The 121,896-nt window shown below is 52.6% G+C and overlaps 5 protein-coding genes across 11 annotated transcripts in view; 1 reads left to right on the top strand and 4 right to left on the bottom strand.

The window, feature by feature from the left end:
* Positions 1 to 2,725: 2,725 nt before the first annotated feature.
* SPNS2 (sphingolipid transporter 2) lies at positions 2,726 to 40,242 on the top strand. 4 transcript variants are annotated; one of them, XM_043477455.1, is made up of 13 exons: positions 2,726 to 3,309; positions 18,157 to 18,222; positions 28,124 to 28,260; positions 32,265 to 32,416; positions 32,652 to 32,718; positions 34,239 to 34,381; positions 34,672 to 34,824; positions 34,949 to 35,138; positions 35,444 to 35,509; positions 37,315 to 37,413; positions 37,508 to 37,671; positions 38,104 to 38,150; positions 38,688 to 38,826. In XM_043477455.1, exons 1-12 carry the CDS (start codon positions 2,940 to 2,942, stop codon positions 38,144 to 38,146), a joined length of 1,650 nt encoding a protein of 549 aa, XP_043333390.1. In that variant the 5' UTR covers positions 2,726 to 2,939; the 3' UTR covers positions 38,147 to 38,150; positions 38,688 to 38,826. The 4 variants fall into 4 exon arrangements, with proteins under 4 accessions (XP_043333390.1, XP_043333376.1, XP_043333367.1 ...); XM_043477441.1 differs by having other exon boundaries at positions 2,751 to 3,309; positions 37,980 to 38,150; positions 38,688 to 40,242; XM_043477432.1 differs by having other exon boundaries at positions 2,751 to 3,309; positions 37,959 to 38,150; positions 38,688 to 40,242.
* A 245-nt stretch (positions 40,243 to 40,487) lies between these two features.
* Positions 40,488 to 55,211, bottom strand: MYBBP1A (MYB binding protein 1a). The gene is made up of 26 exons (XM_043477421.1): positions 54,965 to 55,211; positions 54,690 to 54,788; positions 53,891 to 53,974; positions 53,726 to 53,800; positions 53,518 to 53,625; positions 52,383 to 52,558; positions 52,044 to 52,211; positions 51,813 to 51,930; positions 50,459 to 50,754; positions 50,119 to 50,229; positions 49,369 to 49,494; positions 48,991 to 49,158; positions 48,802 to 48,901; positions 46,669 to 46,765; positions 46,248 to 46,399; positions 45,822 to 45,908; positions 45,586 to 45,744; positions 45,310 to 45,489; positions 45,056 to 45,216; positions 43,855 to 44,107; positions 43,500 to 43,625; positions 43,346 to 43,414; positions 42,732 to 42,845; positions 42,428 to 42,529; positions 41,421 to 41,569; positions 40,488 to 41,320 (listed from the first exon to the last, which is right to left on the bottom strand). Exons 1-26 carry the CDS (start codon positions 55,169 to 55,171, stop codon positions 40,741 to 40,743), a joined length of 4,065 nt encoding a protein of 1,354 aa, XP_043333356.1. The 5' UTR covers positions 55,172 to 55,211; the 3' UTR covers positions 40,488 to 40,740.
* Positions 55,212 to 57,353: 2,142 nt separating this feature from the next.
* On the bottom strand, positions 57,354 to 60,389 carry GGT6 (gamma-glutamyltransferase 6). 3 transcript variants are annotated; one of them, XM_043477468.1, is made up of 4 exons: positions 60,106 to 60,389; positions 59,307 to 59,509; positions 59,102 to 59,233; positions 57,354 to 58,795 (listed from the first exon to the last, which is right to left on the bottom strand). In XM_043477468.1, exons 1-4 carry the CDS (start codon positions 60,237 to 60,239, stop codon positions 57,774 to 57,776), a joined length of 1,491 nt encoding a protein of 496 aa, XP_043333403.1. In that variant the 5' UTR covers positions 60,240 to 60,389; the 3' UTR covers positions 57,354 to 57,773. The 3 variants fall into 3 exon arrangements, with proteins under 3 accessions (XP_043333403.1, XP_043333410.1, XP_043333418.1); XM_043477475.1 differs by having other exon boundaries at positions 59,102 to 59,215; XM_043477483.1 differs by having other exon boundaries at positions 58,060 to 58,204; positions 59,098 to 59,215.
* An 11,165-nt stretch (positions 60,390 to 71,554) lies between these two features.
* On the bottom strand, positions 71,555 to 88,087 carry TEKT1 (tektin 1). Of its 2 annotated transcripts, XM_043477497.1 has the most exons (8): positions 87,712 to 88,087; positions 85,820 to 86,026; positions 84,082 to 84,247; positions 81,631 to 81,759; positions 80,942 to 81,085; positions 78,416 to 78,638; positions 72,578 to 72,774; positions 71,555 to 71,814 (listed from the first exon to the last, which is right to left on the bottom strand). In XM_043477497.1, exons 2-8 carry the CDS (start codon positions 86,007 to 86,009, stop codon positions 71,607 to 71,609), a joined length of 1,257 nt encoding a protein of 418 aa, XP_043333432.1. In that variant the 5' UTR covers positions 86,010 to 86,026; positions 87,712 to 88,087; the 3' UTR covers positions 71,555 to 71,606. The 2 variants fall into 2 exon arrangements, with proteins under 2 accessions (XP_043333432.1, XP_043333438.1); XM_043477503.1 differs by lacking the exon at positions 80,942 to 81,085.
* A 19,489-nt stretch (positions 88,088 to 107,576) lies between these two features.
* The window catches only part of SMTNL2 (smoothelin like 2), a 21,888-nt gene continuing 7,568 nt past the window's right edge, over positions 107,577 to 121,896 (bottom strand). Inside the window, exons 2-8 of the mRNA XM_043477406.1 lie at positions 120,902 to 120,992; positions 120,161 to 120,403; positions 119,400 to 119,475; positions 118,330 to 118,494; positions 117,172 to 117,289; positions 116,735 to 116,886; positions 107,577 to 108,532 (exon numbers count right to left, since the gene is read on the bottom strand). Coding sequence (XP_043333341.1) covers positions 108,406 to 108,532; positions 116,735 to 116,886; positions 117,172 to 117,289; positions 118,330 to 118,494; positions 119,400 to 119,475; positions 120,161 to 120,403; positions 120,902 to 120,992 — 972 coding nt within the window. The 3' untranslated portion in view covers positions 107,577 to 108,405. The remainder of the gene's footprint in view (positions 108,533 to 116,734; positions 116,887 to 117,171; positions 117,290 to 118,329; positions 118,495 to 119,399; positions 119,476 to 120,160; positions 120,404 to 120,901; positions 120,993 to 121,896) is intronic.

Below are 121,896 nucleotides of genomic sequence, written 5' to 3'. Positions count from 1 at the left end.
GGCTGCTGAGGGAGGGTGTGCCACATGAGCAAGGAGGCTGAGCACTGGACACACTCCAGTGTAGGGAGACAGGCAGAGAGCTAGCTGGAGCTCCCAGCTAGCAGACTTGGGGGAGCCAGTATTTCTCTGAGTGCGTTCTGCAAAGCCACAGTCATCTTCTAAGATGTTCTGTGGCCTCATACACATGGAGAGATGGCAGCCTATACCTCCCCATGGGAGACTCCCAATGTACACTCTCAGTTTAAAGGCTCTGAAAAGTTCCTCAGTGAGGGAACCGAATTCTCTATGTTTACCTCAGCGTTTCCCAAATACACTCACCCTTGGGATATGGACCACTAATGTCCTGTGCCCTATTTGTTTTGAAATTATGGTCTAGCCTTAATGAATGAATATTAGAAGGCCCTTTAGCCATCATTGACTTCAGCCTCCCATTATGTTGATGAGGAAGCTCTGTCCTGGAGAAGCTAAGAGAAGCTACTGCCCCCATTCCCGTGGGGCAGTAGAGGAAACACTGGATTAGAGGGTAGACACACCCTACCCTCAAGGTTTAGTGCGAGCCTCATCATTTACTGGGCTTCCTTGGTGGCTCAGATAGTAAAGAATCTGCCTGCAATGCAGGAGACCCAGGTTCACCCCTGGGTCAGGAAGATCCCCTGGAGAGGGGAATGGCTACCCACTCCAGTATTCTTGCCTGGAGAATCCAATGGACAGAGGAGTCTGGTGGGCTACAGTTCATAGGGTCACAGAGTCAGACGCGACTGTGCAACTTAACACTTTCACTTCATCATTTACTAGGTATGTGACCTTAGGTACAACTTAACACTTTCACTTCATCATTTACTAGGTATGTGACCTTAGGTACATTACTTTTCTTCCTTGGGTGTCTCTTTCTGGTTAAGAGCTAAAACTGCTCCCTGGGCAGGGCAGTGGCTGAAAGGATGAGGAATTTGGGGGAGTGGGAAGGGGACCACAGTGTTGGGCTTAGAGCCATGGTTCTGCCTTCTGCCTACAGTCCCACAGCTGGCCACATCCTCCGGCTGGGCCCTGGCCTGTACCTGGCATCATCACACCATTATGAAGGTCAGTGCCATGGCTCAGTCCCAACCCCACAGAGCTCCTAGGTGTGTTCTTGCCTGTTTGATCACCTGCCATTCTGGACCACCCAGTGGAACTTCCCGCATCCAGCTTTGCAGGCCTGCACTCAGCAAGCTGGAAAGAGGCAGCACAAGAACTTTCAGAATGAAATGTTTTCCTAACCCTCTCGTCACAGTCATTCATACCCAACACGACGATGCATATTTTTAGTCACTTCGCAGAATTTAAAACACACCTCGAAGGCGCCAAGAAACACCAGCTTGGGGATTAACTCTGCTCACAAGAGACAGTGGGGTGGACGTGGGGAGGGCTGCCTCATGCTGCATCACCCGTTGCCTATGCCATGACTCACTGTGGCCGACACCTTCACGAGATGCACCTGCCTGTGGATGTGGGATCTGGAGCAGCCTGCGGTGGGAACTGAGCTCCCAGCCCAGGTATTGCACCAACCCCAGGTCAGGGCCAATTCTGGCACCTGCTAGCTGCACGTCCATGGTGGGGTCTTCTCTGGGCCCTGGAACCTGTATGTGGAACACAGGACATAATTCTGGTTCTCCAGGCTCTGTCTCATTCTAGCATTCTGTCCTCAGCCCTTTGTACAGGATTTTCTTTTCAATCAAAGCTGCAAACACATGAACGGGGGACGGAGCTTACCAGAACCACAGCACCTCTGAGATGGGTGACAGTGGAGAGTGTAATCCCGGATACAGAAGCTACCCTGCCACTCTCCACAGGGGATGGGGCTCCCTGCTCCCCCAAGGGAGAACCTGGGGGACTTCCAGACCATCTAAAGCCTGTCCTCCTATCTACCCCCAGAGAGAGAAACTGACACCAGTTAGGGTTCTTGTCTAGGGTCATGCCACACACCAGGGCAGAACTGAGTTAGGGGCCAGCCTCCTGTCTCCCATTCAGGGCTTTGTCATGCACTGCTGAAGCCTGATGCTTCCGGTTACTGGGCCCTCAGGGCACAAGGCCCCCTTTGAATGCCCTGTTTCCGAGGTGTCCCAGTTGGAGCCCTGTCTCTCCCTGCCATGGGCTGCCTCTCTGTGGGGCATGGGTAGGGTCTCGGTGTGCACACAGGAATGGGTCCAGGGGGAGGCTGGGGCCTGGATCTGAGTTTCCATGGGGAGGTGGGCGACATAACCTTCTGTGTCTGGTGGAGCCCTGGACCAAAACCCCCACCGATCATGCTTCTCTGTTCTTACAGTAGCCCTCCCTGAACTGATTAAATCATGGCGGGTGCGTAGCTGCTGGAGCGGTCACGGGCTCTCCTACCCGCGCTCCTGACTTAACCATCCGAGACCCTCTCTCCAAGATGTCCACATGCCCTGAGCTCCAGCCCCCCAACTGTCGCCCAGACTCTCCGCTGCGGTAGAGGGTGGAGAGGGAGGGCACTGAGTGGGTGCCAGGGAGTCCTACTTCCCGCACGCGGCTCCTAGCTCCGTGGTTCCCCACAAACCCCCTCCAGGTCCTCGCCAGCCTCGGCGGCCGCGCGGCTCCGGCGTGACTGCGCCCCCGTCGGGCGGGAGGGGCTCTGCGGCCCGGCCCCCTCTCCGCCCCCCGGGGGCAGCACGTGTGGGGCGGGGCTGTGGTCCGAACCCGGGGCTGATTGGGCAAGGGCCTGGTGGGCGGGGCCGGGCCGCAGCTGTCAGAGCGGCGGCGGCGGCGACCGCGGCGCATCGGGCTGAAACGGTGGCAGCGCCGCAGCCGGGGCCGGAGCGCAGGAGCCGACGGGGCCCGGCCGGGATGGTGCAGCGGCGGCTCCTCGGCGCACACACGCACTGAGTGGGCCCAAGCTGGGCCCCGTGCCCCCCGCGCCCCCCGCCGCCCCGATCCCGGCCGGCATGATGTGCCTGGAATGCGCCTCGGCGGCGGCGGGCGGCGCGGAGGAGGAGGAGGCGGACGCGGAGCGGCGGCGCCGGCGCCGGGGGGCGCAGCGAGGGGCCGGCGGTGGCGGTTGCTGCGGGGCGCGGGCAGCGGGCGCCGCGGGCGTCGCGACCGCCGACGATGAGGTGCAGACGCTGTCGGGCAGCGTGAGACGGGCCCCTTCCGGACCCCCCAGCACCCCCAGCACTCCCGGCTGCGCAGCGGCTGCCAAGGGCCCGGGCGCGCAGCAGCCCAAACCAGCCAGCTTGGGCCGCGGGCGGGGGGCAGCCGCCGCCATCCTCAGCTTGGGCAACGTGCTCAACTACCTGGACAGGTACACCGTAGCAGGTGAGCGAGTGCCCCACCCAGTCCGAGAACCAGGACCCTCTGCCTCGAGGTACCCCGGCGCAGGCCCCCTATATCCAAGCCTTTCGTGGGGTCCCTAAGGGCCTTCGCCTCAGGTACCACTGGGCAAGTGATGCCCCCAAGACCTACTGGTCCAATCCTGGGACCGCCCCCGCACCCCCCGGGCCAAGGGTAGGGGGAGTCCCCACCCCTGGAGTAGCCGGCGCGTCCTCGCCAGCCCTTGACGTCCCATCCGTTGTCCTCTTCGGCGAGAGTCTCCTTTGCGTCTCTCTGCGTTCTGGCCTTCGCGACCCCTCCCGCCCCTGCCTCAGGTTCCCGGGCCTCTCCTCCCCTCCCCCCAGCCCAGGCGGTCTGTCCGTCCGTAGCCGGTCAGTTCCTTCCTTCCTCCGCCGCCTCCACTCCCCTGCGTGCGTGCCGCGAGTGCGCGCGCCCCTTGCGGGTGTGCGCCAGAGGAGACCAAGTGTGTGCTCGGGGGCGGCGCGGATGTGTGTGTGAGCGTGTGAGCGCGTGGCTGACAAAGGCTTGGGGCTGCGGGGAGTGGAGGGAGGGGCGGGGCGGGTCCGCGGCGCCTGGGGACCCAGGATGCGGTTTGCAGCTGGCCCTGGCTAGAGGCCTGAAGACGCTTCCCCCTCTTCTCTGTCGCTTGGGGCCTGGGGTAGGGCTCAGGCCACTGGGGCAGGAGAGGGACTGCCTAGTCCTCTGTGAGCGTCTCCGGCAGCCAGCCTTCTCAGGGAGTGGGTAGGGGTCGATAGAACAACTGAGTTCTCACCCCGAATCTGCCCCTCTGTGCTTGGTGTGTGACCTTGGGCCGGTCTGAGCTGGTGTTTAGGTCTCTTCCCCCGTTTGTGAGGTGGTTGATCCTCAGACCCTCTGGGGATGAACGAGCGTTCTGGGAATTCTAGTCTGCTGGCTCCCCTCCCCCAGTTCTCAGGGATCTGTGAGCAGGGACTTTTCCCTAAATTGAGCTGCTCCCGGGTGGGAATAGTGCAGCCTTTAGAGAAAAGGACTTGGGCCAGACTTGCATGTGGGGGCTCTCTGCCATAGGAGACTAGTGACTGGATACCTGACATCCTGGCCAACTGGCCCCAGAACCTGCCTAACCACAGCTTAGTAAAATCTGCAACTACAAAAAAGAAAAAAAAAAACAAAACAAAACAGAGAGGGAGAAATTTTGGACAGACTCTACAGAGAACTTTGTGCCCATGACAAGAGGCGAATCCTGGCTTAAACCATAAAACATAATGCCACCTGGATCCCCTTTCCCAGGGCTCAGTCTCCCTGTCTGTTAAATGGGGTTTTGTGTCAAGTGGAAGGGAGAACTCTGCTGGGAGAGCAGAGACTTCTGCCTTCCCCGACTCCCACTTTCAAAATCTTCTATCTCTCTGTTCCTCTCTGTGGGGAGTTGAAAGGGGGTACCCCTGGCACCCATTTCTGGGGCGAGCTGTCCCCAGGGGACTGTTACTTTGGTCTGGTGAGCTGGAGTACTCAGCACCATCCCAGCACACCAGCCCATCTCATGCGTGTGCCATCCTGCCTGGGACTTGGGCGCTTAGGTGCCACCCTAAAGTGGGGAGAATTCAGAGAACACAGGTGGGGGGGGTGGACCTGTGGTTAGTGTAACATCACCTTCTGTCCACAGATGAGCAAGCCAAGGCCTTTGTCCACAAGGGCTCAGAGGGGGCACAACAAAGCTGGCATCTAAATCCACCTACCTGGTTCCCACCCTCTCAGCTGGGCAATGAATGGCCTGCTTCTGGCTCTGTCACACCAACTTGTCTTTTCAGGCCCCAGACCACCACCCCACCCTGATCCACACTCTGACATTCTTAGGGAAACCAACTCTGCTTAGTGGCCGAGGTGGGAGGGTGGGATCAAGGAGGGCTGGTACTTATCTGCCCCCACCCCCACGGGGGTCCCAGAGTCAGAATGGGAGAATAAGATAGGAAATTTTTGGTGAATTGGTAACAGGGGGTGGAGCAGTAGGGAGGAAGGTCCGGAAAGCTCTGTGCAAACACTGCCTGAGCTGTGCATCCCCTTCTGTCCCGCCAGGGCTGGGAGCTCCTGCTCCACCCCGCCCCCAGCACACAGCGCACACAGATTTCCTCTCCGGATAAGCCTGGCTCCCTCCCTCTCTCTTTACCGTAGATTCTCCTACCACCACCCCCTTGTTGCCAAGTTCAGTTTTCAGGAAGATTTACTGTCTCTATGGCAACTACTATGGCTTCATGTGTCTTAGGAGGCGGGGGGCGGTTTGGGGGGATTGCAGGGGAATGGTCATCTCAGGCTTCAGTCCACCTGTTGCTGACTGTCCAGCTGGGACAGATGAGGCGATGCTGACAGTCCATGGCCCAGTCATCTTGGATATTTGCACCCACCTGATCCCTGAGAACCTCACCATCTGGCCCTGGCTCCCCCATCAAAAAAAAAAAAAATGGGGAGAATTCCCACTCTCTTCCTTTCAGTTTGTCCTGTGCATTTCTGTTTTCATGGTATAGACCAGGTTGGTCCAAAAGAGATATAAGGCAAACCACGAATATAATTTAACATGTTCTAGGAGCCACATTTATAAAAGTAAAAAGAATAGGTGAAACGAATGAACAACATTTTATTCCACTCACTCTATCCAACATCATCAACATAGAAGCTCTTGATGGGATAGTTTGCCTACTTTTCATACTTAGTTTCAAAACTCAGTGTATTTTGCATTTACAGCACATGTCAATTTAGACTAGCTGTATTTCAGCTACCCAATAGTCATAGTAGCTAGGGGCCACCACGATGGATAATGAAGGTCTAGAGTCTTTGATGCCAGAGTTCATGTCCAGGCTTTTCAAATTCCCAGCTGTGTGACCTTGAGGATGTTGCCTGGGCCTTCCGGGTGATCACTTCCTTTCTTCTACCTCCCAGGGTTGTGGTGTAACTGAGAATGTCTCTTATGCTGGTGACAAGGCCAGACTCCTAGGACATCTTCACTTTTCCCTGCTTTTCCTTGGCTCTGCCCAAGCTGTGCCCTGGTCATTGTGCCTTCCTATTTCTCTCTTTCTCACAGTTCCTTTTAAGATTCCTGGGCAAATCCCCACCTTCTTCACAAGGGCTGTTCTCCATCCTGGGAATTCCAGTAGGTTCTGCCTCCATCCTAGCATTCCCAGCGCCACCGCCACCGGGTGATCCAGCTAATTACGGCTTCTCCTCCTCCTCCTCCCCATGAGAACCCCCTGAGGGCAGCAGGCCTCAGAAGCAGGTGAGAAGGGCCAGGCTCCCACTCTGGCTTTTCTTACTGAGCATCGCTTCAGCTGGATGGAACTGAAGTAGCCCAGAAACCACCTCTTAATCCTGCCCTCCACCTCCCTGGGTGGATGGGGATGCGGATGCTGGGAGAGAGCTGGCATTTATCCAAGGTCACATGGTAGGGCAGAGCAGGATCAGAACCCTCCAGTGTGGTCTTCTCTCTAGGGCAGCACAGAGCATGCCCCCCTGCTTCTGACCTGGAAAACTGGAGACTCCGCTGGCCAGGGTGGAAGCCCTCCGGGCAGATGAATTTCAGCTCAGTTTAACAGCAGCAGTTTGAGCTTCCCTCGGGAACACGGTTCTCGGCTCCCGCTCCCAAAGCCCCTGCCAGCCTGGCAGCCACTCACTGTCCATTCTGAGCCCACTTGTGGCTGCCAGGTCAGGAGAAGGGGTGGACCTTCTCACTTGAGGGTCCTGAGTCTCACCTTACCAGCGCAGCACCATGGTGCCTGAGAAGCCTGTGCCCCCGGGCTTCCATTCTTCCATCTGTAGAAGAGAAGCAAGGCTGAGAGTGTAGGAGGCAGCATTCTTTTCCTGGAATGAGGCCCACCAAGAAGGAGTTGTCATGGCCCTTTTCATGGTTGCTGAATGACTATTTGAGAGCTGAGATTCTCCCCTAACTTCTCTGAGGGCACCTATTCCCTTCCTGAGACCCAGTTTCCTTCCCTTTGATCCAGCCCCTTGGCAGCCTAGGCACTTGAAATCGGGTGGAGCAGGGGCTGGTGAGGAGGAGAGGCAGAGCCCTGCCCTGGGGGAGTCTTTTCTGCCAAAGAAGCTGAGACCTGTATCCATGGCAACTGCTCGCTAACACAAACCCAGAAGGAGAGAGGAGTACAGGGACCCAGCCTGGAATGCATGCCTGGCAGGGACTGGGGGCTTCCCCCAAACACCTGAGCTGGGTGCGGGAAGGGCCGCCAAGCATGGGTTCTTGTCTCTTTCTTTTTTTTCTGTCTGCTTGGTTGACACTTGGGGAAACGGAGGCTCCAGGCCTTTTGCAGTGTCACCTGAGTGTGTAGAAGCCAGGTCAGTCCCCATGCTTGGTGGCTATCTCTGTGGATGAGGATTATCAACGCCACTCCCGCCCCGCCCCCTCAGGTGGCTTTGTTTGACCCCTTGAGTGGCCCTGCCTTGGTCACTGCCACGTCAGCACTACGTAAGGTCTGCAGGGCGGGGTGCAGGCCACATTCCAGAATGCCCGTCTGGCAGGTCAGTGTCCGGGTGCACCGCTGGGCCGGCCTGGAATGCCAGCACCCCAGGGACTAACCACTAGCAGCCCATTTTCAAGCTCCTTTTTCCTCCTTAGGCACCTCCTCTGTGCCATAGACCTGTCAGAGAAGTGCCTTGAAACTCACTCCCTTGGTTTGGGACTCAGGGCCAGTAACCGGCCCAGCTTGTGCCTTTGTTTCCCCTTTGCGAATGGGGCAGGAAGGCTGCAGGGTATAGCCTGGTCCGAGAGGGAGGTGGCGGGGCAGAGCTGCTCAGAGAGGAGTTTCGAGTCCCTGTCAGGGAAGGGACTTTTGTTTCTGCCTGGGTGTGAAGTGAAGTTGCTCAGCCGTGTCCGACTCTTTGCGATCCCGTGGACTATATCCGACTCTTTGCGACCCCGTGGACTATAGTCTACCAGGCTCCTCGTCCATGGAATTTTCCAGGCAAGAGTAGTGGAGTGGGTTGCCATCTCCTTCTCCAGGGGATCTTCCTGACCCAGGGATCGAACACAAGTCTCCTGCAGGCAGACACTTTACCCTCTGAGCCACCAGGGGGTGGGGGCCTGAAATCCTGAGGGTCGATGAGCGCACAGGAGGCAAGGAAGACATTGTCTTGATCCCCAGGCTCATGGGGCTGGGCTCCCCATGGGCCCTGACGATCTCTGGGGCTGCTCCTGGCTTTGTCAGGATTGCTGTGTGACCTGAGGCAGATCCTGACCCTCTCTGAGCCCTGAATCCACAATAGAAGATTTTGTTCCTCTTTTTCTGTGGTCAGGATCTTGCTCCCAAGGGTAGTATGGGGCACGTGACTTGGTCTCAGGGACTCTCGCCTGCTAGACTTCGGCTCTGCCTACCTCTCCCTTTCCCAAGATAGCCAGGTCTGTTTCCTTGTGGCTGCAGTGGCCAAACTTAGTTTTTGCTGATGGGCCTCAGTAGTACCTCTGCCCTCCTTCCTAGAAGTCTTCCCTATGTCCCCTCCACTCTGTCCCACATCCGTCATGGCACCTACCCCTGTTATAGGCCAGCTGTCTCCCTCCAGCCTGAAGGGTTGCTGAGCCTGGTCACCTCTGTGGCCCCAGTACATGTGAGGGATGGGCACAGGCTCGGCTCCTGTTGGCCGACTATGTGACAGAATTGAGTTGCCCCAGCCTGGCCTGACCCCAAAGCCTTCTGGGCTGATGACCCTGGACCAAGATAGGCCTTTGTGGTCGAGACTGGGGCTTCTCTTGTGGTGGCTGGTGCTGCCCTTTTGTCCTGACCAGGGCTCACAAAGAGCTACGAGCCTCGTGTCTCCAGGAAGGAAGTGGGGGCAGTGGTCAGTGTGGTCCCTGTCTGCCCCGCCCGCAGACCTGACAATGGGGCTCCCTGGCCCCATGCTGGGCAGAATGGCCGCTGTACATGCAGGAGGGCGCTGGGGGGGTTCTCTTCTGCAGGTCTCTTCTGCAGGTGAGTCTCTACTGGAGGTGAAGGGCTGGTCCCAGGTCACACTGCCGGGGGGGAGGGGGTGTGAAGCAGGACGCTGGTCCTCTCTGGTCCTGGCCCTCTCTTGGTGGTTGGGGGGTTGGTGGAAGGATCCCTAGGTAAAGATGTGGCTGAGGGCAGAAGCCTTTCTTTTAGGGCGAGAAAGAAACAAGAATGATGCACTAGCCAGAGTTTGGAGGTTCGGGGTGCGGGCCCTGTCTCCTGCCTTGCCCTCAGTTCTCTGCCTCGCCCTCAGTTCTCTGCCTCTGTGGTGACGTTGCTGGGGTCTTCTCCTCTCCCCCACCCCTCTGTCGTGTGGTCTTCAGGATCCCCTCCCTGTCCGACATGGTCTTGCCAAATGGGATCTCTGACTGCAAGGGGCACGATTTATGCTTTGTAAACTGTAGAGGGCTGTGCCTGGGGTGGGATGTTCTTACTTAGTCACACACTGTTTGGAGCACCCAGGTGAGAGTGGCTGGTGTGGATTTTGAGAGGGAGCTGGCTGCAGCCTCTTTTCTGGTGTTTTTTGGGGTGAAATGGGGAGCACAGGCCAGATCGGGGAGCTTGGAGGCCAGCTCAGCCTACCTCCCGCCTGGTCTTCTATGGTCTGTTTCCTTCATCTTCTGAATCTCAATTTTCCACTTGAGAAGTGGGAGCAGGAGTCGCCGGTCACCTTAGCCCGCTGGCACAGCATACAGGGAGACCGCTGAGGGTTCATGGGCTTGAGCCATGCCTTTCCGAGGTCTCTTATCTCTCCCCACCCTCCCTCCCCCCATACCTTCTTGGCCTTATCCTGGGTCTGTGTCCACACAGGCCACACCCACCATGGGTTACAATAAGGGTGTGACCACCTTGTCCCCGGCCCCTGGTGGTCTTGGGAGTCCTTGAGCCAGAAGAGGGCCAGGGAGGCTGAGATGGGAAAGGAGTGGCCCTGCAAAGCCCCCAAATTGCTAAGGCTGAGTCCGGTTCCAGGAAAGCTGGCCCCAAATGATAGACCAGAACCACAGGCCAGAGGCCCGGCTGCCTGTCTCCGCCCACTCTGGGCAGAGAGGCTTGGTGGGGAGTAGGGGATGGGGTGGGGTGTTGGGGGAGGGCTCTCTGCTCTCCTCAGGCTGGCGGGGTCTGCAGGCAGGGTTCTGGGTAGGGAGGGGGGCTGTGGGTGCTCTTTAAGGGGCCAAGTCTGGAGTCTAGGTCTTCTAGGGAGGGGCTGAGACTGTGAGGCTGGGGCCCCATCCTCATGGTCCCTGCAGAGATGACCACTAGGCTGTCCTGACATTGATGATCCAGATTTGTAGGCAGACGTAGGGGGTAGGAGGGAAGGTGTATATAGAACAAACTTGATTTAAGATTTAGGATGGACACAGCAGGGATGTCTAGGGATTCTGGGTCACTCTCAGATGGGCAACCTGGGCCCCAGAATAGAGGCCAGATGCTCCCAGAGGTCACTCAGCTTGTCCCTGGGGGGTCGGGGGAGGGCCTTGCCCTGTGGACACTCTGGGGCAGGTAGAAGGGAGCACGCTTGACAGCCCGGGTCCCTGGCTGAGGAACTGCTTGGTCAGTCCGTCTAGGCTCAGGAAGGAGGGGGTGGGTGCTGGTGGGGCCAGGCTGCGGTTTCTTAGCCTGAGCCATCCAGAGCCAGGTCAGCAGAGCCAGGCCCTCAGGCCCCTATAATTACCGGGGCGGCAGCTACGGCCCAGTATGGTAGCAGGGGTGAGACTTTCAGACTGAGCCAGCTCTGAGGCCTCCAAAGGGGACCAGGGTCCCTCTGAGAGGGACTGGCCAATGGCAAGCAGCACCCGCCATCTGCCCCCATTTTGGAGAAAAGAACACTGAGGTGGGGGTTCTCATTCTCCGGAAACTGATCACAGCGGGGGGCTCTTGCCCCATGAGTTAACGATCTATGATCAGGTTTATAAGGTCTATAACATTTATTGACTACCTACTATGTGCCAGGCACCATTCCAAGCATTTTACAGGATTAACCCATTTAAACTTCACAACAACTATATATAGCAGATGTTAAAATGTATTCTTGTTATGGTATATAGATATACATATATAGATATATACATACATATATATATATGAATATTACTCAGCCATAGAAAAGAACAAAACAATACCATTTGCAGCGACATGGATGGGCCTAAAAATTGTTATGCTGAGTGAAGTGCATCAGACAGAGAAAGACAACTATTATATGATATCACTTATGTGTGGAATCTAAAAAAAATGGTACAAATGAACTTATTTACAAAACAGAAATAGAGTTACAGATATAGAAAACACACTTATGGTTGGTTACAAAGGGGGAAAGGCAAGGGGAGGGATAAATTTGGAGATTGGGATTGACATGTACACTCTAGTATATATAAAATAGGTAACTAAAAAGAACCTACTGTATGGCACAGAGAAGTCCAGTAAATACTCTGTAATGACCTATATGGGAAAATAATCTAAAAATGAGTGGAGATATATGTATATATGTATATACATATATATACATACATATATATATATATATATATATATATATATATATATATAAAACCGATTCACTTTGGTATCACCTAAAAGTAACACAATATTGTAAATCAAGTATACTGTAATAAAAATTAATTTAAAAAATTAATCCTTGTTACAGAGGAGGAAACTGGCACAGAGAGGTTAAATAACTTGCCCGAGATCACATAGCAGGGAAGGTGGGGAAGTCAGGATTTGAATCCAGAGCCCATGCTCCTACGAATTCAGCTATGCTGCCTGCCACTCTGAGAGAGGCAAGGTGGACTGCACTGGATGACGAGGCAGAAGGAGACCTCGGGATCGTGTCCCAACCTTGCATCTGAGGCTGGTCTGAACTGGGGGTTCCCGACGTCAGTGTGGATTTCCTCTTACACCATGGCCTTTTTGAGGACTCAGTGATGTCAGCAGGTTGGGTTCCGGACCTGGCTCCTCTGGGGGCGATTGAGGGGCCAGCAGTGATGGGGAGTCACTGTGAATATCTGTGACCAGCCAGATGGGCGAGTCAGGCCAGACTTCATCCAGCTCTGGGGGTACCTCAAGGTTACAGGGATCTCTTCAACAAGAGCCCCGAAGGAGGGAGCTGGGGGGTGGAAGAACCTTGGTAGACATGAGCTTGGATCTGGGCCCTGGATGTGGTGGAGATTAACAGGTGGAGACGAACAGCCCAGGAAGAGGGCACGGCTGTGTCAAGGCTGTGGAGGCCTGTGGACCGTGATGTGCAAGCCACAGGGGTTCAGACCACCCAGGCCAGTGGTTTCCAGTTACCTGGACAGTGTGTTAATAGATTCCTGGCTCTCGCTTCTAGACAGGGTGATTGTGCAGATCTGGAGCGTGGAGGCCTCAAATGCGGGAAGTCTGGGCTGAATTTGGGTGGTGATGCAAAGCCACTAAGCCCTAGTGGGGCAGCCACGCTCAATGAGCTAATAATTTGGTTCCGCTCTCAGAACAGTGTCTGGCATGTACTGAGCCCTCAGGACATGTTACCACCCCTATTACTGTTGTCATTAGCTGTTGTATTATGAACAAGGGTCCTGGGCTGTGTATTTTGAAGACCTCCTAGGTCTCCAGGAGATAGTGAAGGACAGGGAAGCCTGGTGTGCTGCAGTCCATGGGGTCGCGAGGAGTTGGACACGACTGAGCAACCAAACAACAACACCTGAGATGACTCTGAGCCCTGGCCAGAGCTGACAACCACTGGGCCACAGCCTTAGCTCCTTGAGTTCAGAGACTGTGATCTCTGAAGCCCCAGCCCAGTTTAATAGGAAGCTGATAAGTGCTTGTGTGATCAGGCTGCCTGAGGGGTGCTGGGTGGATGGGAGGGCTGGAGGCAGGGAGTCCAGGGAGGAGACTGGTTGGAGAAGGAGAGAGAGAATCCTTGGGACCCATTCATGGGAGGTGAGAGGGGTGTCATGGCCGACTCCCAGGTGTCTGGCCTGGGGAGTGGAGCAGGTGGTGGAGTCATGGAATCAGGGTCCAGGTGACTGTGATGCTGAGGGATGAGAAAGCCTGTGGGACTGAACCTCCAGGAGGCGGTTGGCTTCAACGGAGGATGGAGATGAGGACATTGAGTTGGGAGGGACGAAAATTCTTTTAAGAACTTTAGCTATGGAAATTCCCTGGCAGTCTAGAGGTTAGGACTTAGCGCTTTCACTGATGTGGCCTTTGTTCAACCCCTGGTTGGGGAACTAAAAAAAAGAAAAAAGAACTTCATCTGTGAAGTGTTAGTCGCTCTGTTGTGTCCAACTTTTTGCAACCCCATGGACTGTAGCCCGCCAGACACCTCTGTCCATAGAATTCTGCAGGCAAGAATACTGGAGTGCATAGCTGTTCCTTTCTTCAGGGGATCTTCCCCACCTAGGGATCGAACCTGGGTCTTCTGCATTGCAGGCAGATAGATTGTTTACCATCTGAGGCACCCTGGGAAGTGGGGAGAGGAAAAGATTGGCTGGTAGGGGGGATGAGGCAGGACTGCTTTTACCACCAGGATCAGCGAGGGGTGAGAGTGTTTGTGGACTCTGTGCAGGAGGCAGGAGCGAGGGAGGTGCTGACAGAAAAAGGCAAGCCAGCGGCTAACCCAGGGCCAGCTCCCCGGGAGGCAGGAGGTGCAGTTGGCCTTGGACAAGAGGCGAGCCCCTCGGAGGCTTGAGAGGGCTGTAATTAGGGTCAATGGGTAAGAAAATTCAGGTGCTCCTGATTTTCCAGAATGTTTTTTCTTGGCTCAGGGACGAGGACCCTGTGGACAGAGGACGATCGTGGCTGTGGATTTGGGGTGACTGCCTGGAGAAGCCCGGATTGGGAGCTGTGGCCATGGGTGGGGGCAGCTGCGTGTGGGGTAGAAGCCCCACCTTGCTCACCCTGGGCTGGTGGAATGGGCTGGGTCTGAGCTGTAGGAGGCTGCTCCTGGGCGTGAGGCCCGTCCTGTGACCCACTAAACCTCAGCCTCCAGGAAAGAGGCTAAAAATAAGGCTGTGGTGAAGAAGAGAGGGGGGTTGTGTGGGTCCAAGCCAGCCTGGAGCCCAGAGGAAAATCTGAGACGACCGTCCGGGCTGCTGTGACACACGCTTCCTGTGCCAGCGGCCAGTGGGATCTCACCCGCCTGTGGCAGTGGCCCTTTGCAGGCCTGGAAGAGGGAAAACAACCCAGAAAGACTTGGGCAGGGCCTGACCTAGAGTCTTAAAGCCCACCCAAGGCCCTGTTCCCTGGCAGGGTTTCTCTGACTTTCTGCCTGGAACTCAGGCCTTGGACCCAAGGCTAGATTGCAGGGGGCTGCTGGGACAGGGGCATTCAACGCTTCCTGTGCCTTGGGGTCTAGACTGCTCAGGAGTTCCCGGGGGCCCTGGATGCCCATCTGGATGTGGTGACATATTCCTCCCCCTTATGAAGCACTCTGTGCAGTGGAGGAAGTCAAGGAAGTCTTCCTGGAAGTGGAGGCAAATGCTGGACCTTAAAGTCATGGGTGGGGGAGTGCATCCAGTCAGATGGCTGGGATGTGCCTTGGGGAGGAAGCAAGAGTGTTTTGTTTCTTAAAATAATGTTATTTATTTAGGGCTGTGCTAGGTCTTTGTTGTTGCGTGAGGGCTTTCTCTAGTTGCCATGAGTGGGGCCTGCTCTCTAGTTGTAGTGCACCGACTTCTCATCGCAGTGGCTTCTCTTGCTGCAGAGAATGGGCTCTCAGGTACAAGGACTTCAGTACTTGTGGCATATGGGCTCAATAGATGTGGTGCACAGGCTTAGTTGCCCTGAGGCGTGTGGACTTTTCCCAGACAAGGGATTGAACCCATGTCCCCTGCCTTGGCAGGCAGACTCCTAACCACTGGACCACCAGGGAAGTCCAAGAGTGTTTAGATTTGCTATGGACACATGCCACCTTCATTGTGACCAGTTTGATATGGCCTCCCTCCCAGAAGGTGAGCCTGGGGTTACTGCAGAACCACGCCCTCCTCTGGGCTGTGGGCGGGGACCCAGTACAGGACCCTGAGGGAGTGGCACCCTCCTACCATCTCTCTCTTTTAAAAAATTTTTTAATTGGAAGAAAATTGCTTTTCACTGTGTTGGTTTCTGCTGTACGTCAGTCATATATCCCCTTCCTCTTCTCCTACTGTCTCTTGACTCTACCCATCCTTCTGTTTGCCCAGTGCCTAAATTGTGACAGTCTCTGTCCTGGGTTCTAGAGATGACTTGCTACAGTCCCAGCTCTCAAGGGGCTCATGATCCAGTTTTGGGGGGGTGGGGTGGCGCAAGGAGGCAGGCACCTGTCCATCTGTCTGAGCTTCCCCCTCACAAACAGTCCCTGGGGGTTGGCTGTGTGCCTGGCCCTGGGCTGGGGAGGGGGGGGGTGGGCAAAAGCGAACCATGCAGAAGCTATGGGACAAAAGAATGAGCTTGGGTTTTTGGTAATAGACCTGGTTTCAGATCTTGCCCCTGACATCTTGTGTGCTGTCTGACAAGCTATGTAATTTCCTGGAGCCTCAGTTTCCTCATATGTAAAATGGGGATGATAACCCTAGATCAGCATGGGTAGGAGGGCTAGAAATACCCCTTATAGAGTCGTACACAGTACCCGGAACTCAGCAGGAACCAGCAACTAGCGGCTTTTTGCTCCTGGCCACAGGGGGTCCAAGGAGCTCATATCCTTGTCCCCGTGTCTTCTCTGTAGAACAAATTGATCCTAGTGTGACAAGCGCTAAAACAAGGATGGACGGGGGAGAGTGGGGGCAACGAGCTCTGCCCCTTGTGGGAGGGGGAGAAATCAAGGAAGACTTCCCAGAAGAGGAGGCATCTAAACTAGTTTTGAAGGAATGGCAAGAAGTAATTCAGTCAACAAAATTGCACCAGGGTAAGAAGAGGCAGCAGGTATAGTTAAAGGGGCCATAGGTAAATTGGGGTGGCTAGAGCATGGAGGTAGGGGTTGATGCCCTGAGAAGTGAGGCTGGAGGGTGATGTTGGCAGGGCTGAAGCTATAGCCCCATGGCCTGATGAAGCCAGGGGAGGCACCAGTGATGGTGATTATGTGAGAGAGGGCTGTGATCAGATAAAAAAGCTACAGGCCCTGGCTCAGGACTGGGAATGGGCTGTGAGGTGGGAGGTGAGTGTGGGTGGCACCCCAAAGTCAGCCACGCCACCCAGAGCCCCTGATGGAACTTGAGGCCTCTGAGTCCGAGTTGGGGGCACCTCGGAGGTCCCACCTGATGGCTGTGCCACCCACAGACCCAGGATTGGCCCCTGGTTTCCGCCTTCGAGGTAAAGTCGCAGCCCGCCCCGGTTATTAAGTCGTTAGCTGGGTCTCACGCAGCCTCTTCATTATGGGTAATTATGGTGAATCCTCTCTGGGTATTAACAAGGAGGAGACCAGCTGCTCTTGACTGTCAGGCTGCTAGGACAGGAAATCCCTGGGCATCCCAGCCCTGGGTCTCAGGTTGGGGGACAGTGGCGATCTTCTGCAGTACCGGTCATCGGACAGGACCTTTGTACTGTGTTTGGCGATTCCACTTTCAACCACTTCCCTGTGACTTTGAACTTGTGGCTTAATCTTCTGTGCTTCTGTTTCCTTATCTATCCTGTAGGATGATAGCACCAGCCACCCAGGGTTGTGTGAGGGCTAAACTGATAAAGCACTTAATGTTCAGTGATATGAAACACTGGAGAAGGAAATGGAAACCCACTCCAGTATTCTTGCCTGGAGAATCCCACGGACAGAGGAGCCTGTAGGTGGGCTACAGTCTATGGGGTCGCAAAGTGTCGGACACAACTGAGCGACTAAACAACAGCAAAACAACAATATGAACCACCATCATTTTAGATGCTGGCATCAGCATCATCGTGTTGAATTGTTCTGGGAGTTTCCGGAAGGCCGGGTCTGGTCCCTTCCTCTGTCCCCTGTGTGGGGAGCTCCAGAGAGAGGCCCTGTCTCCTTTCTCCCCTCTTTCTTCTCAGCGCAGGCGTGCAGTGGTCAGGGGGGCTCTGGCCTGTGGTCTGGCCTCCTGTTGTCCTGAGATAAGCTGAGGCAGAGGCCCTGGGGCCTGTGGGGGCAGAGGGTTGTGCTTACCCGGGAGCCCTGGTGGAGGGCTATGTGAGGTCAGAGGGGGCCAGGACGTTGCTGGCCTCCATACATCCAAGGCCCTGTCCATCCACAGCTGCCGATCGTTTCTAATTGTCCTAGTTACCAACCCTGTTGATGCTCCCTAATGGGAGTGCAGAGGTGGCTGGAAGTTGGGAGAAGGGCAGACGTGGCCTCAAGGGCTCCCATTCTCCCCAAGGAAGCAGGCCTGGAGCCCTACCTGCTTCCCTCTGCATCTTGGCTCCTCATTGGAAAATTGGGGGTCCTGTTATACTCCTGAGGACAGCTGGGGGGACATGTTTGTGCACATGTACAGGTGAGCAGGTATAAGCATTGCCTGCGTGCCCTCACCATCCTCTCCTTGGCCAGAGGGATTTCCCTGCAGCTTTCAGAGGCTGCCCATCCACTCTCCCCTGAGGGCAGGGTCCACCTCTGGGGTTCCAGAACCTAGTCTGGGGCTGGGCTGCAGGTGGGCAAGAGACCCAGGCTGGCAGTAGGAGGCTTGGCTGCCCTAGGTGGGCTGAGTGATCATGGAGGAGCCTCGCTTCTCTGCTGCTTGGACCCCACACTGGCTGAGTGCGGGGTTAAACACCGCAGGATGGACGCTTGGTCTCCATGGTCCCTGGTGGCCTGGCTAAACTGGGCAGGGTGGAGTTTTCTATATGGGGCCAGGCTGGGCCCTGAGGGGTGGAAAGAGGGCTGGGCGGAGGCTGAGGGTCACCTGGGTGGGGGAGAGGGATGTGGGTGCCCAGGGGTCAGACGTCTCCAATAATCACCTCTGTCTTCTCTTTCCAGGTGTTCTTCTGGATATTCAGCAACACTTTGGGGTCAAGGACCGCGGCGCCGGCTTGCTGCAGTCAGGTGAGGCCCATCTCTCATCCTGGTCCCCCCACCCGGATTTCTACCCAGTGGGGATTTCCTGCCCATCTCTTCCGTGGCCCTGACTTGCTGAAAAGAACGTGAGCTTCGTGCCCAACATCCCACCTTGTCACTCACATAAGGCACCAGTTCTCCCAGTCTCTGCTTCTATTCTTGTAAAACAAATAGCACCTGCCCTCGGGGCTGTGGGTAATACACAAGAACACAGGCACCTGGGAATCACCTCTCAGATGCCAAAGCAGGAAATTCTAGCTGGTCAGCCTCAGAGCGGAAATTCTAGCTGGTCAGCCTCAGAGCCGTTCGCAGACCCAGGGCAGGAGCCTGAGAAACCTGGGTCCCAGACTAGACCTGGGTCTGAGGTTCTTGGCCCCTCTCCCCTGGGATCCTGGCCTCGGGACTGATGGGGAGGCAGGACCCAAGCCCCCTGGGCCAGGACAGCCCGGCAGGTGATTATGCAGTTATTCCAGCCTCTCTGCCTCTCCCTCCAGGGTCCATGTCAACCTTGTGCCTGCCCAGCCTGCTAAGCAGCCCCGTTGGACCTGAGCTCCTCGCCCTCCCACGGTCTGTGGCCCTGCTGGCCGTGCCTTCAGCAGGACCCCCAGGCTGGGGCAGACTCGGAGCAGTGTTACATCCTAGGGCTGGTCCTGACCTGGCCCTGGCCTTGCTGTGTGGCCGGTTCCCTTGGCCCTGGTTTCCTCTGGCTGTGAGGCCCAGTTAGATGTGGGGGAGAAGGTCTGTGGTCTGCATTCCAGTCTGGGAACCCCGTCCCTTCCCAGGCTCTCTGGGGTGGCAGGGGCGGAGCGAGCTGGCTCTGTCCAGGAACCTGCCTGACCTGTCTGGGTGGCATTCCAGCATGGCCGGTGCCAGGCCTCCTTGAGCCACAGCCACTCAACCAGGCTCCGTTTCTCACTTCCCAGGTGGGATCTTCTGGGCTTAGAGAGAAGGCAGATGAATAGCTCCAGGGTTCAGCCCTAATAGGTGAGAATGGACGGAGCTGGGACTGGAGCAAGGCTGTGGGGCCCAGCTTCTCCTAAGGGTGTCCAGGTAACCACCCCCCGCTGCAGACATCACCTCCCAAGCCCCTCTGTGGGCTCCTTGCCCCCTCCCTGCCCTTGCTTGGCCTCCTTTGGCTGGGTCAGAGCAAGTCATCCAGCCCTGGGGCCTGGGACAGGTTCCTCCAGCCTCCTGGGCTCCGGGCAATGCACTGACCAGTGCTTACAGCCTGGGAGACGGGGGAGACCGAGGTCAAGCCCAGTGGAAGTGTGGGAGGGAGCAGGCTGCCAAGCTGGTGAGGGAAGGGCAGGAGGGAGCCTGGTCGCCCATCCTCCTCCTTCCATAGCCCCTGAGTCACTGGGGACCCAGCCCAAGCTCATCCCCTTCCAGGTTGCTGACTGATCTTCCCCTCTTCCCGTCTCCTCCTTTCAGCCCCCACTGATGGAGGTCAGGGCCAGTGCATCCACGCAGGGACAGGGTGGGAGGGCTGCAAGGGTCAGGGCTCTGCCACAGTTATGTCCTGGGCCGTGCCTTTCATGGTTAAGAAGTCATGGCAGCCCCTACTTATCCCTGGCCACCTGGCTGGAGGTGGAAAGACCATCCACAGCATCATCTTCTTTGGTTTGTCCTCCTCCAAGCTCCCTTTGGTCGGCTTCACTTTCAGGATGGAAGCATAGAGGTCAAGAGAGGGAAAGCAACTTGCTTAAGGTCTCGTGGTGAAAGAGTAGAAGGCCTGTCTTTGGGACTTCTGTGTATGGGGCCCTCTTGGCTTGGGAGGGGACACAGACACTCACTGGATTGGTGAGGCTTGTCCCAGGCATCTGAGTGTCTGGCATTTCAACATTCTTGGGGTGAGTGCCTCTGGGCCATGGTGAGCATTTCCAGCACTCTCCAAGACCCTCTAGTCTTTGCCCTGTGGTCCTCATCCTACCACCCACGCTGGGCACCAGCTGGGAGGGCTCCCCAGAGTGTCCTTGCCCTTCTGGCCAACTGAGTCAAGAAGCCAGGTGGGCTGGACCAGGACGTGACTCAGTGGGCTACCAGGCAAGTCATCTAATTGGCCTGGGCCCCAGGCACCTGTCTCTTCTCCAAGCACTGATAAGGTCGGAGCCAGGTGGAGGGCGCCAGCCAGGTGTTGGTGCTTGCCCAGATCAAAGGGCCAGGGTTGAGGGCTGGGTTGCCTGCTCATTTGTGGGCACCAGGGGCTGCTGGGCCAGGAGACAGGGTTGTGGGGCAGGGGCAGAGAGTTCGGCCTGGGCCTGCCCATGCTGTTTCCCCTGGGGACCAGAGCATGAAGGCTGGTTTGGGAAGAGCCTACTTTTGGCAACCCCCTCGCATATTGCTGCCAGCTCTGAGCCAGCCCCTCGGCTGCAGCAGCCATAGCTCAGCCTCTGGGAAAGCCCACAGCAGAAGTGCAGCTCTTGGGTCTTGCTGTCTTGGAAAGTCAAGAGTCCCCATAGCCTACACCTAAAGGGGCAGCTGTTGCCAAACCTACTGCTCAGCAGATCCTGCGCTAGGCTCTGCCTCGGACTCAGTCCTTGCATGCAGGAAGATTCCTTGTATTGATGGGAGCAGAAGACATATTTAGTTCCCACCCAGCGGAGACTGTGGGAGCCTGGGATGGTGGTGGTTGTAGCAGAGAGCGTGGACCTAGCTGTGTCTGGTGGCAGGTCAAGACTTCCCTGAGGAGGGGACATTTGAGTGGGGCTTTGAAGGATGAATTAGAGTTTGCTCAGGGGAAAGCAGGGCTTCCCAGCTGGTGCAGTGGTAAAGAATCTGCCTGCCAATGCAGGAGACATAGGAGACTTGGGTTCGATCCCTGGGTCAGGAAGATCCCCTGGAGGAGGGATGGCAACCCACTCCAGTATTCTTGCCTGGAGAATTCCATGGGCAGAGGAGCCTGGTGGGTTATAGTCCATGGGGTCTTTAAAGAATAGGACGTGACTGAGCGCGCACACACACACACTCACAGGGGAGAGGACTTCAGTTAGCTTGTTGATTTGTCAGAGTTTCCCCCTTCCCAGCTGGGTAAAATATGTCAAGAAAACATATTTAGATGACAGCTGAGTTTGAAAGCTAAAGTTAGCAGGGACATTTCCAGGTGATAGCAACAAAGAGTTGAACTCAAAAACAGGAGTGGGAGCCAAGAGGGGGCCAGCATATGTCTTAAAAGCTTGTTACAGTATTTTTGATGTATACATTATTATCCCAAAGACTTTCAAATATACACAAAACATAGAATAATGCAACAGGTTTCCATAGAGCTATCACCCAGATTCATCAAAGTATGACTAGTCTGGCCCAGTTTCCAGACTTGGGGGGATGCTTTACTTTGAAGATTGTGCAGAGCAGATTTGGGTCCCCGTGTTTTTAGTTGATCACCAATAAACGGGTGATTCAGTTTCTGCCCAGGGCAAGCTCCCTGATTATAAGCTATATACCCAGGCCGGTGGACAGTTTTTCCATCCGTGAAAAGACATCGCTTCCTTGGTCTAGCATTTTAGCAGGGAGCCGAGTCTAGCTCATGCTTTGTACAGGCCTGGGAATCCCACCCCCTTCCACAGACAGGCGTCTGTTTTCAGGAATCCCAGTGGAAACAAATTCCAAACTGTTCCTTAGGGAAGCTGTCATGACCCAGGACCTGCACAGAACACAGGTGACAATTCCCACTGAAGAAAAACCCAAATTCAAAATGAACAGAGCATACAGGGAAACCCACATTTGTGGGAGAGAGTCCAGCAGCTCCGAAAATGGGGAAACCCACTCCTAAAGAATTAGAGAGAACAGACTCATTTGAAAGGACTTTACATTAGGTATGTTTAACAGTCAAAGCTCTAAAGGAAGAGTAGAATTTATAGGACTGGAATAGCACATTAAAAAAAAAAAAAAAACACGTAAGGAGATGTTTAAAAGCCCTAAATTTGAAATTCTGGGGTGAAAAATATTAGTATTAAAATATAATTAGATGAGTTAACAAGTAGACTAGACCCAGCTGAAGAGAAAATAAGTGAATGAGAAGCTGGATCTAAGGACACTGGCATAAATGCAGCTCAGAGGAGCGGGCTGTGAGAGTGAGGGCTGTGTCGCTGGCTCCGTTAAGAGTTTTGTCATGGGGAGAGGCTGGGGACAGCAGGCGGGGTCTGATGGGAAGGAGCATCTGGGTTTTATCTGGAGGCAGCAGGGAGCCAGAGAAGATAGCAGAGCAGGGCTGGTCCCTGTAAGGTGTGTGCATCAGGAGGGTCACGCTGGGGCTGAGTGTGGGAGTGGATGGTGGGGGAAGCTGCAAGGCAACTCAGGGCTGGGGTTTGTGGCATCAGGAGGAAGGGCTAGGATTCGGGGGCGGGGGCGCGGGGACAGAGGAAGGGCCAGCTCAGACTGAAACCAGACGGCGGCGCCTTTGCTTTGGGACTGAGTCTCCCTCCCCACTTTGCTCCCTCCCCACTTCGGCCAACCTGGCAACATCCTCCAGCTTTGGCAAAGACTCAGGTTCTGCAGGCAAAGTTGGGCAGCCCCTGTGGCTGTCCCCTCGACGGCCCTCCTGTCTGAAGGGATGCTGGAGAACCTCTCTTCCCGAGGCCTCAGTGGCCAGCCTGGGGTCTATATCCTGAGCAGAGTCTGAAAGAGGTGTAGTTCCCCTCCTTCCTGCCCAACTCTTGAGTGTGGTAGGTGTCCAGGCACTGATCGGGGGTGGGGGCTGATCTGGGTCCTCCTGGTCATCTTAGCCGGCCTGGGCCTCCATCCTCCATATCCCATGGGCAGGCATAGCCTGAGCCCCGCTGCCCCACGCCTGCCCGAGCTCCCTCCCTGCCCACAGGATGTGGAGGATGGCGAGTCTCCTTCCAATAATAAGTTGGTCGGACCCGGATTTTGTAAAAATAACCCTGGTCCAGCCCGGGCTGAGGTGGGGCTGGACACGTGCTCCAAGGCCACGGTGTGGGAGCCCAGGGCTCCCCCAGTGCAGACCTCACCCACTTCTGCTCCAGGGCTACCTTCTCAGCAGCCCCAGGCGGTGGGGTTCCTGGGGCTGCCTGCCAGGGCTCAGAGCTCTCAGCGGGGGTTGCTCTGAGCTGTGGGTGCTGGCCTCCTCAGCAGGCCCACTGGGAGAAGGCTTTCAGCCAGCACTATGAGAGGTGGAGGGCGCCTTAGGGACGCTCTCAAGCCCTGATGACTTCCTGTTGGCCCTGCGAGGAGGAGGTGGGACTTCCTGGTGGTCCAGTGGTTAAAACTCTGCGCTTCCACTGCAGAGGATGCAGGTTCTGTCCCCAGGGACCTAGATCCCACAAGCACACATGCGTGCATGCTCAGTCGTGTCCAACTCTTTGTGACCCCATGGACTGTAGCCCGCCAGGCTCGTCTGTCCATGGGATTCTCCAGCCAAGAATACTGGAGTGGGTTGCCCTTTCCTCCTCCAGGGCATCTTCCCTATCCAGGGGTCAAACCTGTGTCTCCTACATTGGCAGGTGGATTCTTTACCACTGTGCTATTTGGGAAGCAGGTTCTGGGAGGCAAAAAAATTAAAGAAAAAGTGAGAAGGGGGCATCGCCCATGTTGCTGAGGAAGCAGCGAGGCTCAGACCCAGCTTCTTCGGGTGAGCCAGGGGCTCCGGCTCCTCCCACACCGCCGTCCCTGCCCCCTGCCCTGGCTCCCTGCCATTGTCCCATTGTCCGGGACCTGTGGGCTCAGCACATGTGAGCTGACGGAGGGCTTCCCCGCACCCTGACCACAGGATGTCCTCGTGCTGGGAAAGCCATCCCTGCCGAGACCAGGGGTGGGGCAGCCACTCTGCCCAGAAAGCTCTCTTCGAATAAACAAAGACTATGGGGTTGGCGGTGGTGGGTCCAGGAAGCTTCTAGCCTGGGCTGGTCTTTATTTTCATCAGAGCTTCCTGCTGGCCGGAGAAGGCTCTGGTCCTTTTCTGGGACATGGGTCACCTGTCCATGCCGTTGCCTGTGCTGTTCCTTCTGCTGGAAATTTGTTTTCCTCTGGTCCCTACCTGGTTGTGTTCAGGCTTCTCTGCTGGCCTGTGACATCCCTGAGGGCCAGGAGAGGTCCTTTCTCTTGTCTCCCCTGAGCAGAAGGGGAGGGTTGTCAAGATGGATTGAGTCTTCCTGCTGACCTTGGACTCCCCTATCCCCAAGGGGAAGGCCCTGAGGAACAAGGGAGGTCAAGGTCAAGAGGGTTGCTGTGTCATCTTGGGCAATTTCCTCCACCTTCCAGTGGCCCCAGCTGTAAAATGGGATGGAAGGTAGAGCTCCGGTTGGGACTCGGCGCCCTTCGGCAGGATGAGGGTGGGGAAAGGGTGTGGCTGCTTCAACAGGAGTCCATCTGCAGTCCTGGGTGCCTCCGGCCACCCAGATGAGCATGCACAAAACCAGTGGGGAAAGTGCCAGAGGGGCTACCTTCCGGTTCTGCTGTGGACATGAGGGTAGGGTTGGACAAGGATGGCTGGATGTCTGGCTGAGGACTGACCCACCTCCTTCAGCCCCTCTGCACCCATCCAGTGGGGGCTTGTCTAGTGCTGCGGATCTCCCACTGCCCACTCACTAACCACCAAACCCGGTCTTAAGGGTTAGGGCCTGGTCCCCCTCCCCATCCCCATCCCTTGCTGCTCCCTCCATCACCTTCCCAGCCTGCAGCCTCATGCATCTTCCTGCTGTCCCCGACATACCCTGAACTTTCTCTGACCTTTGGAACATCAGCTGGGATCTTCTGCCTTCTCAGCCTGGCAGTCTGTAGTGTGATTTAGAGCAAGGACTTTGGAGTCAAGTTGGAGTATAAATTCTGGTTCAGCCACACACTAGCTGTGTGATATCATTCCTTTAAGCCTCTATTGTGTCTTCTGTAAGATGAAGATAATATAGTCAGATTGAGAGGATTTGTGCTTATGTCCAGGGTACATCCCTGGGCCTTGCCTAGAAGAAATGCTCCATAAATGGCAACTGCAGTTATTATTAATGATCAGCATTATGGCTCGTTAACCATTATACAGTCATATGATTTGTAACTGATCTTTTAGTATTCTTGATTTTAAGTGTTATCATCACCAGAGTAAACTCCTATGCAGCCTTCAATGCCTAACTCTGGCATCACTGTCTCCAGGAAGCCTCCCTTCACTGTCTTGGCAGAATTTAGCCCTACTTGCTGGTTCCTTGGCATTTTAACTCTTTAAGCTGGGCAACCCGCAGATGAGGTCTACTCCTTGGTCGGACAGTGCGGGCAACTCCTACTCTGATTTTTTTTCTGCCCACTCCCCACCTTGTAGAGAGACAGGCATAGAGGGAATGATTCTTCCTTCTTCCCTAACATGTAGAGTCCTCAGGAGACTGCAGTCTCTTTCCTACCCCTATTCTGCTCTGATCTCAGGCAGATCCTGGGAGGCAGACCCAGCAGGAACAATTCTTTTTCTAGATACAAGGAAATAATTTCTACCTTGACTGATCTAAACAAGGGCCCATTGTTGATCAAGGTTGACCCACTCTGGGCAGGGCGTGGCATTAAGCACTTTACAAGCATTATCTCAGTAGTGCCCAGAGCAAGCCGGGAGTTGCTATTTTTATCATTTCACAGATGAGGAAGTTGGCACGCCGGAGGTGGCTTAGACTCCTGAGAGTTGATTGTTAAATTTTCAGGAATTGTGTGAGCTGGTTGTTAAGCACAGACCGTTGTTAAAAACTAAATTATATCAACTTACAATTAAACAACATATTAAAAACAAAGGTAATAAACACTCAAGATTCATCACTTCCTAATTATTTTACTGCCTTGTATCTATTATCTACGTTTCTTAGGTTATTTATGTCTGTTGAATCTGGACTCATATACAGCTCTGTGTGACTGTGTATCTCTTCTCAATTCTGATTAGTGACATCATGATGGGAGCTTGAAATCAGGCCACATTGGGAGTATTTGCACCATGAAAACTGGCAAAACTACACATCAGGGCCCGCCTCCCCCACTTTTGGAGAGACAGTTGCTGAACATTTATCAGCATACCACGGAATGAGGAACAGAGAGGTTGTGACCTGCCCAAGGTCACCCCGCTGGCAAGGAACAGAGCTGAATTTGAGCCTGGGCAGTGTGTCTGGAGCCCAGATTCTTGCACCTCTCTGCTGTGCTGATTCTGCAGCAGGCCTCCATCACCCAGTTGGGATTAAAAAGTACCCTCACACCCATACACACAGTCACGCTGCTCCAGCCTGCTTTTCTCCCTCCCTCTGTCTCTTCTCCTAGGGGCGCAGGCCTGTGAGAGACCAGCCAGCCCCTGTGAACATCCAACTTGGCGGTCAGAGGCCACCCTGTCTGCTCACCCGGGCTTTGTCTGGCCATCTGCCCGTCAGCTGCAGGTCCGCCTTCCAGGAGGAGGAATCGGGGGCTGCCTCTCCGCATGACCTCACGCTTACCCTGTTCCTTGCTGGCCTCTTCATTCCACCTGGGACCCCCAAGGCCCCTCCCATCCTGCTAGAGCCATCCCCATGGGGTCCTCTAAGACTCTGCTGCTCTCTTGTTCTGGAAGAACAAAACCAGGTCACCTCACACCTCTGCTCAGCATCCTCTGGTGTCTTCCTCTCTCACTAGAAACCATAGTCACCTCAGTGGGCCACAAGGCCCTACCCCATCTGGCCTTTCCTCCAGGTCCCTCTACATCAGCTACTCTGGTCTCTCTGTCGTTCCGCAAATACGCTAAGCCCACTTCTGCCCCAGGACCTTTGCATTTGCTGTTCTCAATCTGATATCTGCATGATTCATCTCCTCATCTCCTCCAGGTCTTTGTTGAAATGTCACCTTCTCTGACCTTTCTATTTAAAATGTTTATGCCTGTATTCTTTCTCTTTCATGCTTTTCCTATCTCCTTTTTCTGCCCTTTTCCCCTCCTTAGCACTTGTCACCACCTGACATACTACATTTAAAATTTTATTGTCTGTTTCTCACTAGAATGGAAACTTGAAGAGGCCAGGAATTTTTGTCTTTGTTGAATGGATGAAAGGATGGATGAATGAGCGAGTTATTGAATGAATGAATGAACAAAGAGATGACAATGTTCCTAATTGTTAGGAAAGCCTCTGTAGCTTACTGGGAGTAGGGGTGGCTGTGTGATCAGGCCAGTATAAGACCTGGGTTTCCAGGTTCAGTTCTGCCCTCTTTTGCTGTGTGGCCTTGGGCAGGTCCCTTTCCCTCTCTGAACCTCTTTTTCAAATATAATGAGAGCAGTGTGGCAAAGAATAAGGAAGACTGGCTCGAGTCAGACAGATAGGGGGTCAAATTCCCACTGGAACATTTACTGCCGTTGGAGCTATGGGGAAGTCACTTCTCTCTGAGTGTGTGAGAGAGAGAAGTGAGATGGGGTGGGGATCAGAAGAACACACAAGATGTGATGTGATGAACCCCTAGAACAGACCCTGGTGCATGGATGTGTTCCATGAATAAATCTTCACTCTTTTAAAAAGTGAAAGTCACTCAGTTGTGTCTGACTGTCTGCAACCCCATGGACTATACAGTCCATGGAATTCTCCAGGCCAGAATACTGGAGTGGGTAGCCATTCCTTTCTCCAAGGATTGAACCTAGGTCTCCTGCATTGCAGGCGGATTCTTTACCAGCTGAGCCACCAGGAAAGCCCAAGAACACTGGAGTGGATAGCTTAGCCCTTTTCAAGTACCTGAAGGGCTCACCTTCTGCTGGGCATTGAAGAGGATGCAATTATGTGGTCTCCTAACCCAATGGGGCTGTTCTGGCTCCCCTGGGCCCGGGCTCTGGCCGAGGCTGCCCCTCTTGGGTGGGGGCTGCTTCCTCAAAAGGCACTTGGTCTCTTGCTGGGTGATCTGAGCAGGTGGGTTCTGCCGTGGGACCCTCCCACCCCCTGCCCCACCCCTGAAACTCTCCTCTCCCATGCAGTTTTCATCTGCAGCTTCATGGTGGCCGCCCCCATCTTCGGCTACCTGGGTGACCGCTTCAACAGGAAAGTGATCCTCAGCTGCGGGATTTTCTTCTGGTCGGCGGTCACGTTCTCCAGCTCCTTCATCCCCCAGCAGGTGAGGCCTGCCCGGGCTTCCCACCCAGCATTCCCATTCCTGTGCATCCCGTCCATGTGTCCTGGTTCCTCCAGGGGGTGGCTAGTCTGACTGACCTGTCCTAGTCTAGACTGGGGTTCCAGCCTGTTGGGTTCAAGTAGAGTGGGATGAGGGGGTCTTTGGGTACTTCGATACACTGGCCTTGCTGATGGGCTTTCCCTGTGCTGGCCTTGAGCTGAAGGACTCGTAGCCTGGTGGGACATCTTAACTCTCCCTGAGCTGCTTCTGATTTGCAGAGAATGTGAGGAACGGGGGGAAGCAAGTCGGGCCAAGGAGTCAGGACCTTGGGTTCTAGTCTTGGCTCTGCTGTCATCTTGCTGCGAGACTCTAGATATATCGCAACCTTTCTCTGGGCCTCACACAGTTTGCTCTTTGTCCAATGACCAGCCGGCTCCCTGAATCAAAGTCCTCCAGAAATAAACATCAGTTCAACATAAGGAAGATGTTTCTGACTTGGCTCCCACAGTTCAGGGTTTGAAGATCCCAGTTCTGTGGCCCATTCAGCTTTGTGATCTGGAGAAACTTGCTTTACTTCTCTGAGCCTCAGTTTCCTCACTTTAATAGGGGGATAGCACTTCTCAGCTTGAAGGGCTGTTGTGAGAAGTAACTGGACTGGTGGATGTCCATACCCTGACACATACATGGAAGGTGTTCAACACATTTTTATTTCTGTTCTTTCTTCCAAAGAGGAGATATGTTGCTCTGATAGGTAGTGAGTGTCCCGTCACTAGGGGTGTTCAAACAGAGGAAGGACAATCACATGATGGCTATTGTAGATGGAGATAGAGGAAGAAGGGGGATAATCAGGTCTTATCCTCAGGGAGTTTCCAGCCTAGGGGACAAAAGAGGAGTCCCTGGCTGTGGGGGCATACAGGCTGGGGGTGGGAAGATGTGACAGGAGCTCCCACATTCAGACTTTCAAGATATGCAAAGTGCTGAAAGTGCTCACTGGAGAGAGCAGTCTTTGACATCTGTGTAGTCAGGGAAGACTTCCTGGAGGAGGTGACACTTGAGCTGGGCAGGCAAGACAGGCAGGTTTGGCCTTTTGGCAAAGATGGCACGGGCTGAGGGAGCAGTCCTATGGAGGCATAGATGGTGTAGAGTGTTGACAGATCAAGGAGGAGAGTGCTTTGATTGGAGAGGAAGGCAGGGACCAGGTCATGGAGAGCCTTGACTGCCAAGTTGGGAGGCCTGAACTTCTTTCTGGGACCCTGGGAGAGAGTCTGAAGAAGGGAAGGGTGAGTTAGATTTACACTTTTTGAGAGGAAGTTGGAGGTGAGGGCAGAGAGAACTGGTAGATTTGGGAGTTGCAGCTTTGCTTCATGGGACAACTTCAAGGAGGAGGGTCAGGTCAGCTAAGCTCCAGACATCAGGTAGAGCCTGATGGCCACAGTCAAAAATGGGGAATGGAGCAGAAGAAACTCCTGGGCCCCCCCGGGTCTTGTCCTGCCCACGAGGCTGCTTCTGGGATTGAGCAGTGAGTCTAGGACCATGACGTCAAGTCTGGGCACCGTTCTGGGTGTGTGGAAGGAAAGGAGAACTGGGGGAGAAGATGAACAGAGGCGGGGGGAGAAACAGACGGGTCACCCCCAGTTCATCTCTAAATTCACTGCAGTCATGTTCTGAGTCCCATGGGGTTTTTGGTGGACCTTGGCAGTGTGATTCTGAAGTTAATTTGGCAGAGAAAATGCCCAGGAACAGCCAAGAGCATTGTGAAAATAACAGTGAAAGGGGCCTTGCCCCATTAGTTATCACAACATGGCTATTCTAACTGAAACAGCAGAGGGATAAACTAAGAGATCGAGGAAACAGAGTCCTCCTTTTCATGGGAGAATGAAAGTTGCATCTCAAATAAATGGTGTTGGGAGAACTGGGTGTCCATCTGGATGGAAGATAAAGTACGGTCTGTATTTCTAACCACACTTCAAAATAAATCCCAGATAGATGAAAGTAAAGTTAAAAGCAAACTATAAAAATCAACAGGAAAAAGACAAATAGCTCAGTAAAAAAATAGGCAAAGAATAGTGAGAGGCAATTCCTGAGGAAGATCCCCAAAGGGCAATGTATGTAGGAAGAGATGATTCTTGGCTTCGAGAGTAATGAGGGCACTGCAAATTAAAACAACAATGAGATGCCATTTCACACCCATCAGATTGGCAGCAATTAAAAAGGCTGACAATACCAAGTGTTATTAAAGCTGCTGGTGGGAGTGTAAATTGGGAGTGCCTCTTTGAAGAGCAAAGTGGCAGGATTTTATAATATTCTGTGTACACCCCAGAGCCCTGCCTTCTACTTCGAAGTATATGCTGAAGAGAGAAACTCCACCTCATGGACAAAGTGACGGGTGCATGCAAGGACGTCTGTCGTAGTTTTGTAATAGAAAAAAAGAGACAGGGAGAGAGAAGACAAATAGTCTAAATGATCATGACTAGGGGGATGCCCAGATAGAATGGGGTGTATTCATGCTATGAGATTCTTGGCAGCAAATGAATGAACTCCATCTACATTTACCAGCTGAAATGGGTTTCCAAAAGATGAAGGGAAAAAAAGCAAGTTGTGGGACAAGATGCAGGGAGAAAAACATGGTCATTTGATGTTTTTTTGAAAGCACACAGGGGACACTGAATGTTGTCCCCTGGTATGTGTACACACAGGCAAAGGTAGAAGTCATGACAAATGCACAAGATATCCAGTTCCAGGGGGAGGAGTGAAGATCAATGGGATCCTTTGTCAAAGAGGTCTTATCTGCCTGCTCTTGTAATGGAGGAGAACAGGACATCATTCCCATTTTCTTTCTCTTTCTAAAATAAACACAAAAGATAAGAGAATATATATATATATATATATTTTTTTTTGTTGTTGTTGTTGTTGTTGTTCTGGGATGGACTAGCCCTTCCTGAGCAAGATGTGAAATTCAGAAACCATTAAGGGAAAATCAGCAGCTGGGACAGCATTGAATTAAATAACACAAAGCTTATGTGTGATGAAACTCCCCGTAAAAAAGTGGAAAGAAAGATGATGGTGGAAAATATTTGTGACCTATCTAATAAACGTCGATTCCCATGATATATAAGAAGCTAACAGAAACCAATGCAAGACAGACAAAGAATCCAACAGAATCCAACAGAAAACTAGGCAAAGGCTGTGGGCAGCTGATTCCCAGGGAAAGCAGCACAGGCAGGGGGCCAGGGGAAGGAAGATGGAGAGTGAAAGGGTGAATGAACTATGGAAACGAGAGGCACAGAGATGGGTGGGCAGGACCAGCGATGCGGAGAGAGGGCTGGGAAAGTGATGGAGATGGAGAGCCGGAAACGGAGACCCGGAGGAGGGCTGGATGTGGGCGATGCTGGGCCGGATGGGTGGGCAGGGTGGGGCCGGGGGAAAATGACCAGGCTTGGTTCTCAGGCCCCGGGCAGCTGGGGGGATGCAGGGGCCAGGTCCACATCAAAGCGGGTAGGACCACTGGCAGCTGGCACGGCCCCACCCTTCCCGGCTCAGCTGGGCTCTGCTCTTTGATGTGTGGTGGGGGAGGGGTGCCGAGCCCACTGGGCTCGCCCTGCCCGCTCCCAGTGTACACTGGGTCCTCAGTGCCGCCAGGGTCAGCCCAGCGGCCCTGGTGGGGGATGGGACTCAGAGTGGGGCTGGCTTGAGGCTCCCGCGGTGGGGTCAGAACCCAGGGAGGAAGGCTCCTAATCGGTGGGGCTGGCAGTGGAGACAGAGGCTGTTGCTCCTGCCACACCTACAACTCTCAGCCCGTGAAGGTCCAGCTCCATCCCAGTCCTGGGCCCAGTCGGACCCACTATTCAGAGGCGGAAACTAAGACGAAGTGGCCCGGGGTGTAGTTGTTGCTCAGGCTCCATCCTGGCTCCGCGGCCCCGCAGGGGGTGGGCAGCAAAGCGGGGACCAAGGATGAGCAGGCAGAGGAGCAGGACGGTCCCCCGGCAGCCTGCGCCCCTCTCCCACAGCACTTCTGGCTGCTGGTCCTCTCCCGCGGGCTGGTGGGCATCGGCGAGGCCAGCTACTCCACCATTGCGCCAACCATCATCGGTGACCTCTTCACCAAGAACACGCGCACGCTCATGCTGTCTGTCTTCTACTTCGCCATCCCGCTGGGCAGGTGAGGGATCTGGGCAGGGTCCCCTTGGATTTCTGACCATCCGCCCTCCTTGACGTCCGGCTCTCTGTGACCCAAACATGCGGGCGGTCAGCGTTGGAAGCCGCCGGGACCAGCTCCCTGGCTGGCTGAGGGGGTGTTGGGGTGGGGCAGGGCTGGGGGCCTCCTAGACTGGTGAGCATCCCCTGACCCCCACACCCCTGCCCGTCCCTGCCTGATTACGCTGCTTTCTCTGCAGCGGCCTGGGCTACATCACCGGCTCCAGCGTGAAGCAGGCAGCCGGAGACTGGCACTGGGCCTTGCGGGTAAGGACACCTCCCCCAGACCAGCTCTTGCCCAGGGTCACCCAGAGATTCGGGGACAGAGCCCAGGCCTGGCCCCCTAGCTTCCCACCTTGCGGACCTGGGCTCTTCTCCATGAGCCCACTTTGAGGTGTCAGGGAGCCAGACTTGTCCCCGCCACCCTCAGGAGCTGCAGTCTGTGAGGACGAAGGAAATTCCAGGTTCATGGTGGCACTTCCTGGTTCGAGCCGGGGGGTGGGGGGGCACTGTGCCAGGGTGGGACTGAGACACCCGTGCGGGGCCGCTTCCTGTCCTGCCGGAGGATTCAGCACAAGTGTGCCAAAGCCCCAGGACGGTGCAATCAGAGGAAACAGAGATCCCCAGTCTCGCGAAGGAGAGGAAGCTTAAGACAAAGTGTTTTTTCCTCAAAAGCAGGAAGGAAGCAGCCTCCGTGGAATTTTTTGATGGGGGGTGGGGGGAGACGGCAAATGGAGAGGAACTTCCCAGCCCACGGGCTCCCAGGCCTGGTGGGGGTGGGTACAGATTTCCCTGTTCTCATGAGCCGGTGGAGGAGCTGGCGGATTGGAATCCAGGCTCCCAAGATGTGCTCCTTCCATCCGGAGAGAGGCTGGGGCCTGGGAGATTCTGTTCTTGACACTGGGCAGGATGCAAGGAAGACCCAGAGGGGCCCCCGAGCCTCTGTGCTCCTGGGACCCCCATGCTGCTGCGGCTGCTTAGTCACTTCAGTTGTGTCCAACTCTGTGTGACCCTGAGGACTGCAGCCTGCACCTCTGTCCGTGGGATTCTCTAGGCAGGAGTACTAGAGTGGCTTGGCATGCCTCCTCCAGGGGATCTTCCCAATCCGGGGATCAAACCCAGGTTGCCTGCCTTGCAGGCAAATTCTTTACTGCTGAGCCATCCACATGGGCCCCTTCCAAATGGTCACCTACTTGATATATTAGCTGGAAGTTTCATGCCCAACCAGTCCCTTCTCAGTGCCCACCCTCCCCAGGGAGAGGAGCTGGCCTGAGAAACTTTCCCAGACCCAGGGAGGTGGGTAAGAGCTGGTATCTGGCCCCTGACCCCAGGAACTCTCCTAGTTCTCATCCGCCCACCTACCTGTCTTCCTTTTGTTCCATCCATCACCCATCCATTTATCCATCCTCCTGTGTTTCCATGTGTTAATTCATCCACCCAGCAATCCATCCATCCGAGCATTCATCCATCTGTCTGTCTCTCTATTTAGCAATCTATCCTCCTTCCTTCCTCCATTCTGACCATCCCTCCCTCCTTCCCTTTCACTTTCGGTCCCCTCTCCCATCCTACCCCTAGTCTGGACAGCCCGTTTGGAGCCCACCAGCCCTTTGTGCTGGCATCACCCCTGGTGACTTTGCCCGATCTGGAAGACTGGGCAGATATGAGCCCAGAGGAGGAGCCCGGGGCCCAGAGAAGGCATGGCTGGCCTGGTACCCCTTCCCAGTGCCAAAGAGAGACAAAGACTCTGGGGCCCTGGTGTCCTAACTTGGTGCACCCTGCCCCGCCAGGTGTCCCCCATCCTGGGCATGATCACAGGAACGCTCATCCTTGTCCTGGTCCCAGCCACGAAGAGGGGCCACGCCGACCAGCTTGGGGGGCAGCTCAAGGCACGGACGTCATGGCTCCGGGACATGAAGGCCCTGATCCGCAAGTGAGTGCGGCTGGGAGGGGTCCACTGGGAAGAGGGAGGGGTTCCGAGATGAGAGGACATTCCCCCCTCGCCTGCTTGGCCAGACTCCCTGGAATCTCCACTGTTGACAGTGCTGAGACCATTAGTGTTCATGATTCCTGAAGCCAGAGCCCTCCGCCCCGGAGCCTGCAGGGAAGGTGTCTGAGGCCTTCTGCCCTTGGGGGGAGGGTGTGAGGGCGGAAGCCTGTCTCCTGGGCCCTGCCAGGGGTGCCAGCCGCCCGCTCAGTGTCGCTGCCCCGGCCTCTCTCCAGCCGCAGCTACGTCTTCTCCTCCCTGGCCACGTCGGCCGTGTCCTTCGCCACAGGGGCCCTCGGCATGTGGATTCCGCTCTACCTGCACCGCGCCCAAGTCGTGCAGAAGACGGCAGAAACCTGCAGCAGCCCGCCCTGTGGGGCCAAGGACAGGTGGGGCCGGGCCTGGGGGTCGGTGCCGGGGGCAGGCGGGGGGTGGGTGGTGAGGGGTGCGGTCAGCCCCCGTACCCCAGCTCTGCCCCCTTAACCCACGCCCCACTGTCCTCTGTCTCTGCAGCCTCATCTTTGGGGCCATCACCTGCTTCACGGGTTTTCTGGGTGTGGTCACGGGGGCAGGAGCCACGCGCTGGTGCCGCCTGCGGACCCAGAGGGCCGACCCGCTGGTGTGCGCTGTGGGCATGCTGGGCTCTGCCATCTTCATCTGCCTCATCTTCGTGGCCGCCAAGAGCAGCATTGTGGGGGCCTATGTGAGTGCAGGGGGTGGGTGCAGGGGCTCTGGAACAGGAAATGTGGGGGTAGGAGGTGCCCCCCCCCCAACTGGATGCTCCAGTCTTCTGTCCCTGCTCTGATCAGGGCTCTGGGTGCCCTTCAGGGCTGTGGGCCTGGCTTGAAGCCTGTAGATTATCCACAGATTTCCCAGGAGCCTGACTGCCAGGAGTTGAGGGGGAGGCTTGTGGGGGGCTGCCTGCCAGCAGCCAGGGTGCAGGGAGCAGCCTGGGACCGATGGTGGGTAGAGCGCCCCCTGATGGTTGTTCTGGTCTTCTCCCGACAGATCTGCATCTTCGTAGGGGAGACACTGCTGTTTTCTAACTGGGCCATCACCGCGGACATCCTCATGGTGAGGCAGGCCATGGCTGACTGCTCAGGGCAGCTGGGGAGGGCAGGTGAAGGGGTGGGAGAGCTGGCAGGACTTGTGAAGGGAGACAGTGGGGATTTTTGGGGGTCTGCATTGGGCCAGAGCCTGGAATCAGAGGGTTGAGCAGACAGAAGGGAGGGAATGTGGGCACTGGGTGCAGAAGGGTAATGTCTGCAGGCCTAGGTTTGTGGCCGGGAGGCTGGCAGTGCCAGGCTGGCACCAGCGTGGTGCTGTCTACCAGTGCTCCGCCCCCAGGGTCTGAGCTCCCGTGGACTCAGACCTCCGGGTCCCGGGCGCGCCTGCCCGATGCCTGCGGCTGGGCTGGGTGGACAGAGGCTGTCTTCACGGGGCCAACAATGGGCTCCAGACCAGCCAGCCAGGGACAAAGGGCTGTCTGAGTGGTGGCAGGGATTTGTGTCCTTGGGCAGGGACAGGAGCAGTCTAGGAGGGACCCGGAGGGGCCTGTAGCCTTGATAACAGGCAGCAGTCTGGGGGTGGTGGTTGGAGATGGGGTGACCAGTGGTCCTGACCGCAGGGATCCTCCAAGTCGGGGCCAGGAGAGGGTTGGGAGGAGGGTATGCGGGGGACGGGTGGTGGGGAGCGTCTGGGAGGGGCTGGGGGTGGGACCCTGGGGGGAAGGGAGGAGGAAGGACTCCTCAGGGGCCACCTTCAGGGCACTTGGGGTTTGCTGTCAGAGTACAGGTCAGCCTAGGAGGTCAGATTCTGCCTGGGTGTTGGGCCCCTGCCATCTCTCCTCCTCCAGGAAGCCTGCCTTGCCTCACCCGAGCTTCCCTGCAAATCTGCTTCACCTAGGGTTGTCTCCCCATGGCTAGAAGGGTGGGAGGTCTGACTCAGCTCTGCACCTCAGCATGGTGCCAGGCACAGGTGGCAGGGGTGGGGCGGGGTCACCACACACGCGGGAGTGACGGTTGGAGTGAGACTGAATTAAGTGCCCTTGGAGGTAGGTAGGACCCCTGCTCTGCCTCTACCCCCAGGGGCAGCCCCAGCTGCTGACAGGGTTTGGGTCCCAGGGAAATTGTGTCCCATTTTATTAAGTGTCACAGCTAAGTGACTAATTATTCCTGGAAACGGGGCCATGCAATCGAGGTCTCCCCTCCCCCCGCCCCCAGTAACTGGGTGCCTGGTGGGCACTAGCTGCTGTCATAGTCTGTCCACAAAGGGTGGGGTTCTGGGGCAGGGGGCTGCCCAGGGCACCCTCTGCTCCTCTGCCACCAGCCCTTCTGTCTGGCCTTGGCCCACCCAGCTTTAGAGCTGTGGCCCCTTGTGGGTCAGGACCTGCTTGGTCTAGGTGGGAAGGTGGATTCTGGGGGCCCAGGGGCTCTGGCAGTCGGTGCTGGGGGTGAAAGTGGAGGTTCTTCCAGGCAGGGTCCTCTTCACCAGCATCGCCCATCTCAGTCAGCCTGGGCCTCGGCAGGGCAGCCAAGATGGGTCTTTCTCCTGCAGGGGAGGTGAGGGCAAGCCTGAGGCTGGCGTTCTGGTCCCAGGGCGGCCGTGGGCCATCTCTGTGCCTCTGGGCCTCAGTTTGCCCATGACCGGTATGCTTGGCTCCCTGGCAAGGGCCAAGCACAGGTGCTCAGGCAATGTGGACTCAGGAGCTGGGGGAGGGGGTGGGGAAGAGAGGAGGGCCCAGGAGAGCAGTGTGTGAGGACCCTGGGGCGGGACTGCGTGGGAGGCCACGGGAGCTGCAGAAGTGTTGGGCCCCCTGGGGTGAGGCCAGGTGGGTGCACCTGGCTCTCCTGGCCTCTGACCTGCCACCTCTTGCGCAGTATGTGGTCATCCCCACCAGGCGGGCTACTGCCGTGGCCCTGCAGAGCTTCACCTCCCACCTACTGGGGGACGCCGGAAGCCCCTACCTCATTGGCTTTGTGAGTACCAGGGACTGGAGGGGCAGGGATGGGTGGTTCGGGGGCTTCGGGAGGAGGCCCCACCCTGACATCCACTGGCTCCCCCGCCCCCCAGATCTCTGACCTGATCCGCCAGAGCACCAAGGACTCCCCGCTCTGGGAGTTTCTGAGCCTGGGCTACGCCCTCATGCTCTGCCCCTTCGTCGTGGTCCTGGGTGGCATGTTCTTCCTGGCCACCGCGCTCTTCTTCCTCAGCGACCGTGCCAAGGCTGAGCAGCAGTGAGTTGGCAGTGTGGGTGGGGGTGGGCCTGCTGCGGCTGTGACAGGGTGAAGGGGGTGGGTTTACCTGGCAGATGAGGTCCCCGCCTCCAAGAGGTGCGGCCTGTATCACTAGTGGGAGCCCACGGTGGCCCCGGGGTTTGTGTGGTGGGTCTAGACAGAGTGTGTCTCTGGAATGAATGGTTTTCAGGGCTGGGGCTCTGCCCCTTCGTTTTCCTCTCATCGTCTGACTTCTTTCTCCTCTCCTCTTTACTCCCCCCTCTCTCTCTCCCCTCTCCCCACTCCTGGGCTCTCCCACCTCCCCCTGGGGCTGACGAGGTCCCTGCCCAGCACGTCCGGCCCGCCGGCCCCCGCGATGCGATGCTCCAGAGCAGTGCCCGGGCCCGGCCCCCGCTGATGTGCCACCTTGACCCCCGCCCGTCTCTCCCCCAGGGTGAACCAGCTGGTGATGCCTCCCGCATCCGTGAAAGTCTGAGGCAGTGAGTGCGGGTTGGGTGGGTGGTGGGGCGCTTCTTGCGGGAGGGAAGGGGTGGGGATCTCGGAGTGGGGAGCTGTGCAGAGGGATATTCTAGACTCCCTGTGAGTCGCCTCCTGCCTGAGCACATCCCAGCCCTGGGACTGGTCCTCTTCCTCCAGTAATGTTGCCTGGATTGACCGGTAGACCCACGGATGGGGGGGCGGACAGGCTCCCTCTTCCAGTAAATCAGCTCCCCCTTCCTTCCTCAGAAGGGCTGGGGGCACAGGTCAGGGTGGGGACTGGCCAGGAACTCCCTGCTGTTCCGGGTTCCATCCTCCCAAATCCTCCTGGAGGTGCCAGAGCCTGACTCCTACTTGGACCTTCCTCTGGGCCTGGCCTCCGGGGGCCTCAGCTTCCCAGCAGAGGAAAGTCCAAGGTCACTGCCCCCACGCCTTGGCCGTGGCAGATCTGCTGTCCCTGCCAGTGGGGCCCAGAGGGAGGATCCGGAGGGGAGTCCTGGATTGGGCGTTGCACCTGACCTCTGACCCCCTCCCTCCAGGTGCCGCTGGGATAATGAAGGACCCCGACTCCTGCCTAGTCTGGGAGGTGTCCCCCGGCACCCTGGCCCTGCCAGGCTGTCCCGGAGCTTTCCTTGTGACCCACAGCGGGGCACCCACCAGCTCTGGTCTGGTACTGCTGAGTGGCAGTGGCTCCAAGAAGCTATGTCCTCAACTAAGCTGGAAGGCTGTGTGTGCTGGAGCCATGCTCTGGGACAGGCCACCCCCAGGCCCCGGTCTGGGCCACAGGGGCCCTGGGGTCCTGGAAGAAGACAGCCCCCCATGGGTGTGTGGGGAGAGGTTGGCCTGTCCCCAGCTTATGTGATCCTGGGGCAGTCTCTGCCCTCCCCAGACCCTGGGGCCAGGGGACTGGACTTTCCCACACAGCTTGCTGGGCAAGGTGCTGGCTGCAGCTTTGAAGACCCAACAGCCCCTGGACTACACGGAGAGGAGGGGGTCCAGGCCTCAGGGCGGCACTTCTGGCTCCCCAAGGGCCGGGTGCATGAGGACCTCTGACCTTGAGGACATTGGACTCAACCTGGCCAAGAGCCGGGCACCCAAGCTGCTGGCGCTTCCCAGCCTGGCTGGTCACTCTGGAGTGCACTGGGGCTGGCTGGAGCCCGGAGGTCTCCCAGGTGGGGGGCCACACTGACAGGGAGCTGGCATCACCGGGAGTGAAGGCCCTGGTGGCAGCGACGTACCACCTGTGCCCCATGCTTGAGACCTTTGGGGCTTCCCCGCCCCTACAGGGTTCCTTGGATCCACTGAAGCACCCCCACTGTCCATCCCCACAGAAGCCAGGAACTGACTCCTGCCCCCAGGCTGGGCCCCTTCCAGGGGCAGCGCCCAGGGGAGTATTCCCAGAATCCGTGGGGCAGTAGCCAGGGCTCTGGCTGCCAGAGGAAGCAGCCATCCTCCAAGCTTCCTGTCCCTGGGAAGAGCCTGGTGGAGGCTGAGGTGCATCGGGAGAGGCCAGCACGCAAGAGTCACCTCCCTGCGCATGTCAGCCACTCAGTTCACACGTTTCCATGTGGCCCAGACCCCCCCCGCCCCCCGCCCCACCACCAGGGTACAGCTGCCAACTTCACATCAGACCCCCTCCCACCCCCGCTTGTCCCCTCTGCTCCACACTCCCTCCCCACCACATCAAGGTGGTTCTGGTCTGGTGGGTCCCGTGGGGCTGGCAGGAGATCCTAAGAGCCAGCCAGCTTAGTGCTCTCTGCTCAAGTTACTGGTTGGCGTGGCTTCAGGGGTGGGTAAGTTGGTGGAGCACCCACTCCCCACCAAGCTCTGGGGTACCCTGGGAGGGGGGCTTAACCAGGGGGTGGGATTCCCCCGAAGACCAGCCTGGCCTCCACTCCCACCCCGGCCTCAGCCCGGGGCCCCAGCAATGTTTTCTTGTTGTACAAGAACCAGGTCCAAGTGCTGCTTCCTCTTCCTTCTGGAAGCCAAACTGCTCCTTTATTTTTTAGAGCTGCTGATTGTGAATCTCAGAGTCTTAAGAGAGAAGCCAAATATATTCCTCTTGTAAATGAAGAAATAAAGCTATTTAAGTCATGCCCTGGTGGCTCCCGCAGCAAGGCAGCCTGGAGGGGTGGGGGTGGGGGTCACGAGGTGTGGTCACACTTGTACTCAACCCACATAGACACCAGAGCCCTAGGCCTGGCCCACAGCATCTGGGAGCCAAGGTCCCAAGGGTGTTCTGTGCTTGAGAGCAGCAGCGGGGCCCAGCTTAGGGCTGGGGTCTCTCAGGCCATGCCTGCTGCAGCAGACCCACTACCCCCAGCATGGAAGGTAGACCCTTAGACAGTAGCTAGTTTATTAAAATCATGGTGAAAAAAAGTCTCTAGGGTGATGCGGTGGGAAACAATCTGCCTGCAATGCCGGAGCTGCGGGTTCAATCTCTGGGTCGGGAAGATCCCCTGGAGAAGGGAATGATTGCAACCCACTCCCGTATTCTAGTCTGTAAAATCCCATGGACAGAGGCAGCCTGGTGGGTCTATGGAGTTGCAAGGAGTCAGAAAGGATTGAGCACAACAGGGTGGAGGGGGGCACTCAGAGCTTTTTCGCCTTCCTCAGCTGCACCTTCTTCTTGGCCCCGCTCTGGAGGAGGCTGGGGCTCCTGCTGGCCAAGGACAACCTGGCCTTTTTCCGAGGCAGTGCGGACTGTGGCGACTTGCCTGATACTCCCTTCTGGGGCAGCTTCTTCTGACGCTTTTTGGCAGCTGGCTCCTTGGGGGATTCAGGAGGCAGGGGAGTGGCTTCGTTTACCTGGGACAACTTCTGGCTTTTCCTCTGTGGCTTTGGGGTCTTGGCGGGGGTGCTGGGGCTCACGGCAGGGGGCTCTGGGGTTGGACTCTTGGCGGCAGGTGTCCCATTCACCTGGGGCTGGGCCGGGGACTTGGTCTTCTTCGTCTTCTTCTTCTTCTTCTTCTTCTTGCCGGTGCTGGGGGGCTGGTCCCCACTGGCGGCTTCAGGCTTGGCCGCCACCTCCTCCTGCGTGGTGGCCTCCGGCTTACGTTTCTTGCGCTTCTTGGTCTCTGGCAAGAAGCCCTTTTTCTTCCGCTTCATGCTAACGGGGCTCTGCTGTGTGGCCTGAGGGGCCTCCTTGGTATCCTTCTCTGACTTGGGGCGCCTAGGGGGAAGTGAGCAGAGTAAGAAAACTTGTGGTGAGAGAACATCAGAGCGCATGCAACATGAGGGTCTTTCCAGCGCCCGCCCTCCCTGAAACGTACTGGACCCCGAGGAACTTCATGGCCTGCCAGTAGAGGTCGTGGAGGCGGCTGGACCCGGCCGAGTGCTCCCCCTGCTGTAGGCTCTGCTGCAGCCTCGGCTGTCGGCTCTGCAGCACGCCCAGGACGGTGGTCAGGTCCATGGTCAGCTTCTGCAGACAGGCGGGCAAGGCTGCGGCTGCAGTGGTGCCCAGAGGCACGGCCTCTCCCCAGCTCCCGGGCGCCACTCCCCCCACCCTCACCCAGTTACTGCCTCTCTGCGAGCCCACCCCTTCGTGGACCCTCAGCCACCCCTTCAGCCTGTGCCTCCCTGGCCTCTCTCACCTTGGGAGAAAAAAAGGGCCCGAGGTGCCAAGTCTGTTCTCTCTTCCCACGGCCCAAAGCCCACCCACCTCAGGGGCACCATGCAGTGACCTTGGGGTTGCCAAAGGCCCTTTTCCCATCTCTCCTTCCCTGTCAGTACTGGGTGGGGTGTTTTTGAAAGCCACTGGCTTCCAGAACGGCCCTTCTCCTGGCTTTTTGCCACCACTCTGCGTGTGGCTTTTCAGGGTCTGCCTGCTGCTCAGCATCTGCCCCCGCGGCACCCTCCTGGAAGGTTCCCTGCACTGGGGCTTTGATCAGTGTTTACGCCAAGGACCCCCACACCTTTCCCTCTGGGCCAGACTGGGGGAACCAGACTTGCCCACAGCCGCCCCATGGCCCTCATGCGTCTCACACGCCATACCCCTGCTCCATCTCTGCAAGTCTGGGAGCCTGGGTTCCCACCTAACAGCACGTCCTCCCGCGGTCGCCAGCCCTCCCAGCCCCTTCTCAGCTTTCTCACTGGAGCACGGCAGCAGCACGCCAGCTCACCCCACCCTGGCCAAGCACAGGTTGTGGCAATAGCCCGCCTCAAATAAACAAAGCCCGGTTTCCTCACCCTGGCATCCAGACCCTTCCCCAGATGTCCCACCTGCCCCCCAGCCTCTGCTCTGCCCGCCCGGCGACCTCCTGCTGGGCCCAGGGCTCACCTCGTTATGGAAATTCCTGAACAGAGTGTTGAGCAGCTCCAAGGCTGCCAGCTCCCTCTGGTGCCCCGACTTGGTCTCAGCCTCGCCCAGCGTCCGCAGGGTCTGGGGGAGAAGGTGGCCGGGCTGAGCCACTCCGGAGAGCTGCCCGAAGCTCATCTCCCACGTGAGACTAGGGTCCCCAGGGAAGAAACGTCTCCTGGGGGAACCCCAAACCCACCCCGAGGCGCACGGTCCGGCAACCCTCGCCCCTGGGTTCCCGAAGACCACAGCCAGCCGGTGGGGGAGGAGAGCCCAGGGCTGTTACCTCGGTGACCTTCCCCAGGGTCTGGCCCAGCAGCTGCTTCCACTCTGGGTCCTTAAAGCACACGCGCAGCTCCCGTGTGGGCAGGGTCTTCTGGAGCAGCAGGCAGGCCTGGACCTGGGGTGGGGGCAATGTGGTCACCAGGAGCCTTGGCACGCGGGGTGACCCCCGCGAGCCCGCCTGGGCTGTCATCACCGGAGCTCTAGGCTCAGCTGTCACCACCGCCTGCTCCCGCCCGCCCTTCTCCGGTAGTGGGGAGACCTGAGGCCGAGGGGGGCAGCAGGGAGGTGAGCTAGACACGGTTCCTGGCCCCCTACTAACTCAGGACATTTTTCTCCAGTCCCCTCTTCCTACCCTGGCCCCCAGGCATACCCGTCGGGCCAGGGCGTGATCTCTGAGGAGCCGCAGGACTCAGGCCATGTGGGAAGTGTCCCCCCACCCCCACTAACTCTGGGCCTACAGTGGCGTGGTTGGGGGGCACTGGCCAGGTTGGAGGGGCAGGCTCACCCGACCCTGACCCCCAGGGCAGCATTCCTGAGTCTACCCAACAGCCGAGCAGACGTAAGTCAAGCGGGTAATGCACACAAACCTGGGGCTAGGATCTGGGAAGGCCTTACCTGATGGCGGGGCCGCGTGTGGTTTGTCACGTGCTCGACCACGATGGGGAGCAGGTTCTTACAGAGCATCTGTGGAGGAAATGGTGGGCAGTGAGGTGGGCAGTGAGGTGGGGCCCAGCAGGGGCCTGAGGGGGCGGCCTCGCCCGATACTCACTGGGTGCCGGGAGAAGAGGCTGAGGAACATGGGGACCGTGAGGGGGCTGTTGCGCTTGGTCAGGAAGGAGCTCAGTGCTGACGAGTAGATCGGGGTCACAAGGCTCAAGTCCAGGCAGCTGGCAGCCTGCACCATGGCAGAGAGAGCTGGTGTGATGCCAGGGAGCGGGGGCCTGGCACGGGAGCCCAGCCTGGGCTGCCTTCAGAAGGTTGAAGGCTGGGTCCCGGGGAAGCTGCGGCCTCACCTCCCGGTCAGTGAAATGGGTAGACTGACTGCCCCACCGCCTCCTGGGACGTGCTCCCTTTTAGCGGCGCTGGACGTTCAGGCCGAGCCTCCCCGGGCCAGCTCTGCTCACCTCCGGGGCCTGGGGCTGGGAGCTGGCGTCTTTGCTGGCTTTCTCCTTCTTCTGGGCCTTGCGGGTGGACTTGTCCATGGTGCTGCCCCTCAGGACACGGAGCAGGTAGAGGGAGGCGTTGAAGTGGTAGAGGGCGACGGAGGAGTCAGCCTGCTGGCCGGCCTGCTGCACCAGCCGCTCCAGCCGGGTATACAGAGTCTCCACGCGGTCGCCTGCCGTGCGGCAGTAATGCCGGGAGCGGCACAGGTGATGCCTGGAGGGACGGGGGCAGAGCTGGTCACAACGTCCCCCCCACCCCGGCAGACCCGAGCCCCACTTCACAGGCGGGAAACAGACCCCTGAAGACAGGGGCCTGATCGAGGCTGCGGGGGGAGGCCCGGGGCCACACACAGATCTACCGAGGAAGAGCTGGAGAGAAATTGGCTACCTGGGTGACACCCCACCATAGGCCAACACCCCGATGTGGTTCTCAGCCCCCTGAGCACCTGTCTCTCAGGGGACAGTGGCTTTTGGGCCCTTTGTAAAGCAAAACCAGGGTCTGTGTGCTCAGGACACTGTGTGTCTGGGCAGAGAACTAGCTGAGAAAGTGTGACCTGGGCCGGTTGAGGTGGGGACACTGGGGGCACACCCCCCATCTCAAGTCCTTGTTAGGACTTCGTCTCCACACTCCCCCCTCTTCCCCAGGAGGCAGGGCTCTACCTGCTACCTACATCTCCGTTGCTGGGCTCCCCGCTCCAGCAGCACCCACCCTGATGCACCCCAGCTCTGCACTTGCTGCAAAGGCCACTGTGGCCCCTCAACACTGAGGTCGGCCGGGCCACAAGCTGCTTATGTTCTGACTGCGTCAGACACGCCTTCCTGTTCTGCCTGTGGCCTCTGGGTCGATGAGCGAGCTCCACGGCTCCCAGCACTGCTGACACGCTCTCCCAGGAAGCCTTCCCTGGTTCCTCAAGGCTGGGTTAGGTGTCCCGTCTCCTGTCCACTCACTGCCACAGCCCCGGCCTGTCACAACTGGGCGCCAAGTCTGCTTTCCCAACTATAGTGACTCTGAGAGCATCGATGGGACTGGGGGCCCTGTGCTAAGCACTGCAGGAACAGATGGGTGAAGGCCCCTGAGTGATGTAGGCCCCTGGCTCCCACCCCTTCTCTCCGGGAGCCCCCCGGCCTGGCTGTCCGGGCCCACCCACCCGCCCGTGCTCACGTGAAGATGCGGGCTGTCTTGTGCAGCAGGTCCTGCTCCTGCTTGGCGCTGCTGTTGCTGCGCATGCTCCGCCGGATGACGAGCAGCAGAGGCTCGAGCAGCTCCAGGACCAGGGGGTTCTCGGGCTGCTTGGTCACCAGCACCTCGATCAGGTCTAGGACCTGCAGTGGGAAGGGTGAGCTCAGCCATGCGTGGGGGTGAGGGCAGGGGGAGGGGCGGGGCGGGGCGAGGGGGAGGGCAGGGCCGGGGCTCACCCGGATCTGGAAGTCCCGCCGCAGCGCCTTCTCCTTCTGCAGCTTGTTCTTCTCATCCTTCCGAGCCTGGATGCGCAGCTTCTGCTCAGCAAAGAGGCTGGCCAGGCTCTTGTCCAGGGCCATCATGGCCTCGTCCCCCAGCTCCTCATCGTCATCATCATCCTCATTGTCCGCTCCACCCTGGGGGGTCAAGGGACAGAGGCCTGGTGAGCAGCCCCACCTCGTACAAGAGAAGGTGCAGAGGGACGGGGGCCCCCAAGCCCAGCCCCCACTCACCAGCGCCTTCCCGGCCTGCAGCACCGCCATCAGCTGCTCCCGGAAGCCCTGGTCCACGTCCCCGTCTCGGTCCTCCTCGTCGCTGTCCTCCTCGTCGCTGTCCTCCTCGCTCTCCGAGCCTTTGTTGCCCTTGCTGTCCTCACCATCCGAGCTCTTGTCCTGTAGGTGGGCCTTGTGTCACGCCTCCCGGTGGCCCACGCGTGTCCACCCACCACTTGCCCTTTGCTGACAAGTACCTCCACATCCCCGAGTAGCTGCTCCTCGGAATCGTCCGTTACCACCACGTTGTCATCCTCGTCCTGGCTCTCCTCCGGGTTGAGCACCTGCGGGGAGTCCCAGTTGGCCATCCCATCTGCTGTCCAGGCCCCTTCACCACCCCCTCAGGCCCTGGGACCTTCTCAACTGCCTTCCCTCCCCCTCCCATCCAGTCTCGGCCAAAGGTCCCCATTTCAGGGAGGAAGATGGAGCCTGGGAGAGAAAGCCATCCCCTCCAGTGTCCTTGACAGAACTGACCTTGAGTCAGGGGTACACAGCAGGTGACTCTGAAGGAGGCCCCCGCCCTCCAACCATGCAGGTCACAGCAAGGACGCAGCAGCCCTGGTGCAGCCCTGGGCTCGGAGAGCCCCATCCTGGGACCCGCGTCCCCAGAGGCCCCCACTTACATCCAGGATGAGCTGCAGGGCACGTAGGGTCAGATGTGAGCAGACGTGGCCGAACACGCTGCGGGCCACCTGGCGCATCAGGTGGCTGGGCTGGGCCAACAGGGATAGCAGGATCTCCACCAGCACCTCCACCCACGGCGGCTCCTGGGGGTCTGCAAACAGGGCAGGGGTGAGCCTGGGCAGGGCGCAAGTGACCCATGCTGTCTGCCCATCGTCCCCCCCACCCACAGGGACGACGACCCACTGGTGGCCTTGGAGCAGGTCTGAGTGCCCCTCGCTGGGTCCTACTGTCTGCCCATCACCCACCACCCGTCCCAGGGACGACGACCCACTGGTGGCCTTGGAGCAGGTCTGAGCACCCCTCGCTGGGTCCTACTGTCTGCCCATTACCCGTCCCACTGCCCCAGGGACGACAACCCACTGGTGGCCTTGGAACGGGTCCGGCGGGTCTTCTCCCCCAGGCTCTTCTTGATGCAGGTCTGGATGTCGCCCAGGAGGTCACAGCTTTCTGCAGGGGACTAGGTGGGACAGGACAGAAATCAGGGGCCAGGCCCCAGGCCCAGCCTTTGCTCAGCTGGGAGAGGCAGTGACCAAAGGGGAGGGGCTGGCATCAAGGCCCCAAAGACTCCAGACTGTCCTGGCCAGTCACCCTCACAATCTAGAGCAGAGGGCTAGAGCCAGACCCCAGGGACAGCCCAAGAGCTGATGACCTAACATCCAGACAGTCTGTGAGCCTCACAGAAGATGAAGCCCAACCTCCCCACCGGTGCCCAGGGCGGTGGGGAGCCTGACCAGGCTGGCTGGATCAGGGTCACAGGGCACCCGCAGGTCCCTTCCTCCTCATCTGCAGTTCCAGATTCCTCCTCCCACACCTGGCTCGACATCATTACAAAAAGAGCTGGAAATGACCAATTTTAACAAATTTAATTTAAACCAACTTAAGTCTATCTTGGGCTTCTCTTGTGGCTCAGCTGGTAAAGAATCTGCCTGCAATGAGGGAGACCTGGGTTCAATCCCTAGGCTGGAAAGATCACCTGGAGAAAGGAAAGGCTACCCACTCTGGTATTCTGGCCTGGAGAATTCCATGGACTGTATAGTCCATGGAGTCACAAAGAGCTGAACACAACTGAGCGACTTTCACAGTCACTTTCAGTCTATTTTGCTGAAGGATAAGCCCAGACTCCAGCTACCAGCCAGTGAGTTGAAAATAACCTCTGTGACTGCTGGTACTGAAAAGGCAGACTTTCCTTCTGTAACATCGCAGGGCAGCTTCAATGTTTGGGGTGGGGGTGGTGGAAGGAAGGCCAGAACAGGGGCTCAAAGCCCTGGGCATCTTTGCCTCTAGCGCCTTGGCTGTGGCTGGGTAGCTTTCATCCACATCAAGCTCAGAGGAAGGGGGTCTGGGCAGCCCCTATCGGATGTCCAGTGCCAAGGACGGGAAGGGGCATGGTGACCAACTGTTCCCCACACCACTTGTCCATGAGCTGGGCTGAGTGCCCAAGGCCTGGAAGCAAAAACCTCAGCTGAGAAGCCAGAAGGGAGTCCTGTCTCCTGAGACTACTGAAGACCTGAAGCAACCCACAAGGGCCTTGTACAACTTGAGAGGAAAACCTCCAGAGACCTGGGTTCACAGCCAGAGGAAACCACAAGGGTCAAAAGGGCTGTCGGCACTAAGCTCCACACACGGTCAAGATTTCTTTGTGGAAAGAACAGAAAAGGAGACAGAGTGGCTTTTAGAGAACCAGTTATGACAAGAGGTACCCATGACATGAGAAATAAAGTTGACAGGACATAGGACCCTATGGGGGGGCTGGAGAGAGGGAGGCGCCAGGAAAAAACACACTACCCTCAACTCACCACTGTAGATTCCAAATGTGCAAGAGTTTAAGAGAAAAATAGCGGCCCCACTTCTAACTGACCACAGACAGAAGAAGCGTCCCCATTGCTCGATGGGTCTGCCCAGAGCCAGGTCCCGCCCTCCTTGACATCCACCACACCTGGCCAGTAAGGTAGTCTGGGGAGGTCCTATGAGAGAGCGGAGTCAGAGCCCCATGTTTGAATCCCAGCCAAAAGCTGTGTGGCCTGGGGTAAGTTCCTTGACCTCTGTGAGTCTATTATCCCACCTGTCAGAAACGTGCCTGCCTCCAAACTGTGGGTGATACCAACAAGAGACCCTGCTTGGAAAGCTTAGGATAGAGCACGTGTGTTAGCTGCTCAGTTGTCTGACTCTTTGCAACCCCATGGATTGTAGCCTGCCAAACTCCTCTGTCCATGGAATTCTCCAGGCAAGAATACTGGGGTGGGTAGGCATTTCCTTCTCCAGGGGATCTTCCCGACCCAGGGATTGAACCCGGGTCTCCCGCACTGATTCTTCACTGTCTAGGCCCAGGGCAGAGCTGGTGTCCAGTAAGTGGATGGAGTGGTTTTTCCCTTGGGCTGTACTTGCAACCAGGAGCAGTCAGCCTAGGAAACCTGTCACCTTCAGCTCCGCAGAGCCGCTCCTGGCCTCCGCAGACCCTAGGTCTGTAGCCCCTTCTGCTCCAGGCCGCCGTACCTTGAAGAGGTGGATGCCCACCAGGAGTAGCAGGTGCTGGAAGGCAGTGGCCTTGGCCTCTGAAGAGAGGGTGTCCAGCTCCTTCAGAGTCTTCAGCATCCTGGGCGAGATGGGCATGTTCTCAGGTCACCGCGGCCAGCGTCAGACCCCTGGGGGTCCCACCCAAGGGCGGCAACCATGCCCTCTCACCGGTCCCAGGCTTGGCGCTGCTGCGTGGTGAAGGCTGTCAGTGGAGCCACGTTGCGGCTGTGGTTCAGCAGCGCGTCTGCAAACTGCACCAGATGGTAGGTCCAGGGCCGCCCGTCTGCCGTCTGCTCTGGCACCAGCCTGAACTGCGTGCTGAGGGTCTGCAGCAGACTGGTGGTGGTGGGGTGGGTGGGGGCAGTCAGGGTCACGGGCTGGGCTGGTAAACACAGCCACCCGACTCCATCCCCACACTTTGAGTCACTGGAACTCACTGGGCCTCAGATGAAGAGCTGGAGAGAGTGGTGCCCACCCCCCACCCCGAGACCACCTCCCTGCCCACTCACCCACCCTCAGGCCTCTCGCGGGCTGCCCGGTGCCCACCTGAAGAAGGCACTGCACACCACCTCCCGGGTCCGGCCATCCAAGGGGAGGGAGAAGTGCTGCTCAGACTCGGGGATCTGCGACGTGGGCTTCTTTGTCTCAAAGAACGAGTGGAAGAAACAAAACCTGGGGAGGGTGGGAGGATAGCCGTGTTCCCTTGGTCAGTGCCACCATCCTGACCAGCCCACTCTCGGGTGGCCTCACCGAGGGCCTGGTGCCAGGAGGTGATGATGTCAGAGGGGACGTTTCTCAGGCCTGGACCCCCAGCAGAACAGAGCCCAGCCTGAACCGGGAGAGGACCAGCGGCGATGATGTCAGAGGGGACGTTTCTCAGGCCTGGACCCCCAGCAGAACAGAGCCCAGCCTGAACCGGGAGAGGACCAGCATCCCTCCCTTGGAACCAAAGACGTGAGGCTGTGTGGCCTCCGCGCCAGGTCACCACCACTCCTGCCCCTCTCAGGGCCGCCGTGAGGGGAGTAGCAGCGGGGATGTTGTTATTAAGGGTGCCCTCCAGCACCGTTGATGCACAAAGGCAGCAGGGGGAACACTGAGCCAGCCTGAACCTTGGAGCCCCTCCAACCCCGGCATACCCAGACTCCCTGGGGAATTTCCCCCACTCTCCTCCTGCCCAAGGGGCAAGGATGACTTGACCCTCAGGCTTTTGGCTCCAGGAGGGACCCAAAGCAGGATCAGACAAGAGGCCGCCGCACCCACGGGAAGTTGGGGTTCAGGCACATCTCGGGACCAGACCTGGCCACCTCCTCGATCAGTGCCTCCTCCTTCTCCACATGCAGGTTGTCCACGATGCTGACCAGGCGAAGGATGATCCACTTCCGCAGCCGGAACACAGCTCGCTCGGGCCTGTGGGCAGGAGACAAGTCCCAGAAACCGCTTAGAGGTGGCAAAATGGGTGTCTCCTATCCTAGAGACGGGAAAACCAACCAAGGCTCCCAACGCCCTGATCCCCAGCACAGGGCCACAGGTGAGCAAAGCGGCCTTTAAGAGTGAAGGTGTGGCTCCTCCCTGGCCCAAGGAACCACGGTATCTGGGAGGCAGGATCCAGGCCTTTGGGCCCCACAGGCCCACTTACCCATGGAACGAGGCATCTTGGGTTTTCTTCTGGTTGTTGGTGCTGAAGTCCACCAAGGAGTCCAGGTCAGGCTGCAGGAACATGTCCCGCAGCCAGGCCACGTAGCCCTTGAGGGCAGCGGGACTCAGGAACTGCACGACCCGCCAGAAGGTGGGCACCACAGGGAGGCCCTGGTTTGTGATGGACGTGAAGGCCACCACCAGGGCCAGCTGCCGCTCGGGGTCATCCCGGCAGCCTTCCAGGAAGGCCCCCACGTACTCGTTCATCTCCGGGGCAAACTTGAACTGCTTCGGGAGCTGCGAGAGTCGGGCACAGTGCTGGGGTCACCAGCCAAGAGGGGTCCAACACACCCCCCGCCTCTTCCACAACAGGTTACCTGGGGCCTAGGAAGTCCCCTCCCTTGTACCCATCTGGGTCACCCGGGCACCCCCACGTTTAGTCTTTGGGACAACCCTTTGTCCTGGCTCCTCTAATTGTTTTGCAGATGAAGAAAACTGAGGCACAAGAAAGCCTGGAAGCAACTTCTGAGGGTCACAGGGCTAAAAGTGGTGCAGTTGGGACTTGGCCCCAGTCCGTCTGGCCCCCCAGCCCGTGGAGCTCTTAACCCCTGCTCTGTACTCTGAGCCTGTCCTTCACTTGGGGGAATGGCAGCTCTCCAAAGCTGGTGGTAAAGATGGAATGAGCTAGAAGCAAACCCAGAAGCACTTCCCACACACCAGGCACTACTTTAAGCGCCTGTGGATATTAGCCTGATTATCCTCACAACGACGCTAAGGAAGGTCCTGCTCCTCGGCTCATGGACAAGCAGGGGCTGGCACAGAGAAGGGGAGCAACCTCTGGAAGGTGACACAGCTAGCTGCGGCGGAGTCAAGACGGGAACCCAGCAGTCTGGTCCCAGGTTCTCTGCTCTGAACCACGACTGATTCCTCTGTCGAGCACTTAGCTTAGTGTGCGGCATGTGGACGGTACTCAGAACAGCATCGGTGATGATGGTAGTGTTACCTTAACACCACCTGGGGGTGGAGGAGGGTCTGGACAGATTGCTGGCTGTACTGGCCTGGGCTGAGCGGCCTGGGGGCAGAAGGGCTGACCCTGCCACTCTCGGCTCATAGGGGAAAATGGAGGGGTGGGGGTTGGCCCTCAGGCAGCTCACTCTACCCAGAGGTGGGGGACACCCAGGTCCCTAGCCCTTCCTCCCAGGGGCAGCTGTGTGTGCCCATCCCAGACAGGACCACTGACACCAAGAACAACCCTCTTTTCCAGAAGCTGGCTGATCCCTTCCCTCCCCTTGGCAGGAAGCAGCCCAGTTGCTTGGCCCTTTTGTGCAGGGTTGGGCCGCGGGGGCGGCGCTCACCTTAGCGGTGACCATGTGCTCCCCGTAATGTCGGATCAGGTCCCCTTGCATCACCAGCTGCAGCTGCTCCTTGGACAGCAGGGGCAGGGCCGCACCCAGCAGGCGGAAGCACAGGTAGCTGAGGGGGTGCATGACAGAGCCTGGTCAGAGCCCTCGGCCCCCTGACCCACCCCTGCTTATCAAACAGGGGAGAGGGGATGGGATGCAGAGAGAGGTCAAGCGCCCACACACCTGGCCGGCCAGAACTGCTTCTTCAGGAGCCCCTGCTCCACAACTTCCTTCCAGAACCATGGGAACTTGTCCTCCTGGAGCGCCAGGCGGAGCAGGTCCAGAGCCATGGTGGGTAGCTTGCGTTCCTTCTTCACAGAGTTGGCCACCGTCTTTAGCACAGTCACCAGCCTGCAAAGGTGGGGGGGTGTGGTGAAGAAGACTCAGGGGGCATTCCCCAGCAGACAAGGGCCAGGCGCCTGGGGCCACATGGACCCCCCCGACTCCGGGTCATGGTGCAAACCTGTGGATGGAGAGGCAGCCCCCGGGATCAGACAGCCCACCTCCCTACCTCCCTCACACCTGGGGACGTTCTCGTCCGAGAACAGGTTGACTGGTCCCATCAGCTTCTCCAGCTTCTTGGGCACCTTCTGCTGCGCCAAGAGGAAGAGCTCGAGGTGCTCAGGGGAGCCGAACACTGAATTCAAGTCGGGCTTGAGGACCTTGGGCAGGATCTCTTGCAGCATGGTCTCCGGGACCTGGCAAGGGGAGACAGGTTGTGGGTGGGAGGCGCCCTCATGGCATCCTTTGTCTCTCCTGCTGCGAGGGGAGCCCTTTAGGCCCTGTTCTACCTCCCAGGCTCCCCCAAGGCCCCTGGCATAGCTACAGCCTGAGAAGGGACAGTCATAATCCACCTTGTCAGGCAACAGAATCACCAGAGGAGATTTCTTAAAAAGCTCAAATTCCCAAGTCCTTGGAAACTGGGTTTAAATAAGCACCCCACTGATGCTAACTAGCCCAGTACCACCCTTTTAATTATTCCTCTTTTGGGTTTTTCAGGACTAGCCTTTTTCTTTTTTTTACAAGGAGTCCCCAGTGAAGAGCTGGGATTTGAATTTAGGTCCTTCCAGCTCTGTGGCCAGGGCTATGCAGAAAGCCTTGACCTGGGATGTGCCAGTCCCTGGCTTTTGCACAATAGCAAGGATTCTAAGTACTAGCCCACCTCCACTTCCCAAGTAGGTCAGTGGGGACCCCTGAGGGGCCAGCTCTGCCAAAAACAGCAATGGCAAACATGTTTAACCCACTGGGCACATGTCAGGCGCTGTTCTACAAATGCATGGTCCAGTATGGAAGCCACTGGTCACATGTGGACACTGAGCTTGTAAAATGTGCTAATCTGAATAAAGATAGGTTGGTGAGTATAAAATACACTGGATTTCAGAGATTTACCACGATAAAGAATGTAAAAAAACCTCCATAGATATTTTGATACTGACTGCACATGAAAATACTTTAGATGTTAGACTAAACCATGTTACTAAACCACATCCCTTTTCCTTCTTACTTTTTAAGTGAAGTTATTACAGAACATTATGTTCCAAACTTATGCTTCTGTGGGACGGTACTGCATTTCCATGAATTAATCTGTGTCTTCTCCATGCTCTTCTATAACGGGTGGTGTCAGTTACCCAAGGCCCCACAGCTGGTGAGCCCGTACCTGAGAGAGGATGTCCACCAGGGCCTTCTGGGGCTGTTCTTGCAGGTGGTTATAATGCTGGCCCAGGACCTGCAGCAGCTTCACTGACTTCATCAGTGCTTCTGAGTCCTGGTGGTCCCAGAGGCCGAGAGGGTATGAGCATGGTGTGCCACTCTGCCCCACCACTCCAGGCCAGTTCACATACCCCCAGAACCCTCAAAACTCTTACCTTCACCAGCCTGCCTGACTGAAAGAGGGCTAGCACCCCAAACAGGTTTCCAAAGAGGGCAGGTCTCATCATCCCCTAGAAAAGGATTCCAGGCACCCGTGAGAAGGACCCAAGCATTTCCCACCCTGGGGGACTGCTGATATCCTCGGGGCTGCTAACTCTCACCTTCTTAGCCTTCTGCAGGTCATGTTTCTCCTGTATTTGCTGCAGGATGCTGCCCAAGGGGATGTCTTCGAAAGACTGTAACAGCTACCAGGAGGAAGAGAGGGGCTCAGGGGGAGTGGCCCTGCCACATCCCAACAGACCTCAATCTCTTTCTACTTCTCCCTTCAACTTCTGCCCTTGGGAGCAGGCCTTGGGCCCCTGCTCCCACCCCAAGGATGCCTCTGAAGCTGCCTACTCGCCTCTGAGCAGTGCTGATGATGAAACACAGCTGCGAATGGAGCTGAACCCTGTCTCCTGTCCCATGCGTAGCTGGGGTGCTTTGGCCACTAGACTGTGATTCCCAAACACCCTGTCCGCACAGCCAGCTCTGAGCTCCCCCTAGACTGGTCTTCAAGGACTGGGTCTCTAGAGACCTTCCATTTGTCCAAACTCCTTAGATATGGCTTATAATTAGCTGAGTGTCTCTTGGGAGAATAGGGTCCTGAACCCTGCAGAGGTAAGAGAACTCACCCCAGAGCTTACCACCCCCAGTACATGTACCTCGGAGGTTGGTCAACCCGGGTACACAAAAGCAGCCTCAACCTCCCTCTTTCCACCTGCCTGGGCTTCTCTGCACACAGGCCTTGCTCACACAATTTTCTCCGCATCCAGGTGGGCACACCTCCCATCGGCTGGCCTGGGATGCTATCCCTACTTCTCAGCTCTCACTTCCCTTGCAGCTGGGACATCTGCTCTGCTCACTCACTCCCCACCGTTCTGACCAGCACAGGTGGACCCCTTCCAGGGGCCACCACCTCACCTGTGCCAGGGCCAAACTGTAGCAGGGCCGGGCCGCTTCTCGTCCGCCCCCGAGCCCAGTGATTAGGCGCTTCAGGGCGTACTTCATCTCGGAAGATCCCTGAGGAGCCAAGCACATGCCCAGGTGGACAGTGAGAAGGGTCGTCTGGCACCCGCCCATGCCCGCTCCTCGGCGCGCGCTCACCTGGGGGGTCCAGGTTCACGACCACGTGACCCCAAGCCCGCCGCTACTTGCCGGGATCGCTGCTGCTCCTGCCCCAGGCCCCGCCACCATACCTTCGGCTTTGCGCGCAGATACTCCAGCAGCTTCTCTGTGGCCTCAAGCCGCGTCTCCTGCTGCGGCTTCGCAATGTCCCAGAAGAAGTCCAAAAACTCGCGGCTGTGCTTGAGCAGGCCATGACGGTCGGCAGGCCGGGCTCCGCTCTTCTGGGCCTCCCCCGGAGCCACAGGCTCAGCGACTTCCATACTCTCCGGCTCAGCCATGCTCGTCGAACACGTGGGCTCGGAAGACAGCCTCTTCCAGGTCAGGTCGCGGCGCACGCGCACTGAATTGGGTCGGCTGGGGGCGGAGCTGGCTGGGACGGGGCGGGGCGGGGCCGGGGCCGGGGGCGGGGCGGGGCGGGGCCGGGGCGGGGCCGGGGCCGGGGCCGGGGCGGGGCGGGGGCGGGGAGGTGTGGCTCTTCATCTCTAGAAGCTCAGGAGTTCGGGGTTCATTCTGATTGTGATAGGAAATCATCGGCGGGTTTTGTTTTGTTTTGTTTTTTTTTTTTTAGACACCGGAGGTTTTTTTTTTTTTAAATAAAAAGTTTTATTGGAGAAAAATAGAACCACCACGTACATAGGGAAAAGAGCACAAAAATTCAACTGATACAGAACTGAAAGTCACAACTATCCAATGCTGTTTGCGATTACTTTTCAATTTCTTAAATGGCTTCCCTCAATTTTTTAAATAGCCTTGCCAATTTTCAGCTGAAATAGAATCAGGTTTTCAAAAAATTAAGAGCCTCAGCGAAGGGACCAGCTTTTAAGATAACAAAGGTGACACCAAGAGTCTCCTAATAGGACCAATTCTACCGAAATATTCCTGAAGCACATAACTACTGAGTCTGGTAGAACAGTAGCTCAGAGACCGTCAGGTATTAGTTAGAACACTGACTCAGACGGTCCAGTATGCAGAGAGGGCAAACAAAAAAGCTGCATTTCCCTGTCAGATGAGTTCTTGTAAGAAAACCAAAGAGGTGTTAAGTAAATACAGGCAATGGCTGCTCAGAATAATTAAGAAGGCATTCTAAATACCACATATCATTAGACAACAGTGTGTAAAGTGATGCAATTAGAAAATAGGCAACTTAAAAAAATTATGGTCACAGGTCTTTGAGAACTCAAGAAAACAATCAATAGCAAACACAAGAGCTGAAAGTCTCAGCTGAGGGTTGAAAGTGAAAGTGAAAGTGAAGTCGCTCAGTCATATCCGACTCTTTGCGACCCAGGCTCCTCCGTCCATGGGATTCTCCAGGCAAGAATACTGGAGTGGGTTGCCATTTCCTTCTCCAGGGGACACCGGAGGGTTTTATGCAGGCACAAGCCTTGGTCCTACGTAACTCCCCTTGACGCCCCCCGCCTTGTGGGATTTTATTTCCCAGACCAGGGATGGGTCAGGGATGGAAACTTGGCCCTCCTCAGTGAGAGAGCCGAGTCCTAACCACTGTACCTCTAGTGAAGTGAAGTGTTAGTCGTTCACTCGTGTACCGACTCTTGGTGACCTCACGGACTGTAGCCCGTGAGGCTCCTCTGTCCACGGGATTATCCAGGCAAGAATAGTGGAGTGGGTTGCCGTTTCCTTCTCCAGGGGATCTTCCCGACTGGGGAATGGAACATCGCCAGAAGATTCTTCACCGATTGAACCACCAGGAAAGCCCCAGGGAATTCCCCTATTTACACATTTAATAGATTATTCTGCTGCTGTGTGGATGATGAATTGAAGGAAAGCAGAAGTAGAAGCAGGAATACCAGCTGGATGGAACCAAAGTGCTGAGAAAATTCCAGCCAATCTGGAACAGGTGGGAGGTGACAGAAGCGGGATGTATGCTAGGCTTGGGGCTAACATAAGTGGGTAGACTGTGGTACCATTTGGGCTAGGGGAGGAATTCTTTGCCTGGGAGCAGGAGGGGAGGGGGGCGGGGTGGGGGGGAAGGTGAAGCAACGAGAGGGAGGTGGCCAGATTGAGTTCTAGTAAGTCAGAGATATATTCATTTTACAATGTGGGGCAGGAGTCCTAATGGCCACCCGTTTCTTGGTTTGAGAATTGACTTATGGAGGATTGCAGTTCAGAGAGAACCCAGCCCTCTTGGAGGTGGGAAGGTGAGGGCCAACCCCAGACTTGAAACCACACATCCAGCTCCAGTCCACTTTGTTCCCCCTTGGGACACCTCCTAGTCACCGTCTCAAACCCCTGCCTTGCTCTATCAGTTTCAGAAAGTGAAAGCTGGTTTACCTTGTATGTGTGCTGCCCCAGGAGGCAGGGGAGTAGAGCAGGGAGGAGCAGAAAGACCTTAGCCTGGCTCTGCATCCCTGGGTGGCAGTTGCCTGTGTTCCCTGTGGTCGGAGCCCAGATGCCTCAAAGGCTGATGTGAAATTAACCAAGAAGCGAGAGTGGCACATGGCATCCAGGAGACTTGATCTTTATTTTGTTTTCAGCCTGGTTGAGGGAAATCAGTGGTGTGGCCTGGAGGGAGCACGGAGATTCCAGCATGCCCCCAGGATCTGCCTGCTCTGCCCAGGGGCCCAGAGCCTTGGCAGGGGTATGGCTTTCTTCCACCTGTCCTTCCCGGAGCTGGATCTGAACTCAAGGCTGTCCCCAGGTTCCTGGTGTTCTTTCCTCATTATTCTCAGGTTCTTTAGCTAAAGAAAGAGCTGGAACGCAAGTCCAGACGACAGATCAGGCCGGAGGTGAGGGCCTGAGCCAGCGGTGAGCACATAATGGACACACACTCTTTATGCACGCCATTGCTGCTGGGCTCTCTGCCCCTGCCTCCAGGTTTGAGACCCCCGACTCCTGTCCACCCTTGCCAGACACTGCCCCACCTTAAAACCCCTGGAAGGGGCAGCAGCCACTGGGGGCACTGGAGACATGGGCGTGCTCTGAGTGGGCTGCCACCTGGAGCAGGGTCCCCTGGCCACAAGCTCTGGGGCTCTCTGTTGGTCCTTGCAGGTCTGGGGTTTGGGGCCTGGCCAGGTGGCTGAGCAGAGCGTGAGTCGTGACTCTGGCAGCTGCAGGGGTCCCTGAAGCCACCAGCCCCAACACATCGACCTCTGTGTCATCTGAGATGCGATGAAAGATGAGGGGACAGGCCCAGGCGCCAGCTGCAGACTCAGCCACCAGGTTGCTGAGTAGAACCCCGGTGCTTGGGGACAGGTGTCCAGAGCCGAAGGAGCTGTTGAGCGAGGAGGTGAGGAGGAGGACAGAGCCGCCGCTGTCCACGGTGGCCAGGACACTGCTCCCGGGGGCCACAGCAGCTTGCAGGAGTGCTGGGCAGGGTGCAGGGCTGGGCCCTGGGGACTGTAGAGATGCTTCCAGCAGCTCCAGCAGTTCTGGGCCAGCTGAGGGGCTGGGGGTGGTGAACAGGATGCCCTGGGGCACAGGTAGCTGCAGGGCTGGCTCCAAGGTGGGCCGGGGCCCGACTGAGGGGCCCTCCAACCCCAGGTCTTCGGCCAGCAGACTCAGCAGGGCATCCCCGGAGAGGTCTGGGGTGGGGGCCAGCGAGGCCTTGTGGAGCACAGCCGCCAGCTTGGTGTTGGTGACGCGGGTCCCGGGGCCCAGGGGTGTCCCGTTAGCATGGCAAAGTAGTGGACAGAGGCCCTTGGTGTCCTGGGCTGCCAGGGCGCTGGCCAGGGATGTGTCCACCAGAAAGCCCTTTTGAGCCAGTGAGATGGGGCCCACCAGCAGGTGTGGCCAGGGCAGGCGGCCGAAGTGAGTGTGCAGCATGTGCAGTGCAGGCAGAGCCAAGGGCAGCCCCAGGCCGGGGGCCAGGGTCCGGGCTGGGCCCGATGTCAGGGCAGTGGAGTTGCCCGAGGAGCTATTGTGGAAGAGGCCCCAGTACGTGGCACCTGGGAGGAGACAAAGGGGTCACACAGGGGTCAGGGGCACTCGGTAGTCCCAGGGGAAGGGTCACTGGCTTAACCTGGGGTTAGTGGTTACTGACCAGGCCTGGAGATAGGGATCAGTAACCAGGCCTGGGGTCAAGATCACACTGATCTGGGATCAAGGGTCACAGCCTAGAGGTGGGGCTACTGCCCAAGTCCTAGGTCCTGCTCACCAGCCAGCCTTGAGGTCAGGGCTGCTGACTGCCCGAGTTCCAGGTCACTGCTGAGGCCCAGGGTTGGGGTCGCTGTCTGGGGTTGTGGGTTACTGACCTAGCCCTGTGGTGTGAGGATGGACCACTGCCAGACACAAGGCTGCTCCAACTCCAGCATCCACGATGTTGCCCCCAGCAACAAACAGCTCTCGACCCAGGCGGGAGCACTCAGCTGCAGTGAGAGAGGGGACTGTCTTGAGGTGGGGAGCTGGGACCAGTGACCCCCCCCCACCTTCTTTCCCTGAGCTACTCCTAGCACTGACCTGCTGGGCTGATGATGGCGCCGTGGTGGTACACGCCAGGCCTGTGGGAGTGCCCGCTGGCTGGAGGGGCCCCAGCGCCTAAGGCTCCTGGAGAGGCACCACTGCTGCAGAGTTGCCTCACGGCCAGGGAGAAGCCGACGGTCAGCAAGAGCAGGGTGGCCACCAGTTGGGCCCAGGCCCCGGGCAGACGGCCAGGCTTGTTCCTGCAAAGAGCAATGTCCTGAGCCAGGCCAGGCAGGAGGATACCCACAAACTCCCGGAGAACCCAGGGACTAATTCCCAAAAGCTTTGGTCTTGCTTGCAGGAGGAGGAAAAGTTTGCCAAGGAGAAAGGTTCTCCTGGCAGAAGACACAGCCTTGTGAATGGAGACATGGAAATGGGAAGGAGCTTGGGGAAGGTCTCTGGAGAAGAAGGGGTTGGACAGGTAGGGTCCAGCCAGTCCGGAGGGATGCCTGAGCGGGACTTGGCAGGCTCCAGGAGCCGGGCCCAGCCAGGTGTAGCCAGAACCAACCTGCCCAGCAGGTGCCTCCTGCACCAGGGGGTGGGGGCTGGGAGCCTTTGGCAGAACAGCTGGCAGGGCTGACTTGGTACAAATGTCCCTTCAGTCGCACAGACCTTGGATTGACTGGCATTGGCCAGGCCTGGGGCTGCAGCTCAGGGGGGGTCCCCACCTTCAACTAGAAGGTTCCTGGAGCTGGCGGAGCAGAAAGTCGTCTGGCCCTCCTTAGAGGCTCCGGAGGGAGGGACTCGCCAGCCTCAGGCCTGAGTCACTGGGTGCCCAGACCCCTCCCTGACTCACCCAGAGGAGTCGTGGGGCCCGGAAGCATCTGGAATGAGCTGCTCCGAAATCTCCTCCTCTTCCTCCTCGGACTCCAAGCTCGGCTCCCAGACCCGCAGCTTCTGGTAGAGTACAGGCCCTGCTTCGGGTTCCATGGTCCCACGATGCCTGCCCTCCTGCCTGCCGGTCTTCCAGGCTGAATCTCAGGAGGCCCTGCCCGGGCTGGTGGGTGGGAGGTGGAGGAGCCCTGGGGAAGGGTGGTGTGGAATCTAGAACAGGTCTGGGCAGGGCATGGGGCCAGGGAGGCTGTGTGTGAGCCCGCCCCAGTAAGGCAGAGGGCCTGAGGGGCTCTCGTGGCAGGGGTCCTGGTTTAGGGGATGCAGGGGAGGAGGAGCCTGGTCCTGGGGCCACAGCCATAGGCCCTGAGACCCAGGACATCCGTCGGCCCCTCCCTTTAGAAGGAAAGAAAGTGAAAGTCGCTCAGTCATGTCCGAATCTGTGACCTCATGGACTATATCCATGGAATTCTCCAGGCCAGAATACTGGACCGGGTAGCTGTTCCTTTCTCCAGGGGATCTTCCTGACCCAGGGATCGAACCCAGGTCTCCTGCATTGCAGGCGGATTCTTTACCAGCTGAGCCACTGGGGAAGCCCCCCTTTAGGGGTGCAGCCTCTAAAGCTCTCCTGTTCAGGCTGTAATTCAGGGACAGGGGGGAGAGAGGACAGCAGTACATAGACTTGGATCAGGGCTCAGCATGTGACTAGGTTCCTGTATGGGGGAGCGTCTGGTCTCTGACTGGGGTCAAGGCTCAGCCTGAGGCCACTCCAGGGATCTGGGCCTCCCTATTTGGGGAAGCAAGTTGGGTGGTGAAGGCATCAGGACCTCCCTGGGCATGTCATGAACATCTTGTCCAGTAGGTGGCGCCATAGACCTCTTGGGGAGCCCCAGCCCGGAAACCAGGTGCTCCCAGACTCCTCCACTCTGGGGTTCACGTCGAGGAGCTGTTTTCTGGCAAAGTTACGTAACTCCAAAGAGTGCCGCAGTCTCATTCCTTTTCCAGTCATCTCTCTCCTAACCACACTCTACTATGAGGGCCTCAAACCCCACACCATCTGCCATACACTCTCAGCAGACTACTTGTCCTCCTTCTTCACGTAACAAATCAAAGCTGACACAAAGACCCCCCACCCCCGCCCCATATCAACCCCCAGCTACAAACCCACCTTCACACGGCTCCAGTCGGAAAGCCATTCTCTGCCTCTGGTTCTGGCCCCGAGCCCTCCCACCTCCTGCCTCTTGCTTTCCCAGGGAGCTCACTCTCTCACTGACCCCTTCTCTCCTGTAGTTTCACATCTTCTCTACGGGATCCTTCTCAACATTTAAACAGGGTCCAGTCTCCAGAAATTCCCTTGGCTAGGTATGTGCCCAACAGTCACGTACTAGAGTGTTCATAAGAAGCGCACGAATTGGAACAGTCCCATATTTGAAAGCTCACATATCCATTATCAGGAGAGTGAGTGGTGTGGTCACATAGGGGAGTACTCTGCAGTGGAGGGAATGAGGGCTCTACAACTGTATGCGATCATATAGATGGATCTTACAGGCACACGAGGACTGGAAGAAGCCAAAGCAGAAAGTGCACATATTTGTTTCTGGTGTGGAGGTTTAAAGACCCTTGTCGGGGGTGGAGGGGGCGTTGCCTGTCCACCTTGTCTTTTGGGCTTCCCTGGTGGCTCAGCTGGTAAAGAATCCGCCTGCAATGCGGGAGACCTGGGTTCGATCCCTGGGTTGGGAAGATCCCCTGGAGGAGGGCATGGCTACCCACTCCAGGATTCTTGCCTGGAGAATCCCATGGACAGAGGAGCCTGGTGGGCTACAGTCCATGGGGGCGCAGAGAGTCAGACGTGACTGAACAGACTTAGTACGCACACACAGGGGTTTGTTAAATCCTGATTGCCAGGCTCCACTCCCAGAAGTTCTGATTTTGTAGGTCTGAGGTAGGGACCAGAAATTTGCCTTCTGAACTCTCAGGTGATGCTGCCACCGCCAGTCCTGAAATGAGCACCGATCTAAAAAAAATATGCCACCTCCTCGCCTATCTGCCCACCACAACCACCCTGCCACCTACTGCAAGCTGGTGTCCACCCCCAACCTGCCAGAGAAACCTTCAGTCTCTAGATTTTGTGATTTCTTGGACCAATAACCCATCAACCAGCTGGAGATACCAGCATAGGGTGGCCAACTTTTTATTTTGCCAAGGGTTGAGTGAAGGGGTCACGATTATGATCTGAGCTCATTTCATAAAAATAATTTCACTTCCTGTTAAATACAATGTGGGAAGGTTGTAAGGTCAGAATGAGTCAGTCCTTTATTCCTAAGGAAAGGCAGCTGGGAACCCTGTGTATCTACTGCCCCGTCCTCAGCCTGGCCTCTGGGCTCCTAGCACTGGCTCCCTTCAGCCAGCTGACATTCTTTGGTGCCTGTCCAGCCAATCTTCCTCTGTCCTTAGAAGTATGCCCTGGAAAACTCTTTGGGACCAAGACCTCCACTGACTGGGTCTGGGGGACCTTTCCTGGGTGGTCTTTATCACTCCCACAGCTCTGGGCCTGGACAGCACTGCCCACACCCCCAGAGATGCTTATTACCTAAGTTCAAGTAGATGCCAGACAGGCTCTGGGGATGAATGGTGGCCAGGCCAACAGGCAAATGGTGCCAATCATTTCACTGGGAGTTGGGAGTGGAACTAGCTTCTGGAAACTAGGGTTTGGTCCTGTTTCTGCCACTGACTTGCTATGTGACTGCAGGCAAGTCGTTTAACCTCTGGGTTTCTTGACTTCACTTCTGTAAATAGGATCCTCTGTGGGTCTGTCCTCCCAGGATTGTTGTGAGGATTTGACAAGGAAGTACATTTAAAGCATTTAGTCCAGTGCCTGGTACCCAGTAGACTTCAGTTCCTAGGACTCCTCTGGTGGTCCAGTGGTTAAGACTTTGCCGCTCAATGCAGGGGGCATAGGTTCAATCCCTGGTTGGGGAACTAAGATCCCACATGTGGTGTAGCGAGGCCAGAAAATTAAAACAAAACAAAAGAAAAACACGAGTCCCTTCCTCTCTGTTCTATGGGCCTCTGTTGGGCTATAGTCCGCCAATCTGCAAGCCTCATAATTGCCCAGCCACGAGACCAAGGAAAGAGCCCAGAGATGGCAACAAAAACATCAGTGATTTACTGGGTAGGGAATCTTACAAGTCTGAAGCAAAGCCCTGAACTGCACCCCACCGTGGACACCGGATGGGAGGCTGAACGCAGCAACAGTCTTCACTACTCAAGGAAGAAGGCGGCTACCATTTACAGGGGGAACTGACGTCAGGTTGGCTCATCAGTTAACCAGGGAAATAAGTGGCTGGGGCAGGGGGCAAGAACGTTATGATTAATGGGACTGGATAGTCATGTGAGTAGGGTGTAGGTGAGGCAGAGACCAGAAAAGCAGAGGATGAATGGAGAGCAAGAGAAGAGTCTTCTTGAGTGGCCTGACCGTTGAGGCCACCATCGATCTACAATGCTAAAATGATATGGATAAGCTTTACCTCATCAACTATACACACACACATGCACATACTCACACACATACCGGATGCCTCTAAGTGTGATGTGTAGGACTATAGATTCACTCATGCCCTCGTCATTTATTTAAAAAAATTTTAAATTATAGATGACTTACAATATTATATCAATTTCAGGTGTACCACACAGTGATTCAATATTTTTAGTCATACTCCATTTAAAGTTATTGCAATGACTATATTGACGACTTCATTCTCTCATCCTAAGAGGTCCCAACTTCATCCTAATGGTTCTATGCATTAGAATCACCTGTAAGCTTAAAAATAATAACCAGGCATGCCAATTAAATAAATCAAAATCTTTAGGTTGGAGATTCACCAGTTTTTAAAAGCTTTCCAGGTGTTTTTAAAAGCTTTCCAGGTGTTTTCAATGTACAGCCAAGGTTGAGAACCTCTGTCTGATCTAGGCTGCTAGTTCAGGGATTTCTGCAACTAGAAAAATTTCCAGTGATTAAAAAAATATATATACCAACGTGCTAATCCCTTCCCGTCCCCAGTCCCACATCAATGCAGTCAGCATCTCTGGAAGTGAGCTCAGTCATCAGGATAGTTTTTCAAGCTCCCCAGGTGGGCTTCCCTGGTGGTCCAGTGGTTGAGTGTCCACCTTGCAATGAAGGGGACTGCGGTTCCCTTCCTGGTCTGGGAAGATCCTACATGCCATGGGGCAACTAGGCCTGAGTACCAAAACCACTGAAGCCTGTATGCTCTTGGGCCTGTGAGCCACAACTACTGAGCCTGCGTGCCGCAACTATTGAAGCCCTGAAGCCTAGAGCCCATGCTCCGCAACAAAAGAAGCCGCCTCAATGAGCACTGCAACCAGAGAGTAGCCCCAGCTGGCCGAAACTAGAGAAAGCCTGCATGCGGCAGCAAAGACCCAGTGCAGACAAAAAACTAGTTAAATAAATGAAAAATTTAAAAGAGATTCTTAAACTCCCTAGTAGATGCTAGTGGGTGGTCAGATTTGAGAATTGCTTCTTTTACTAATAGGTGCATTTATCAGGCATTCACTGGGTGCCTCTTCTGCTAAGAGAGGGCAGTGAGGAGCCTGGAAACAGCCAAAGGTGGGTTGTCCTCCAGCACTCCTGGTTGCTCCTACAAAAGGGGCAAAAAAGGGTATGGGCCCAACAGCCAGCTTTTTTCCAGTTCCCTCTAGCTGACTTTCCTGCTCACCATCTCTGGCTCAGACCTGCCGTGAGTGTGCATACTCATGCATGCATGACCTTATAATTGGACCCTGGGACATACTGAGATTCGACTCTAATTATAAACTTGGAGGCAATGAAGTGTGGTAGGGGTGAAAGAATTGGCTTTTCCTTGCAAAATGACTGTGATGTAATCAGAATATTGGTATTTAAAAAATTAAAAAAAGCAGCCCAAGTGATTCCAGTTGCAGATAGCACCAAAAAGGGTTTTTGAGCAAGTCAGGAACAGCCTCAATAGATAGTGTGCATGTGGTCAGTCACATCCGACTCTGCAATCCCATGGACTGTAGCCGCCAGGCTGCTCTGTCCATGGGATTCTTCAGGCAAGAGTACTGGAGTGGGTTGTCATTTCCTGCTCCAGGTGATCTTCCTGACCCAGGGATCAAACCTGTGTGCCCTGCGTCTCCTGCATCGTCAGGTGGATTCTTTACCACTGGGCCACCCAGAGGAGGCAATATTAGAATGGGTGAGCCTAGCCCACTTGTGTGCCCCTTTCCACAGCGGAAAAGTGCGTCTTAGAGCCAGAAATAGAATTGGGGAACTTCAGCTCCAGTCAGAAGTCATTACGTGGTCAGTGTCTTTTCTGAATATTCCTAATCAGAAAGCCTGAATCAGGAAGCAACTCTGTTGTCCCTTCCTGGCAGCATCTAGTTCTGTAATTAACTAGATTAAACTGCTTTCATCTCTGTAAAAAGTGTTCCAGTTGCCTGTGGGTGCCAGTCTTCTCCTGCTGCTGAGAGCCCCATTTATCTTTGATGTTACTTCTGGTAGTGGGTCTGTCACGTTTTAGGTTGCCTCCTCTCTCTACTACTTCTTGCTAATAGCATCCAGATTTTTTCTGCTGGAGAACTGTTCTTCCCCAGCCCATGATGTGTGGATTTGTGTTGATCGAGGAAAAAAGCCCAGGATCACAAGACGGCAGTAGCATACAACGGGCTGTGTGAGCGACTCCAGGACAGGACCAAAGTCAGGGCAGGGTCCCCACCGTGGGAGCCCTCCTGGGGCCCCCCCCGGAGAGGAGGAGGGCAAGGGGCCTCCCCAGGGAGAAGGGACTCTGAGAGGGGTTTATGTGTCTAGACGAGTCCCTGGATCAGAGAATTCCAGAGAGGAGCAGTGGCTTGGGGCCTTTCACAGCTCTGGCCGGTAGATGTTGGGTGCAGTTTTACAGGGTGTGTAAATCAGGCAGGTGCTGAGGGGCTGTAAATATGATTAGGGTTATATCTAAAGTAACTGGGTGTGTATAAATTTGAGTTTGGCTCCGGGCTGGGTGGGAGTGGTGACTTTCGCGCTAACAGATCCCAACCTGCTGTGAAATCAACACCATAGGGGCCATTACACAATACAAGGGCATCTATAGCATAAAGAATCTACCTGCAGTGCAGGAGACTCCCTGCAATGCTGGAGACACGGGTCCAATCCCTAGGTTGGGAAGATCCCCTGGAGAAGGAAATGGCAATCCACTCCAGTATTCTTGCCTGGAGAATCCCATGGACAGAGGAACCTGGCAGGCTACAGTCCATGGGGTCTCAAGAGTCGGACACAACTTAGTGGCTGAACCACCACAGCCCTTTTATATGACAGCCTAATAACATCAGCTGACTGTCTCCCACCTCTCTCTCTCTCACTCCAGGAGGGGAGCAAGCAGACCTTTCCTCAACCCACCCTGCTGGTAATATAGCCAAGGCGCCATGTTTTCTGGGGTTAACAGTTGAGAGAGACAGAGAGAAACTAAAACCCTGTACCAGCTGAAACTGCCTGGAGCCAAGTGTGGGAGGGCTTCGGGGAGCTCTCTCTTCTCTTGGTGCAGCAGCTTCTGTTTTCCCTCTTGTTGCAAACTGGCTGTTTCCCATCCATGTGAGAGACAGCAGCTGTCACTCACCCTCCAAAGCCTACATCTCCTCTATTCAAGAGAGCAGTCGAATGGAACTGAAATCTCCCAGGGCCAAGTGCAAATTCCTCAGGAGAGCGGGGCTCACTCCTGACCCACCCAAGTGGGCCAGGGACTGGAGAGGAGCAGGGCTGGGTGGTGTAAACATGGTGGTTCCAGCTGAACCGTATAGTCAAAGCCATGGTTTTTCCAGCAGCCATGTATGGATTGTTAGAGTTGGATCATAAAGAAGGCTGAGTGCCAAAGAATTGATGCTTTCAAATTGTGGTGCTAGAGGAGACTCTTGAGAGTCCCTTGGACAGCAAGGAGATCAAACCAGTCAATTCTAAAGGAAATTAACCCAGAATATTCCTTGGAAGGGCTGATGCTGAAGCTCCAATACTTTGGCCACCTGATGAAAAGAGCTGACTCACTGGAAAAGACCCTGACGCTGGGGAAGTTTGAGGGCAGGAGGAGAAGGGGGCGACAAAGGATGAGATGGTTGGATGGCATCATTGACTCAATGGACATGAGTTTGAGCAAGCTGTTGGAGATAGCGAAGGACAGGAAAGCCTGGTGTTTATGGGGTCGCAAAGAGTCACACACGACAGTGATGAACACACACCACCACCACCCAGTAGCTAAACCTTTGAGGTTTCTCCAGAAGGTTCTGAGAAACATAAGGAAATTTTCAGACAGAGTGATTTACTTCTGCCAAAGACTTAGCTCTCAGAGACCCAGCACGTTTCACCCTATGCTGCTCACAAAACAATAGACCTCAAGGCCTCAAATACAGAGGATTTTACTATGGTATCGGGAGACCGAGAGAGAACAGAGTACGTGCCTGCTTGAGAAACAAGTGCTCCTTGATTTGGCTTGTAACTGATGGGTTAACCTCTCTGTTAATGTAATGCCATCCTTTCCTTAATTTTAATTGTCTCAATAAATTTGAGAGACGCTAACTCCCTCCATTAATGAGTCTTCGTACCTAATTGAGATGGTCCACTTAAGTGCCAATCATGATTTAAGGAATGCAGTGAGAAATAAATAGTTCATAAAGAAATTGTCTTCTGGGATTTTCAGAACATGCCGAGGCCACAGTCCACCGAGGCTCAAACCAAGCCAGTATCTGGTGCTCTGTGATAATTTCATTATGTAATTTACGTGTAAAGGTAAACACAACAGTAGGTATGGATGAGATTTCATTATTTGGGTCTAGCACTCTGTCCCTTCCCTTCTGGGCTTCAGTTTTCCTGGATGTACAATGACTGAGTTGGACTAGATACTTTTCAAAGTCTGAATTCATAGCTTCAGGGTTTATGACTTCCAGGACACACTGATTTTTCAAGGACACGGGCCGAGAGAGATTAACATGGCATCTTATGATGGTGACTGTAGGCTCACATGGAGAGCTCCCTTATTTTTGTCCCACCTCTCAGCTTCTTGGTCCTTGAGGCAGAATATGTACCAGCAGAGAACAGTGGTTAACAGTGGTTTAAAAACCTTTTTTTTTTTTTAAAGTTGTGCCATTCAGCCTATGGGATCTTAGTTCCCTGATCAGGAACTGAACCCATGCCCCCTGCAGTAGAAGCAAGCAGTCCCAACCACTGGATCGCCAGGGAAATCCCAATTTTCTTTCCTTAGTACATTCTGAGATAAGAGAAGCATCTTTGAAAACTCAGCATCTACACTTCTTGACTTCTTTCTCCAATATCCTATTGAAATTGCCTTTGGCAAAGTGTCATTAGTGGTTGCCTAATATGCCAAATCTAGATGATGCTTTTCCTTTCTTAGCTGACCCTGGAGTGTTTGACCCGCTGACCGCCTTGAAACATCCTCCTGTTTCTCCTACTTCAGCATCCGTGATGCTATGCTTTCCTGGCTTCCTTCAGCCCCTCGGATGTTCTATAAGAGGTCTCCTTGTTGGCCTGGTTCTTCACTGAACCGGGAAGTGCTGGGGTTTGCTGGGGCTCAGGCCCAGACTGCTTCTTTGAGTTCTTCGAGCTCTGATGCCTTGGCATCCACCACCACCGCCTTTCTCCCGGCGTCTCCCAGCTTCTGGCTGCAGCTGGACTTTTCTGTTGACCACAAGGTCCTCATTCTCAACGTGTGAGCTCATCACCTTCTCTCTCCCACACCCACCCTCCTCCTCCCACATTCCCTCTCTGCAGAAGGCGCCAGGATTCACCCTGATACTCACACCAGAAACCAGGGAGCCATCCTCAGCTCCTTCCCCCTGTCCCCACCCCGTCCTGTATATTCAAGCAGCCACCAAGCCCCAGAGCTCCTAGACTACCCGGACTCCATCCCTTCTCTGCCTGCTGCTCCCGGGACAAGCTCTGTTTGAAGCCCCTGCTCAGGAGTTATCTCACCCCATCCCCCATGGGCCCTGGGAGGCAGGTATGCTTGGAGAACTTGAGCTGACATCTGTGTGGCTCCAGAACACAAACCCTTAGCCACTGACTTGAATCTGTGGTAAGAACGTAATTTTTTTTCTTTTACTGTTACTTGAGCATTAACAATAAAATACTACAAATGATTACTAACTAGTCAGAAAACCAACAGCAAACTACACTCTATTCACATCATCAGAGAAAATAAAAACCAGAAACACTTTTCACGTGGTAGTGCTGGGACAGTCTGGGACCTGGGATCCTTTGCTTCAGTGCTTGCACCTGGACACACCTCTCCTGGAGCAGCAAGATACAAAGAAACTATTTGGGACTAAAAATAACTGCGTGCATGTGCCAGCTGGAACAAATTCTGGACAAGAGACCAAAAAAAAAAAAAAAAAAGGGAAATCCAAACCCAACTGCCACCTTTGAAAAGCCTGGAGCAAAAGCAGGATACTGAACATGTCCACTGCACACATCACCTCCTAAGAGGTTGGCAAAACGCCTAAGCCACCCCTCCAGCCCAACCCCTGGGCACACCCCTACCCTCACCCCACATAAAGAATAAGTTTGCTGTCCCCTCCACATTTGGAAGCGAGCTTGTTTGTCTTCGCTCCCCCTGCTGCAGCAGAGACCCCAATAAAGCCTTGCCTGAATTTCTTGTTTGGCCTCTGGGGTCAATTTCTATTGATTGCTGTGTATGTGTGCTCAGTCGTATCCAACTCCTTGTGACTCCATGGACTGTGACCTGCTAGGCTCCTCTGTCGATAGGATTTCCCAGGCAAGAAAACTGGAATGGGTTGCCATTTCCTTCTCCAGGGATCAAACCCACGTCTCTTTGCACCTACTCCTGCATTGGCAGGCGGGTTCTTTACCAGCTGAGCCACCGGGGATTGGTTGGGGAAGGTCAAGAACCCTGGTCTTGTTAGGTCAGTTAGGTAACTGTGCGCCAGGAAGGCCCGCTGGAAAAGTTGCTCTCTACTTCTCTCCCTCCTTCCCAGACTGACAATCTTGAGACTAAGTTTCCTGGGATCTGAATACCTGCCTAGCGCCCTCTAGCTGAAACCAGCTCGCCCTTGCTTGAGGAAGGCAAGGGCACCTGGGACTTGTTTTTGCTGCCTTGTGCCACAGCACAAATCCCAATAGAGCCTTGCTTGAATTTCTCATCTGATCTTCATCAATTTCCATTGACTAAAGAGCCCAAGGACCTGAGTTGGTAAGACCATGAGCCCAGAAAGCAGCCACCTGGCTCACCCACTCCTCAACCAGTAACTTCCTAAGAGCAGAAGGGCCCCTTGGATCCCAGCCTTCCTCTTTATTTTGTTACTGACACAGGTTCTTGGACTCTTTAACTGATGGAAATCAATAAGGAGCCAGACAAGATATTCAGGCAAGGCTTTGCCAGGACTCTGACTTGAACTACAGCAGCAGGGAGTGAAAACCAGCCCCAGTGTCCTTGCTCCTCCTTGAGGGGGCATGCAGGAGCTAGTTCCTTAACTGGGCTAACAGCAGGGGCAGGTCTGTGGGCTGGGTCAGAGGGGTGACTCAGGGGGTCTGCCCAGGCCACTGGGTGGTGCCCCTGTGCAAGGATCACGTTCAGTACCCTGCTTTTGTTCCCAGCACCTCAGAAATGGCGGTTGGTCTGTGGCCTTTTTGTGCATGCAGTTAGTTTTAGCCCCTCATAGTTTCTTTGTATTCTGTTGCTTGGGGAGATGTTTGTCTAGGTGCAAGCATTCCACTAGAGGTTCCCAGGTCGTAGCCTGTCAGCTGATCTGTTTCAGCTGAGCTCCGGCTTAGTTGCCCCTCAGCATGTGGGACTCTTAGTTCCTTGACCAGGGATTGAACCCTTGTCTCCTGCATTGGAAGGCAGATTCTTAACCACTGAACCACCTGGAGGAAGGCGGGGGCAGGAGGAAGAGGCCCAGAGAGATGCCCACAGGTGTCAGTAAGTCTTAAGGGGACTCCTCACCCAGGGCCACGCCACTCCCCTCTCCTCTCAGTTCCGTATGACCTGAACATGCATCCCGTGGACCAACCAGGGACCTCACTCAGCAATCACCGTCTCATTTCCCAGGGAAAAGGAATCTTGAGAGTCAGGAGAAATATTCACCTTCTCCTGAGTAAGACGGGCATGGTCTGAACAGGGGAGCCAGCCCAGCTCCTGAACTGAAATAAATCTGAACTAAGATGCCTCGGACCCTTCCCCCAGGCCTGAAGTCCTGTGATGGTAAAAGGAGAGCCTAAGTCACAGAATTTAACCCTTGAACAACCACGGCACCGCCACCCGCAGCAGAAGCAGATCTCAGGCCCTGAGCAGGCCTGGAACCCAGCCGAGAGTTTGGGGTGGGCTGCGTGGAAATTCTGCCGACCTGGAAGGAGAGTTCTGTGCTCCTGTTTCAGGACATGGTTTAATGAGAAACGGTGTAATGAGAATCCTCCGTTCAGCAGACAGCCTCGGGATGGGCGCCCCCTGCCCACTCCCCGTGGTCATCCCCGTCCCGAGGCGGGATGGACTTTCTCATGGGCATACACAGCACCTCGTCGATGTAGATGGTGTTCTCCTTGATCTGGATCTCCTCCTGCAGGGCCAGCTGCCTGCGATTCAGGCCTTTCAGCTCTACTTGAGCTTGGGCTAGTGTTTCCTTCAATCTAGGAGAAGAGGGAGAATGTGAGGGAACAATGTATGGCTCCATGTCACTGCTTCAGGTGCTGGACTCAAACTGATGTGTCTTCTTCCTCTCTCCTCTTTAAGACAGAAATTTCCAATCGGTGGCCCTGGACCAGATTCACAAGGCAGACAAACCTGTGAACTTCCGACATTTAAAACTAGAATTTACCTAAACATCTGGATTTGGACTTTAGAAAAACGTCAACATTGGGTCCGTGCCCTGCATGGCGGCAGTTGGTTGGAGTAGGTTCCTCTAGAAAGGAACCCCTAAACACGATAGATGCAAAGGGCAAAGGTCCTTATGCCCAGCTGGCTTCACCCGTGATGACACTGCCTAGCCCTGCTCACAGTCCAGGTTGTTTTTTTAGTGTCTTCCTTGCTATGCATGGGCTCTAGAGTGAGAGGGCTTGTAGGCTCTAGAATGCTCAGGCTCAGCAGTTGCGCTGCGTGGGCTTAGCTGCCCTGTAGCATGTGGGATCTCAGCTCCCCGAGCAGGGATCAAACCCTTGTCCCCTGCATTGCAAGGCAGATTCTTAGCCATTGGACCACCAGGGAAGTCCCCACAGTCCAGGTTTAAATGGAGCCCCAGCAGCCCTTTGCCTGAGTGGTTAAGCCGCTTCAGTCGTGTCTGACTCTCTGCGACCCTGTGGACTGTAGTCTGTTAGGCTCCTCTGTCCATGGGATTCTCCGGGCGAGAATACTGGAGTGGGCTGCCGTGCCCTCCTCTCGGAGCTCTTTGCTTACCTTGCGACATTGTGGGTGATCTCACCGACCTCCTTGATCAGCCTGTACTGTGCCACATCTCGACACAGCTCCACGTTAGGCCGGTGTGTCCTGCTCTCCAGGCGGGTGTGAGCCACCTTGGCAGGCCCTTCTTGGTCGAGGATGGCTTTTTCAAGAACCACAATGTTTTTCTCCTGGGAGGCAATCTCTTCCATGACCTTACAAAAAGGGTTAGAGCAGGTGAGGCCCGGCTGTGTTCCTTAAAACTCGACAGCAGACACTCTTAGCGGCTTAGGAAGAGGGGACCCCAGATTATCTACCCACGCAGGCCACCTGAATCGGTCTGATCTCTTTTCCCTAGAGCAGTGACTGCTGGTGGGTAAGGTAACTCACCCAACCTTAGAATCTCAAGGATGGAATGGACACGGATGGCCATTGTTGCCTCATCTCCTTCTCAAACATGTGGATTTCCTGGGGAAGGCCCCCAGCAAAGGCTGGAGGCTGCCCATGTGCCTTGGTGTGTGCACGCTAAGTCGCTTCAGTTGTGTCTGACTCTCTGCAACCCTATGAACTACAGCCCGCCAGGCTCCTCTGTCCATGGGAATCTCCAGGCAAGAATACTGAAGTGGGTTGCTATATCCTCTGCCAGGGGATCTTCCCAACCCAGAGACTGAACTTGTGTCTCTTACACATCCTGTACTTTTGTACCATGAAAGCCGCCTCTGCCTGTTTCTTTACCAATCCACCCACTTAGGACCAGTTCTGCCTGCTGCAGGAGTGAGCAGTTTAATCTGAGTTTTGTTAGTTTCTTTGATGGTAGCTTTGTGCCAACAAAAGATGCCTTCAAGGTACTTGAAGATTAATATTAAATAATTAATATTAATATTTAATACTTGAAGATAATTACAAGATTAATATTTAACTAGTTTAAGATTTTATTTCTTCCTTTTTTTTTTCTTTTTTAACTTTGCATCATGGGAATTTCTAAACATAAATGAAAATAGATAGTAAACCGAACCTCACGGACTCATCATCAATTTAAACGATGATCATTCACTGATATATGGCTGCTTTTGAACTATAGCAGCAGAGTTAAGAAGTTGCAACAGACAGTGTACATTATGTTCTCATTGTTTTGTGCTTCTGCCCAGACTGTGAATCCCAAAGACATGGTAATAACTTGACAGCTTTCCAAATGCTACATATATCACCATACTGCGGCATCTTATTTTATTTTTTATTGTCAGTGCATGCCCATCATGTTAAGACAAGAAAAGTGGGCTTTGTGGGTTGTACTTGTAAGGCAGAGCGAACTGTAGGTTTTGTCCATCTCTTAGAGAGCAAAGCACTGTGTTTCTTATGCAAGGACACTACAACTGTACTGAAATACACTAAACATAGACAGAACCAGACTAAGCATTCACCACAATATTCTCAACACACAGGAGAGCAGTGATCAGAAAAACTGGAAATTTGAAACAGTATCTCATCACTGCAGAATTCCTTCACAAAACGGAAAATGAGGCTTCCATCAAAATAAGATTCGAAGCGGCTCATGTGTTAGCCAAGTAAGGAAAGCCATTCACTTGAGGGTGAGCTAATTAGATCACGTTTGATTGCAGCAGCCGAGAAAGAGTGTCAGGGGAATATAAATTATTTTTAAGACTGTTAGTCTGCAAGGATAGTTGCTCGAAGAGTTACGGACACAAGGAACAACATCTATAGTTAAATAAAAGCACACAAAGCGCATGGATTTGGATGGTTTTCTTCCGCTCTTCGTGAGTTGGCAGGTGTTCTGATCCTGTTCAATGTTGTTTATTGAAGGAGTCAACGTTGAGTTTGAAGTAACTAAAGAATTAGCCTCTATGAATGACTGCATGAAATAATTATAGGTGAGGATATTTTCAAAAAGTTAAGAAAACAAGAACTCAGTACAACCTAAAGTGGAATCTATTAAGTGTTAGAGATGATGATGATGTGGATACATGTTGAGCACAAAAAGGCTTAGCTGAGCATACTCACAGAGCTCGTGGAAATGTGTTTTAAGGACTGTGGCTGGTTATTCATTAGAAAGTGCTTTGCAGAAGAGATGTGGATCTATCATGTGTTATCGAACCAATAACGTCAACAGTGAACCATGACGTTCACTTGGACTAGCTTCCATGGACTTGACTGTCTTCATTTCTGTGAATTTTTGTCAGAAATAGAAGTTGGTTATCCTCACTTGTCATGCTACTCAGCAGTAAAATGGTTTAGCAGTGGTGAAATGTTTTGTGGTTTATTTTAGCTTGGGGCCAAGATTAAAATTTTTCTGAACAAGAACAACCTCTGTTATCAAACATGGAGTGGCTTGGGAAGTTCATTTTTGCTGCACATTTAAAAATATTTCTAAATGAGTCAAGCTAAAATCGCAAGGCAAGACAGCCCTTTCCTACACTGGCTGCGATAAAGTCATTTCAACGACTGACATGATTTGTGTCACAAGTAGAATCAAGTTGCTTTATTTGCTCCTTGTGATGCCAAAAGTTAAAACATGAAGTAAGACCTCCATTCCCCTACACCTTTGCCAAAGAAATATTTTTCCAAGTTCTGGAAATTTTTTTTTTTTTTTGGACGTCAAAGCAAGTGCAAAGGAAATTTCCATACTTCAAAATCCACTTAAATGTGCAATTAAGAGCTTCTAACTACTCTTCGACTGGGAGTGATTAATCTGATATGTAATGAAGTACTAAAAGGCAAATAATGTACCAGGAGAACAATTTAACAGGATTCTATAAAGGTCTTCCAAGCAGTGAGCGTGTTCAATTAAAATCACATGCTCATAGGTGGCTATGTCTACTTGGCAGTGCCTATCCGAATGAATGGATGCTTTCAAAGATGAAATATACTGCCCTGGTGGTCCAGTGGTTAAGACTTCACCTTCCAAGCCAGGGTGTGTGGGTTCGATCCCTGGTCAGAGAGCTGGGATCCCACATGACTCACGGCCAAAAATAAAAAACAAAACATAAAACAAAGATGAAATATACAAAAATCTCATTAGAGGTCAGCATTAACAGGTGAACCTCTGCAATAGTTTTGGTAGAAAATACTAACTTTGAACCCCAACAAAGTAAATTGTTTTCTTCCCCCCAAAAGAATCAATCCCCTTTTTCTCACCAGAAGATCTGTAAAAACAACACCTAGTTATAATTATTTATACTTTTAATTTTGGCCAATAAAGAATTTGTGGAAATTTGTTTTCTTATTATATTAATATCTATGTAATATCCTTGATCTTGCGTCTTGGCCTACAGAAACAAAAATATTTACCCTCTGACCCTTTATAGAAAAATGTTGCTGACTCATTAAGGTAACTGAAGCCCTGGGTTAGATTAAACATTCTTGTACTAAATTCTAAGTATAGCTGGAGTTAAAATACATTTCGTTCAATACGGAAATAATCGTGTCACTGAAATAAAAATGGGGGCCACCCTATGCTTTAATTTGAAGGTCGTCTCTTCAGTTTTTCAAGTCTCTTCGTGACCATGGAGGTTTCTGACCAGACGATAAGCGGGTGGAGACTTCTCTCACAGAGCTGGGTCCCTATCTCCAGATGGGGTCAGGGAACCTCACCTGATTTGTTTTAGTCCATCATTCCGGCCTGCCCAGACTGTTCTTTAAAAAGCTAGTTATTACTTTTCATTTTTATTTCATTTTCATTGGACTGTGCCGGATCTTAGTTGCGGCATGCGGGATCTTTAGTTGTGGCACATGAACTCTTAATTGAGGCAGCATCTAGTTCATTGACCAGGGATGGAACCCGGGCCCTCTGCATTGGGAGTGCAGAGTCTTAGCCACTGGACCACCAGGGAAGTCCCAGGTGCTCACTTTAGATGTGGCTTCCAAGGCCTCAGCCCCACAGCCCCCAGCTCCTGCAAGGATCTCCTCTGGTAGGATGGGGCTTCTCACAGGCCTCTGCAAAGACTGGCCTCTTGCCTTTTTTATTACAGCGGATCCTTCCAACCTCTGCCTTCCTATCTCAGATCCATCTTTTGAGGCCTGGACTAAGTTCTTACTACACCAGGAAGCCTCTTGACTATATTTGGCTATGTTTATCATTGTTACTATTATGGTTGTTGTTGTTACTATTATTAGTAGCAGCAGCCAATTAAAAAAAAAAAAACATTTATTTTTATTTAGTTTGCTGCACCAGGTCTTAGTTGTTGCATGTGGGATCTGGTTTCCTTGACCAGGGATTGAACCTGCATTCCCTACTTTGGGAGCACAGAGTCTTAGCCACTGGACCACCACAGAAGTCCCAGCAGTGTAAAGAACCTGCCTGCCAGTGCAGGTGACATTAGAGATGCGGGTTGATCCTTGGGTCGGGAAGACCCCCAGAAGAGGGCATGGCAACCCACTCCAGTATTCTTGCCTGGAGAATCCCATGGACAGGGGAGCCTGGTAGGCTACAGTCCATGGGGTTGCAAAGAGTCAGACACGACTGAGCAACTTACACACGCGTGTGCACACACACACGTGCATGCACGCGCATGCAATTTCAGAGTCATAAAGAATGTCTAAGAGCATACAGTGCATCTCCATGCTCCACAAAGGAGGAACTCAGGCCTGAAGCAGGGAGACAGCCTGTTCTTTGCAGCAATAAGTGACAAAGGAGGCCCAGAGCAGCTCCAAGGCCTCCCCAGTCCTCCAACGTCCAAAGCCTGCTGCCGAGATGGAGAGAGGTGAATGATATTTACTCCTTAGCACCCAGGAATACCAGACCACCTGACCTGCCTCTTGAGAAATTTGTATGCAGGTCAGGAAGCAACAGTTAGAACTGGACATGGAATAACAGACTGGTTCCAAATAGGAAAAGGAGTATGTCAAGGCTGTATATTGTCACCCTGCTTATTTAACTTCTATGCAGAGTACATCATGAGAAACGCTGGGCTGGAGGAAGCACAAGCTGGAATCAAGATTGCCAGGAGAAATATCAATAACCTCAGATATGCAGATGACACCACCCTTATGGCAGAAAGCAAAGAAGAACTAAAGAGCCTCTTGATGAAAGTAAAAGAGAGTGAAAAAGTTGGCTTAAAGCTCAACATTCAGAAAACTAAGATCATGGCATCCAGTCCCATCACTTCATGGCAAATAGATGGGGAAACAGTGGAAACAGTGGCTGACTTTATTTTTCTGGGCTCCAAAATCACTGCAGATGGTGATTACAGCCATGAAATTAAAAGACGCTTACTCCTTGGAAGGAAAGTTATGACCAACCTAGAGAGCATATTAAAAAGCAGAGATATTACTTTGTCAACAAAGGTCCGTCTAGTCAAGGCTATGGTTTTTCCAGTAGTCATGTATGGATGTGAGAGTTGGACTGTAAAGAAAGTTGAGCACAGAATAATTGATGCTTTTGAACTGTGGTATTGGAGAAGACTCTTGAGGGTCCCTTGGACTGCAAGGAGATCCAACCAGTCCATCCTAAAGGAGATCAGTCCTGGGTGTTCATTGGAAAGACTGATATTGAAGCTGAAACTCCAATACTTTGGCCACCTGATGCAAAGAGCTGACTCATTTGAAAAGACCCTGATGCTGGGAAAGATTGAGGGCAGGAGGAAAAGAGGACGACAAATGAGGAGATGGTTGGATGGCATTATTGACTCGATGGACATGGGTTTGAGTGGACTCCTGGAGTTGGTGATGGACAGGGAGGCCTGGTGTGCTGCAGTTCATGGGGTCGCAAAGAGTCGGACACGACTGAGTGACTGAACTGAACTGAACTGAACGCAGGATCACAAGCCCTAAAGGCCATTCTAGGTTTCTAGAGTGAAACCTTCTGAATGAGTTCGTCCATAGTCCCTCCAGGAAGCTCACCTTGTCCAGATGAAGAGCCAGTTTGTCCCTGGCATCCTTGGTCTCCTTCAGCCCATTCTTGAAGGCGGTGTCCACCACATCACACTGCCTGCGCAGGTCATTGGCGGTCTGGGACAGGATTCGGTCCACCAGGGCCTTCAGCGTCAGGGAGTTGTTCCTCTGCTTGTCAGCCTTTTCCACGTTGGTGTTGGAGAAGTCTAGCCAGTCTTCCAGACTCACGGAGCTGAAATGGGACCCACATACTCATTCATAGCATATCTGGACTTGGCGTGGGGGTGTGAGGAGGAGGACAAGGGACTGGAAACCAGTGGGAAGTTAGGCCTCTCTCCACCACTGGAAGCACCTGGAACATTTCCCATCTCTAGACAGAGTGAATACTGGTCTGTCAGTGGCAATAACTGCCACTCTAGGGAAATCTACTTACTCTCTGCCAGGCACTGGGCTGGCACTTTACAGATACTCTCTCATTTAATCCTCATGCTGGCCTAGTGAGGTGGCTTTCATGCCCCCATTTGAAAGATGTGGAAAACAGAGGCTCATAAAGATGGAGTAACCTGGTCAACATCACACAGGTAGGGACAATGTAAGTATCAAAATAAATTACAGTAGTCACAAATTATAATGCGAGTATGTGTTCAGTTGCTAAATTGTGTCTAACTCTTTGTGACCCCGTGGACTGTAGCCTGCCAGGCTCCTCAGTCCATGTGGTTTTTCCCAGGCAGGAATACCGGAGTGGCTTGCCATTTCTTTCTCCAGGGGACCTTCCCAGACCAGGGATCGAACCCATTATCCTGCATTAGTAGGCAGATGCTTTACCACTGAGCTACCTGGGAAGCCCACAGATTATAATACACTGAAAAAAATAGGATAATCATGAGTGTATACCGAAATGCTATAAATAAAAGAATTGCTAGTTTGACAAGGAACTGCTTTATATAGCACTGAGGAGTCTCAAAATAATATTGATTGGCAGATTCAACATTATGGAATGCTGTATATTTTGTCATATACTATATATATACTACATATATGACAAAACATACAACATTCAAAATATAAGTATATGATGCTATTTAATAAATGCAGAAGCAGGCAGAACAAACCTATCAGAAGCTGGGAATGTGGTTCTTTTTGGGGGAGGGAAGAGGGGGCATTGCTCAAGAGGGGGCAGGGTGGAGGTTTTGATGTTGGTGGTAACGTTTTATTTCTTGGCCTGGTTGGTGGTTACGTGGAGACTGTTTGCCACCTGGGATGGTCCCTGATGACCTCCTATGTCTCCTGGTGTTCACACCTTTGCACAGAGACTTCCCCTTGAGTTGTGTGATGAACTCATTGACTCATTTCTCACGAATAGACGTGATGAGAGGTCATGTCTGAGATGAGGTTGAAAGAAGGGAGACTATGGCTTCTCTCTTGGATGCCTTCTCTCTTTCGCTTCCTCTTAGATCAGCTGCCATGTCGAGCCTTCAGATGAGACCGCAGTCCCAGTTGACAGGTTGACTACAACCTGAAGAGAGGTAAGCCAGAGGCGCCCAGCTGAGTGATGCCTGGGCTCCTGACCCACAGAAGCTGGGAGATAACACATTTGTTGTTTTACAGCTGCTAAGTTTGGGGGTAACTTGGTAAGAGCAAAAGATAACTAAAATGATGATAATTCATTAAACCATTGATTATTATTTGTGCAATTTTCTTTCTTTTCTATTTTTTTTTTTTTTGTTTGTTTGTTTTTTTGGCTTGTGGGATCTTAGTTCCCAAAAGAGAGGTTGAACCTGGGTCCTGGTAGTGAAAGCACTGCCCCAATCACTGGACCAGGAAATTCTTATGCAGTTTTCTGTATGTATGATTTACTTCAAAAAAGGAATTCCTGTGCAGTTTTCTGTATGTATATTTTACTTTAAAAAGAATGTTTTAAAAATTAGAATGAGTTAGGTCTGTGATGTAATATTACTTGAAAAATGTAAATCAGATGTTATAGAAAAGGTAAAGACTATAATCTCATTTTTGCAACAAAACGATTTGTGTATGTGAGTGTATGTTTTGTATGAACATACAGGAAACACTGGCTATCTCAGGGAAACTATTAACTTGCTCTTTATACGTTTTCAAATTCTTCTACTTGTTAAAAATGCAAATAGGTAAATGAATAAATTTGAGAGGTTTTAAGATTTTATTTCAGGGACTTCCCTGGTAGTCCAGTGATTAAGACTCCATGTTTCCACTGCAGGGGGCACAAGTTCCAGCCCTGGTCGGGGAACTAAAATCCTGCACCCCACAAAGTACAGCCAAAAAAAATTTTTTAACATCAGACTTTCTTAAAGTGGGGCCTAGCCTGGAGGACTGAGGCACCCCTGGGCCCTGTAGGGTAGTCACTCTCAGCGCCTGCCTTTGCCTGAAACCTGCCTCTTCCCAGCTCCCAGCCTAAGATCAAGATGATATCCTAGGTCCTGCTGGCCCCTCCAAGAAGCACTGGGACATCACACAGTGGGGAGAAGGACAGTGTGGCCAGGCCAGCAGGGACTCACTCACTTTGGTTCAACCCTCACGACGTTCTCAGAATACTTGATGTTTGGTGAGTTGTTGTTGAGTGAGAAGCAGATATCATCAATGGTTATGGCTGTAAACTTGTCCCTCAAATCCTTTTCAAGATTGTACTTGGCAGAGCGGTTCAGCCTGAAGGGAGAAGGTAAATTGGGTTTCTTCCTCTGGAATGCCCAAGTGGCACCTATGTCAGGTTCTTGGGAGACCCTGGAAATTGAAGCTAGTCTAGTGCAACATGGCGGCACTTCCTCCCACCCTCTCATCCACTCAACACACACACACACACACACACACACACACACACACACGTGCGCGCACCATTAATGCCTGGTGACCAATTAACATATCCAGGACTTTGAAATCCTCCTTTCAACTGTGACCTTTTCTGATGTCACTGTGGCATCCTGTTTGTGAGAGGTGAGCCTGGGCAGGAAATGGCTCCAGGGTCCTCCAGTTTCTAATTGGGATGAAATTCTGCAGCATCCCAGCCCATTACCAGAGAGCGACTGTCAGGCATGAAAGGTGGTCCAGGTCTCATTCTGAGTGTTCCCTGGCCACCTTGGGGGCATGGAGAGTGCTTGTAGGATATTAAACTCCATTCTTCCTGTTCCAGGGAGCATGGTCTTGCTGGGCACAGCTTTTCCTAGATACGCCGAGTGGAGATGCAGGGGCAGTACCTGATTTGCTCGGATGTCTCCTCCAGGGTGCGGGTCAGGAGGGTTATTACTCCCCGGATGATCTCATGTTCCTTGATCAGCTCCTGTTCCACCTCATCATGGACCAGGTCAATGCCAACCCGCTTCTCCCTGGCCAGGAGAAAAATGGATGGTCATCCCATGCGTGGAGGGAGACAACTCAAAACTTGCTGACTTTTAAAACTATCAAGACAGCTGCACCCAATCCATCTGGATGATGTGACGGGGGATGTACATTGAAAGTGAAAGTGTTAGTCACTTGGACTTGTCTAACTGTTTGTGACCCCATAGACTGTAGCCCACCAGACTCCTCTGTTCATGGGATTTCCCAGGTAAGCATACTGGAACGGATAGCCATTCCCTTCTCCAGGGGAACCTACCCAACTCAGGGATTGAACCTGGTTTCCTGCATTGCAGGCAGATTCTTTACCATCTGAGCCACTGGGATATACATTAGTTGGTGTCTATTTGACTTCAAAATATCCAAAACACAAAGAAGAAAAATGAATCAGTGATTGGTCACTTGGTCTGAAAAATGCCCGCTGGACATTTTTGCCTCAATTTTGCCATCAATTCAGAAGGCTTTTCCTGCTTACTTATTTATTGGAAAGACTGTCTTTTGACTTAGAATTTTAAAGACATATGTTTTCTTCCTTGAGCCCAGTCTTGTTTTTTAACAAGGGTTGAATTGAAAAAGATGCTTTATAATAATAGTAATAATAATAATGTCAAAATCAATAATACTCCACCACTGAGCACTTACCACGAGACACGCACTGTACTGAGCTTTTCATGTGAAAATTCATTCTCATATAACCTTTCAATTACAGGTGAGGAAACTGAGTTTCAGAGAGGTTACAGATCCTGTGTCACAGAATTGGGCATTACACATGCTTTTAACCACTTCCTCCCAAAATTGATCAGTCACTATCTGATAGTTTGTTCTTTTCCACCTGCCTGATAGTGCTTACGAGGAAGGCTCCATCACTCACCAGCTGTGTGGGCTCAGGCACATTGTATAATTTATCTGTTCCTTGGTTTCTTCTTCTGTGAAACGGGTATAACTATCAGTACTTCCTAGGGTTGTGGCAAGGAGCCAAAAAGAGATGTGAAAGCAGGCAGCATGGGACCTGGCACCGGGTCCCTTAGCAACATCCCCTTAGCAACATCTACATCCTAATCACCCTTAGGTGTGGACTTGAGCCAACTGGATGTTGGCTTCTTTGATCACCTGCTACTTTCCTTTGCTTTACTAGCTCTCTAAATCTGGCCAAGTTGCTGCCTGGTTGCTGCAGAGGGTCCTGGTGAAGCTCACTGAGGCAACAGGACTTTCTGAGGAGGAGGAACAGAGTGGACAGTGCCACAGTGCAAGCAGCTCAACACCCCAAGTGCATCCCACTGTTGCGGATGAGATGCAGAACTGGATGGAGAGCTCACTGGGGGCCCAACCATGATGAGCCTTGTTTTTGAAGCTAAGAAGTTTGAACTTGAACTTGACGGTGTTAGGGCATAGGGTGGTAATGAAGGGATTTTAAAGCCGGGGAGTGACCTGGAAAGATCTGCATTGGGGAAAGTTCACATAATAGCCAGTGTAGACGATGCACTCGATTGGAGGGGGCTATGCTGGCAACAACAAGACTTGTTAGGGTGCTCCAGAAGATTTATGGGGATCAGGTTTGTGAACCAGAATCACCCCAAAGCAGAGAGGAGCATCCTGCTCATAGTACTTACATGAGGGAAATTATAGTAAAAAGGTACATTAGCACAGTGTTCTCTGGATTATGAAGTGCTTCCATGTGCTCTGTGTATGGGAGCAGGCAGGCTTGTCCTCTAGCAATTGTATCTGCTTTGTCTGCCCAAAATAAGAACCACCATTTCCCAGTTTCTATTGGTGTGGCCATGTGACTAAGCTCTGGTCAATGAGACACAAGTAGAAATGGTGAATGCGAAACCCTAATTATTCCTACTTGTTGGAATGTAGATATAATGGCTGGCACTCTAGTTGCCAATTTGAATCATGAGGTAACCTTGGGAGTGAAACCAAACACAGAGAGCAGCAAGATAGTGGAGCAACAAGATTAAAAAGGCCTGGAAGCCTGACACTGTGGCATACTATGCCAACCCTGAACTAGCTCCAGATTCCTTAAATGTGAGAGGAAATAGTTCAATGTTATTTTGCCCCTTTCTGATTATCCACAGCCAAACCTAGTCCTAACTTATATTGAAGTTAGTTAAGAGCAGAGTTTAGACATGAACCAAGTCCAGGGCTCCTTCTGCTGCCCAGCACCATGAGTATGCTGAGATAATTTCAGGCTCTAAAAGAACAAACACATGCTTATTTGTTTCATTCTAACCCACCACCAAGCACAGTCGGTTTTTACTACTCAGCATCTCATTTCCCAAAAGATTCATTAGAGGAACCATCCCTCCTACCTGTATTCCAAGCATTTCTCTGTGATGCGCAAGGGCTCCTTAAAGCTCTCGAGGGCTTTCTCCAGTCTGGTCTGATAGAGGAGTAGGTCTTCAGTCGCATACACCAGCTGCTCAAGTTTGTCATCTAACTCCTTCTTCCAGAACCTGACTTCCTCAAGTCTCTGTTCTGAAGCACATAGAGAAGTCACTACAGGATGAATCTATTCCCAGTGCAGTCAACTCTTAGATCAGAAACTTGAAGACTATTGTGAAACTCCTGAGATACTTTCTTTCCTTCTCAGAATGGTGCTACTTGGGGTATCTATACATCTTTGTGTTTATTAGAATGGAAGGAAGGAAGAAAGGGAGGGAAGGAGGAAGGAAGGGAAAAGAACATATTTCTTCTTATATTCAACATCAAAGTAATCCAAAGATCATTCTACACTCATTGACTCCAATTTCTCAAGGCGCCCTGTTTGAAATAATTTTTAATTTTGTCAAAGACACAGAAGTATATTGTTTGAAAAGTCCCTGGGTGCCACTTTGAAATTGTGTTCGTAGGAATGGGATTGTCAAGAGAGCATTACTCTTTCTTTAAGATTTAGCTTAGGACTTCCCTGCTGGTCCAGCGGTAAAGAATCTGCCTGCCAATGCAGGGGACACGAGTTCAATCCCTGGTCTGGGAAGATTCCATATGCTTTGGAGCAACTAAGCCATGCGCCACAACTACTGAGCCTGCACTCCAGAACCCAGGCTCCACAAGAGAAGCCATCACAATGAGAAGTCTGCACATCACAACAAAGAGTTGCCCCCACTCACCGCAACTAGAGAAAGCTGGAGCACAGCAATGAAGACCCAGCACAGCCAAAAATAAAAATTAATCAATGTTAAAAAAAAGACTCAGCACAAATATTCTAGGATGTCTTTTCCAACTCTCCAGTGTCTACTCCACCTCCACTTCTGTGCCCCTTCCCGCAGCACCTATCTAGTTATATTCTGACTAACAATTTTTGTTTCTTTCTCCTCCTCAATGTGAGAGCCCCTTAAAAACAGGGGCTCTGATATCCCTGTGATATCCACAGTGCTTAGTCCATGGATGCTCTTAGATGCTCAACAGATATATATATCAATAAAAGAATGACAGATGGATGACTGCAAATCAGACTGGGTTACCATGTCTCTTGTTGTTGTTCAGTCAGTCAGTAGGGTCTGACTCTTTGCGATCCCATGGACTGCAGCACGCCAGGCTCCCCTGTCCTTCCCATCTCCTGGAGCTTGCTCAAACTCATGTCCATTGAGTCAGTGATGCCATCCAACCATCTCGTCCTCTGTCATACCCTTTTCCTCCTGCCTTCAATCTTTCCCAGCATCAGGGTCTTTTCTAATGAGTCAGCTCTTCTCATCAGCTGGCCAAAATACTAGAGCTTCAGCTTCAGCATCGGTCCTTCCAGTGAATACTCATGGTTGATTTCTTTAGGGATTGACTGGTTTGATTTCCTTGCAGTCCAAGGGACTCTCAAGAAGTTGCACAGTCCAAGGCACAGTCCAAGAGACTCTCTCTTTCTTCTCCAACACCACAGTTCAAAAGCATCAAAAGCATGTCTCTTAGGGCAATGAACTTAAAAGACAGAACCTGGAGAATACATGTTTCTCTCTAGTATTTTAAGATAATACACTGCCACTCCTGAATAAGAAATGCCTGACAATACAGTATCATTCAAACATGTTTACAAACAGAGCAAGTGTGTTGTTATCTTACCTAGTTTCTTATTCACGTCGCTTTGAGATTTTCTTGTGGTCTTTTCAATTTCATCCACAAGTCTCTGGCTTTCTGCTACCAGGCGTTCAGACCGGGACCTTTGGGCTTCGGCTCTGTGGTACTGGTTTTTGTTGGCAATTTGCCACTCTGCGCGCAAGAACTTGGGTGGCTGTTGTAGTAGTTTGGCCATTTGAAGTTTCCAACGTCCTGCTCAAAAGCAGATTTTTTTGTTTTTAGATTCACTGAAAGCAAGTGGTCTTGTTTTTAAAGTCAGTTCTTATTAAAGTGTGACATTCGTACTAAAGAGTGCACACACCATAATCTGCACACAAAATGAAAAACTCAGTATATCCAGCACCCAAATCAAGAAATAAACATTACCAGCACCTCATGCCTTGTTCTGGCCACTATTCTTCGCCCCAGCCCCACACAGTAACCACTATTCCATTTTTTCCACTATTCCAATTTTTAACACTATACATTAATTTTGATATTTTTGAACTTAATATAGAATCCCTAAGTACTCTTTTTTCCTATACACTCTTTTATCTGACTTCTTAACAAACAGCATTATGTTTGTAAGATTTATCGGGACTGTTCATATAGTTGTAGTTTGTTCATTCTCATTGCTGTGTAGTATACCTTTATATCACAATGTCTCTCTCTCTTTTTTTACTGTTTATGGATATTTGAGTTTTCAGTTTGGGGTTATTATGAGAATGCTGTGAATATTCACATTTAGAGAGAATATGTCTTTTGGTGAACACATGCATGCATTTTTAGAATTCATTTGAATTGCTAGGTCATAGGGCAGTGTTGTTTTAGTAGATATTGCCTAACAGATGAATCCAGGTGTGTTTTCTAAAAACAAAAAAAGCAAATGTAACATCTGTAAACTGACAACTGGGTACTAAGCCTATTCAGCAGATAACAGAACCAAAAGTTTCCCAGGACAAAAAACAGGAGAGAACAAGAAGAGGAACCCATGAAGAGGTAGCAGGCAGAGGCCAGCAGCAACAGAAAGACGAACATGTCTCCTCCTCCTCTACACACATCAGGGCTTCCCTGATGGCTCAGATGATAAAGAATCCACCTGCAATGCAGGAGCCCTTGGTTCGATTCCTGGGTTGGGAAGATCCCCTGGAGAAGGGAATGGCAACCCACTCCAGTATTCTTGCCTGGAGAATCCCATGGATAGAGGAGCCTGGCAGGCTACAGTCCATGGGGTCGCAAAGAGTCAGACACGCCTGAGTGACTAACACATGCACACATACATCTGCATACAGCTCTGAGTGTGAGACCTGTCTTCCTCAGGGTGGAAATTTGCCCCCACCCACGTGCATGTGTGCTAAATTGCAACTCTATGGACTGTAGCCCACCAGGCTCCTCTATCCATGGGATTCTCCAGGCAAGAATACTGGAATGGGTTGCATGCTGTCCTCTAGGGGATCTTCCCAACCCAGGGATTGAACCCTCCATCTTATGTCTTCTCCATTGGCAGGTGGGTTCTTCACCATTAGTGCCACCTGGGAAGCCCCATCCTCACCCAAAACATATGAATGCCTGCGCTTAAAGGCTTCTGAATCTCTGAAGGTTGGAACTGAAGTCAGATCTTGACCAGGCTGAGTCTCAGGCCTCGGCCCCCTCTGACAACATGGGGTCCCCTAATCCAGTCCATCCAATGGCCTCTGCCAATTTTGTCTGAGTGTGGGGCTCAACATTTAACCCCAGATTTCTGGATAAGTCTGAGTAGCCCCCAGAGAAATAGAAATTAAGGCTAAATGAGATCGAAATTAAACCTAAATTTTGGCTGATTCCAATGGGCACAAGGCATTGGATAGGTCTGTGGACTGCAGTTAAGAGTTGGTGGGGTGGGGCCGAGGCTTACTTACCTCAGCGCCTCAAAGAACTACTTCACCACTTGGGGATGGGAGCCTCCTTACTCCAGCGGGAGCTCTGGGCCTCTGCAGAAATGGGACGTAAACAGCGCAGGCTCTATGGCAACCGGCAACGCGTTACCAGGGCAAAGGGGGGTGGGGTCTGCTGCGAAGCTGCGTTTTCTCCGGAAGGCTTTGCGCAGGCGCAAGTGTTGTCTTTTCGCTTGCGCAAGGGACTAGGCGAAGTGGCCTGGGAGGGTTGAGGTTGGAAACGTATGTCAATCTACCGCGAAGATGCGGGACACCAAGCTGGGATTCAGGAGGCCTGCGACTGGTCCTGCTGCGGGCTGGGCCGCCTCGGGCCGCACAGCGCTCACTGGGTCTCGGACTCCCCAGATGTACCGCGAAATTGGGCTGGACGATGCCTCCAGGCCCTCGCAGCCGCAGGCCGGCCTGGGGCCACTTAAACCGCAAACCCGACGCTGCATGGAGTTAGGGGGGAGAGATTCCTGGGGTTGCCGCGGCCGCGCGGGTCGGGAGTGGGGGTTAGGAGGAGGGATAAGGAGCACCCCGGGCCGGTCCCTCGGCCTCCAGGCGGTGGTGGTGGCCAGACCGAGGGCTTGGAGTCAGGAGTGGTTTCTCTATCTAGAAATGAGTGCCTTGGAACCCCCAAACTAGAGTACAGCGTTCGGAATATGTTCTTTATGATTGTAGTGCTGGTAAAGCACCCCAAGGGTTGGAGGGGGGGTGGTTAAAAAAAAAACCCCTGAGACCCTCAAGGCAGAACTGATCCTAGTAGTTGAGGCCAGCCAGCTGAACTCTTGCTCTGCTGGTTCTGCCCTCTGAAAGGCCTAAATTCGGATGCTGTTGCCCCTGTCGATGTATTAACAAAAATAGAGGAAGAAGAAAAAAAGAGCTCTCCAACTATTTATTCTGGAGTTTAAGTAAAATATTTTCAAAAGAAAAACCTTGTTTTGCACCCACACAGGCCAGCAAAGGAATGCGTCCAATAGAGAAAGTATGGAACAGCTTATTACCAATACTTACTCAGTGTGTATCTGGCATCAGTATCTGAGTAGGGAGGAGAATATATGGGTAGGGAAAAGAATATAAAGCAGATATGCAGCTCAAGGGTTAGAATTTGCTAAATTAAGAAGTGTACAATCAAAGCTTATCTTCAAACTAGGAATACTCAGGCAAAGCACACTGAAGTTTTAAGTGATTTTGAGATTTTCGTTAGTTGGAATAAAACCATGTTTCCCAAATACAATGAGTTTCCTCTGGAGTTGGCGTAGCTATTACTGCAACCAGCCTCTTCTCGTGTGGGAGGCCTGAATGGGCAGCTCTGGGTGCAGGTATGGGGAGGAGGCCTTTGGCAAACCACCCCAGGTCACTGTGTCCATTGGGAGATGGAAAATACAGGGGAAAATTAAGTCTGAGAGGATAGACTCAGGAGGTTTAATATTTGTCAAGTGGAACATCCAGAAGGGGAAAAATGGAGAACAGATGAAGGAAAGAGAGAGAAAATGTCCTTGAGCTAAAGATGCAAGTCTTTATTTCTCTTTATTAATTAAAATTTTACACAATTTTGAAAGGTTACTTTCTATTTACGTTTTATTATTGCAAAATACTGGCTCTATTCCCCATGTTGTATTAATACAGTACATCCTTGAGCCTCTCTTACACCCAATAGTTTTTGCCCCTGACACCTATATTATTTCTCCAACTGGTAACCACAAATTAGGTCTCTATATGAGTCTGCTTTGTTGTTGTTATACTCACTAGTTTGTTGTATTTTTAAAAAATTCCACATGTAAATTATATATGGAATTTAAGACTCAAGTCTTCTTAGATTGAAAGACCCACCTGAAATAATTATCTCTTACACACATACACAGTCACACATACATACACATTATACATGTACCTATTTTGTATCTATATGCATCCTATTCTAGTGAAATTTCTTTCTTTCTTTCTTTTTTTTTTTTTTTTAAAACCTTCCTGTGTGTTTTTAGTTCCTGACCAGGAATTGGATCCATGCCCCTTGTAATGGAAATGCAGAGTCTTAACCACTGGACCACCCAGGAAATGTCTTTATTCAAAGAGTAAAGAAAGAAAGAAATGAATATGTATACAGCTTTTTGTCTATTACACAGATTACTAGAAATGATGCTAGAATAACGTCTTCAAAATTATAGAAGAAATGATATCAAATCTCAAATTCTATAACCAGTCAAAACACTTCACAGAGCAAAATAAAGATATTTTTGGACAGCTCTGAAACTTGCACATATACTCCTTTGGAAAAAAGATTAATAGAATAAAAGTGAAACATCAAGAAAGAGGAAGATATTGATCATAACAAATAGAGGAACCATAAAGAAAAGAAAACTCAGTATGATAGCTGTGTAACTGGAAAGCTGTCAGTTCAAATAATAACTGAAAGAAGGGTTCTTGGAGAATCTAAGAAGAATTACACAAATTATATGGTTCATAACCCAGAAGTATAAATTCATGCTCTTGGTGAGCTGAAATTATATGTCAAACAAGAAAGACAAACAGAAAGTGGGGACAGCATTAAACTGTCATTTTGAAACCAAAAGAATTCTGAAGGAAGCTTATGGAGGCAGCATGGTGTAGTGGAAAACATACTTAGCCATGAGCCTGAAGTCTGGCTTCCAGCCTGGTTCCTACCTACCACTTAGCTGCCTCAGTGTTCTCATCCACATTAATAATGCCTGTCCTGGAAAACAGTATGGAGGTTTCTCAGAAAGCAGAACTACCATGAGATCCAGCAATCCCGTTTCTGGGCATATATCTGAAAAAAAACCCCTAAAACCCTAATTCGAGAAGATACAAACACCCCAATGTCCACAGAAGCATTATTTAAAATAGCCAAGATATGAAAGCAACCTAAGTTTCTATCAACAGATGGATAAAGAATGGATAAAGAAAATGTGACATATATATGTATATATACACACACACACATATATATAACAGATTACTACTCAGTCATAAAAAAGAATAAAATTTTGCCATCTGCAGCAACATGCATGGATGTGGAGGGCATTATGCTAAGTGAAATAACTCACACAGAGAAAGACAAATCTTATATAATATCACTCATATATGGAATCTAAAAAAACAAAAAAAACTAAATATAACAAAACAGAAACAGACACAGATATAGAGAATAAGCTAGTGGTTACCAGTGGAGAGAAGGAAGGTGGGAGGGGCAATATGGGGGTAGGGGATTAGGAGATAATTAGGGGTAGGGATATAAAATAAGCTACAAGGATATATTGTACAGCATGGGAAATATAGCCAATATTTTATAATAAACTATAACAGACTATACCCTTTAAAAATCATGAATTGCTGTAATAGATTGTAACATATACTATTGTACAGCAACTGTATTTCAATTAAAACATAGTTATTTTTGTCCTGCTTGGCTTATGACAGCCATAGGAGAGTTTTATGGATGCAAAAATGCTACCAAAACGTCAGATGTTATTAACTTCTTGTTTAATTTTCCTACGGTGCTACCATGACCCTTGAACTCTGTTTTGGTAGCATTGCCAGTGGTATTCAGATCCGTGTTGGTTTCTCTACCCAGCTGCACCTGGATGAGGAAAAAAATCTCTTCCTCCATACAAGGGTGTTGTTAAGATGTGGATTGTTTTCCATCTTAGGCATCACTGTGGAACAGTGAATTCATTGAGAAGAAGTCAATTTTTATTCTCAACCTTCTTAAATTGTCTCAATATCATAGGCCATTATATTGAAGCTGATTATTCAAGACCCCAGCGTTCTGGGTCTGTATCAGGAACTTACTCCTGTGTTGTACAGTTCTATTCAAAAATCAGCAGTCAAGAAACGTGATAATTTAAGAGCTTTTTATTGGCATTTTAAACTTTGGCTAACTACCAGTTGACTTCTGTGTGTTTCTAAGAGGTCCTTCAGAGATAAAGAGGATGTCAAGCGTACATTTCTCTAGCGAAATAGCCTATTTCCACTGCCAGTAGGGCTGAGAGATGTTTTCAGCAATCTTTCTTTCTTGTGGTCACAGCACATCCACTCCTCCAGTAGTGCTTCCCCCGTGTCCACAATGCATAGTCACCTCCACTAGTTCTGCCTGTTATTCATAGCAGCGTCTGTAAGGTGGCTGGCCATGAAGCTAACTGGACTTCCCAGGGATTGAACCCGGGACCTAGCAGAGTCTGCACTAAACTGTGTGTTCCTGGAGGAGTAGGGTACATTTGTTGTGCCCAATAAATGTATTTTAAATATTTTTATTATTTATTTATCTATCAGTGTTTGGCTGTGCTGGGTCTTTGTTGCCGCACATGGACTTCCCCAGCTGCGGCGCGCAGGGGCTACTTGCGTTTCGCTGCCTGGGCTCCTCACTGCAGCGGCTCCTCTCGCTGTGGCCCCTGGGCTACAGAGAGCATGCTCAGTAGTTCTGGTGCATGGGCTTAGTTGCCCGACATGGAATCTTCCAGGACCAGGGATCAAACCCATGTCCCCTGCATTGGCAGGCAGATTCTCAACCACTGGACCACCAGGGAAGTCCTAAAATATTTTATTTTAAATTATTTATTTGGCTCTGCCAGGTCTTGGTTGTGGCACAAGGGATCCTCCATCTTGGTTCTGGCATGCAAACTCTTAGTTGTAGGCATATGGGATCTAGTTCCCTGACCAGGGATCAAACCTGAGCCACTTGCATTGAGAGTGAAGTCCCAGCTATTGGACCACCAGGGAAGTCCCCCAATAAATGTATATTGAATGGGTGTGCTCTAATCAATTGAGCTGTCCAGTCTTTATGAAAGTGAGCAGCATTGATATAAGAATACAATTCTGTTAAGTGGAAAGGGGATGTCTGAGAATGCTTTATTGCCTAAATTAATATTAGGAAACAAACTGCTCAGTAAAGAAATCAATGTGCTAGCTCTTTCTTATATGTGTTACCCAATCACTATTTACTTACTTTTTGTTGAGTACCATTTTATTCCATACAGGAAAAGCTATGGAAAGTAGATTCTCTTTTATGCTTGCTTTTGTTCTCCTACCAAGAGTCAAATTAATTATAAAGATTTTAAAAAAGATTATTATACATTCATGAACACAAATAATCAAAAAAATAAAATACTTCAGGACCTTAGAAAGTATGAAATTTGAATGTGATTTTTAAAAATTGCCCCTTGTGATTACCGATTTGGGGCTTGTGAAAATCAGCAAAGGATGCTATTGAATGTGCTTCATCCCAATACTCCTCTTATTTTGATGGACATTTCAGAGAACTTAGGAACATCTTAGAGTTCTAGTCCTTCAAACTTTGAAAGCATTCAGTGTACATGGTACTAGAGTTTCTACTCATCTTGATTTTCCTGTGTCTGAAAGAACATTGGGGAGCCATTTTGGTAGTTTTTAAACCTATAGGTTTACTTTTGAACTTTTGAGGTATCTTTTAAGAGAATCTGACTCTTAGAATTGCAAGGAACTTGAAAGGTTATCTAATCTAATCTGATGCTGAAATGCTATAGTCTCTATAGCATTCCTGCCAAATGGTTGCACAGTGCTTGAACTCTCCCACTGATGGAGAACTCATCATCTCTCCAGGCAGTCCTTCTTTGGGATGTTCTGCTGGGAAGGCCTTCCAATGGTTTTCATCCATGAGTACTAGTTTCTATCTTGGGCCATATAGAATAAAGAGAAGTTTGTATATATATATATATATATACACACACACACATGTGCATAAATATATATTTATATATATATATGTATATATCACATTTTCTTTATCCATTCATCCATTCATCAGTGGACACTTAGGTTGCTCCCATGTCTTGACTACTGTAAATAATGCTGCAATGAATATAGGGGGTGATGTATCTTTTTGAATTAGTGTTTTTGTTTTCTTTGGATAAATAACCAGAAGTCAAATTGTTGGATCATATGGTAGGTCTATTTTCTGTTGTTGTTTAGTTGCTAAGTTGTGTCTGATTCTTTGAGACTCTGTGGACTGTATGTAGCCCAGTAGGTTCCTCTATCCAGGGGATTTCTCAGGTAAGAATCCTGGAGTGGGTTGCCATTTCCTTCTATTTTTATTTACCTATTTTTATTATTTATTTTATTGGAGTGTAACTGCTTTACAATGTTATATTGGTTTCTGCCGTACATAAGCATTCTCTTTTTATATTCTTTTCCATTATGGTTTATCATAGGATTTTAAATACAGTTCTCTGTGATATACAGTAGGACCTCGTTGTTCATTCTATATATAAAAGTTTACATCTGCAAACCCCAACCTCCCACTCCACCCCTCCCCCAACCCCCTCCCCCTTAGCAATCACTAGTCTGTTCTCTATGTGTGACAGTTTCTTAATGTTCTATTTAAAAGTCTAGTTCAGGATGCTACACATATGTTTATTGTTTATAAATTTCTATCTACTAGCATTTATGAGGGCCAAGCAAGGTCTGATTGAGCCAAACCCTGTAAAATGTAATTATTCTTTTACTATACTGTCATGGCCTTGTGCTCTGAGAGTTTTAATGGTATCTGCTATTGAATCTTGGCAGACCATTGAGTATTTCTCAGAATGTGGGCAACCTTCCAATAATCTGCATCAGAACCCCCTGGGGTGCTTGTTAAAGTGTGGATTCTCAGGTCCCACCACAAATATGCTGGATCAGAACTTGGGTCTAAGATATGCTGCACCTTCGTGGGACCTGCTCTGTCCTACCAGTGGTCTGCCCTTGGGTTTCACTTTTCCACAGGAAACAGAACATAAACCTCAAACTGTCTTTGTACTTGGCCCCGTTCCCTTTGCTGATCTGATACAAGAATAGCTTTTTGTGGTGCAACAGTGAGTTTGCTGAATAGACCCCTTGTATTTTAGGAGAAGAAATTTAGTGCTTCAGCGCTCACCATCTCTACTGGCCCTGGTAGCTCTAAGGATAAACCAGCTTGGGTTTCACCCTGGAGGATTAGCATTTCAGAGAGCACACAAAACCCCTTGAAAGTCAAGATGAGACAGGGCAGAGTGTGTGCTGGGTTCTTTGTGCGGTTGGTTTCTTGTCTGTAGCCATTTGTCAGGCACGGCAGCTGAAGGTGCTGAATTGGGTGAGGTAGTAACATTCGAGAGTCAAACCAGCTGCCAGGTGCTCCCTGGAGGGTGGAGCAAAGGCTGCTAACCCACCTCCTGTCCTTTTTGCAATGATTTCCGTACCTGGGAGATAATTGCAGGAAAGAAAAAAATGTTTCCTCTACCCTCTTATGTTCAGTATATAGGGATATGCAAATTAAACTGATAAAGCTTAGCAGAAGAAAAGGTATATGATTTTTATTTATGTTAGTATTTTTGTGTGCATGCTGCTGCTGCTGCTAAGTCGCTTCAGTCGTGTCCGACTCTGTGCGACCCCCTAGGCGGCAGCCCACCAGGCTCCCCCGTCCCTGGGATTCTCCAGGCAAGAACACTGGAGTGGGTTGCCATTTCCTTCTCCAATGCATGAAAGTGAAAAGTGAAAGTGAAGTGCTCAGTTGTCTCTGACTCTTAGCGACCCCATGGACTGCAGCCTACCAGGCTCCTCCGTCCATGAGGTTTTCCAGGCAAGAGTACTGGAGTGGGGTGCCATTGCCTTCTCTGTGTGTGCATGGGATCTTCACAAAAAAGAAGTGAAAACTCTTAAGAAGCAGCTAGAGGGACTTCTCTGGCATTCCAGTGGTTAGGGCTCTGCACTTCCAATTCAGGGTCCGTGGGTTCAATCCCTGTTTGGGGAACTAACATCCCATATGCCACGTGGTACAACCAAACACAACAAAGCAAAACAAAAAGCCCAAATAAACAGTTTAAAAAGTCCAATGAAAGTTTTTTTAAAGGAGCAGCTAGGCTTGGGGCTTTTATACCATTTTAACTAAGGGCAGTAAATTGTGGAGAGTTGGCTAGACAAAGGAAAGAAGGTTTGAGTTTCTGGGGTGATAAATTCTAGGAAAGTGACTAGGGAATGTATGGGAAACTAATGGAAGATAAGGGTTATTTTTATAAGGTCTGTTTATGCAGATTCAGCTCAGTGTGACTCCAGTCTCTGGCAATCAGAGTTAGTCTCCTCTTCCTGGTACAGACCTTCCTCAGAGGAACATCTATAGCCTACATTTAGGCAGATAAGGGAGGGCAGAGAACTTTTCCTGCATCTGTCACTTTTCAGTTACCTTCAGCTCAAAAATAATCCTTATGCCAACGTGGCATATTTTGGGATGGCATACCCTGACCCCCTTCAGGATCATTAGCACACCCAGCTGGGGAGAAGCTGGGTAGGAGCTGGCACAGAAGGCTGACTTCAGGCAGTTTCTTTGAGTTCTAGCTGCATCCCCTGTGCAGAACAATTGGCCTGGGTCCTGTGAGGCCTGCCCTCTCGCTCCACCAGTTTTGCTATGTCCTAGTTTGAGAGCAGCCCTCTAAACCCAGAGGGACCATAGGCGTGGGACTGAGGCGCCCACCAGGTAGAACCATTCTGCGGGAAGGTAGATTATTAGACAGTGAAAACCAAGCCTCATAGTTCAACGGATTGAAAAAAAATTTTTTTTCCATTTATTTTTATTAGTTGGAGGCTAATTACTTTACAATATTGCAGTGGTTTTTGCAATACATTGACATGAATCAGCCATGGATTTACATGTGTTCCCCATCCCGATCCCCCCTCCCGCCTCCCTCTCCATCCCATCCCTCTGGGTCTTCCCAGTGCACCAGCCCTGAGCACTTGTCTCATGCAAACGGATTGAAAATTAAATCACAAGTAATTTTTTTAAAGTTTTCTAAAATATGTGGATAAGCCATATCTTCATATGAGCCTAATACTATGAATAATAATAAATGGGATACATACTACTACATATAGAGTAGATAAACAACAAGGACCTCCTGGGACTTTCCTGGTGGCACAGTCAATAAGAATCTGCCTGCCAATGCAGAGGACATGGGTTTGATCCCTGCTCCAGGAAGATCCCACATGTCGCACAGGAACTAAGCCCATCCGTCCACCGCAGCTACTGAACGTGCACTCTAGAGCGCATGGATCTCAACTACTGAGCCCCTGCGCCGCAACTACTGAAGTTCATGTGCCTAGAGCCTGTACTCTGCAACAAGAGAAGCGACCGCATTGAGAAGCCCGTGCATCGCAACTGGAGAACAGCACTCACTTGCTGCAAGTAGAGAAAGCCTGCACACAGCAACAAAGAGCCAGCGCAACGAAAAATAAATAAACATTAAAACAACAACAAAAAACAAGGATCTACTCTATGGCACAGGGAACTATACTCAATATCTTGTGAAAACCTATAATGGAAAATAATCTGAAAAAGACTATATAGACATATATATGTATACATAGATATATGTATAACTGAATTGCTTTAGTGTGCACCTGAAACACTGAATTCAATAAAAAAAGGAAAAAAAAAAACAAAACCAGAACTAAGCCACCTAAATCAAGGAAATCATTATGTTCCACTAGAGGGCACTGTGGTAACAATCTAGTAAAACATTCATAAAATAGGCTTGTAAGAACAGAGGGAATTTGTGATTGGTTTGTAAATTTGTGATAACAGCTTTGAGCAGAAACAAAACTCAAGTCCCACTTTCACCACAGCGGGTGACACGAAAACTACTCAAGCGGTTGTTTTTTCTTTTTAAGTCGGAATCACATGAAAAGAAAAAGCAAGTTGACTGACGAACAGAACTGAATGGCTTTCTTTAGTTGCTATGTTGTTCTGTTGCTATGTGGTCTAATGAAACCTACAAACATAATCAAGGCGATCACATTTCCTCTGCCTCAGCCATTTGAAAAGCTTCATACCCCTGAGAGTCTTCATCCCCAGTTGCGCCCGAAGCAGCAAAGTTTGCCCTAGGGTTTAAATTGGGAACGATAGTAAGAGTTATAGCTAGCTTTTTTTGAACGCTGAGTGCTAGGCTGGGCGATTCGCGTGGATCATCTCTTTAATCCCCACAGCAGCGTTATGAGTTAGGCTCTATTATTACCAGCTCCATCAGACAGATGAGGAGACTAAGCCCGTGGAAGACTGAGTGCTGGCCCATGGGACACCGCAAACCAGTGGCAGAGCTGTGATTCAAATCCAGGCAGGTTGAATCTAGATCTCTCATCCGAGCTATTTCTATTTCCTAGTCTATTAAGGGCAAAGACAGAACTAGAATGCAGGTCTCTTTGTTACAAATTAAAGAGTGACTTTAGTGTTGAAAAAGACATGTATGGGCAGGAATAGGTAGAAGAAAACTTTCGAAGAGGGCTGACTCACATGCCAGCATGATGATTCTGCCTGATGCATTGAGAATAAACTGTAGCGGGAAGAAAGGCAGAAGCAAGATGCTATTGCCATTAGAAGGCTATTGCTGTGATGCAGGTGAAAGATAATCACGGTGCCCAAGAGGATGATGGTGGCTTGGACCAGGGTGTGAGCACTGGAGGTGGTACGAAGTGAGTGGATTCTGGGCAAACATTGAGGGCAGAGCCAGAATATTTCTTGACATAATAGATGTGAGGTGTGAAAGAGAGGAGGCAAAAGTGGCTCCAAGTTTTGGGTCTGAGCGACTGGAAAGATGAGATGGGGAGTCAAGTGAGATGGGGAGACAGAGCTGGGGCAGTGACCCTGTTATCCATTGCTGAACTAAACCAGACTTTGGTGGCATAAAACAGCAACCATCACTTATTATTATTTCAAATTTATTTTTATTTGGCTGCATCAGATCTTAGTTGCAGCTCTTCTGTGGGGCACGGGTTTAACTGACCCACAACATGGGGGCATCTCAGCTCCCAGAGAGGAGGTCGGATCCGCATCTGCTGCATTGGAAAGCGGATTCTTAACCAGCGGACCACCAGGGAGCTGCCCAACATTTATTGGTATTAGCTGGGCTCAGCTGGGCATGTCTCACTTGCTGGTTAGGACCAGCGTGACTAGAAGATAGAATAGCTAGGCTCCTCAGACATCCATCTCTCTCTCTCTTTCATGGCCTCGCCCCAAAATCTCTCCAGCTCCCCAAGACGGAGCGGGACACACCCTGGACCACCAGGGAAGGCCCCTATTTGACTTTCTAACCTATGTATTTGTGTTACTCTGATCAAAGAATTTTTAAAAGGCTGTAAATTTTTTCATAAAAATGATTTTTTTTTTAAGGTATAGGAAAAGTACTCAATCCATAGGGCAAGGGCAAATTTTAGAAAATACCCCAACCCAGTCACCTCTCCACTCTGAACCTTCTTCTTCATGTCTCTGGCCTGAAAGTGGACTGAGACCAACCCATTCATGCCTGTGCTGTCCCAGTGAGGACCACTGCAGCTTCCCAGGTCTTGGATCATCTCACTAACACCCCTTCCTCACCCCTTTCAAAGGCATCCCTGGTAGCACAGATGGTAAAGAATCTGCCTGCAAGGCGGGAAACAGGGTTTGATCCCTGGGTCGGGAAGATCCCCTGGAGAAGGGAATGGCAACACACTCCAGTATTTGTGCCTGGAGAATTCCATGGACAGAGGAGCCTGGTGGGCTGCAGTCCATGGGGTCACAAAGAGTCGGACACGACTGAGTGATTCACACATTCACTTTCACCCCTTCCAAGCCTGTAGAGACGGGCTGACGCCCATTTGAAAGAAGAGAGAAGTATGGCTTGGTGAGTTCACCTCATTAAAAGTCATTAAAAGACAGACTTGAAGTCAGGTGTTGTGGCTTATGCTGCAATGGTCTCTCCAGGCTTAAATGTCGTGGTTGCCATCACTGCGGGTTCTCCTGGCAGTGTGGGTGAGGGTAGGGGAGAGAGAGAGGGAACAGTTCTTGGAAGGAAAGTTCATCCCTCTAAATTAAGTGCATTATTTCTCCTGAATAAAAACACACCTGTCGTGAAATTCACTGCCCCCAAAAGATACTTGATACAGTGACTGTGATGGCCCCTGGCTGAAAATACTCCATTTCCCCTTAGTCACCCTCCTCGGGTCAGCGTAAGCTTGCTGGATAAAGTAACAGAAAGAAACAGAGCTCCTTAGGGCTGAAATTCCTAGGCCCAGAGGAAGACTGCGGCGAAGGAGGGCAGGGGGCACAGTTCGGGGCAGAACCTTGGGTTTTCCTTTGGGGAATCGGTCCCTCTCGGAGGGTGGGTCTGGTGTGCCAGAGCCCAGCCCTGCCTTGGGGGGCAGAGGGAAAGTCACCAGTGGGAGACCAGACCCTTGTAATAAGCTGCTCCATTGCAGACCAGGGACCACCAGAAGAACCCACTAACCCCTGATCTGTGCTTAGTCACTCGCTGAACCTGCTCTAGTTACATCAAAGCCTTTATCAGAGGGACAAAGTGGCTGGGTGTGCCCCAAACACGCCAACGTGCAATGCGATGTTTACCATGACAGTGGGGCGGTCTCAACAGGTGGGCAGGTGATGCGTCCCAGTCAGGTCAGCAGGGCCCACTGAGCACCTACTGTGTGCAAACTCTGTCCGAGGCCAGGATGGTGGTGGAAACGGGTGAGCACACAGCTCTGCCTCTGTCCCTGGAGGCTCAGGGGACCAACTCTGTGATTCTGTCACCTGACATGTGGTTAATGCCATTAGCTTAACTACACTGATTACACGGTGTAATTACACAGTTAATTACATTGTGGGCTTCCCTGATAGCTCATTTGGTAAAGAATCCGCCTGCAATGCAGGAGACCCTGTTTTGATTCCTGGGTCGAGAGGATCCGCTGGAGAAGGGATAGGCTACCCACTCCAGTATTGGACTTCCCTTGTGGCTCAGCTGGTAAAGACTCCGCCTGCAATGTGGGAGACCTGGGTTCAATCCCTGGGTTGGGAAGATCCCCTGAAGAAGGGAAAGGTTACCCACTCCAGTATTTTGGCCTGGAGAATTCCATAGACTGTATAGTCCATGGGGTTGCAAATAGACACGACTGAATGAGTTTCACTAGCTAACTAGGACTTACCAATTTCTGTACTCTGCTGTGTGCAGGGTTTTAGTCATTGGAAGGTGCCAACCGGTGGGTCCTTTGTTGGGGGGGGTGCTCCCAGAGCCGGGGGAGGGGCTGTGGTCTGCTTTCCCCTCCCTGGCTTTGCTTTCTGACTGAGGCCAGCATACGCTCTGCAGTGTTCTCAGCATGTCTCTGTTCTAACCGAATTTGATTTTCTTTCTTTCCTGTCTCAACGATGACTGAAGGGCAGAAGGCCTTTAGTGGACACCTGTGACACTAATCACCAAGTATCACTACCCTCATCCAAGGTGGTGACGATGCACTCTGGGCGCGGAAACCTGAACCTCTTCACCGATGGTGGTTCTAGCTGAGTCTGGAGGAGCTCAGTTACAGCTTGTCACCTTTGGCTTCATTTATCAACATCTGTTCAATAAACAAACACCTAACTCTGCTCCTCCCACTGGCCTCCCAGAGGCTCTGGCAACTGTAACTGAAGCACCGTTGGATTAGAATGTCCTGTTGGAAGGAGAGGGAGCAGCATCTGATTAATTCGGAAAGGAGGCTCTTAACCTTCAGAAACTTGGGCCGGGTCCCGGGGGCCCAGGACAACTGATTCATTTGGCCCATTCCTCCTGTGCCCGTCTAGCAAAGAACAACCTACCCACATGGCAGCACTGCCCATCTGTTCAGTAAGTACTCGTGGAGTACCTACTGTGTATCGGGCTGTTGTTAGGCCGTGGGCGCCCACTAGGAAGCCAGGCCGGCTCTCTGCCCTCCCGGCCTTTATGGTCTAGTGATAAAACAAGAGTGCTGGGTGAGAGGACAAAGTGAGTTTATGGTGCTCTGTGGACAGAACTGTCAATGAGGGCCTCCCGGAGGAAGTGATGTTTAGACAGCTCTGAGCAAGTAGTAGGAGAAAGTCAGGTGAACAGGCTGGAGGGACAAGTGGGGGACAAGGGTAAAGGTGAGTGCTGGAGCTAGTTTGGTGGCCTTCAATGCCCTGGTAAGGAACTGTTTATCTTCAGGTTGTTGGGAATCCATTCAATGGAGGAGGTGATATGATCAGACTTGCTCTGGAAGATCACTCTGGTGGCCGAGGGTAGAAAACAGGTTAGAAAAGGCCAAGAATGAAGGCCTGGAAGCTAGTTCTAGGAGGTAATTGTTCTAATCTAAGAGAGGAGAGATATCCGTTATATAAGGTTACTGTGCAGAGTGGATGAAGGAAATTGGGATCAAGATTACAGAACCCCAATGTTCACAGCAGTTGTTGTTGTTGAAAATTGTTTAGTCGCTAAGTTGTATCCTACTCTTTTGCGACCCCATGGACTGTAGCCTGCCAGGCTCCTCTGTCTATGGGATTTTCTGGGCAAGAATACTAGAGTGGATTGCCATTTCCTTCTCCAGGGGACCTTCCCGGCCCAGGGACCAAACCCACGTCTCCTGCTTGGCAGGCAGGTTCTTTACCACTGAACCTTCAGGGAAGCCCATGTTTATAACAGCACTGTTTACAATAGTCAAGATAGGGAAGCAACCTAAATGTCCATCAACAGATGAATGGATCAAGAATATGTGGTCTCCATATACAATGGAATACCACTCAGCCACAAAAAGAACAAAATTTTGCCATCTGCTGTAACATGGATGATTTGGAGGACATTCTAACTAAGTCAGAAAAAGACAAATACTGTATGATATCACTTACATGTGGAATCTAAAAGATACAACACACTAGTGAATATAACGAAAAAGAAGCAGACCCACAGATACAGAGAACATACTAGTGGTTACCAGTGGGGAGCGGGAAGCGAGGAGGGGAAATATAGTGGTAGGGGAGTAAGAGGTACAAATTATTAGGTATACAATAAGCTGTATTGTATAATACAGGGAATATGGCCAATATTTTGTAATAACTATAAATGGAAAGTAATCTTTCAAAATTGTATTAAAAACATAACATTTAAACTTTTTTTAATAAAATACAAATTTAAAGAAAAAGATACAGAATCTTCCTCATATGAAAGTGTTAGTCGCTCAGATGTGTCAGCTGTGAATTTGCTTATTGTTGTAGTTCAGTCACTAAGTCGTGTCTGACTTTTTGCGACCCCATGGACTGTAGCCTGCCAGGCTCTTCTGTCTATGGAATTCTCCAGCAAGAATACTGGAGTGGGTAGCCATTCCCTTCTTCAGGGGATCTTCCTGACCCAGGGATCAGACCAGGGTCTCCTGCACTGCAGGTGGTTTCTTTACCACTGCGCTATCAGGGAAGCCCAAATCAACTATAATTGAAAAAAACCTACACGCTTTTCAGCTCCCAGTATAATCATAGAGTCAGGCAAAGATCATCAGTTGATAACCTCAACATACAAAATTAAGATTCTCAAGGCATTGCAGAGCAGGATACTCACATGACCTCAAAAGCATCACCCACAGATTTCTAACTAGTTTTAGAGGGAGAGAGGGCAATGGAGAGGTCTGGTGAATGCCCTTCCCCACAGCATCAACCGTCCCGTAGCCAAGAGCAGGCAAACCACAGCATGTGCTTCTGACAGGGTGCTATAGAAATATCCACCACCTGGGCTGTATTTGTGCCAAACATGCTTCACCCGAATCTACTTGGGAGAAAACAACAGCAGAGTGGGGAACAAGGGAACAGATCTGGGCTCTTCAAAAGAGTTAGAGGGGTGGGATAAGCGGATGGTGTGCGTGCGTGTTTGGTCATGTCTGACTCTTTGCGACCCCATGGATTGCAGCCCGCCAGGCTCCTTTGTCCATAGAATGTTCCAGGCAAGAATACTGGAGTGGGTTGTCATTTCTTCCTCCAGGGAATCTTCCTGACTCAGGGATTGAACTCGCATCTCTGTGTCTCCTGCATTGTCAGGCAGGTTCTTTACCACTGAACCACCTGAGAAGCTCTGGGGTGGTGGTGGTTTGGCAGAGAGGCTCAAAAGGGAGAGGAGATGTGTATGTGGATAGCTGATTCACTTTGTTGCGCCGCAGAACTAACACAACATTGTAACGCAATTATACTCCAATAAAAAAAGAGTTGAGTGAAAAATTGACAGTAAACAAAAAGTGGAGGGACTATTTTAGATGCAAAGCAATTAAAGAGACATAACCACCAAATGCAGTGTGTGAACTTTCACTGGATCCTGGATGTTTAAGAGTTTTTAACAGCCATAAAAGGCATGTGGAAACAATTAGGGAAATTTGAATGTCGAGTGTAGATTAGATAAATGTTCCATTTTTCAGGTGTGCTAACATCATCGTGCTCATGTAGGAGAATGCCCTTACTCTAGGGAGACATTCGCTAAAGTATTTAGGGCTGAGTGTCATGATGTCTGTATCTTACTTCCAAATGGCTCAGAAAAAGGGATACAGACCACAAACAAGGCAGAATGTTTACAAAGCAAAGGAAAACAATGTTCATTGAACTCTTCTTTCAAGTTTTCTGTAAATTTGAGGATTAGCAAAATAAACCCTTGGGGAAGACTAATAGCTCTGATGCTTCAAGACACTTGGTAGAAATCATGAGGCTCCACGAGTAAGAGTTTTGCAAATGCCTGGTTTACAATATGTGAAAGGAAGTAGGAGAATTGCTTGGGCAGTCATTCCGAGATGCTCCGGGACAAGGTGGCTTTCAGGTCCCTGGCATGGACAGTGGGGAGTGATCATGCTGCTGTTTGCTGTATTTGAATAAATACAGGAGAAGGAGCCCATTTTAGGGGGAAAAAGAAGGGAAAGCATTCAATTTGGACATCTAGACTCCCAAAGGCCATGCCGGTCCTGGGTTATGAGCTCCTGATGCAGAAGATGGGGCACAGGGTATAAGACGCCGCACAGGGGAGTAATGGACAGAGGGAAAGGAGGTCCCAGTGGAGACTGGGAAGAAACAGCTAGAGAAGCGGGGGGACCTGTGAGTCTGGGTAAGGTCATGGATGCCAGGAAGAGGGGTCTAGGAACACACATACCAAACTGAGATACAGAACACACCAAGGACACTTGCAGCTGTGAGTGATGGAATATTTGGCTTGTGAAAAATATAGATTTTGCCCCTTGCCTATGTGACAGCACTGGATCAACTCAAGGGACCCAGGTAGAGTCAAGTTGGACCCAAACGTTGTTTGGCACCTCTGGGGTGTCACCATCCATATCAAGGGTGCTACTGATCCCAGGCCTCCATCAGTTCGTTATTGCATCAGGTTGCACAGTCTCCCTCCCACTGGGGCTGCCTGGACACCCCAGGGAGCACAGCATTCTTGGTCCCATCCTTCCCAGGTGTGTTTTTTGTTGTTGTTTGGTGCTTTCTAGGGAAGAGGCAGGCCTAGGCATGTTTAATGTGCTCTGACAAAGGACAACGAGGGCTGCTTGATGTCAAATCAAGTCCAAGAACCAAGCGATAAGAGATCAAAGGCTCTAAAAGCAAGCCCAAACCAAATCTTAAAAGAGAGAGAGATAAGATGGGTATTAACCCTCCCAAGAACATTCATCATTCAGCTGAAGGGGATGACGTGTGGGTGTGAGAGCATGGCTTGGGGAGGGGAGCAAAGGGGAAATACGTCCATCTCAACTGGCGTGATCCATTCATCAGAATGAGCTGGTCACCAGTCATCAGCTGGAGAAACCCAATTCAGAGTGGGTTCTGTTGGGTGGCTCAATGTTCTGCCTAAAACTGACCAACTTACTCAGCACAGTTAGTCTGCCATCCCATTGTCTGGGGCTTCCCTCGTAGCTCAGTTGGTAAAGCATCTGCCTGCAATGGAGGAGACCCCAGTTCAATACCTGGGTCAGGAAGATCCCCTGGAGAAGGAAATGGCAACCCACTCCAGTATTCTTGCCCGGGAGGAGAATCCCATGGACAGAGGAGCCTGGCGGGCTACAGTCCATGAGGTCGCAAGGGTCTGGACACGACTGAGCAACTAAACCATCATCCCATTATCTGAAGTCACACAGACCTGGGATGGCAGAAAACATCCTCTATGTGCGTGTTTCCTCCAGTGACAGAGTGCTGACCACTGCCGTCAGGAAAGCTGAGAACTTTTAGTCACTGAACACATTTGCGAAATTCATTGGCCTTCACAGACTGTTCCCCTGAACACCTGGCCTGAAAACTCTCCTCTAACCAGCCTGTGTAGGATCATGTTCAGAAAGTGCTTATAAAGCTCTCACTTGCCTTGAAAAAAAAAATCTCCATCAGCTGTCAGAAAAGCTAAAACCCGTCTTGGCTCTGGTGACACATCCCCTTCAGGGAAATGCACACAAGCCAATTTGGTTCAGACTTAATAAGTTTTAACAAAATCCAGGTGAAGGGATCTATCTGGAAAAGCAGGAAGAATCTCACAGGCAGCTCTGAGAAATAATTCTCTCAGGAGAGATGGCGGGGGGAAAAACATGTGAAACCATTTGTATCATGGCAGAAGGTGATTCGAAATCCAATTTCACAAATGGGAATTTTCCATGTAACCCTGATGCAAAACGATGGTTTCCAAATGTCTTGAGACTGTGTGGCCTGCTTGCATGCCCCTTCACCCCCCTCTCCCAGCCCCCATCCCCCTCCATCTTCCCTGGGAACCCTCAGGCTTTGTCTTGGAGGTAATCAAGTTTAAACCCCCTTAAAGCTTATGAGCCCTCATTTGCCCCTCCCCGCAAACCATAGACAAGAACATCACAGAACCCACTTTAAAAACACCTAGTCTCTATGACTGAATGTGAGACATGAGAAACACCATTGCTCAGTTTAAGAGGCGTTCTTCCTCTCTCCAGACGGATCTGCTCTATTTTATGTGCAGAGGTGCAAGGCCACGTCTGCAAATCAGGAGAGTTCCATTTAACATGTGCAAGGACTCAGTACGGTATAGGCATGCTTTTTATAGAGCCCCTGTGATCCCAGATTGGCCTTAGGTTTGAAACCCTAAGCTTCGGTATGAAAAAAGACCAGGCACAGTGTCTTTGCTAATAATAGGGCTCACCTTCTGGAGCTGGACAGGGGCTGGTTCCCACTGGGGGAGAACTCAGAGGATGGAATAAGACTTCAGCCTGAACAAACAGGGGCTTCCCTGGCGCCTCAGATGGTAAAGAATCTGCCTGCGATGCAGGAGACCCCGGTTTGATCCCTGGGTCGGGAAGATCCTCTGGAGAAAGCAATGGCTACCCACTCCAGTATTCTTACCCGGAAAAGTCTATGGACAGAGGAACCTGGTGGGCTACAGTCCATGGGGTTGCAAAGAGTCGGACACGACTGAGTGATTGAGTGGGGCAGCTCTGAACAAACAAATCTGCTAAGACTATTTATCACCCCGCTGGCCAGCTCTACCATGTTCCTCGCAACACCCCCAAAGAGCTCTGACCCCCAACACAGGGGACCACAGGTGACTCTGAGAAGGCATTCAGATACTGATGGTTAGAACCCACTGCATAAGCTGAAGACACATACTAGCTCCTTACAGGGAAATTCTCCAAGTTCATGGCTAAAATCCAACCCAGTTAGAAAATGCTTCTTGAGTAAGAATAAGCTAATGGCTGTGGCTTTATAGAATCTAAAGATGTCTTACTAAAAACCTAACAGTTTTTTTTTTCCCACAATCAAACAGCTGTGAAAATAAACCAGTGCCCTTCAATGGACTCCCCCATGTGTGGGACCACCCCGCCGCTGTTCACAGATCTGTCAGTCAACTTCCAGGACACAGAACTGTAACGGGGGGTACTTTCTGTCCACGCTCCTTCGATGATGTGGAGATGGGTGACCAACAGGCAAATGCAAAAAAAGCAAATATGATTTTCAACTTTCTGGGTGGTGATTTTGGTACAGAAACAATTAAGCGGGGGGTGGCGGCGGGTGGGGGGAGCGGATTTAAGTAGATTTTCTTTTGGCATGTATGTGAAAGCTCTTATTCCCAGATGAAATAACAAATCCCAAGTGAGGTGAGACACATGATTTTATGTACAAACAGTCAATGGTACAGATGGAGTTACTTTTTATAAATATCTGCAGCAAATCCCCTAAAAAAAAAAAAAAAGAAGCTGTGAATAAAAACCACCTCACAGCACCAAGGGCCTGTCCTTCCCTAAAAGTGTTAACTTCCCAAGAGCCTATTCTTAGCCAAACACTTGTGGGGCCCTCCTGGGAAGGACAGGACCAGGAGAGAGCCTTCCCCTCTCTCCAGAGAGCCGAGGTGACGAGCAGGTCATCTGCTGCCCAGGACCCGGGAGTGATTAACCGTTTCTTCCCAAGACTTCAGTCTCCCTTGTCAAGCTGCTGATTATACGTCTCTCTGTTTCCTGGCAGGGGCCCAGAGCGAGGGAGGAAAGGAACCTACAATAGTGGGGGGAAGTAGAAAACTCTGGCTATTCTGATAAAAAAAAAACAAACAAACAACACTTTGTAATCAATGCAACTCTGTAAAGCCAATGGATCCAGTTCAGCAGAAGGAACATTGTGATTCAGGCTTCCGGAATCTAGAGACAAGCTTTTTTTTTTTTAAGGAAGAGAATTACTTAGCACCAATTTCTCTCTCTCTCTCCAGTAATACTTCCTTTTCCTTGGAGCCCTTGGCTGTAATGAGTCGGAGTGCAGTTCAGTGGTACTTTCCATCAGTAATGCAGCCGGGCAGGTGGGGAGCGCCGTCACTCGGCACAGACAGCGCTCTCATACCAGAGTGCAGCTCTGCTCAAGGGGGCCTCCTGACTTGGGGACACTGGCGGCCTCACCGTCTCCTCTGGGGGCTGGCTCTCCAGCCCCAAGGGCCTTCACTCAAAGCGACGCAGGTGGTTGTACAGAGACTGGACGTAGGTGAAGACGCACATGGGGTCCGGCTTGCGGCCCATCACCATCATGTCCTCCACCTCAATGAGGCGCTCACAGTTGGCCAGGTTCCTGAAACACAGAAGCCTCATCAGAACGTCGGTCTCAGCCACCAGCCAGCATCACTGCCGGGGAAGAGAGCTCACTCCAGAGCTGGAAGCTCCTGAGTGCCCCCCAGTAGGGAATTCACATCACCTCACAAGAGTTTGTGGAGTTACTCTCTCTAATGCAGTGTTTCCTGGACCCCCACAAGGAGGAGGCACCAGTCCAACTCGTGTTTTGACTTGACTGTTCTTCTTGAGTCTCTCAGTCATGTCCAACTCTGCGACCCCATGGACCGCAGCCCACCAGGCTCCTGAGTCCATGGTATTCTCCAGGTAAGAATACAGGAGTGGGTTGCTACTTCCTTCTCCAGGGCATCTTCCCGAACCAGGGATTGAACCCACATCTCCTGCATTGGCAGGTGGATTCTTTACCACTGAGATACCAGAGACGCTCCTTTAGTTAACTAGTGAGTGAGTGAAAGTCACTCAGTTGTGTCTCTTTTCGACCCCATGTACTGTAGCCCACCAGGCTCCTCTCTCCATGGAATTCTCCTGGCAAGAATATTGGAGTGGGTTGCTATTCCATTCTCCAGGGAATCTTTCCAACCCAGGGATTGAACTGGGATCTCCTGCATTGCAGGCAGATTCTTTACCATCTGAGCCACCGGGGAAACCAAACTAGACTTACTTTAAATTTTCAGTGAAATTCAATTTCCCTTTCAGGTTTCACTAAATATTAAGTTCTGCTGAAAAAAAATTTCAATTTTTATAGTTTTAGTCAAATTTATATGAATCAAAATGGTTAGTTTTATTGATAAACATCTAGCTCTGAAATTAAATTTCACTAAAAAAATTCAATGTGTATCAGCAGTGTATGGAGAATTAGCACAGACTATGAAAATAAATGTAAAATGACTGAGGTAAAAAAATAAATCCACTCATATCCCTCCTAAAACGGTCTTTAACCTTTTTTTTAAAAACTATACCCATAGTTAGAGATCTTTCATGATTCAGCATACACATACCTACATGGGGAAATAAAGTTTCACAAAATTATTGACCCTTTCTACTATTCATATTTTCTCTAGATTTCATCTTTATTTCACTCCCCACTTCTTTTTTCAATTTTTTTTAATGCTGGTCATGAGCTATTAAGAGGCTTTCCAGGTGGCTCAGTGGTAAAGAATCCACATGCCAATGCAGGAGACATGGGTTTGATCCTTGAGTCTGGAAGATCCCCTGGAGGAGGAAATGGCAACCCACTGCAGTATTCTTGCCTGGAAAATCCCATGGACAGAGGAGCCTGGTGGGCTACAGTCCAGGGGGTCACAAAGAGTTAGACATGACTGAGCACACATACAACACAAGGGTCACAACTCAAAGGTTTAAAAATTGCTTAAAATCATTTTGTGAGCCTCCCTCAACTCTATCCTAGGCCTCATGCTCTGGGAAATACTAGTTTAACATCTGGCTCATTGGTGTAGATGAATGTGGAAACTGGGGCCTTTCACTGGGCTGGAAAAGAAGCTGTTCCCTCCATTGTTCCCAGCTGAGAGTGGGGACCGAAGGTACAGGCTTCAGGGTCTCGTGGGGATGGGAAGATGAGCATCCACCCAGGAGTAACGGCAGGGGTCCTCTGTGATGCCCAGCACAGCACCCCCACCCCCCCGCACCCTGCACCAGACGTGGCCAGACCCAGAAGGCCCAAAAGCAACTGCGCTTGGTCTGGTCATCAGTGTCCTTCCTTCAGCAACTGTGCACCCTCTTGTTCCAGGGTCCCTGGTCTTTTTGCCCCCATATACGAGGGGCTGCATGAAGCACAAGCTGGAATCAAGATTGCTGGGAGAACTATCAATAACCTCAGATATGCAGATGACACCACCCTTATGGCAGAAAGCGAAGAACTAAAGAGCCTCTTGATGAAAGTGAAAGAGGAGAGTCAAAAAGTTGAGTTAAAACTCAACATTCAGAAATCTAAGATCATGGCATCTGGTCCCATCACTTCATGACAAATAGATGGGGGAACAGTGGAAACAGTGACAGACTTTATTTTTTGGGGCTCCAAAATCACTACAGATGGTGACTGCAGCCATGAAACTAAAAGACGCTTGTTCCTTGGAAGAAAAGCTATGACCAATCGAGACAGCATATTAAAAAGCAGAGACATTACTTTGCCAACAGTCTGTCTAGTCAAAGCTATGGTTTTTCCAGTAGTCATGTATGGATGTGAGAGTTGGACTATAAAGAAAGCTGAGCACAGAAGAATTGATGCTTTTGAACTGTGGAGTTGGAGAAGACGGTTGAGAGTCCCTTGGACAGCAAGGAGATCCAACCAGTAAATCCTACAGGAAATCAGTCCTGAATATTCATTGGAAGGACTGATGCTGAAGCTGAAACTCCAATACTTTGGCCACCTGATTCGAAGAACTGACTCATTAGAAAAGCCCTGATGCTGGGAAAGATTGAAGGTGGGAGGAGAAGAGGATGACAGAGCATGAGATGGTTGGATGGCATCACCGACTCAATGGGAAAGAGTTTGTGCAAGCTCTGGGAGTTGGCGAAGGACAGGGAAGCCTGGCGTGCTGAAGTCCATGGTGTCGCAAAGAGTCGGACACGATGGAGTGACTGAACTGAACTGATATGAGTGTCAGCATTCACGCTCCAGCTGCACCCTTCCTAGCTACGTGATTTGAGCAGGACACAACTTCTTGGGGCCTCAGTTTCCCCATGTGGAATAACAGCTACTTCACAGGGGAGGGATGAATGAGTGAATCATGCAAACCAGTTGGAGTAGTGTCTGGCATGGAGAGCTCAGTGACTGTGAGTAGTGATCACTGATGCTGTTCGTATCACCATGGTTCTCTCTGAGCATTAGAGCCAGTCATCAGGCGAAAGTGGCCTGAGCTGGAACACTACAGAGCTGGGCTCAGCTCTTGGCTCTGCCCATTGCGCCACCCTTCTGTGCCAATTCCTGGGGGCGGGGTAGAAATCAGCTTCCCACCGCCGCTCCCCTTCCAGGCGGGCTTGTTCACGCCCAGTACCCCGAGCGCTTTCTACCAGTCCCTGCTGGCTCCCTGGCTTGCTTGCTCCAAAGACAAACTATGTAACAGGCCATTCTGTGGTGCTGGCCTGACACCAGGCCTCAGATCAGAAACAAAACGTCATGGTGAAACAGAGACACCTGTTCTGGATCCCACCGCTGCCTCCCCCTGGGTTTGGAGTGAGCAACTAGTAAAGAAATCTGATGGGTTCATGGGGTGGCAAGTGCTTCTGGACTGATGAGTGGGCACCCTTGCTCTCTAGGACCCACCAGGGCGGGGCTCAATGTCAACAGGGTTGGCACTCTGACAAGAGTGTGCATGCAAAGGTGCTCTGTTGAAAATCTGAGTTCTGGGGAGGCCTTCAACCTGAGTCCACCTCCCTGAGCTATCGGGTAGCATCTGATACCTTTTCCTAACCTACAGCACAAGGAGAGATTCTCTCTCTCCCGTTGCCTCCCAGGGCTGCAGTCAGAGGATGCCAAGTGTGCCCAGGTATCACCTCTGCCAGCAGTGACCTCAGTATTCAGTCCCTCCAGGAAATGTGGGCACCATTCAAACCCTAAACCTCAACCTTGGAAAAGAACTGAAATCCCATCCTCCAAACACCAGCTCCCTGGTGGAGGCCCTGCTTCGGCTATGCTCACCTCCAGGTCCAGGGAAGGGGCCCTAACTTCCTTCAAGGATGGTTCCAATCGCCCTGCAGATGGCTCTGACCATGAGGAAGTTCCTCCTGCATTTCTTATGCTATTTTGCCTCTTGATCCTTTCTACCTATTGTCCCCACAAGGTTATTCTCGGTCTAACTTTTCTACCCACAAGAGAGCCCGTTGCATGTTGGAAGAAAATCTTTTTTCTTTTTTTTGGTTGCTCTGGGTCTTCACTGCAGCTTGTGGACTTTCTTCAGTTGCAGCGCTACGCTTACTTGCCCTGCGGCACATGGGATTCCAGTTCCCCAAATAGGGATCAAAACCATGTCCCCACATTGGAAGACGAACTCTTAGCCACTGGATCACCAGGAAAGTCCCAGGAGAGAATCTTAATATTCACATCTTTCCCGACAACTAAACATGTCTGCTTCCTTCACTGTGTCCACAGTGGGTACCCGGGACCTCTGCCCTGAGCTGGTGGTTCTGGTTTTTCTCTAGCCCTCTTCATGGAAGAGCACCCAGAATCGTTGGCATGTTCTGAGTTTTGTCCAACCTGTGCTTCATTCTAGAGGCTGTGTTGGGCCTCCCAGTAAGGACATCCCTGCCCCTGCCCAAGGTGGCCCTCAGGATGGGCCCTAAGGCCTGAGAACCTGGCATCACCCTCTACCTCCCAGACAGAAAGCCATGGGCAAATGCTGGCTTCCCCAGCAAAGAACCAGGGGACTGAGCCACATCCATCTTGTCCCCACCCCACCAGCCGCGACAGTAACGACAAGATTCCTATTCTAGCTGTGGACATAGCTCCTTGGGACGGGATGTGAGTAAAGGAAAACAATGATGCACACTGACTTTTATAAAAACATTACAGTCTCAAAATATTAGGGGCCCTGATTGCCTTTTAAGTGAAAACATAACTGCTTTTGTGAAAATAATACAAGCTTGTTTTAAACAGTTGGAGCAGCATGGAATAATAGTCCCAAGGAGAAACTACAGATCATTTCAAATGTCACTGCACAGCAAGAACCAGAGTTACCCTCTGCCTACTACCAATTTTAGACGGATTTACTCAGCCCCACCTTATTTGGGGTTAAGAAAGGGTCAGAGGGTTTTCTCCTATTACTTTCTATTGTGATCTTCAGTACCTACAGGGCTGTCAGGGAAATGGAGGAGGTGTGTGAGGGGCTATTTTTATTTGTTTAAGCCTTTTCTAAATGCAGCCTGGGATGCCAGGGCTTGACTACAGCCCCTATCTGGTTTTTCAGACACATGGGCACTACAAATAGCCTGGAAGCTCCTCAGCTGGGCCGTAACCTGAGAGCAGGACACATTCTCCGCAGGGCAAGGGGGAGCCTCAGGCATAGGCCCCGGGCCGGGCCTGCACAACGCCTGGAGATATGGGGAGAAAAGCGCGGAGGGTCATACCCATGCTACGGGCCGGTCCTCCCACTTTCCAAGCCCTGAGCACCTGTCCAATGAGGGAACTCACTGAGCCATCAGCACTGCATCACTCACACAGATTAAGCCCCGGGAATCTCCGGGGAGGCAAATTACTGGGAGAGGGGCACACAAACCCCTCTCACTCCCCAGGTTCTAGAGGTGTGTGCTTTTAAGACCCCTTGCTCACTGGAGGGTCTGGAAACATCTCCTTCTTGATGTCAGGGAGCCCTGCCCCTGCCGCTTTCCCTCCTCCGGTCACCGCACAGGGCCCGCCGCAGACTGCCTGTCTCAGGTCCGTCCTGCTGCCCCCGTGATCTCTGATGGCTTCTCATAGCCCCACGTGTCTGCTTGGGTACTGCGGTCTAACCCCAGTGTCTGTTAAGATGTTGATAGTCAGTACTCTACTGGAGGTCTCCCTGTGTTTTCTTTTCAGCTTTTTTCTTTTGTATCATTATTAATTTTTTAGTTTATTTTTTCCCAGCTTAAAGATTTATTTATGGCTGTGCTGGGTCTTCATGGTTGTGTGGGCTTTCTGTAGCTGCGGCGAGTGGGGCGACCCTCTAGCTGTGGTGCACGGGCATCCCACTGTGTGGCTTCTCTCGCTGCGGGGCACAGGCTCTAGGTGCCTGAACTTCAGTAGCTGCAGCCCCCGTGGGCTTTAGTAATTGTGGCTGGTGGGCTCGAGACTGCAGGCTCAGTAGTTGTGGTCCACGGGCTTAGTTGCTCCGCAGAATGTGGAATCTTCCCAGACCAGGGATTGAACCTCTGTCCCCTACACTGGCAGGCGGATTCTTAACCTCTGGACCACCAGGGAAGTCCCCTTTTCCAGCTTTTCTAACCAGCTGATTGTCCAGGAAACTAGGTGAGCCAAGCTGCCGTCCTCCCAGGAGGCCTCGGGTGGGCGGGCAGGCCCACCCCCCAGCCTGCTCCCCCAGGTACCTGGGAGGTACCTCTCAGATGACTCATGGGTGGAGGCACCTTCCTCCACTCAGGCCTGCTGGAGGCGCCCCTCCCATACCTCTCGAGTCAGCAGAAAAGCAAGAGCTCATCTCAGGGGCCCACAGAACATCCTCCACTCCCCAGCCAGCCGGGAGCAGGCTCAGGCCACAGGGAGGCAAGGCCAATTTTTACCTTGTTGTTTGCTCTGGTTAGGAGAGAGGCAAATCCTGGAGCAGGCTCCCCCCAGTCCCCCCGTTGATTTGGGAATAGAAGAAACATCTGGTTGGAGTCTGCAGGCACTGTGAGCTCAAACCTCGCACTGAGCCACGAATCTTTCTGGCTCCAGCTGCCAAGGGAAGCTATGTTCCCTTTGAGCTGGGGTGCAGGGACACCATCCCAGGGCCCCCCCTCTTTCCTGCCACAGCCAAGCCTGGTCCAGGGCTGAGGGTGACCAAGGCAGCCAGGGCATGAGCTGGCATGGCCTGGCCCACTGGACTTGATGGGTCAGCCAAGGGTAGCCTCACCCACTGCAGGTGTGTCTTGGGGTGCCCACATCAGAGCTCCAGGCCCTGCACCCTCTGACCATGTGCTGTTTTGACAGCCACCCTTCCTAGGCTTGCAAACAGCTGGATCTCCTCCTGGGGAGACGCCCCCTTCCCAACATGGAGCTGTTACACTTGGCTTTCCTTCAGCATCGTCTGGGCTCGGTTGTGTAACACACTCCGTTCAGAGCTGTTTCTGCAATTAGGATGACAGCTAATCCCAAGCAGCCAAGAAAGGAATGACTTTCAAAGTATACAAGGGGTTCTTGTGACCCCAAAGGGGGCCGAGGGGACACACACGTCATCTGGGATAACACAACGGGGCAACACCAGCGGGCCGAGAGATCAGACTCAGGTTCTCCGATCTGTCCCCCAGGGCGAGACCCTTGGTACCGGGATGTAACCTGTGAGCTCCAACTCCTTCCCCAGCCAGGCTCGGGGCCAGGGCGTGGGGGCTGGAACAGACTGAGGGGGGCAGGCAAGGCAGTGGGGAGGGCACCTCCTGGACATGGGCACCAGGGCTGCAGACAAGACACGGAAGGGGCCAGGCACACCCGGATGGCAGAGGCTCACCCCACCAGGCACAAAGGAGGGTGGGTGGGTAGGAGAGAAGGATAAATGTTCCCTCCAGGAAACCCGGGCTCCAGGGAGGCCTTCCTGCCCTCCAACCCTCCTCCCCTTAATGCCCAGCCTCAGGCAGCCCTCAATACCCTCATCTCTACCCCCCCACCCCGCCCAGTGCCTGCCCTGGATGGGGGTGGAGGACTCGACGGACTGCAGCAACAGCTAACAGCTCCCCCGCCCTCTGCCTCTGTGTTCAATGCACAGGAGGCCCTGGTGTGAGGGCAGGAGGAGGGGGAAGGCAGGGTATTTATTCCCTAACCCCTCCTGCCCGGTCACTGTGAGCTGGTCGCACCCACCCACTGCCCCAAAGCAAGGCTCTATCAGCCAGCCCTCTGGGAAGAGCTGCTCTCCCCAGCCTGAGGGTATCGCAGGAAACCTGGCTCCTTCCCTCACCCCAGCCCACTCATTTACAAGGAATCCTTTTGCTAAACTCTCCTGCCTACTCAATTTGAACTCACACCCCCCGACCCCCCACTGGAGCCCTGACTTATACACCCCTCTTTGCCACTCTCCTGATGCCCTGGGGTAGCCCTCAGCCTATAACCAAATCCCAAGCTCCCCAGCACCTCCTGACCCCAATCACCCCTCACCCCCTCCTCTCCCTATGTGAAAGTCACTCAGTCGTGTCCAGCTCTTTTGCAACCCCATGGACTGTAGCCCACCATGCTCCTCTGTCCATGGAATTCTCCAGGCAAGAATACTGAAGTGGGTTGCCATTCCCTTCTCCAGGGGATCCTCCCGACCCAGGGATCAAGCCCAGGTCTCCTCTGCAGGCAGATTCTTTACCGTCTCAGTCACCAGGGAAGCCCTTCCTCTCTCTATGAGTGCATCTTAAGAAGGTAGGCAATTTTATAATCAACGCTTTTGATGACATTTAGGGGAGCAAAATGGACCCACTAGAGAAGTCTGAAATGTCCCCCAGGCAGATATTACTCAATTTCCTGCTGTTTGGCAGCTGGGGCTGGCCCAAGCAACCACGCCTCCCGACCCCCCAGACTCACTCGGCCATGGTGAAGGCCAGCTCGAAGTTCTGCCGCCGCTGTGTGGGGCTCAGCGCGTTGTAGTCGAAGGCGTCAGGGAAGAAGGAATGCACTAGGGCGCAGAAGGCCATCCCGTCACTCCAGCTGGAGGAGAAGTTCTGCAGGTCCACGTGCTGCGAGGCCAAGGCAGGGGGATGAGGCGGGCTGGGTACGGCACCAGCCTCAGCTCCCTCACCTGACTCGACCCCGTGGTCCTCCCAGCCACCCCCCAGGCCAGCATCCACACAGCTCAGTAACAAGTGCCCGTGCTTGCTGGACTGCCCGCTGGGGACCCATGGGGAGGGCACGGTTTCTCCAGCTCCTAGCCCTCCACCCCAGCCTGGGGTTCCTGGAATGACAGCAGGGGCGATGCCCGCTCCAGCCTCTGGCCGGGGTCCCAGTGGCCTGGCCGGGCTCACCTGGTAGCCGAGCGTTTTGCTGCGGCACCACTCGAGCAGGATCTGCTTGATGCTGCTGGCGCTGGCCACGCCAAAGCTCTGCGAGCGCTTCAGCTTCGCCCGGGTCTCGCCCTTTCCCCTGCGGACAGAGGGCAGGCCTGCTGGGTGTTGGCTGAGGGGCAGGGGTGGGGGGCTGACCCTCAGCTGCCATCTCCTTGGAGACCATGCCCCACCTGCTCACTCAGGTACCACGCAACCTCCCGACCCCACACCCATGTCCAGGCAGGAGCCGTGCATCCCAGAGCACAGCCTGCCTTGACGGGGTCTGACGGACCAGCCCCGCTTCTAGCCTCTGGGCTGCCTCTTTACTCGCCAAACTGGTGATCCGGGGGCAGAGGGCCTGAGCCCACCCGGCCAGTGCTCCTCCCCTCTGCCTGGGACACCCTCTCTACTGCCCTTCATCCCACCCTCCTCTGAGCCTCCCTCTTGGGCTGCCCTCCCTGACGGCTCTTTCCTAGCTCAGAGGGATGGTTTTCTCCCTTGGGTCCTATGGACACTCCTTGATGGCCAAGATCAGGTTGCCAGGGTCAGCGGGACACTTCCCGGGTCTGTCCCCCTCACTAGAGGCAGCTGGGACTGGGGGTGGGGTTATCATCACATAGGCCTGGGCCTACCCTACAAGCAGTAGGCGTTAACATCACCAGAGGAAGGAAGCCTGGATATATGTGCAAAGTTGGACTCGATTTCTAAGGGGGTGGGGTTAGGGTGTGAGAAGGGGCTGGTGGGCCCTTGGGTCTTGCTGTGTCACCTCCCAGCTCCTACTGGGAACCCCAGGGACTGCCCTCTGGTCTCCCCTGTCACGCCCTGAAACCACCTTCTCCAGTTGGGTGAGGAATGTGGGTGTGAGGGTGGCCAGGGGCCCCTCTGGAATGCAGGGAGAGGGGATGGGCTCTCACCAGGCCTTGCCTGGCCCGCCTGCCCCCTCCTCTCCTCCCACCACTGGGGCTGTCTACCCCTCAGCCCACCCCACCCCATAGTCAGCCCTGACCTTGTGTTTTGCCCAAGAGGTCACATACGGGGGAACAGAAAGGGCCAGCTTTGCTGCGCTGCGCCTGCCTGACCCTGGTCTGAGTCCTGGCCTCCTCTGGGGGCCCTGACTGATCTGGAGAGCATCCGTACTTGCTGGCTGTATCCTGCTCCCATTTCTCAAACAACGCCTTCCGGGCCTGCGCCCCTGAGGTGCGGGGCAGCGTCTGTGACCTCACCAGCTCCCGGCGACGGGCCTGAGTCGTGGCTGGCGGTTGCGGGGATGGTGGTGACTGGGGTGGCGTCACCAGCGGAGGGCTGAGTCAGGGAGAGAACCACTGAGTCAGGAACACAGACCCGCCCGTTGCAAGCTCACAGGAGGCCCCCTGGTCCCCCACCCCGGGTCCCCTGCCCTAGTGAGTGTGAAATGAGGCAGCAGCTGGGCTCCAGGGAGAGAGGAAACATCACTGGCTCTAGTCCCCAACCGGTTCTGCAGGTTTGCTGAGCTGAGCTGTTCTCCGAGTCAGGCCGGGGGGGGGGGGGCCCCCCCTCCCCCCGTCTCTGGGAGTAATCACCCCTTGGCAGGTGTCAGTGTCTGGGGTGGGGGGGGCATCCTCCTTGCGGGACGTGAACCCAGAACCACCCACCCCCCAGGGCCAGGCCCCCTGCATGCCACCACTAAAAAAGCTCCCCTTTGTTTCCCCCAGAACAGTTTGCCAGAAAGTCACAATTCTCCTTTTATTATTAAAAGGAGGTGGGGGGCAGGGGAGGTCAAGCCAGCCCCGCCCCCAGCTCTGATCACAATCCAGTGGGCCTGGGGGAGCCTGGGGACCACTGAAGGCCAGGAGGCGGCAGACCTGCCCCAGCCTGGGGGTCCCTTCAGGGACCTCCTTGGCCAGGGACAGGAAGCACCCGGCTGGCGGGGAGGGGCCCAGCAAGGATGGACAAAGAGGAAAGCAGACGGTCCCACACACCATCTCCCTGGGTGGACTGAGACACCCCTTCAATCTGTGCGCAGACTTGCTTTCAAGGGTCCTAAGTGAAACCAGTCTGCGGCCATAACACCCTCTACCTCCTAGCCTCACTGCCTCATTTCCCTCGAGGTCAGCCCACAGAGCTCCCTGCAGGGGCCCAGGCAGCCTCGGTCCAAGGCAAAGCCCAGAGGCTTCCTGGGGAGGGACGACCCCTCCCCACCCGGGACTGGGGCCCTGACTCAGACTCACCTGTCATTGGCCCTGCTGGCCGTCATTGCCCCGAAGCCAGAGCTGGACAGAGACCGTGGGAGGGAAGAATTCTTCTCTGAGGGACAAGGCAAGAGAGATAAATAACAAACCCTGGCCTCAGGGTGTAGGGCGTGGGGGGCACCACTGCCTGCCTCCCTTCCGCTGACCTGGCCCTGTGCCCTTTACCCAGCGTCACTCCAGGGCATGGGCGGGATCCCTGGACTAAGCTGGACCTGGCTCGGCCAGCAGTTGAGGAGAAAGGATGCTGGGGACATAGAGCAGTGACATAAAAGAGGCCTTTTACAGCGTCCCCTCCTGCTTTTGAGGGTACAGATCCCAGGGCCTCTTGGGCTGCATGCCCATAAACACTTCGTTCCCGAGTCTTCATTCTGGAAACCTACACAGCCCAACCCCAGGACTTGCCACTGAGGCCTGACCCCAGGCCCCAGACAGGCCCCGGGGAATACGCCAAAGTGTGCGGGGTGAGAAGCCCTCTTCCAGCCACAACCTTGACCTGTAGGAAAAGCCATGGTATCCTATAGGGTTGATGCTACTTCACAGCATCTCTAGTGGAGGAGTTGGGAAGGAGGGGCCCCATATGATGGAGCGGAAGAGTTAGGGAAACGGGTCACAGTGACAGGTCCGGGAGGCTGGGGCTTGGCCCAGGTTTTCTGAGTCTCTTCCCAACACCCCTGCCCACCGCTGCCCCAGCCCCTGCCCTCCCTCCCACTCAGAGGCTGAGCACGCCCTCCTGCTCCTACCACTGGGACTGGGAGTCCAGGCGGTGGTAGCCTCGCTGGGGCTCGAGCTGAGGCCCCCCAGGATGGCAGCAGACGTCGGCGACAGAACTGTGGCTGAGGTCTCCCCAGAGAACCTCTCGGAGACTCGCGTGATGGCCGTGACTGGCTGGTGAGGCAGTCGCAAGGAGAGGCTCACAGGGCGAGGCTTGGGGGGCTCTGGTGCTGGGATGGTTTGAGTGGTCTCGGGGGGTCTGTCACCTGGATCTGGAACACATGACCAGCAGGGGTGGAGGTGTCAGCTGTGGCCTCCACAGGGGCTTCAGACCCTCCCAGGAGGACTCCAGTCTCTGGGAACCCTCTTCCCACCTCCTCCAGGAAGGCCTCCCTGATCACTCCCTGCTGCTCCGACCAGAGTTGGCAGCTGCTTCATCTTTCAATAAACTGCCTGTTTATTGAACAGACAGTTCAATACATAGTTGCCTCTCTTTCTACCCTGTTCAGCAGTTGGATGATTCCTCAGCCCCTGCTTGCTTTCCTCCAGAAACAAGGAAGCTCACCACCTTCCAAGATCTCTCATTTTTTCCCGTGTTTACAAAGCTCTACTTCACACTGAATGAGGCTGCTCTCCTGTCAGCCTCTCCACCCACTGGGGTTCAGGCCCACGTTCTCTATTCTAGGCAAGAGCTGGCCTGGCACAGAGGCACAGCTGAGGCCCTGACCCTGAAGCTACCCAGCTCACCCTCCTCTGCCGTCAGCCCCTACCTGCCCCAGGCTGGTGCCCGTTCTCAATGATGCATGAGTTTGAGGTCCTTCTCATCTCCAACTCACTGGCCTCGTCATGGTGATCCACGCTCTGTAGAGAGACAAACCCAGCCAAGACCCAATCAGCTGGGGCCGGCTGCCCCTCCCCCAAAATCATTGCCAGAGACCCTCCCTGATTCTGGCAGGACAAACATTTTGAGAGAGACAGTTCTGGGGTGGGGAGGGTGTTCAGTGATGGGCTCCGTTCATATAAGAAGCTGATGTGGACTCAGCCTCACCAACTGAACCCCCAGGATCCTGGAGGCAAAAGCCTCCACTGGGCTCATCCCAGACCACCAAAATACTAGAGCAAAGGTCATGACTGGGAGTTTCAGGGCTTCCCTGGTGGCTCAGTGGTAAGGAATCCACCTGCCAATACAGAACACGGGTTCAATCCCTGGTCCAGGGAGATTCCATGTGCTGTGGAGCAGCTAAACCCATTACACCACAACTATTCAGTCCCATGCTCTGGAGCCCACAAGCCATAACTGCTGAAGCCCCCAGAGCCTGTTGCAACAAGAGAAACCACTGCAATGAGAAGCCCACACACTGCAACTAGACAGTAGCCCCTGCTCGCCACGAGGAGAAGCCCGTGCGCAGCAACCAAGACCCAGTACAGCCAAAAATAAATACATCTTTAAAAAAAAAAATAAGAGGCTGGGAGTCTGAAGGAATATGCAAGGCACCCAACCCCTTTGCCCAGGCTGGACCAGATGACTGGGGTCAGGAGAGCCTGGCTACTGTTCATCCCAGGGGCTGTGTCGGGAGCCCAAACCCAGCGACCTAAGTAAGGTCCTTCTGGGCCAACAATCGGCCCTGAAGTCCTCAGGCTGAGGCCTTTCCATTGGCTGCGGTGTCACAAGATTTGCCTGGATGTCCAGAATACAGAGGCCTTACTGGTTCCATCAACCCCTCCATCCCCTCTGGGCTGCAGGAATTGGGGGTGTCATGCGGAG

The sequence above is a fragment of the Cervus canadensis genome, chromosome 1 (assembly GCF_019320065.1).
Source record: "Cervus canadensis isolate Bull #8, Minnesota chromosome 1, ASM1932006v1, whole genome shotgun sequence".
Classification (NCBI taxonomy): domain Eukaryota; kingdom Metazoa; phylum Chordata; class Mammalia; order Artiodactyla; family Cervidae; genus Cervus; species Cervus canadensis.
Note: the sequence above shows the minus strand (reverse complement) of the source record. Positions and strands in the feature narration are given on the sequence as shown.

Excerpts from the sequence above, each read along its gene's own strand:
- SPNS2 (XM_043477432.1), top strand. The coding sequence starts at position 2,940 with ATGATGTGCCTGGAATGCGCCTCGGCGGCGGCGGGCGGCGCGGAGGAG. Across the intron at positions 3,310-18,156 it reads GGACAGGTACACCGTAGCAG|GTGTTCTTCTGGATATTCAG; the intron begins GTGAGCGAGTGC and ends TTCTCTTTCCAG. Across the intron at positions 18,223-28,123 it reads CGCCGGCTTGCTGCAGTCAG|TTTTCATCTGCAGCTTCATG; the intron begins GTGAGGCCCATC and ends TCTCCCATGCAG.
- MYBBP1A (XM_043477421.1), bottom strand. The coding sequence starts at position 55,171 with ATGGCTGAGCCGGAGAGTATGGAAGTCGCTGAGCCTGTGGCTCCGGGG. Across the intron at positions 41,570-42,427 it reads TCAGGAATTTCCATAACGAG|AAGCTGACCATGGACCTGAC; the intron begins GTGAGCCCTGGG and ends GCCTGTCTGCAG. Across the intron at positions 41,321-41,420 it reads ATGAAGTTCCTCGGGGTCCA|GCGCCCCAAGTCAGAGAAGG; the intron begins GTACGTTTCAGG and ends ACTTCCCCCTAG.
- GGT6 (XM_043477468.1), bottom strand. The coding sequence starts at position 60,239 with ATGGAACCCGAAGCAGGGCCTGTACTCTACCAGAAGCTGCGGGTCTGG. Across the intron at positions 59,510-60,105 it reads GGGCCCCACGACTCCTCTGG|GAACAAGCCTGGCCGTCTGC; the intron begins GTGAGTCAGGGA and ends TGCTCTTTGCAG. Across the intron at positions 58,796-59,101 it reads TCCTCACACCACAGGGCTAG|GTGCCACGTACTGGGGCCTC; the intron begins GTCAGTAACCCA and ends GTCTCCTCCCAG.
- TEKT1 (XM_043477497.1), bottom strand. The coding sequence starts at position 86,009 with ATGGCCAAACTACTACAACAGCCACCCAAGTTCTTGCGCGCAGAGTGG. Across the intron at positions 81,760-84,081 it reads GAGAAATGCTTGGAATACAG|GGAGAAGCGGGTTGGCATTG; the intron begins GTAGGAGGGATG and ends TCTCCTGGCCAG. Across the intron at positions 72,775-78,415 it reads TGGCTCTTCATCTGGACAAG|GTCATGGAAGAGATTGCCTC; the intron begins GTGAGCTTCCTG and ends CCTTTTTGTAAG.